The sequence below is a fragment of the Phalacrocorax aristotelis genome, chromosome W, assembly GCF_949628215.1.
Source record: "Phalacrocorax aristotelis chromosome W, bGulAri2.1, whole genome shotgun sequence".
NCBI lineage: Eukaryota > Metazoa > Chordata > Aves > Suliformes > Phalacrocoracidae > Phalacrocorax > Phalacrocorax aristotelis.
Genome location: NC_134310.1, coordinates 4,483,110 through 4,627,288, shown reverse-complemented (window position 1 = coordinate 4,627,288; position 144,179 = coordinate 4,483,110). Strand labels below are relative to the sequence as shown.

Sequence of the window (144,179 nt, the reverse complement as noted above, 5' to 3'; positions counted from 1 at the left end):
AGATGCCCCATCCCTGGAACCATTAAAGGTCAGGTTGGATGGGTCTCTGAGCAACCTGATCCAGTTGAAGATGTCCCTGCTCATTGCAGGGGGGTTGGACTAGATGGCCTTTAAAGGTCCCTTCCAACCCAAACCATTCTGTGATTCTGGGGGACAGAAAAAGTTTGGGAGCTGCTGTGATATTTCCTTCCCATGATGGAACCCTTTGAGGTGCCAAGATGTGGTCTGCAGCCACTTGAGTCAAAAGCAGGACTGTGGTTTAAATAACAGCCCTCGGCACTGTACCACCCATTTTGCATGCAAAGGGACAGCAGGTTGCTCCTCCTTTGCACCATGTGGCTCTCCTTTCAGCTTAGGGGGGACAGGGCATTGTTCTGAGTGGCCCTGAGAGACCTGGTGACAATTCTCAGCCTCTCAGCCTTTTTTATTTTTTTTCCCTTCCCCAGAGTTTGCAGACATTTCTCTGATTTTGCAAGCAGTGCTGATCTCAGCCCAGACAGGAACCAGCTAAGGCGATTGCAGCAGTGACTACTGGTTCACCATACAGGTCACCAGAGCACATATCGCTCTCCGTTGAGGGTGAGCAATTGCATTCCAGCCCAGGGTCACTTTGGAGAGCTGCAGTCAGTGGCCTGAGCCGGATGAGCTGCTTGGACATGGTCCCTCTGTTCCAGGTGGGTGGCTAAGAGCGAAGCACCATTACCAGCGTCCTCTGTGGGGGTGCTGGGGCCAGGCTGGAGCATCACCATCAATACACCATCTGTGGATGTTTGGGGGAAGGTGCTGTGTCAGTGCACCCTGTTATTCCCAATGCATGGGAAATATGGGGGTTGCTCAGAAAATGCAGTCCAGTTGTGCAGGTAAGAAACAGGTCCTCCATTAGGACCCTGAAATGAAGGCTATGCATGTGTATTCTGGGAAATCACAGGGAAAAACCCATATTGTATTTTCTGCAGCCACGCAGCGATTGCTCACATGGAAATACTTAGGTCACTTGGACTGGAGTCTTCAACTCGCGATGACTTTTAACAGGCAACATCTGACAGCACCAAAGCTCTTTGCAGCCCTGGGTGAAATTACAATAACAAGAGAAAAAAGCTATTACTGCCACCATGCTTTCATTATGCAAATGATATTAAGATAGGCTGTGCAGATCACCTGTGGCTATGCTGTAATCTCCATGCAGTGATTATAATGTGTCAAATTTAGTAATTTTGATTATGACATGTTAATTACATGCCATCCTCATGCAGACATGAATATTACTCGCAGTCAAACAAAACACAAATTGGGGGCGTTGTTTTTTGTTGTTGTTGTCTTTTTTTTTGTTTGAAATTTTGTTGATTAAATGGATTAAAAGATAAAGAGATACGTAACATTGTAAACTCATTAAACATTGGCTAAGTCATCCCTGGATGCCCGGGTGGAGAGAGGTTTCTGTTACAAAACCAGTCTGCAGCGTTATTGGTTTGGTTTTTTTGTCCCAGCAGGGGTGGTGTTTTAAACAAAAGATATATTTTATAAACTGGAGAGCTGTGTGGGGTTGAAGAGCATTTGATCTTTTAACTCTTCCTGGTATCTATCAGAAGAGGGTGCAGATGGCTGGGTGTCCCCATCTCCATCATGGTGCGGTGCCCATGGGTCACCCTCCTGTGGATGTTTCCCCTCATCCCCATCCTCGGGTACCTTTATTTCAGAGGCTTTTTTTTTTTTAAAAATAACATTCCAAAGTTTTTCTGGGGACAAGCCCTTTTTCCTGCTGCCCCACCCTCTCCGTATGGCAGATCCTGCTTAATCCTCCTGGAAGAAGAGAAGATTTTTTTTATGTTTTCCAACAAAAACATGTTTTAAAATATTGCTATTTTGAATGTAGCTCACTGTAAAAAAAATACAATTTCAGGGGAGATGCTTCAATAAAATATTCCCCCATGATGAAATATGCCATTAAATATAGAAACAGATCAGATAGCAGATTTTCCACCAAGGTTCCCCTGGATGAAATATCTAGGTAAGAAGCTGAATTACTGAGACACCTCAGTAAGTATGGGAGGGGAGAAAAAAGAAAAGACACCTTGCAAGGGAGCAACACTTAACTAGACTTATAAATAGCTGGGACTGCAACTTGGCTGATTAATTTGGGGAAATAAGCCTCACTGAAAGTGCTCTGCAAATTCATCAGATTTCCTTACTTCTTTAGCCCTCACTAATGTTTAAAAATAAAATATTAGCATCGAAGCTAAAACTTTTAGGTAATTAAATGCTTTGAGTTACTGTTTCATTAACAGGGATCTCTCCTAGCATTGTCTCCTCTGAGTTAAAAAAGAAACAACAACAACAACCAAAACCAAAGAAAAATAAGAGAGAGATGATGGCAATCAAATAAAAATGTGTATGATAGACCATTTGCAGCTAAAATTTGTATGGCACCAGGTGGGACAAGAGTGAGATGAGGGAAGGAGCCAAAGGATATCCAAATATCAAGGGAGAAGCTTAACATTTATAATCGCTCCACCCATAAAGCAAAGTCTGACTGACTTCCTTGGAGAAAAGTCATAGCAAAACTCTTCATCCTGCTTCCACTACACAGGGGGTTCGGAGGCACCAGCATCACTGGAAAGACCTGTCTTGCTGGTGTGATGAGCACAGCAGGGCTGAGCTTGCTTTTGGGTGGAGTTTGGGGCACCTGGGGTGCAGAATGACCTTCCCCACGATCACTGATTTTCAACTTCATACCACAGTCACTGTTTTGGCAGCTCATAGGTGAGTTGGCTGTTTGCTTTTAATGCGCAAAATAAATTTTAAATAAAATAAAAAGCATCCCCCTAAACATTGTTTTTATACAGAAGAACATTTCAAGGCAAGTTTTACACAGGTTCAGCCCAGAGGGAAACTCTACATGTAAATGGAGATTACACACAAAGGAGTCTATTACTTTCAATATTTCTCAGCAAGAGGGTTCAGAGTTATTTAAATAAGTTTAGATATTAAACCTAAAGTAGCCATTAAAGGAATGTGGATTTGTTTGCCTAGTTTTTATAGAAATCTTTTTTTTTTCCAGCTGACTGAAAAATCCATTGCTTGCATGATGGTGAATATTTTAATGCATTAAAAAATCAAAGAACTTTCAATATAATACTTCCTTTGAGTTTTTAAGCACCAAATTACAGAATAATTATTATAGCCAAATGTCTTATTTAGGAGAGATTAAACTGCAAACATTTGCCTTACTTTTTTTTCCCTTTTCCATCTATTCTTTAGAAGAGAGCTAATATAAACACTGACATTAAACCATATTGGCTATGTAAGGCACTTTGATTGTCACTGAGATTATTTTTCAAGTTCTTTAGGTCCCCATGTTACATCTTTGCAACTGCATGGAAAATGTTTCACCATGTTTCTCTTTGCAACATTTCTTTGGGGATTCATAAATATTGATTGTACCATAAAAAATTTGATGGAATCTTGAAACAGACTGCAGTCTTGGCAGCTGGGGAATTTACTCAATTATTCTCAATAGCTTCAGTCTATAAAAACAGATTTTGCAAATTGTTTCTCACCTTGTCTTTTTAGTATTTAATGGCTCTCAATTCTGTAGCCTTCTGAACCATGCACTGGGTGCGTTTTCCATCAAAATTGTATCAGGCCTATTCAAAGGGAATTAAAAGGCAAGGTGTGACCAAGGGTTTAAACTGCCTTCCCGGCTGGCAAGCCTGACTTTCATTACTGATGGCAGTGTGGAGCCATCCTAGTGCTTGTTGTGTTAAAACTTTTCTTTAAAAATTGTCCTTAAATGTTAATGGATGTATGCAGAGACAGGAGAAAAAAAACCCGCTCCTCTGTGTTTCAAGTTTGACAGTTCTCGCTTTCACAAATGTGTGCACAGGAAGGTGCACAGAGAGATATGAATTTATTTTCTGCATTGTTAAAGCTTCAACATTGCCCTCAAATCATCCTGACACAAAAGCAATGCAGCTCGGTTCACCAACCAGCACGTTTTGCCCTGAGCAAAGACACTTTTCCATGCATGGAATGATCTCCCACTGTTTCCCATAAGAGCGCCGGGCTGGCTGGAGAAATCTAATCAAAAGCTTTCCAACACAACAACCTGCCTGAAACAACTTGAAGAAAATGAGGGCTTGGGCTGTGGCTGGACAATGCTGGTTGGAGCCACGTGCTAATTGCTGGATAAGGCAATAATCCCATTCCATTGTTGCTGCCTTGGCTGGAGCATCCTATGCTCCACTGAGCATCCACCTTGTCTTAGCAGCATGCTGTTTGCTATGAGGAGCAGGTCTCTCTGCCAGTGTGTTTGCATACTTGTCTGAGAGTCGTACATCATGGATACTGGCAGGTTTAGGCACAATGGGTACTTTAGCAAGTCAACCACATAGACAATGCTCTCTCCAAATTAAAGTACTAGTCCAAGCGTTAGAGTGGGCGTTTGACCAGAAAAGCACAATTCCTGAATGCTTCTCAACTATCCATCTCTCTGCTTTCTTTCTGCTGCTTTATGTCATTTGCAACATAGCCACAAGTTAAGAAATTACTAAGCAGGGATCCAAAGCAGAAGGGGTTCATTTTCCAGGGTAAGAGATGTCACTCAGCACTTGCTCGGGACCTATCTCATAATTCAGGCTGCTTGGAGACAGCCTACGGGTAATGGAACAAAATAACAGCCTCCCAATTACTGTTTTACTCACTTCTTTTGGCCCATTGGCATCTTTTTACTTACCGACTGTTCTATCAGCTGAAACCTGGAAAAAATAAACATTTGCATAATTGTGCTGGTTTTGGCTGAGAAGGGGTTAATTCTCCTCACTGTGGGGGTCGGCTACCTTTCCAGCTTCCCGCACTTTGCCGCGTGGCGGGGTGGGGCTGGGAGGGGCAGGGCCGTGGTGGGGGCAGCTGACCCCGACTGGCCAATGGCAGGTTCATTCCATACCATGTGACACCATGACCAGTATATTGAGGGGGGCAGTTTGCGGCTCGGGAGCAGCGCGGCGTCAGGTCGGCAGGCGGCTGCAGCGCATGCGGTTTGTTGCGGTGGTTTGTTCCCCCTCTCCCCTCCCTTCCCCCTTCCCCCGGGGCTTTGCGCCTCTCGTTGTTCTCCTTTGCATTGCATTTCTATTGTTGTTTCTTTTAGTTTTAGTTATTAAACTGTTCTTGTCCCAGCCCACGAGTGTTGCCCTTCTGACTCTCTTCCCCATCTGCCGGTGGAGGAGTGAGCGGGTGACTGTGTGGGGCTGAGCTGCCGGCTAAACCACGACAATTATAATGACAAGTTAGGAGGCCATAAGCTGTCCTTAGGTCAGCTCTGGAGCTTGGGGACTTCTTGGCATCCTTTGTATTAAGGTACAGAGAATTGCTGCTTGCCTACTTTGCACATCTCACCACCATGGGATTTATATTCATACCTTGACTTATTGCAGGCCAGCTGGTTACTCTCAGCTTGTATCTACTCCTGGATAACTTTGCTGAAACATCTCCCATTCAGTGTCTTGTCCACACACGTGCTTCCCTCAGGGTCAATGTTTCTGGTTATAGCCCTCAATAATTGCACCTCAGCTGTGAGTGACAGCTGCATTTCAGACTCAAGTCTGAAGAAAACTTGAATCTAGCACCACTGGCTCACTCTTATGCCACTAAAATAAAACAAACAAGCCCAAAAAGGATGGGAAATGGTTTTACTGGAGCAGCATCTCCATTTGTGATTTAGTTTGTTAAGAGAACAAAGCTTCATTTAGCTAAAGGGCAATAGCTAAATTGCATGACTGGCCTTCATGTCTACAGCCCTCTATGTACCAGCTTTGACTCAGCATTCTCCAACAGTAAGTCATTAACGGTCCCATAAGATGGGCAAGCTAGTTCATAACAGGAGTTTGAAATGGGGAAAGGAGATGGGCAGAACAGACTTTCCATTCCCAAAATAAAGCATCTCTGTCATCTTGAATACATGGAAGGATGGAGGCGTTCCCTTTGTTAAATATTTACCATGCAAGTATCATGTCACAGAACATTTCTGGGCCTTTAGCTGAGCAGAATGGAGTAAGTGAAATGTTCGGATGGGTCAATAGGACCATTTGCCAGAGTGGCTTGTTCTTAAATGGGAATCAAAAGCCGACCAGAGAGAGCTCTGTAATGTTTGACTACTAAAAGCATTGCTCACAGAAATGCAGCGCTGCACTGGCTCTAAGAGACCAGCAAACAGCCTGTCTCACTGGCAATGCCAGAGCAGGATTTACTCTTCATTACAGAATATACAAACTCTTGGACGTGAGCACGGCAAGGGGATGAGCTCCTGTTGGCTTGGTAGGAACCTGAGGGATCAATGAGGATGTGCAGTGTTCCCCAGAATCACATTTACTACTCATAGGAACTTCCTGTGTCATCCTCCCTGCAAACACCAGGGCTCAGGTCCAGCATTACCTGGATGACATTTGAACCTTCTCCCCAGCACTCAAGACTTCGCTCATAGATATAATTAAATTACAGAAAACTCAGAGCCATCCAAGTATGCAAAACTAACAGGAACAAATAGAAGATTGTCTCACTAATCCTTGTGAGGACACAGCAGAAAGTGCTACTCTGTAGATGCAAAATCAAAGTAAAGATATTATTTTGTGAAATTAAAATAAAAGGGATAAAATGGTTATTTTAGGCTTCACTTAAAAATGAACGAGGTTTTCTTTTCTCCCCAGATGTTTTTAAGGAAATTTTTACTAGATTAACTGCAAGCTAAATTACTCCCATTATCTACCCAGGAGCAAGCAACTGAATTGCCCATGAAGTCATTCAGGAGCAAGATAACAGTTCTTATGGGCACAGCTTGGCATTGGGCTGCTATCAAAGCTGTTCCTGCATCTCCTTCTGGCTGGAGGCTCTCAGAGAGCTTTCTGGGCATGGGGGAAGGGTGTCTGTGAGGTGATTAGTGTCAATACTTGTTTAGGAGGTGCTGATGATGTAATGCATACTTAGTTTTCTCCTAGGTTATAGGACTTCTGGAAATTTGTCCAAAAAAATTTTTTTTAATGTGACATTACACTGTTACAGAACACTTACTGTTCAAAAGTCTGGTTTTCTCAGCATTTTTGCATTTCAGCTATAATCTTATCACCATATTTGCCCAGCTTCATTTTTTCCCATAATCTTGGAAAAGAAATACATTTTCAAACTTCTAACTGGAAAAGAAATTTTTTTGTTAATCTCATCCTACACACAACTGTAAAGCTTGCAGGGAAATGGGGGAGAAGCTATAAATGGCATGGCTCCAGCAGGCTGTCTGGAGGAAAAGGGGGATGGCAGCTGGTGCTGTCTTGTCTGTCACCAGAGAAGGACTGGAGAGAACCCTAAAGGAAAGGATTTGTCACTTGTGGGTGTCAAGTGAAAGGCTTGTCCTTTGGGAAGGCATGTCTTGATGAGGTGTACAGTGGTAAAAGAGCCTTTGCTTTGGCCCTTCAGGTGTGGGAGGCAATTACTCTGGATTATACAATGAAAACTGTGCTGCAGAACCTTGAAGAAGGAATTTATCCCTGTGCAGCACTGTCATGGTTTAGTGGCAGCTCAGCCCCACACAGTCGCTCGCTCACTCCCCCACCGGTAGATGGGGGAGAGAATCAGAAGGGTAATGCTCGTGGGTTGGGATAAGAACAGTTTAATAATTAAAATTAAAAGAAACAACAACAGAAATGCAATGCAGAGGAGAACAATGAGAGGCGCAAAGCCCCAGGGGAGGGGGGAAGGGAGGGGAGGGGGGAACGAACTGCTGAAACAAACCACACATGACGCAGCCGCTCGCCACCCGCCAACCTGACGCCGCGCTGCTCCCGAGCCGCAAACTGCCCCCCCTCAATATACTGGTCATGGTGTCACACGGTATGGAATGAACATGCCATTGGCCAGTCGGGGTCAGCCACCCCCACCATGGCCCTGCCCCTTCCAGCTCCCCCGCCACGGCAGAGCACTGGAAGCTGGAAAGGTAGCCGACCCCCACAGTGAGGAGAATTAACCCCTTAGCCAAAACCAGCACATTCTCCACCCCTTATTCCATACCATTTTCACCATGCCCAGGTCCCATACCATCCAATACAACCGTACCACCCACCACCCCTCCCCTTCCTACCCTTTAACATAAAACACAGACGAAATTCCCTTAGTTAATGGACCTTCCCCGTAAAATGTCCATTAAAACGTCCATTGAGTTCACCCAGTCCATGACTCTGGGCTCCATCTGCCGTATCAGGCTTTCAGGGTGGGAGAGATGGTGTTTGTGGCATTGGGTTGCTGCATACCGAGTCAGTCATCGTTCCATCACTGCTGCACTTTGCTTGTTTCACAGTCTATCTTCCATGGGTTGGGAGGCTCGTATTCTTGATATCATTGATATAACACAGAGGTGACACACAATATTATATAGCAGTTCGCATTGTGCCATTCAGTTCATTGACTGTTTTCGCCCAAAATCAAATCCCCTTGAGGCACACATCGGATTTCTCCATCCTCCCGCATCACCCACCAAGTGCACCCAGGCCCTTGAGCAAAAGCAATCCCACGAAAGGGTTTGCCTTTGCCGGAGGCAGGAAGAACACAGACTGTTTTGCCCAGCATAGTTTTTGCGTACACTACAGGGACTCTGTCCCCTTCCACAGCATGTAGGATTTCTGACTGGGCAGGGCCAGCTTGATTGGCAGATCCCCTCGTGTTGACTAACCACATGGCTTTTGCTAAATGTGTATCCCAGTACTTGAATGTTCCACCCCCCCATTGCTCTCAGTGTAGTTTTTAACAGTCCACTGTACCGCTGGATTTTCCCAGAGGCTGGTGCATGATAGGGGATGTGATACACCCACTCAATACCGTGCTCTTTGGCCCCGGTGTCTATGAGGTTATTTCAGAAAAGAGTCCCATTGTCTGACTCAATTCTCTCTGGGGTGCCATGTCGCCACAGGACTTGTTTTTCGAGACCCAGGATAGTGTTCCGGGCAGTGGCGTGGGGGACAGGATATGTTTCCAGCCAGCCAGTCATCGTTTCTACCATTGAAAGCACACAGCGCTTGCCTTGATGGGTTTTTGGGAGTGTGATATAGTCAATTTGCCAGGCCTCCCCATATTTATACTTCAGTCATCATCCCCCATACCACAGAGGCTTTACCGCGCTTCGCTTGCTTGATTGCAGCGCACGCTTCACATTCGTGGCTAGCCTGTGCAATAACATCCATGGTCAAGTCCACCCCTCGATCACGAGCCCACCTGTATGTTGCATCTCTCCCTTGATGGCCTGAGGTGTCATGGGCCCATCGAGCTAGAAATAGTTCACCCTTATGCTGCCAGTCCAGATCCACCTCAGCCACTTCAATCTTGGCAGCCTGATCTACCTGCTGGTTGTTTCGATGTTCTTCAGTGGCCCGACTCTTGGGGACGTGAGCATCCACATGACGTACCTTTACAGCCAGGTTCTCTACCCGGGCAGCAATATCTTGCCACAATGTGACAGCCCTGATGGGTTTGCCTCTGCGCTGCCAGTTGCTTTGCTTCCACTGCTGTAACCACGCCCACAGGGCATTTGCCACCATCCAGGAGTCAGAACAGAGATAGAGCGCAGGCCACTTTTCCCATTCGGCAATGTCTAAGGCCAGCTGGATGGCCTTTACCTCTGCAAACTGGCTCGATTCACCTTCTCCTTCAGCAGTTTCTGCTACTTGTCTTGTAAGACTCCATACAGCAGCCTTCCATCTCCGATGCTTTCCCACAAGGCGACAGGACCCATTGGTGAACAGGGCATACTGCTTCTCCTTTTCTGGCAGTGTGTTATACAGTGGGGCTTCTTCAGCACATGTCACCTCCTCCTCTGGTGATAATCCAAAGTCTTTGCCTTCTGGCCAGTCCATAATCACTTCCAAGATTCCTGGGCAAGTGAGGTTTCCTACTTGAGCCCGCTGGGTGATCCGTGCAACCCATTTACTCCATGTAGCATCAGTTGCATGGTATGCAGGTAGAGGGGATGTTTCCTTTGAACATCCAGCCCAGCACTGGCAGTCGGGGTGCCAGGAGCAACTGTGCCTCAGTACCAACCACTTCTGAAGCAGCTCGGACCCCTTCATATGCTGCCAATATCTTTTTCAGTTGGAGTATAGTGGGCTTCGGACCCTCTGTATCCCCGACTCCAGAACCCTAGGGGTCGACCTCGGGTCTCCCCATGTGCTTTCTGCCAGAGGCTCCAGGTAGGGCCATTCTCCCCAGCTGCAGTGTAGAGCACATTTTTTACATCTTGTCCTGCCCGGACTGGCCCAAGAGCTACTGCATGAACTATTTCCTGTTTAATTTGTTCAAAGGCTTGTCGTTGCTCAGGGCCCCATTTGAAATCATTCTTCTTCTGGGTCACTTGATAGAGAGGGCTTACGATCAGACTGTAATTTGGAATATGCATTCTCCAAAAACCCACAATGCCCAAGAAAGCTTGTGTTTCCTTTTTGCTAGTTGGTGGAGACATGGCTGCTATTTTGTTGATCACATCCATTGGGATCTGATGACGACCATCTTGCCATTTGATTCCTAAGAACTGGATTTCTCGTGCGGGTCCCTTCACCTTACTTTATTTTATGGCAAAACCAGCTTTCAGAAGGATTTGGACTATTTTCTCTCCTTTCTGAAAAACTTCTTCCGCTGTGTTGCCCCACACAATGATGTCATCAATGTATTGAAGGTGTTCTGGAGCTTCTCCCTGTTCCAGTACAGGCTGAATCAGTCCATGGCAAATGGTAGGACTGTGTTTCCACCCCTGGGGCAGTCGATTCCAGGTGTACTGGACACCCCTCCAAGTGAAAGCAAACTGTGGCCTGCACTCTGCTGCCAGAGGGATTGAAAAGAATGCATTAGTAATATCAATTGTGGCATACCACTTGGCTGCCTTGGACTCCAGTTCGTATTGAAGTTCTTGCATGTCTGGCACAGCAGCACTCAATGGTGGAGTGTCTTCATTCAGGCCACGATAGTCTACTGTTAGCCTCCACTCTCCATTAGACTTCCGCACTGGCCATATGGGACTGTTAAAGGGGGAGGGGGTCTTACTGATGACTCCTTGGCTCCTCAGTTGGTGAATGAGCTCATGGATGGGGATCAGAGAGTCTCGGTTGGTGCGATATTGCCACCAGTGCACTGTTGTGGTGGCAATTGGCACCTGTTGTTCTTTGACCTTCAGCAACCCCACAACAGAAGAGTCCTTTGAGAGACCGGGCAAGGTAGACAGCTGTTCAGTTTCCTCCATCTCCAAGGCAGCTGCACCAAAATCCCACCTGTACCCTTTTGGGACCTTGAAATACCCTCTCCTGAGGTAGTCTATGCCAAGGATGCACGGAGCCTCTGGGCCAGTCACAATGGGGTGCTTCTGCCACTCATTCCCGGTGAGGCTCACTTCGGCCTCCAATACAGTTAGCTCTTGGAATCCCCCTGTCACTCCAGCAATGCTGATGGGTTCTGCCCCTATATAGTTTGATGGCATTAAGGTGCACTGTGCGCCGGTGTCCACTAAAGCTTTATACTCCTGTGGGTCAGACGTGCCAGGCTGTCGGATCCACACAGTCCAGTAAGCCCAGTTATCCCTCTCCTCCACCTGGCTGGAGGCAGGGCCCCTCTAGTCCTGATCATGGCACTCACAACTCACTTCCTGTAAATGTGACCCAGAAGTCCCTCTATTACACTTAGAAATAAAATCAGCGCTTCTACTCCTCTGTCTGGGGACTTGCTCGCTGGAAACTGGAGCAGCAGCTTTCCTGTAGGAGCCTCCCTGAGTGACTGTTCTTCCTTGCAATTCATGTACTCATGCCTGTAGGGTCGAAGTAGGCTTGCCATCCCACCTCATCATGTCCTCTCTGTGGTCACGCAAGTAGAACCATAGGGTGGCCCGTGGTGTGTATCCCCTCCTTTGAGCCAAAGGACGCTTATTCCTAACAGCTGAGGCACTACTCTGTCGAGGTGGGGAGTAGGACAGATCTTCTTTGAGTTGCTGGACCTCTTGGGATAGTTTCTCCACAGCAGAGACGAGCAAGGAAGAGATATTTGTGTCGTAATCCCGGAGTCTATCAATCGCCTCTGCCACCGTTGGTGCCTTGTCACTTCTCTGGGACATCACTGCCAATGAGTTTGCATGCGAAGATGGTGCGCTCCGTACAAACTTCCGCCACATGGGTCATGTGCACTCGGCTTCATCTGGATCTTTGGATGACCATTGATTGTCCAGGTCACCATAAATCACCTCAAACACAGCTAATTCCCTTAGATACTGGATGCCTTTCTCCATAGTTGTCCATTTTCCTGGGCCATATGTAACATCTTCTTTAAAGGGATACCTTTCCTTCACTCCGGACAGGAGTTGCCTCCAGAGGCTGAGGGCTTGTGGTTTTTTCCCAATTGCTTTGTCAATGCCCCCTTCCCCAGAAAGGGATCCCAATTGTTTGGCTTCTTTTCCCTCTAGTTCCAGGCTACTGGCCCCATTATCCCAGCATCGGAGCAGCCAGGTGGCAACGTGCTCACCTGAAGGACAGCTATAATCTTTTCGCATATCTCGCAACTCGCTTAAGGACAGGGACCTGGTGGTCTCTATTTCATTTATTACTTCTCCGTCCTCTCCCCACGATGGCCCTGGTTCCTCATCATCCCGTTCTCAACGAGTTGATGTCCGCTTTCAATATTTCTTCTTGTGTATTGGGCAACTGATACTGGTACGGGTTTATTTTCTGAGCTAGCTCCGGTACTTGTTGTGGGGGTTTCAGTGGCTGCAGTACCCGTTGTCAGGGCTGGATTGTCTACAGTGCCAGTCACTTTGCATTTCAATCCAGAGACATTATCTTCCCCCTGGGGGCACTGAATACTGTTGAGCAGGGCTCGGTATGCATGGGCCAGACCCCAGCATGTTGCAGTTATCTGTGTCTCTCTGGAGTTCCCAGCATAACAACATACTTTCTCCAAATATTCTACTAGTTTTTTAGGATTCTGCACTTGTTCAGGGGTGAAACTCCAAAACACTGGGGGTGCCCACTGCCCTAGCTATTTGCCCATGCTATCCCACATGCCCTGCCACTCGTAACTATCAAGCCTCGGGGCAGATTTCTGGGTGATATTCTTAAGTTGCTTAGTCAAAACCAAAACAACATGCCCAAAAACTAACAATAAGTGCACCTTAACCACCCAAGGATGTTCAATGTGAGAAACTGAACTAAGGTATTGTTTATTAAGACTTATGTTAAAGCTCAATGTAAAGCATGCGAAGAATACCTCCCAGGCGTGTTTATGCAAGATAACCATCAGATGTCCAAACTTATCGACAGAGATAAGACAAGCAACCCCATATATCACCAGGAAGCAGGAAACGACCCCCTAACAACAACTGAAGCATGCGAAGAATACCTCCCAGGCGTGTTTATGCAAGATAACCATCAGATGTCCAAACTTATCGACAGAGATAAGACAAGCAACCCCATATATCACCAGGAAGCAGGAAACGACCCCCTAACAACAACTGAAGCATGCGAAAAGTACCTCCACTATCTCATTGAACATGGAAGTAAAGATGTATAAAGAGAGACTGTTTGAACTGCTCAGTACGGCAGTTGGCGGAGCGCAGACTCCCCTGCCGTCCAGCGCTGTATTTGCTCATATTCTACTTGCTACAATTAATAAAATTCTAATTGGATTATGATCCATTGTGGTCTCAATTTATGACAATTTGGTGCCGTGACTCGGATAAGGAACGGTGAGCTTCTGTCCTCCGGGGAGGCGCCCCGCGGCAATCCGCGGCCCCGCGACCGACAGCTTACCTCAACCTTACCGACGAACCTAAATTCTAGAATGATGAGCAAAGGAGAAACCGGTAAAATCCCATAAAAATTCTGTGCACGGGAGTCCGGACGAAGACGCAGGGCGCGTAAGTATATGGCGAATTTGTTCGCGGGTTTACCGTTCAGGCGGGATTGGGTTTCCTGGAATATAACGAGTGAGAGGTTCGCTATATTGAACCAGGCGAGTGCGGACCCTTAAGTACTGCGTTTCCCATCTCCCGCGAGGGACTGGGCCAGGAACAAGGGGAACGAGTGAGTGCGCGCTTGTGGATATTCCAGAAGATGGGGGCGAAGGGCAGCAAGCCTTCGACTCCCATGGGAAAGGTACCCACTGTACCTAAGAATACCCCTCTGGCATATATCCTAGACAATTGGAGATATTTCCCTGGAACCCTAGGGAAAGATAAACAAAAAATGATAAAATATTGTACTAGGATATGGGGAGGGAAGAAGATTTCTAAAGATGACGTTTGGCCAGTCTATGGGTCAGAAGAGGATTGGGTCAGACAACAATTAAACCTCTGGGTTAACAATAAAAAACCCCTTAACCCAGAAGAGAGTCAGTATGCGGAAGTGTGGCTAGAAAGACCGAGAGCTAGACTTTATCCACTGAATAAAGTAAAAACTGAACAAAAGAAAAAGAAGGAAGAGTTAGACGAAACCCTTCTAAGCCCCCCTCCCTATATTTCTCCTCCTGCTCCCGCAGCCCCTTCAGAGGTCCCCAGAGCACCCACTCCCCCACCAGAATCGGAACAAGGGTCTCCCCCTCCTCCTAGACGCGTAACTAGGAGTCAAAAAGGGGCAGCTCAGATGTATCCTTTAAGGGAAATGCCCATGGGGGGACCCCAACCTGTGATTGGATATATTTTTGTGCCCCTAAGTTCGGCTGACCTACGAGATTTTAAAAGAACCGAGATGGGAAACCTAATTGAAGACCCACTCGGAGTGGCAGAAAGATTAGATCAATTTTTGGGACCAAATCTTTATACTTGGGATGAGATGCAATCTATCCTTGGTCAATTATTTACTACCGAGGAAAGAGATATGATCAGGCGAGCAGGAATGAGACTGTGGGATGCTCAGCATGCCCAGGGACCCCAAGCAGATATTAAATGGCCACTTCAAAGACCTAATTGGGATAATCAGGATCCGGTGCATAGAACTCATATGCAGGACCTGAGAACTATAGTAATTCAAGGGATTAGAGAAGCAGTACCCCGTGGCCAGAATATCAATAAAGCATTTAATGAAATACAAAAGAAAGATGAGAGCCCTACTGAGTGGCTGGAACGACTGAGGAAAGCCCTTCAGCTGTATTCTGGGGTAAATCCAGACAACCCTTTAGGGCAAGCGCTCCTCAAAACTCAGTTTGTGGCAAAATCATGGGAAGATATCAGAAAGAAGATTGAAAAGTTAGAGGACTGGCAGAATAGAGGGTTGGATGAATTATTGAGGGAAGCTCAGAAAGTCTACGTAAGGCGGGAAGAAGAGAGCAGCAAGCGACAAGTAAAAATGATGGTAGCAGCAGTCAGAGAGGATCGCAAAGGGCGGACTGGTGAACACAGATCTGCTGGAACGAAACAAGGGAACGTGGTAGTAAAGAAGGAACAGAGATGTTGTTTTTACTGTGGAAAGAAGGGACATATAAAGACGAATTGCAGAGAAAGGATCAGGGATGAGGAAATATTAAAAACGGAATAGGAGAGTCAGGGGCTCTATATCTTAGGGGACCGGAGTCATCATGAGCCCTTGATAAAATTAAAAATAGGTCCCCATAAACAAGAGTTCACCTTTTTAGTAGACACTGGGGCTGAGAAATCGACTATTAGGCAAATACCTGAGGGATGTAAAGTTTCCCCTGAAAAGGTACAAGTAATTGGGGCAAAAGGAGAACCCTTTAAAGTAAGCAAAATCAAAAATGTGGTATTCGAAACTGAAAATAAATTTGGAATGGGTGAACTCTTGCTCGTCCCTGAAGCAGAATTTAATCTGTTAGGACGAGATTTAATTGTTGAATTGCAATTAGAAATTAAAGTAAAAAATCAAGAGCTAACGGTGTCTGCTTATCCTTTGACCGTAGATGATCAAAAACAAATTAACCCCGATGTCTGGTACTCTCCGGATACAATAAGTAAACTGGAAATCCCACCGATTAAAATTCAAATTTCCGAACCCCACATACCTGTGAGGATAAGGCAATATCCCATATCCCTAGAAGGACGGAGAGGATTGAAACCAGAAATTGATCGATTATTAGCACAAGGAATCTTAGAGCCTTGTATGTCACCCTTTAACACTCCCATTTTGCCTGTAAGGAAGCCAAATGGGAAATATCGGCTCGTACATGATTTAAGGGAAATAAACAAAAGAACTATCACCCGGTTCCCTGTAGTAGCAAATCCATACACACTGCTAAGCAAGCTAGGACCCCATAACTCCTGGTATAGTGTGGTTGATTTAAAGGATGCCTTTTGGGCCTGTCCACTGGCAGAAGAATGCCGTGATTATTTTGCCTTTGAATGGGAAGACATAGAGACAGGCCGCAGACAGCAATTGAGATGGACCGTGCTCCCCCAAGGGTTCACTGAGTCCCCTAACCTGTTTGGACAGGCCCTGGAAGAGATCTTAAAAGAATACCAGGTACAAACGGGAAATGTGCTGTTACAGTATGTAGATGATCTACTCATAGCAGGGAATAATAAGAAGGATGTAAGAAAAGAAACCATTCGACTTCTAAACTTTCTTGCACAACAGGGACTACGGGTATCACAAGAAAAGTTACAATTTGTGGAGGAAAAAGTGAAATATTTGGGGCATTATTTGTTTAACGGCAAGAAGATATTGGATCCGGAGCGCATTAAGGGAATTCAGGAATTACCTATGCCTGTCACTAAGAGGCAAATTCGACAAGCATTAGGGCTATTTGGGTATTGTAGACAATGGATAGAGAATTACAGCTTTAAAGTTAAATTCTTGTATGAACAACTGTCTAAAGACAAAGTACCCAAGTGGACCCCTCAGGATCAAGATCAGTTTATCAGCCTCAAAAGGGAGTTAAGTCAAGCACCGGTTTTAAGCCTCCCAGATCTAAAGCGGCCATTCCATTTATTCGTTAACATACATGAAGGAACAGCATTCGGAGTATTAACTCAGGAATGGGCGGGACAAAAGAAACCAGTAGCATACTTATCAAAGCTGTTGGATCCTGTGAGCAGGGGTTGGCCAAGTTGTTTACAAATCGTTGTTGCTGCTGCCTTATTACTTGAAGAAACGAATCGTATTACCTTCAATGGGGAAGTTGTCCTATATGCGCCTCATAACATAAGGGGGGTGCTTCAACAAAAAGTAGAAAAATGGCTTACAGATAGCCGACTACTAAAGTATGAGGGAATACTCATAGAATCTCCAAAACTGTCCCTAAGGACTGTCGGAGCGGTTAACCCTGCAGAATTTTTATACCCAGGGTAAAGTACTGAGTTAATACACGATTGTCTTCAAACGATTGAACAACAAACACGAATTCGACCAGATCTAGAAGAAGAGGAATTACAACATGGAGAAATAATTTTTATAGATGGGTCATCTCGAATAGTGGAAGGTAAACGATTGTCAGGGTATGCCATCATTAAGTTGGATAAAGGAGAATTTAGGACAATAGAATCGGGCCCCCTGAGTGCCAGCTGGTCGGCTCAAGCCTGTGAGCTGTACGCATTGTGGAAAGCCTTAGTGTCACTGAAGGGAAAGGATGGAACTATATATACAGACTCACGCTATGCGTTCGGAGTAGTACATACCTTTGGGAAAATATGGGAGGAGAGAGGATTTGTTAACTCACAGGGAAAAGAACTGATACACCCAGAATTAATTCGGCGAGTTCTGGGGGCATTGAAAATACCAAATAAAATAGCAGTTGTACATATAAAGGGACACCAGCGAGGCACGAGTTATCAAGTTAGAGGAAATAATGCAGCTGATACAGAAGCAAAACGAGTAGCAGGCAATTATAGTACGATTTTGACTATGCAGCAAGTACCTGTTAGTAATAATTTGAGTTTTGAGTCTGCAGAAAAGGAAAAACTAGAACAAATGGGAGCTAAGGAACAAGATGGTAAGTACATATTGCCAGATGGGAGAGAAGTCTTGCCGAAGGGCATAGCACTCGAAATCTTTTCAAAAATACACAGTAAAACACACTGGGGAACCCAGGCGTTAGTTGATCATTTCAATCAACAGTTTGCCTGTATAAGCGTATATAACATAGCAAAGGCAGTCACTGCAGCCTGCGAGACCTGTCAAAAGGTTAATCGAAACAACATGAGACGAAAACCTCTTGGAGGACGTTCCCCAGCATACAGACCTTTCTCACACATACAAGTGGATTTTACTGAACTACCCAGGGTAGGGCGTTACAAATATTTATTAGTGATGGTGGATCATTTAACACATTATGTTGAGGCTTTTCCTACCTCTAAAGCAACTGCTAACCAAGTTACTAAGGTATTACTTGAACATATTATATCTCGATATGGAGTACCCGATGTAATCGATTCAGACAGAGGAACACACTTTGTGTCAAAAATTGTTAGAAATCTAACAGGAAGTTTAGGTATTAAGTGGGAATATCATACGCCATGGCATCCACAAAGTTCGGGAAAAGTTGAAAGGATGAACGGAGAAATCAAAACTATTTTGACTAAATTAATGATAGAAACCAAATTATCATGGGTTAAGTGCCTACCCATGGCACTATTAATTCTCAGAACCAGGCCCCGAGCAGATGTAGGGATATCAGCGTTTGAACTGGTGTATGGAATGCCCTATAGAATCGAAAGTCCACAAACAAATGTTTTAATTCGAGATCATGTGATTAATGAATATGTTTCACAATTAGCAGAACATCGTAACAAGCTTTGGGAACATGGACTAATTGTGCAATGACCCCCATTGGACTTAAAAATTCACAATTTTAAACCTGGGGACTGGATATTGGTTAAAACGTGGAAAGAAGAAACCCTAAAACCCAATTGGGAGGGACCTTATCTTGTTTTGCTTACAACAGAAACAGCTGTCCGGACTGCTGAGCGTGGATGGACTCATGCCAGTCGCATTAAAGGCCCAGTGACGAGACCCCACTGGAAAGTAATCAGTACTCCAGGTGACACCAAGATAACTCTGAAAAGATAACGTAATGATAAGAACTTTAGTTGATTATTTTGCCGCATTACCTTTTGGTATAAAGTGTATATTGCTGTTTATATTTGCTATAATTATCTTTTTTAATCTATTATATATGGAAGCGTACGAAGTGTGTTGAAGGAAATTGCTAAACTTATGTAGTAACACAATATTGAATATAGAGGAAAAGCTAATAAGCATTTTAGATACACAAATTAGATGCAATCATTTGAACTGCGATTGTTATCCATTTGCTCGTTGCAAGTGTAAGGTATGCCAGGATAAATGGTGGACACACTGTGAATATGGATACCCTCCGATAGGAGTTTGCACACAGTGTTGGAAAATCCAAAGAACTCTCACTGAGTGGAAATTAAAAAAAAAAAAAAAATTAGAGTCGGAACAAGAAATTATTCGAGGATCCCATGAATGGTGGAAAGTTTTGCCAAAGGAATAAACCCTTAGTATTATTGTTACCATTCCAACGAATCAATCCCCTTTGTGGTTGAAATTTTGGCTACAAAGTGCAGAAGGGAAGTACTAGCTGTGTCTTGCTTAGTCTCATTAGTTAAAGCTGCAAAGTGGGAGGCCTATATAAACAGGCAGAAAGCCTGAAACAGCTGTTCTCCTGAAGATTTCCCTTGCTGCCAAGAAGATGGTACACCCCGTGGCTCGAAGCAACCGAGTCGACGGGCGAGGCAGAGGAGGAACAAACTGTGGAGAAAAGAACCAGAACAATGAGGCGCAAGAGCAGCTATGGTCGAACTTCCCCAAGACTGGTAAAAGTGTACTTAAATTGGAAAAATTGACAGACACCCTTTTTCCTGGTATATCGTTAGTTTTATTATCGATAATAGCCCAAACAAATGGAAAAGGAAACCCTCATGAACCCATGAATTGGACAATAATAAACATACAATATCCAAATAAGCCAATCCAAGCACAAATTATGGAGGGGGGAACAGTTAGTTTCAATATAAGTTTGCGTTACTTAATCGATGGAGAAATGGATAAGAATTGCAAGCCAATTTATATATGCCCGGCATCGAACCCTGGTAAATCATACTGTAATCGTCCAGACCATTATTATTGTGCATACTGGGGATGCGAAACATGGGCCTCTGAATGGTCTGCATCTGGAGATCAAAATCTAGAAATCAAATGGTCACCACAAATATGTCAAAAGAGAAATTGGAGCTACACAGATAGTTACTATAATGGTACATGTAATCATAAAGATATTGGATGTACAGGCATTAATATAACCATAAAAGATCCTAGTCAGGACTTCTGGCTTGTAGGAAAATTTTGGGGAATTAGATATTGCGAACAAGGTGTAGATAGAGGGGGTATTTTTCAAATTATGAAGAAACCGATGCCCCACGATCCTTTGCCAATAGGACCAAATCTGGTCCTGAATCCGCTCACTTCCTCTGAAGAAAAGATGGCCCCCGTAATTGTCATAACCCCTTCCTCAGGCTCTCCTTCGAAAACAACTAATGATGCTGTGACTGAATTCTCTTTATCCAGAGATCTAGAGTTGTCAGAACCCAAGGACCCCTTATGGAATCTAATGCAAGCCTCTTATCGTGCCCTTAATGAAAGCAAACCAAATTTAACTGAAGAATGCTGGTTATGTTATAATATTAGACCACCATATTTTGAGGCAGTTGGAAAACCAGGTATGATTCGATGGTCTAATGGTTTAAACCCACAAGAATGTCAATGGGATGACCAGAAGAATCATACGCAAGGAATTACTATTCAATTAGTAACGGGTCAGGGAAAATGTATAGGCACAGTGCCCGAAAAGTATCAGCCTTTGTGCAGCCGAACAGTCACTAACACCAATATAGAGAAACACAAAAATAAAAAGGACAAATGGGCTATCCCGACACCAGGAGCTAAATGGGTTTGTTCAGACATCGGAATAACGCCTTGCCTATCCTTGAACGTGTTTAATGAATCTCAGTTTTGCATACAGGTGATTATTGTTCCTCACCTAATCTATCACACCTCTGAGGAGGTGCTACGCCACTTTGAAGGAAACCTGAATAGACAAAAACGAGAGCCAATTACGGCAGTAACCCTAGCTACACTGCTGATAGCGGGTGGAGTTGGAGCAAGTACAGGCATAGCCTCCCTGGTAAAAGGTCAGGAGTTGCAAAATTTGCAGATGGCTGTAGATGAGGATTTAGCAAAAATAGAGCAATCTATTCAAAATTTAGCCACTTCAGTAAAATCTTTATCAGAAGTGGTGCTGCAAAATAGGAGAGGATTAGACCTATTGTTCTTAAAGGAAGGAGGGTTATGCGTAGCTCTCAATGAAGAATGTTGTTCGTTTGCTGACCATACGGGAGTAGTCCAAGACACCATGTCTGAACTCCGGAAAAGGTTAGAACAACGTAAAAAAGATCGTGAAGCGGGCAAGTTATGGTATGAAAGCTGGTTTAATGTTTCACCTTGGCTAACCACTTTGGTGTCTGCTTTAGCAGGACCGCTTATTATGTTGATTCTGGGACTTATATTTGGACCTTGTATATTACGCTGTATTTTACATTTTATTAAAGAACGGTTTGACCCAGCTAAATTGCTTATTTTGACTACAAGGTCTGAAGCAAAATATAAGAGTGTATCTATTAATGAAGATGACGATTGTTGTGAATGCATTATGCCACATAAGAACTATGATTGTAATTGTGAGATATTACCTTGTGAGTGTTATGATAAATGTCGGAATTGTGGAAGAAGATTTGCCTGCAGTGCCGAAAATGAAAGTAGTGTCTAATAAACAATAATAGGATAAAAAGAAAAAGGGGGGATTGTGAGAAACTGAACTAAGGTATTGTTTATTAAGACTTATGTTAAAGCTCAATGTAAAGCATGCGAAGAATACCTCCCAGGCGTGTTTATGCAAGATAACCATCAGATGTCCAAACTTATCGACAGAGATAAGACAAGCAACCCCATATATCACCAGGAAGCAGGAAACGACCCCCTAACAACAACTGAAGCATGCGAAAAGTACCTCCACTATCTCATTGAACATGGAAGTAAAGATGTATAAAGAGAGACTGTTTGAACTGCTCAGTACGGCAGTTGGCGGAGCGCAGACTCCCCTGCCGTCCAGCGCTGTATTTGCTCATATTCTACTTGCTACAATTAATAAAATTCTAATTGGATTATGATCCATTGTGGTCTCAATTTATGACATTCAAGATACAAAAAGGTTGTTGTAACAAAGGCACAGACATCATAGAACAAAGTTGCAAAGATACCATTCTGTATTTCCTCCATATAAAATCTCTCAGAGGAGGAGGTATAATTGCTAATTGCCTCAACAAGGTGGTATCCGAAGTACAGTAACGGTTTCAGCAAAAACCCAAATACTAGATAAAGCTGAAAACGAGTGTTTGTGTAACAAATCTCATAGGCAAAACGTTACTAATCACAGCAGACTAAACAAACCAACACCGATTTTTAACACCAACTGCAAAAAGGACAACATGGTGCTGTGACCAGCAGCTGTTGTTATCTCCAAGCCTTGAGCCCCATGTTGGGCGCCAAAAAGACTGTCGTGGTTTAGCCGGCAGCTCAGCCCCACACAGTCGCTCGCTCACTCCCCCACCGGTAGATGGGGGAGAGAATCAGAAGGGTAACGCTTGTGGGTTGGGATAAGAACAGTTTAATAATTAAAATTAAAAGAAACAACAATAGAAATGCAATGTAAAGGAGAACAACGAGAAGCGCAAAGCCCCGGGGGAGGGGGGAAGGGAGGGGAGAGGGGGAACGAACCGCTGAAACAAACTGCACGCGCCGCAGCCGCTCACCGCCCGCCAACCCAGCGCCACGCGACCTCCGTGCTGCAAACTGCCCCCCTCAATATACTGGTCATGGTGTCACATTGGCCAGTCGGGGTCAGCCGCCCCCACCATGGCCCTGCCCCTCCCAGCCCCCCCCCGCCACGCGGCAGAGCGCGGGAAGCTGGAAAGGTAGCCGACCCCCACAGTGAGGAGAATTAACCCCTTCTCAGCCAAAACCAGCACAACCATTCATGTGAATATATTTTGTACAGTCATATCTAAAATTAGGATTATTGAGCTGAATGTGCTAACGATAGAACTCCTTTGGTCTTCTTGGGTTATGGCATGGATGAATTAAAGCTTTTAGTGCAGAATACACAAAAAGCACAGTTACGATTGATTTTTTTGTTTGTGGTTTTTGTTGTTGTGTTATTTTTAACAAGGGTGGGTTTGTTTTGTTTTATATGTACGTGGGATGCTATACTATTGCTTTAACAGAGCTGCCCACACCTAATTTTCTTGCTAACACAGAAGTGCGAAGAGAAAAGCAGAAGCGTTTAATGGATGTTCATGTCTTAATTTTACTTACAGCTTCATAGTTGTATACCTTAGGTATATACAGAGGTGTATATACATTAATTGTGTATATATGTTAAAGGTGTATACACATTAATTGCTTTTTTATTTTACAAACAATATAAATGCACAGAGACAGTTTATTTTGGCTTTTCTCACCACTGAAGTATTATACAACCTAAATTAGTCCTTCCTGAAGACTTGTGCATGATCACGAAGACATCTCTTGTAACAGTGGGTACCAGAGGTAGGTTTTGCCCTACAATGGTTTCTCTCGCCCTCAACTGGAGTGCTTCAAGCTGCGTAACTGGGGAGTCGGATTTTAAAATAAACTGCCTTGGAGTGTTTGATGTGTCAGAGATGTGTGGAATACACAACCTGAAGCTGAGCATGAAATAATTAACCAGATATAACTGTATTTGAAAACTTTCTAGTGCGAACACCCACTGTAACCTGGCTGTTACACAGAAAGGACCTCTGGAAGGCAGTGCTTCGTGCCCTGCCAGTACTGAACAGTGAACGTAATGCTTTTTTTGTCACAGTTCTTGGGTGACATTGTGAAACTGCAACGCAGAAGGCGATGATAAATCTCCACGCGTGGAGAGCAGCCGCGCTGAGTGGGGTGGCAGCTCCGGGGGGCGCTGGCGTGGGCTCCGGCTGCCCTCTGCCGCTCCCCGGCCGTCACTGCACCCGCAGCGCTGGGAGGGACGTGGGTCTCATGTTCTTATTAAAAGCCTCAGTTAAAGCAGTGTTTAATCAATGGGCTTTTATTTTAATGCTCTGTCCGGTCCAGATTTAAAAAAAATATTTATGGCTTCCATAAAGTCAAGAATAAGGCTCAGATCACTGGGAGAACAGAGGGTGGGTCCTTTTCTGTTCCATCCTCTGCGATGGATGTTGGTTTCTTTAGACATAACCCAGCTTGACAGGTGGCTGGAGCAGTGGGACGTTGTGCGACCATCAGTAATTTCTGTTAAGAAAGGAGTTAGTCAGTGTCTGGAGCAGCTACTAGGAAGTATCACAACCTGTTTGTGCCAAGCGCCAGGAAGTAACGAATTGTCGTATTTAAGAAGAAAATCCTGATCTTTAAAGATTCACAAGGAGTGTTTAAAAGAAGAAAAAAATCTACCATGTGGTAATGTTGGTAGATCTTTCAGAGGTATGAGATCATGTTCCTCTGGGTCCTACTGTAATTAAGAAAAGCACCAGTAGGTTTCATTTCTATTTTAGGTTGTATATGGAAAGTAGGTGCTTTGTACAACTACTGTATTCATTATACAAAGAAGGAATATCCACATTTTTGTGTGCAGAGACCTTGGTCACTGCATGCCTGTCACTCCATAGTCAAAAAATGGAAATAGGAAATAGCAGTGCTGCTTTGGGGTTTCTGTTTTGGTCCTCTGCTTAAAGTGGTCCAGCTAGATTGATTGACCTTGACAAGAATGTTAGAGGCAAACATCAGTTCAACAGAATGGCTCTTGGAGTTCTTGAGCTGCATCTTGTGCTAAAGTGCCTGTCCACTGACACCTAGGTAATAACAGGTAAAAGAGCATTTCTGGCACTTTGTGTCTACTGTGTCTTGCAGACTCCAAGGCAAATCTCATTACCTTGCTCCCCCAAAACTAGAGAGCTGTTTATATTTTTTCTCATTAGTTTCTTCTTCTGTGCCTTTGCAGTTGGAATGACACTGCAGGTCTGTTTCTATATGTTCTGTTTTCTTCATTTGATTTTTTGGTGGAGCTCCTCTCCAGGTTTAGCGGTACAAACTGGGAATATGTCCTTTTGATGCCAAAGGTAGCATACACGTCCCTGACTGCGTACAGAAAAGGGAGCTGACAAATACCATTTTCACAAGAATTTTATTTGCCACTGTCTGCTTTTTTAAGGTAGGTGAGCAAAACATTTAACTTGACAATGCATCTGGGTATGCCTTGGGTTAATAGGATGGAGCTGTGCCTCTTTCTTCAGTAAATAGAAATGTTAAAGGAATGCCTTGTAGAATTAATGGTTATTAAAAACAGAAGTAAAAGCTTCCTTTCCTTTAGAATCTGCAGAAATTCTGATCAAAAATGGATGCATATGTACCAGAGAGCCACAAGCCAGCCTCTGCTATTGCCTGTCTGCAAAATCCTTTTTTTCTATTGTAATAGTGTGCTCTAGTACCTAAAAATACATAGGGGAGAGACCGCATACTCCAGCCGTGACTCTCTGTTGCCTTGCATCCTGTGCAGACCAGTGTGCTGCCATCAGCATGTGTCACTACCCACCTGGGAGGGAAGAGACTCTGAACTCAGCCCACACAGCTATAAATACTTGCATAGGGCAATAGCGGAGACTCACCCTCTAGGGCAAGCTGGTGGCACTTCCAGTCCTCCTCCAGCTGTTAAAGGTTTAGCGCATGCTTTTTCTTCTTAATCCCATGCATCGTTCTATCCAGAAGCACCATGTGTGCAGAGACTGTAGTTTTCCAGTGGCAGTTCAGCTGCACGTCTGTCTCCTTTCCTGCATGAATATGCTTTGCATTTGGAAGGGCTGTCTTGGCTGGACAGTGCTCTGACTGAGGTCTCAAGTGCGCTCTCTGGAAATGAGAATTGTTTAAACAAACACCTCTAGATACACATCAGAAAATAGTGCTTTGGGGTACTTCAAGCAAGAGAAGTCAGGGTGATGTATTGTGTACCCCACAGAGAGATGGGATGCAAAGGTGAAGTCTCCAGAAGACGATGGTGCACAGAAGCTTCTTTGATGTCCAAGTGTAGCAAGGATCAGACATGTGCTTTAGAAAGGACTCCCCAATCCTATCTGTTTATCTGTGCTTTGGTTCATGTTGTAGACCCGATTCTGAGCTTGCAAACTGGATTCCTTCTGGATGAAGCAAACAAGGATGTGTTCCAGGAATGCACATAGGAGAGTGCTCTAGCTCCTAACAGGTGATCAGTACCCAGGACCAGACTAGAGCTAGCCTGAAGAAAAAAAAACCAAGAGAAATGCAGTATGGACACTGGCTCTTTCTCCTGCACCCTACAGATCTGTTCCCATTGCGATGTATTTCCTATTCATGTGGACTTAGTCATAAGAAACAGATTACCTGCTACTTAAAACCAAACTCTCTGTGCTTCTGTTATCGCTGGCAGGGCTGAGGGCCACGCATTGGATCTTTGTGTCCATTTGAGGGCCGATCCTACCCTGCATTGCAACAGTCACTGTGGATGTGCAAAAGGGGACTGGATTGTCATGAAGAGTCCTAAAAACTATTCCACTGCAGCACTGGAGTTACCAAATGCTCTTCCAATGACAAAAGTAGATTATGACATTGGAGGTGATTTAACTCATGAAGAAAGTAGTAATTTCCCTGTTGGACACCCACCTCTCCCAGTTTCATTTATTACCAGGAGGATGGATAAAACAACACGCATTGAAAAGACGCTGATGTGTCAAATATAGCAGAGAAGTGGATTAAGAACAGTTAATTTCTGACAGAACATAGCCTGTTGTATTATCTAGGTCAGCATGGCTTGGGATATGTCCTATATAACTGGCAGCCATGCAAACCGATGTTGCCTGTTGGCCATTGTGAGTGGGAGAGAGGAAGAAGGCAGTTGGTGAAGCATCACAGGTCTCAATTGAAATGTGCTTATTCGGGCAGTTTGTTTGTGGCTCCCTTTTGAATCTAAACCACGCAAATGGGTGATCAGGTAAACAGTTTCTCTGCATGCTCCTCTCTGCCGCAGTTAGGTGAGGAGTTCTCCAGCCTTCGTGAACACCATGCCCTGGAAGGCAGCTCTGCTTGAGGACTTGGTTGAGGGGAGAGCTCTGTTTTTTTGGGGGATCTGGCAGCAAGCTTCCTGATAGCTTTCAGCTTCTGTGAAGGGTAGGGTTTATAAGAGTAGTCAGACAAAACACCTGGATCCTGGGTCTTTTCAGGTCATCAATGGTTTGATCCTCTCAGTTCATGCACGCATATTTCCCTTTTCCCAGGGCTGTGCAGTGGGGGTAGTAGCGTGCGCCCATGAAAGGCTTCTGCTGTCATTCAGCCAGATGGCTTGTCTTTGCAGACACTGCTGCTTCCTGGCGCAGCTGCTTTCAATCAGATTGACCTCCTTTCCTGAGAAATGAAAGGGTTAGCTCCTGAGCTGCAGATGCCCCTTTCCTCTCACCCTGAGCCTTCCCTGCTCTTTTCTTTATTAAGGAAGGCAGGGATAGAGCGAGATGACACTGCAGATACTGCACTTTACACCAGCCCAGAGACACACACAACTCACACGAACGTCCTCACATACTGTGGGCGTAATGTAATTGAAACCAAAACAGGGATGCACAAGAACTCACATTAGGTATATAGTCAGTGGATATGAGTGTAAATTCACATGCTTCTAGTACGTTATTAGGTGTGTGGGGTAGGTCACTTAAACTCTGCATTTGCCTGTCTGTTCCTTTTGCTGGTTGGGCAGCTTAAGGCCTTGCCCCTGACTTCAGCCCAGCCTATTTGTCAGCTTGCAATAATGTATTTGACGTTATTTGTGAATATATTCTGGAGTGCCTGACAGCAGAAGCAGGTCACCTCAGTGTGCAGCAGCACCTGGGAGTGTAGGGACACAGATTTCCTGATGCCAACCTGAATTCTTCCAACAGTCCTTCCAAAAGGCAGCATGGAAGAATAGTGAATTTGTAGTCACTTGGATTCCCAGCTATGGAGAAAACTCAGACCAACTTAGTTGCATTCTAAAGGCCCAGAACTGAAAAAGAGCAACCCCGTGCTGTATTCCCAGTATCCAGTGGGCACATCATCCCACTTTGTTTCTAAATATAACTGTGTTCCCTAATATGCCTACGTTCTCTGTTTTTCTTTAATCATTTGTTCTACTTCAGTGGCTTCCCTCAGATTGGTGCAAGTCAGAGATAACTATTATGAACTTTCTAATTATGGTGATACAAATATATGAAGTCTTGTGCTCCTAACCTGCTGTCTTTGGGCTGTGCAGAGATGAGTGTTTGTTGCCTGCTCTGTTACAGACAGCTGATTTTTGTCATCTCACAGGTAGCAGAATGGGTGGTGGCCTTATTTTTGTCAGCAACTGATATAAACAAGATATCAGGAGACATCTTTTACATTGGATTTTAAGATCTATCTGTTGTTGCAATTTGGGCCATTTTATTTCTGCTTCAATGTTCTTGCAGTTTTGTAAAGAGTTCAATCCTTTAATTTAAGGAACTGTTTCCTAAAATTATGTAGGGAGGCAAACAAAACCTTTCATTTGCAGGGATTCCAACTTGGATGTCTCGTTAGCCAAACCTTGGCATAAAGCCGTGGCTTTGTTTCTGTGTTGTTGCAGATTCCCTATGCAGCAAGCTTGATCAGGAAAGAAAAGCTTGGTGCACACCTCAGCAAAAGCTAAAGGTGAGCTTGTGAAAGGAGAAGAGCTCTTATTCTGCCTGGTCCAGCCATCGTGATTTTCTTTGCAGGCACTGCCAGAATTAAGAGAATCATTCTGTTGCATGATGTTACTGATTCTTGTCTAAAAGCTCTGTCTGTGGAGGTGTGGTGCTACAGTCTAAAGTTGATAACTGACACGTCACACAAATTACGAGGCTTCGCCAGGGTGGGACGTACCATTGGGTGAATCTAGGCCCAGTCACCTGAGCTGCGCTTCTACTTGCTGGGACTGGAAAGTGGCATCAATGTCATGTACCTTTGGTGGAAGAAGGGAAATACCTTGGCGTTCATAATGCAGTAAAAGTTCAGACATGGGCAGGTAGGGATGGCTTTTTCTGCCTGTAATGGAGCTTCTTCAGCACCAGGAAAAAGCAGTAAATTTTGGCAGCTTTACAGAACTACACTGATACTGTCTTCTGTAGTTCAGTCTCCTGCAGATGCTGATTACACTGTTGCCCATGTGCAGGATCTTCCTGAACCCAAGACTGCATTTTTCAGGAGTGTTTTTTAGAAGTGTTCAGTTAGAAGAAACAGGGTCTCCATTCATCAGTGGCCTGGGAGATTCGGGTTTCAAGTGCTAAAGCCTTAACATTTAAATTACATTCCCCCCCGGTAAAACAAGAAAATTAGGGCTTAGAGACAGAGAGGCAAAAAGCCAGTAGCCCTGCTACTGTGTTATGCCACAAAATCTGGCTTGTGGATTCACTGAAAAAAATCCCTGAGGCAGAGTAGAAAAACAGAGCTATTCATACGTAGAGACCTCAGTAATGCACAAAGCAGAGGTATTCGAGAGAAAGTCTGGGGCATCTGAGAAGGGTTTGATAGCATAGATGACAGAGGTTTGCCTGAGCTGTGGAAGAAGTAGATACTTCAAAATAAAAACATTAGGAGTGAGCAGGCAGTAACCAGATAACCAGTATCCATGGCCTCGAGCTCTGCCTACTGAGATAAGGAGATTAGTCTAAACGTCAAGTTGGTGTGTTTTGCCCTCTCATGCATACTATTTTACTGACTGCTAGCATTTTCCAGTTGAGTCTACATTAATCTGAGCACTGATTTAAAATAAGTTCAGTGATATTAATATCCTGAATAAAGCAGTATGCCTCCCCAGATGAGAAGCAGTGGGTCCTGCCCTGAGCGCCTCGTCCAAAGCGCTGATCTGCAATAGAAGTCTGCCTGAGGATGGCAGCATCAGATGAACAGCACTGTGCCCAGCATCAGGTTTTCATCGGCTGACAAACCCTGCAAGGAGGGTGCTGGCATCACAGCTACGAGCATTCCCTGCGTATTTGCCGAGAGTGTGAAGGATGGATGCGTTTCTTGTGCTGTTTTTGTTTCCAGTGGCACACCATCCCTGCAGACAACAGGGATTTCTCTAAGTAAGCCCTAGTGCTTTTGAAAGATTAGTTGTTACTTAACTGCTAAGCTAAATCAGTCAGGCAGAGAATCACAACTATATTGTTCAAAAGCAATTTCAGGTCCTCAGTGTGCCAAGCAGAAAAGAGTTGCCTCAAGAAAAAATGCACATGCACATACATATCCACACAATACACCAAGTGGGCGAAGACCCTCTGTGTTGCAGAGCAACCACTCAGTTAATGCTCTGTGTGTCTCGGCTATCCTTTGCTACCCTTGTTGGGCTTTGTGTTCCTTTCCACAGCAGGTCTTGTGTTTAGTCATACTTCAGTCAGTTGCAATTTGTACTTCATCTTTAATGTGAGTATGACTCTACAGGTACTAACTAGCAAAGTCTCAGAGGATGCTTCCGGAGCAGGTGACTTAACGTGTGTCCCGTTCTCAAGGATTGTAAATAAATGTTGTAATTCTGTGAGTAAGGAAATCTCCAATTTGGGCTTGGTGTTGGTAACGTGGTGTTGTGTTGGTTTTTTTGTTTTTTTTTTTTTTTAATTCCCAGAAGCACAGGATCTTTTGCAGCTGTTACCTTGTAAGTTATAACCCACCACTCAGAAACCTGACTTGTATAAAGACTGAGAAAATGGAAGGGCTTGGGAATTTAAAGAACAAACAAATCAGGTTCCTCTGAACCCAAGGACAAGTGACCTCAAAGCATCATGGACAACCATGTAAAATAGAATGTAGCAACTATTTATTAGTAAAAACAAAACAACAACAAAAAATGCCTGTCCTGGATCTTTTTTGGTGGTACCAAAGTTTAAGTCTTTGTGTCTTTAGAAGGAATACTGAGCTTGATAGAGAAAATGCTTTTGATTAATTGTACAGATAAGCTGTGAAAGGAACTGCTGATCCTTTCAATGCCACAAACACTGATAGCATCTGCCAGTTCACCTTTTGCTTTTGAATAATGATTGTTTTATGGAAAGCAATGCGCATCTTACCAGATGGGCCAGAACCATGGATGGATGGATGGAGCAGCATTAGCCATACTCAGCGCTTTTTAAAAGCAGACTAGAAATTCTCACACCCCTCTCCCTCAGCCCCTTCCTCCTTTTTGCCTGCTGTATGAATTAAGATTGTACTCCTCTGGAAATATTTTACAATTTAATATTGAGTGTAATTAAGAATATAATCACTGTTATCAAAAAAGGTATTTAACTCTGTTGTAGTTTCTTTATCATTCATGTGGATAAAAAGTCTATAATTAAAAAAAACCTATGAGGTAATAGTTGAGCTTCCCTGTAATTTAATGCTATGCTTACTCCACTAAAGAAAAGAACCAGGAAATTTATCCCCAAGAATATATTTTTAGAAGTATTTTAATTCACAGACAATGTCTTGGAGTATTTAATGGCAGAAATCCTCTGCCTCTAGTTATTTAGAAAATGTTTGGAAGTAAATGTAGTGGAATTTCAAGAAGTGCCTTGTGGATCCACAGAAATAAAGGGAGACTTATGCCAGTCAGTTGGCTTTTGAAGACTGCAGCTATAGTCTTCCAGGTCTTTTCCTGATGATCTGCACCACCCCGACTGCCAGGGCCTTCCTTAGTGGAGTTTGTCTTCATGCAAAAGGAGCCATCCCTGAGCATGTGACTGTGTAGAAGATCATCCATGCTGATACAGCACCACCAGCATCTGAAAGTCCTTTCAGCCACCCCCGGCAGTTGGATATGTTGCAGAGTTGCTCTCTCAACATTCCCCTCATTCCCAGCAAATCCCTGGGAGGTTAAATCAGCTGGCTTTACAACTCCTTGGTGCAGCCCGACAGATCTGGAAGGCAGGGGAGGAAGGGCACAGCCTGTTTATGTGCTCTTCCCTGTGTAGTTTGCTCCTCTAGTAGGTGACTCAGATTACAAGACTCATTCAACTGGCAGCATTATGGCTTTTGTAGCATGGCAAAAAAGCAATGAAAGTGCCAGAAAAGCTGGAGCAGGTCAGACCAAAAGTTCATCTGTGCCAGTACCCTGTTCTCTACAGTAGATGAAATCAGATACTTTGTAAAAGCATGCAAGCAGTTAGAGATATGTTCCCAGAATATTGTTTTAGCTTCTAATGATTTATGGCTCTTGCGTTAATGGTAGGAGTCTGAGGAGTGGCTAGAGCAAGACCCTACCATTGAGTCACGAGGTTCAGACAGGACCCCCTTGCTTTCTAAACTCCTTCTCCGAGAGGAGTCTAGGTGCGGCTAAGTCCAGTCTTAGTCTCAGACTTGGTCAACAGTTTATTTTCTAAGGGTTGTAGAAGTAACCACCCATCAGAGTATTTGATGTTAGTAACTAATTTGGCAGATGCCCAGGCCGGTCACGTTCAATGAGAACGATCACGGCTAGATTAATGAATAGTGCAATTTATTAAAGCAACAGATACACAGGTTCTTTGGATTACCGGTGATAGAATTGCTGGTTACAAGACACACATAAATGCCAAAGATATGAGTACACTGCTAGGCTACAAGTATGCTAAATGAATATGAGGCGACTCTATGCAATGGAGAGTTACAGGGTGACTCCAATGCCTTAGAAATTTATGCAAAACAAATATGAAGCGACTCTAATATGAAGCAAAGCAACTCTAATACATTGGGGATTTAAAGTGACTCTATAGAGGTTTCCAATCTTACCCAAAGGCATCCCAGTGGGGGGGGAAGAGAGGCTCAGCCTGTCGACTGGTCCCAGAAGTCAGAGCGGTACGCGATGGTATCTTCCCTAACACCGTCTTTCTCGTCACACATTTTATACTATTTTTTATCTTTCAGGTGGAGCTTGAGTGACTCCAGTCATACATACCTTTATTATGATTGGGGTAGAATTTCCTCACTTTCCTTTTAAAAGTATAGACTAGAAAAATTCAAAGCGCATGCCCAGTGAGGGGTGGTCGCACTGTAGAGGTGGGTAACTTTTGGGATGGAGGTGTGTTTTGGTATTATAATGATATTACAATGAGCAAAGTTCACCAAAAGGATGGGATTTTGTCAGAAGTATGAGAGACTGTTGGCCCAGGTAGCAAATATGCAGCGTACCAGCTCCATGGTACCTCGAGCTCCCATTTATCACAGAGCCTGGCCGCAATGCCTCCACACCATTCCACCCTCCGGACAACTCCTCTTAGAGTCAGTACGCCAAGTTTTCCTGGCATTGCCAACATCTATGGTTACTAGGGAACTTCCGTGGAATGGATTCCTCACATGTCAGCTGCACTCCACCCTGACAGCTTCTTCAATGCTGTACCTTTTCTAAAAACATAAGTTTAATTTCTAAGTCACCTCCAGCAATTATTCCTCAATGGCTTATGGGTTTTCTGATCTAGACATGATGTCTTGTTTTTAATAACCCTCTATGGATTTTTTCTTTCATTAACTCGTCCAGTGACCTTTTTAAAGCCTAGGCACACTTTTAGCAGCTTACAGCATCCTATGGGAATAAGCCCCACAGCTTAAATACAGGTTGTGGGGGAAAAAAACCCCACAGCTTTTGATGTTTGGAGCTGCCACCCGTTATCCTCATTTTATGCCCTGGGTTGCTTCTACCAGATGAGTTGGGCTGCCAGTTGGCTACTGGCAATCCTTATCCACCTTCTCCATGCCAGTCATGATTTCATCGGCATCTATCAAGCCTTTTTGGTTGTCTTTTTTCCAGGTTGAAGAGTTGTAGTCATCCCTCCAACAGAAGCCATCCCATAGCTTTGTAGCCTTCACATACCTTTTCCTGATCAGCTAAATCCTTTTTGAGATAGGGAATTAACTGTGTAGAGTGTTCAGGATACAGGATGCTATATAGATTATAGTACAGAGTGACATGATGGTGTTTTCTGTGATGAATGAACTCGACTGTAGTGTTGCGGTAAAATGTCTTCCCATTATAGAACAAAAATTTTGCCCAGGCATAAAGTAATCCTGTTGCTCAATAAGAAATTACTGTTCTAATGGCTTCTGATTGCTAGTGCTCCTGGATGTGGACAGGCGTGCAGAGTAACCTGTTGTCCCTCACCATTTGAGAACCAGCCTGTTCAGGCCCAGGAGCAGACACGAAGGATCTACAGCAGATTGATTTGTTTTCTTCTTTCTGCTCAGTAGTGTTCAGACCATCACGTTCCCCAGTGACTTTCCACAGCAAGTAAGTAGTTCATCCTTATGCTGTTGAAGTTGTGAAACTGATCTTTTAAATACATAGCTCACACCAATGACAGAATGGATATGCGACTCTCATGTTTTGAAATGACCATTCAAACCTGAAATTTCCAATTTGCTCTTGGTTCATTACGCTGAACCCCCCAGTCAGGAAATGGAAACACCGCTTGTCTGCTTTGTAACCGATTGACAGACCACAACTGCAAATGTTAAGATGGAACATACATCTCCGAATTCAGCATGAATGAAGTGTTTTGAATTAAACACTCATCCCTCACGCTGATAAAGCTCAAGAATGTGAGCCTAGAAAACAGAGAGCAACCACCACCTAAACAAATCTACTCGTTAAACATGCAAGGAAGCTTCTTATCACCAGTTGCTTTTTGTTTGCTTTCCTCTTGTGCCAAAGTTTGTACAGGTTAAAGTGATGAGGATCCCATTAAACACTTGAGTTTCACAGACTCAGCCTTCAACATTTCCACTGACTGGTGTCATAAGGAAAAAAAAGGTTGCTGGAAGATTTACCCAGTTCTATATGCAGGATGGTTCTATATGCAGGATACATACCCTAAGGCTGTGTCTATACTCACCTTCCCCTGTACTTGAACTCAGCTATGTAGTTAAATCATTACAGTAGCCCTGGCAGGGTTGTGTTGGAGCCCACCGATGCCCTGGGGAGCAGATCCCAGCACAGATGGTGAGTCAACCCAGACACACAGTCTTTCCCGATGGCAGTTTAGATGTGGCCACCCTGAGATGAAAGATAAGGGTTTCGTGTTGTGGGTACTGATGCCGTGAAAAGCCGAACTCAGGACTCAATAGTCTGAATGACTATTAAGCAGGTATCCTTTATTGCAGTGCTGGACGTGCAAGGGCTCACTCCTCCTAATGTGTGTGCCTGCACAGGGTTAGTTGCACAATCTACACAAGCTCTACATACATATTCATTAGTCCACACCCCCCAAACATATACATATTCATTACTTTTCCAATAACTCATTATCATATGCAAATGTACATTGTGAATGCCTGCTGGTGTCTCTGGGTGGTCGTCAGGGGTCTCTGGATGAAGGACATTCCCTCACTGCACCTGCTAGTTAACTGTTGCTTTTGCGCAAACTCAGTTCTGAGATCACGTATATACTGTCCTTGAGGGATAGCCTGTTCTGGTTTAGTGTTTGCTCTGCAGTTCCTTATCTTTATGGTTCTGTACATCTGCTTTTCTAAGGTCAAATGTTGTCGTAATTTTTTTTTTAGGTGCTTCTTGTCTTGAAGCCTTTCTGACTCCCTCAAAGCAACAAGTTTTAGTCAAAACAGCTCTAACTCTATCAATCCCTCCTTTTCTTTTGAGGACTTGTAGCTTACCTGCTATAGTCCTCAATATAAGAATTTACTAAGTCTCAAACAGAGACTATTATAGAAGTGTTTTATGTTTGCTTGCAAAGTTCATAATAATTTATCCTTTTCAAGGGCCCGAGTAAAATATTTCCCTGTTTCCACTTGGTGTCTAATCCTATTTCTTTTCCAGTTACCGTATGTCTCAGTTGCATTTTGACAACACCAAAGAAAACATCTAAGAGACACACAAACATTCCTAAAACCATTAGAGTAACCAATCCAATGAATAATTGTTTTAACCATCTTAGATGAGGAAGCCAAGAAGTCAATTTATCCCACAAATCTCAAAACCCTAAAGAAGTGTTATCTAGAGATACGTCATGGAATATTTATGTTTTTCCCCAAAGTGCATTCAGATCTGCTTATCTTTATTGCTATATGCACAGCAGCTGGTATTGATGATCATGCATACGCCCCCTTCTTTGGCAGTCAATAAATCTAATGCCATTCAATTTTGCAACACAACCTATAACCTGGCCCAAAGGGACCAGGGGTGGAGATTGTGATGGATATACCTTTAAATTGTTGTAACCTGTGATTTGAGTTGCATGTTATAGGAATTACTACAGCAGGAACCACCCGAACCAATGGAGGACAAGCCTTTCAAGAAGCAGTGCGAGTGCAGCGGTGACCCGACCTGAGCTAGCTTTGGTGCCCAGTGATTCCAAGCAACACACCACTTCTCCTGTCCTGAGTGACCACAAGAACAGATGGAGACCAAAGCCATGGACTAAATTATATCCGTGTATTTTATCAAAGGATAGGAAGGGGGGGTGGAGGTTAATGAGGTTGTATTGGATAATGTGGAACCTGAGCATGATGTAAATGGTATGGAATAAGGGGTGGATAGTGTCCTGGTTTCAGCTGTGATAGAGTTAAATTTCGTCATAGTAGCTAGTATGAGATTATGTATTTAACAATATTGGTGGCAAATATTTGATAAATAGTTTACAGCTGTTAGACTGTCTTTTTGTATGTGAACAGCAATGCATAACTCATCTTCCTAGAACTGCAGAATATTCATTAAATGGAAACATTAAAATTATTTGGGTGCTTAAAGCTACTGGCAGTTCAAATAGGTTAAAATTAGGGCTTTTCCTTAAAGCTGATATTTCTGGCTGTGATCTAATACTAGACCAGAATACTAGAATAACTCTATTTACATGTCTTTGGCAAAACAATAAAACACCCCAAAAGTGAGGCATGCTTTTGTTTTTGATAGAAACTAAATCCCACTTCTTTCTTAATCTTCTGTTGGTGGTGAGTTAGCAGTTTTTTATTCCTAGACTACTCTGAGGTTTTGAGCAGAGAATTACTTTAAATATACACAGCTGACTATGCAGCAAAGGGTAAATCTAAAATACAAAGATAACTGGGTTTTATATTGATACCCTTCTGGAAGGGAGGAGGAGAGGAGATAGAGCTCTTCCACGTAGCACTAGTGATGTCTATATTATGCATGCCATAAGGCAGCTTTTGTTTCAGGGATTGAAATCATGTGAGACCTTGATTTGAAAAAAAAATAATTTAAAAAAAAAATCTTGTCTATATAGATGGTTAAGAACTGCTGATGGAGAGTCAAATTTTATCACTGTGATTTCACACAGAATCACAGGTTGGAAGGGACCTCAGGGATCATCTAGTCCAACCTTTCTGGGAAGAGCACAGTCTAGACAAGATGGCCCAGCACCCTGTCCAGACGACTCTTGAAGGTGTCCAACATGGCCGAGTCAACCACTTCCCTGGGGAGATTATTCCAATGGTTGACTGTCCTCACTGTGAAAAATTTCCCTCTAGTGTCCAATCGGAATCTCCCCAAGAGCAATTGGCATCCATTCCCCCTTGTCCTCTCCATGTGACTCTGTGTAAAAAGGGAGTCTCCATCTTCTTTGTAACTACCCCTTAAGTACTGGTACATGGTGATGAGATCCCCTCTGAGCCTCCTTTTCTCAAGGCTGAACAAACCCAGTTGTCCCAGCCTATCCTCATATGGCAGCCTTCCCAGTCCTTTGATCATCTTGGTGGCCCTTCTCTGGACCCCTTCCAGACTGTCCACATCTTTTTTGTATAGCGGGGACCAGAACTGTACACAGTACTCCAGGTGTGGCCTGAGAAGTGCTGAGTAGAGTGGGATGATGACTTCTTTCTCTCTGCTGGCGATGCCCTTTTTGATGCAACCCAGCATCCTGTTGGCCTTCTTGGCCGCAGCAGCACACTGTTCGCTCATGTTGAGCTTTCTGTCCACCAGGACCCCCAGGTCCCTTTCCACAGAGCTGCTCTACAGCCAGGTGGATCCCAGTCTGTGCTGCACTCCTGGATTATGTTTTCCCAGGTGCATGACCTTACACTTTTCCTTGTTGAACTTCATAAGGTTCTTGCTGGCCCACTCTTCCAGCCTATACAGATCTCCCTGCAGAGCAGCTCTCCCTTCTGGAGTGTCTACTTCCCCACTCAACTTGGTGTCATCAGCAAACTTCATCAGGCTACACTTGATGCTGTTATCCAGATCACTTATGAAGATGTTGAATAACATTGGGCCCAATATCGATCCCTGGGGGACTCCATTAGTGACAGCTTGCCAGTTTGAGAAAGAGCTATTTACCACCACCCTTTGGGTGCGGCCTGTCAGCCAGTTCCCCACCCACTGCACAGACCACTTGTCTAGGCCATAACGCATTAATTTCTCCAGGAGGAGGCTGTGGGGGACCATATCAAAGGCCTTGGAGAAGTCCAGGTAAACAATGTCCACCGCCCGCCCCATGTCAACCAGGCAAGTCATTTTGTCATAGAAGGCCACCAGGTTTGTCAAACACGATCTGCCTTTAGTGAAGCCATGTTGGCTTTTCCCAATCACGTGCTTCATTTGACTTGTGATGGCCCCCAGGGGGATTCATTCCATAACTTTCCCAGGGATTGAAGTAAGGCTGATAGGCCTATAGTTACCCGGATCCTCCCTCGAGCCCTTCTTGTACATAGGGGTAACATTTGCCTTCCTCCAGTCCTCTGGGACATCCCCCGTTCTCCATGACTTCTCAAAGATTATGGAGAGCGGCCTTGCGATGATGTCAGCCAGCTCTCTCAACACCCTTGGGTGGATGGCGTCAGGGCCCATTGATTTGTGGGGGTCAAGCTCCTGTAGTAATTCATATACCTACTCTTCCTTCACCGATGGTGGGTTGGTGTTTAGTTCAATTGGCAATTTTGTTCCCAAAGCCCGGGACCTGACAGTGCTGGTAAAGACAGAGGTGAAGAAGGTGTTGAGGACCTCTGCCTTTTCAGCATCATTGGTGATTGACTGTCCTTTTCTGTTTAACAGTAGGCCTATGTTTTCCTTCTTTTTCTGCTTCTGGTTGACATACCTGAAGAACCCTTTCTTGTTATTTTTGACATCTACAGCCAGTTTTAATTCAAATTGGGGTTTTGCTTTTCTAAGTGCATCTCTGCAAGCTCTGGCTATGCCCTTGTAGTTCTTGACGGATAATCCTCCACTTCTCCATTTCTGGTGTGCTTCCCTTTTGGATGTGAGTAGACCCAGGAGGTCATGGTTGAGCCATGGGGGCCTCTTGCTCCGCTTACTTCCCTTTCCTTTGTAGGGGATAAATTGGCTTTGTGCTTCCAATAGAGAGTTCTTGAAGAATTCCCAGCTCTCACTAGCTCCTTTGTATTCCATGGAAGCTTCCCATTGAATCCCTCCCAACTGAGCCCTGAGTGCACTGAAGTTTGCTCTTCTAAAATCCAGAACCCTTGTCTTAGAGCTGACCTTCAGCATGTTCAGCAGGGTCCCGAACTCCACAATATTGTGGTCACTGCAGCCAAGGCTATCACTAACCAAGATATTACAAAGCAGGCTTTCTTGGTTTGTGAATAGCAAGTCCAGCAGCACCTCCTTCCTGGTTGGCACATCTAACATTTGTATCAGGAAACAGTCACAGTCCTCTATACATTCCAGGAACTTGGTGGATGACATGCAAGCTGCCCTATTGTTCTTCCAGCAGATGTCTGGGTAGTTGAAGTCACCCATCAGGACCAGGTTCTGTTGGCCAGAAGCTTGCTTTAGTGCCCCAAATAGCGCTTCGTCGCCTTCGTCACCATGGTTAGGTCGTCGATAGCAGGTGCCCACTGTGAGGTCCTGCTTGGAGATGAGCCCTTTGACTTTAACCCAGAGGCTTTCGATAGAGCAGTCACAATCACCATAGTTGACTTTGATACATTCAAGGTGTTCCTTGATGTAGAGTGCAACTCCTCCACCTCTTCTACCTTGCCTGTCTTTATGAAAGAGCTTGTAACCGTCCATTGTGATCCCCTAGTCATTTGAGGTGTCCCACCATGTTTCAGTTACTCCTATGATGTCGTACCCTTCTGAGTGGGCACGGAGCTCCAGTTCCTCCTGTTTGTTACCTAGACTGCGTGCACTCACGTACATACACTTGAGGTGTTTACTCTTTTGTTTCACCTCTTGGGAGACAGCTAAGGAACCTTTGTCACCACACTGCTTGGCCTGACTTACTCCCCCGTTGGATGTGCTGGTGTGAGCGTTTTCTCCACGGATCCCGCCCCCCAGGTCCTTTAGTTTAAAGCCCGCCTCACCAAATTAGCCAGCCTACTGCTGAAGATTCCCTTACCCCTTTTAGACAGATGGATTCCATCCCTCCCTAGCATGTTGCCATCATTGAAGAACACCCCATTGTCATAAAAGCCAAACCCCTCACGATGGCACCAACCACGTAGCCAGGAGTTTCATGGTAATATTTCACAAGTTCTAATGAATATCTTGCGTGCCCCTTTGAAGCGCACCTTGAGTTTACTTCTGAAATAGAATTGTTAAAGAATAAACTTCTGAAAAGTCTTCAAAATATTTACGTGGCCATAACTAGTAAGTTTAGGGAAGAATGTGAAGCAGTTTATAAAGCTGCACAAGCTGTTGCAGGAGGATCACTTCAGACTGAAAGAGCATGACTGCTACAGAACTATTCCTTGTTTAGGTATAAATGATGAAGGAAAGCCACAGCCAGGTCAGCTGACCCAAACTGACCAACGGGATATTCCATACCATATGATGTCATGCTCAGTATATAAAGCTGGGGGAAGAAGAAGGAAGGGGAGGACGTTTGGAGTGATGGCGTTTGTCTTCCCAAGTAACCGTTACACGTGATGGAGCCCTGCTTTCCTGGAGATGGCTGAACACCTGCCTGCCAATGGGAAGTAGCGAATGAATTCCTTGTTTTGCTTTTAATTTTGCCATTCTTTTGTCAGTGCTTGCAGCGATTAATAGAGAGAACAGTAAAAAATGTGTGGCTAATACAAAATAAAAACAGGGGAGCTGTGGGGGATGAATTTGCAAGTAACTTAGCACTGTTTGACATGTCCTTGAACTGAAGTAACGTGGCAGTAAAAAACAGAGACAGGAGCGTGGGAATGCCAAGAAGGGTTTAAGTAAGCAAAAACAAATGAGGCAGCGCAAATAGAACAGCTTATTAGAATGTAGCATAAGGTGCATGCTTAGAGCTAGCTGACAAATAACAGAAATTTTTTGTGCGCGTGATCGCATGAGGAATGTGTCGAAAAGATATATATGCAGGAAAAGCTGACAATAAAGGTCTTCTGCAGAACATCTGTCAGGAGTCCATGACATTCATCCTTGCATTTTCCTAAGTTTATAACATAATTTCATAAGTAATGATCTCCCAACTGGTTCATATCCTCCCCTTGGTACTTAGCCTGATATGGTCTTCCATAGAGTATCTCGAAAGGGCTCAAATTTTATTTAGCTCTTGGTTTTATGTGTATTCAGAGGCTTGCTTCCTGCCATATCTTTGCTATTTGTTGTTTTATCATGTGATTCATTTTTTCTACTTGTCCACTGGCTTGTGGTCTGTAAGGTGTATGTAATTGCCAATTGATTCCCAGTAGCTTGCTGACTTGCTGCACTACTTTTGCACAAAAATGTGTGCCCCTGTTTGATGACATTATCGTAGGTACCCCAAATCGGGGTATTAGTTAATGTAATAGTACCTTAGTAACCTCCCTTGCTTTATTTGTTCTACAAGGAGATGCTTCTGGCCATCCAGAAAAGGTGTCTGTGAGTACCAACAGGTATCTATACCTCCTTTTCTTTGAAGTTCCAAGAAATCAATTTGCCCATGGTCCCCCAGTATATTTCCTTTCCCACTATTCCGCAATTTTACCTGGTTACCTGTGTTAGGATTATTTTTCAAATGTATTTCACATTGCTGAGTTACCTGCTGAAGTGTAGTATATAAATTTCTCCCTATTAATTTCCCATTTGAAAAGTTATACAGGGAGTCTGCCCCCCAATGTGTTCTATTTTTATGGTAACAATTCCCCATATCTGTTTAGCAGGAATTCATCCGTCACTCAAATGTGCCCATCCTCTGGAGGGAACCCATCCTCCCATTTCTTCTATTAATTCTTTGTCAGCCTTAGAATATTCAATATTTTCTTGCTCACCTAGGCTCTTACTTTTATTATCTGGAATTAAGGCTAAAATCTCTTGCATTCTCTCCACTGCCTGTTTAGCCTCATAGTCAGCCAATCTATTACCTTTTTCCTGTTCAGTGTTACCCTTTGGGTGTCCTTGACAGTACATGATGGCAACTTCGGTTGGCAATTGGACTGCTTCTAATAAGCACAGAATTTCTTCAGCATGCTTAATCTGCCTTCCTTGTGTAGTTAGTAGCCCTCATTCTTTCCAAATTGCTCCATGAGCATGGACAACTCCAAAGGCGTATTTGGAATCTGTCCATATATTTATCTTTTTCCCTTTTGCCAGCTCCAAGGCAACAATTTCAGCCTTTTGAGCTGATGTTCCAGCAGGTAGTGATTGAGCGTCAATTATTTTGTTTGCTGTTGTCACTGCGTATCTGGCCTTTTGAGTACCTTGTTGGACAAAGCTGCTTCCATCCGTGAACCAGGAATCTTGTGCATCTTCCAGAGGTGGTTCTTTCAAATATGATCTGCTAGAATATACAGCCTCTATGGTCTCTAAGCAATCATGTGTCGATGACTCAGATGTCACCCCACTGAAGAAAGAAGATGCATTTGTAACATTAGTTACTTCAATATTAGTATCGTCTGGTTCAATTGAAATGGCCTGGTACTGTAGAAATTGGGATGGGGAAAGCCAGTGATTCCCTTTCTGTTCCAACACAGCTGATATTGTGTGTGAAACCAGTACTGTGATCTTTTGGCCTAAGGTGAATTTCCGTGCCTCCTGAATATTCAAGACCACAGTTTGCAGGCACCCTGGCCACCCCTTGCTTACTTCGTCAAGCTGTTTAGAAAAACAGGCCACAGCTCTTCTGTAGGGTCCTAGCCGCTGAGCTAGGACTCCCAGAGCTATACCTTGTCTTTCATGGGAAAACAGCCAGAAGGTTTAGTCACATCAGGTAGGCCCAGGACTGGGGCCTTCATTAGTTCCTTTTAAGTGTCTTGAATGCATTTTGAGCTTCTTTGGACCAGACCAATTGAGTGGGGTTGTTTTTTCAAAAGGTCATACAAAGGTTTTACTATTATTCCATAATTATAAATCCATAACTGGCACCAACCTGTCATTCCCAAAAAGGTCCTGAGTTCTTTTACCATCTGAGGGAGGGGGATTCTGCAGATGGCTTCTTTTCCTTCTGTTCCTAATTCCCGTTGTCCTCCAGATAATTCATATCCAAGGTAGGTTACTTGTTGCCGCACCATCTGAGCTTTCTGTTGAGAGACTCGATACCCATTTAGTCCCAAAAAGTTCAACAAGCTGATAGTCCATTGTATACAGTCAGGTTTTGTTTCAGTTGCTATTAATAAAGTTGTCCACATACTGTAAAAGGACTCCCTCCCTGGAGGGAGGATCCCACATTTTAAGTTCTCATCCTAATTGATTTCCAAAGATTGCTGGACTATTTTTAAAACCTTGGGGTAACACTGTCCAGGTAAGCTGGGTTTTCCTACCAGTGGTAGGGCTTTCCCATTCAAATGCAAATAAATTTTGACTTTCTTTGGCTAAAGGCAAACAGAAGAATGTGTCTTTTAAATCTAATACTGTAAACCATACTTGATTATTTTGCAATTTAGTAAGTAAAGTATAAGGATTGGCCACCACAGTGTGTAAATCTTTAACAATCTTATTTATTCCTCTTAAATCTTGTACTACTCAAATTCTACCTTTTTCTCTTGTCTTCCTAGCTTTATTTTAACCAGTGGATCTGCTAGGGTAGATGCCCCAGGTCCCCGTCAGTCGACCTCTGTTTCAGCTATCAAGGTCTGTGGGGTCTCCTTGTGCTTTGGGCATTCATTTTTCCAATGTCCTTCCTCCCAACAATACACACACTGATTCTTTCCCAGTCCCCCTCTATTTCCAAAGGGCCTTCCCCTTCCTCGTCCTCTAAATCCTCTTCTGTTTACCATTCCTCTCTGTTCCAAGGCTGCCACCATAGCTGTCACCATCACTTTTGTCAATTTTCCTCTATCCACATTCTCCTGATTCCTCTAAACTTTCCATGCCTCCTCATGCAATTTCTCTGTTTCTTATTTCCTTTTTTTTAACCTCTGTAGCTTCTTTCTTATATCTGTAGACGATTGCCCCAAAAATAGAGAGACAAGTTGTTCTTATCCCACATCCGAGGAGGGATCTAGGGTAGTGTATTTTCGCATGGCGTGTCTCAATTGATCCAAAAATTCACTAGGGGTCTCTTTCTGCCCCTGTTTGATAGCATATAATGCTGACCAATTTACAGCATTTGGAACTGCATTTTCTAATCCCAATTTTATCCAATCTCTGTATCTTTTTAGTAATCTATAATCACACCCATCATTGGGGTCCCAATGTGGGTCAGTCAGGGGAATATAATCATCCACATTCCCTTGTAAGGTTCCCCCAGTAATTTGGGCCTGCACATGAGTTCATGCAGTTTTTAATACTGATTGTTTTTGTTTCCGTCACTTTCCCCCAAATCAAATCTACATCTGTTCACTCAGGGTCCTGTTTTTTTATTATTAATTCAAATTGTTTTGCTACTCGAGAGAGGTTATCCCGGTATCCCCTAGCTACCTCTTTCCAGGCATCTAAATCAGTAGTGGAGAAGGGTACTTTTACTCTAGCCAGCCCTCCTGGCTGGTTGATAGAGGGTTGATCCTCTATCTCCTCCCTTTTCTTTCTGGGGTTCATTATTTTCAAACATCTCTGCCCAATACTACATGCTGAACAGCACCTCTTGATTTTCTCCTGCTCCTTCCTTTTACGTCTCTTTTCTTTTTCTAAAGATAAACCAGAGGATCTTCTGGTGGAATATCAATACCGCAATCTCTCTGCCACTCTGGATGATTCTGCAGAGTAAAAAAACATATCTGCAGACATAACCTCATCCCACTCTCCTTCTTTCCTTAAAAACAACATCAGCTGCAATACAGTGTTTTCTTATTCACACTCCCACCTAGCATCTTTCCAGTGTGCTAGGATACATCCTAGGGGGCTTTTCTTTGGAATTTTGATGCTCTGATTCCCCCCATTCTGTTTTCTTATCTACGAAGCACACAAGATGTCAATGTGTACATAGATAGCACAATATTGGTCTGTAATAAAGTTAGCAATCACTTCGTTCCGGTAATACCCCTTGTGGGATGGCAGAACCAAGGGTCAGAACTCCACACTTGCTTTGCAGCTACGCCGTGTCTCAGTCACTCATTCATTCACCAGTCACACCAGAGTTAACTTAGCTCATTCATACTTAGTTATCAATTTTACAACGCCTGATGGGTATATCCAAATTCAATGTCAACAATCCAGTAGCCGAGTTCAGTAGCAATAAATTCGTACCACCAGAAGTACAAAACTTATGTGGGTTACATAAATCTACCAATACCAGAAAGCACGTTATTGCAGAAGTACAAGGCTTAACCTGCGCCCATACCCATGTACTAAATACCAGAGTACACCACTCACAATGAGTGTGCACAAAACCAAAAGTACAAATGTTTATAAAAGCTTTGTACCAATACAGAACAACCAAGGTACACTACCCACGATGAGCGTGCTCCACCAGATGTATCCCTCAGGCACTAGTAGCCTGGATATGGCGCTCTGCGTAGGACGTCTCCTACAGCTTACGAGAACCCTCAAAATGACTGGTCTCAAATTCCAAAAGAGAAAACCAAAAAACTTAAAGAATATCTTTATTTCTTTAGATGGTCCTTGTCTGCTCCCGCAGTGATCCAACTGAGGCGAGGAGTCCCTCCGGAAAATCCTGGGGGTACCCTAGGGAGTCCTGTTCTCAGCGGGTCCTGCAGCCGAGCAGAGCGGGTCCCATCTGGGGTGCCGAATTGATGCTGTGAAAAGCCGAACTCAGGACTCAATAGTCTGAACGACTGTTAAGCAGGTACTCTTTATTGCAGTGCTGGACGCGCAGGGGCTCACTCCTCCTAATGTGTGTGCCTGCACAGGGTTAGTTGCACAATCTACACAAGCTCTACATACATATTAATTAGTCCATGCCCCCCAGATATACATATTCATTACTTTTCCAATAACTCATTATCATATGCAAATGTACATTGTGCATGCCTGCTGGTGTCTCTGGGTGGTCGTCAGGGGTCTCTGGATGAAGGACATACTCTTCCTCACTGTGCCCACTAGTTAACTGTCGCTTTTGCGCAAACTCAGTTCTGAGATCACGTATATACTGTCCTTGAGGGATAGCCTGTTCTGGTTTAGTGTTTGCTCTGCAGTTCCTTATCTTTATGGTTCTGTACATCTGCTTTTCTAAGGTCAAATGTTGTCATTATAAATTTTTGTTTAGGAGCTTCTTGTCTTGAAGCCTTTCTGACTCCCTCAAAGCAACAAGTTTTAGTCACAACAGCTCTAACTCTATCAATACAGCTTTTCGGGTGCCACGTGGGAATGGTCCCAGCCACAGTTAATTTACTGGTATAGGATAGCCCGTACTGTTGCTGTCCTTAAGATAAAATTAATGTCGCGTTAGAGTGGAAAATAAACATTCAGCTTGTCTTGTCAACACCTTTAAGAAGCCTGCATGGTTGACCAAATATTACTTCAGCAGGTAATAGCTGTATTACAGATCTTAGTTTTAGCATGGAAACAGGACTTCTCTCAGAATGGTGCCTTTAGGTACCTTCAAACCATCTCCCTCAAAGACCCTTATTTACCTTTTCTTGTCCTTGTTCTGAAATGGCAGGTGAAATCCAATTAATCATTACCAAGTTATTTGAAGCGGACAGCATATCTGAGCATTTACTGCTCTTGAGATCAATCATACTGATTAATAAATAACCTCAATTATTATAAAAAGCTATCTCCACATGAATAGGGGCAATTAACAAAGGTGTTACAGTGAAGATTTGTCTGAACTGGGTGTGGCAAGCAAGATAAGGCCCAGCTAATGAATAGTAAATAAAAGCTCTGCACATTTTTTGTACTACTGATCTGCTGTTGACTGTTCCTTTGAATTTTCTGTTCTGTAGGGTATTAAAGTTCATGTTTCCTCAAAATTTATTCTTCCTTTTTCATAATTTTTGTGTAAAATTTCAAGGCAGTTGTGCCAAAAGTTTTGTATAAATTTTGTAGTGTACAAAAAATAGCATCTTCTCAGCAAAACTGTATTTTTTAGGCTATATCAGCAAGGAATTAACAAAAACAAAGCCTAGCGTTTGCTCTGATCCTCTCGGATATCCACTTTTACCCCACTGGCTTTCAAAGCAGAATCACTCTGCTAAGCAAAACTGTCGGGATGTAACAGGGTGATGGACTTAACCAACCATGGATGTTGCTATACTCCTTGTACAGCCCTATCCAACTGGACATTAAGTCTGGGGATATGGAGTATACAAATCAGTGTATTCGTTGATCTGTATTTTAGTCCCTAGGTAATCATTAATGTGAACGAAATAATAGACAATGTGCTTCTGTCAGAAGAGGATGACAAAATGTGGTTTCGTGTAGCGGACTGAGAAAACTGGCCAGGACTGCCAAGATTAAGAGCCAAGCAGGTAAAAGGTAATTCTGGCATGGGGAGATCGCGACCACCGACTCACCGACCACCAACCCAAGTAATACCACCTACTCAAAAGAGAACAATGGGAAAGGACAACTGAGTCTGCGCAATAATTTACATGTGAAGCGAGCAAGTTTGTACCAATCACCAAAGAGAATACTATTGAATATGTATGGCTAAAATGAATATGTATATTTTTGGTCTACATAAATCATATGGGAAGGGTGTGCAAGGTATGCATGTTGGGTCGAGCAATCCCCATGCATCCGGCGCCGTGATTAAAGAATGCCTGCCTTTTAACACTACATTGTTGTTACAAGGTTTATTCCCAATTTCGGTGACAATGACAGCATGTACCTTGCAAGGAAGTTGTAAAGATAATTCACATTAGAGATGGTGAAATACTCAGACTTCATAAATGGATCTAAAATAAATGTGCTGGTTTTGAACATTAAACTGTGATCTGAATGTCTGTTGGCTTTCTTTTTCAGGATGGTCTGTGCTGGTGAAGAATGTTTCCACAGCACAGTAGTTTCCAAGGCAGAAGGTGCTTTACTTGCCTGATTTTTAGCTTTTTTAATCAGTTTTCCACCCTCAGATCCATAGGGCTGGGTTTCAGCCCTGCAAAGCAGTTTGTATGTAAGTAGATAAAGACCCATGAGTTAACCGAGCTGCGAGGTTTTTAAAGAAAAATTTTTCCAGGAACACCCTCCTAACGTAGAGCTGGTCACCCCCTCCATCCATGGCGGGCAGCAGGACAATCAGTATTTGCAGCCTGTAACAACCTGATGTAATTTCACAAAAGGTTGCATTTCTTAAAGCTATCTGTTGGCAAAACTCACCTGTTTTTCCATGCTTTCTTCAAGGTTCATCACCATCTACTTATGAGATTGTCATGGTGTCTCTCAGTGGAAGCCTCTTACTGTAGGTTGCTGTCAGCGTAGCAGTAACCATTCTCTGGAGGTGAGTGTTAGGGCAGTAGGAGAGGAACCAAGGTTGCCAAGGAAATGCGTGCAGTGATGAATTCCTGCAGGAGGCAACTGTGATCAGGGAGCCCATGGGAAGAGCCTGCCAAGCGCCTGTGCTTCTTAGGGTCCTCCCAGGCTCTTTCTCCATCAGCCTGCAGCAGGGTGCATCAACAGTGGCTGGAGACTTGCTAGGGTGGGTGCTTGGGTAATACCAGTGTAGGGCAGTGAGATCTGGTTTTGTTTTATATCTGGTCCAAATTCTTCTCCCCCTCCCCAGCTTTTATATATATAATGTATTGTAAAATTATTGAGGAAAATTAAGAGACCCAAGCTCCTAATTTCTCACTACTGCCAACATTTTCATTTTTTTCAAGAACAACCTGAAGTCATGAGAAGAGGGACATTCCTTGAGGTGTTTATTTCTATGATGAAAAAGTAAACCATAATGTTTTGAGAAATCTCTTCAAAGAAAAGTTTTGGTCAGCTTTACTTGGAATGCAATTAGCCAAATGGAGGAGGGTGACGGGGTCATAAGATGTGTTTTATGCTAAAGGACAAAAAATTAGGGGGAGTGGAAAAGGTCAGCTCCATAATTAATTAAATCAGCTCTATCCCAGCTATCAGGTCTGTACTGCCATTAGTTATATCCTGTTATTAATTGGATTGGGTTCAAAATACAAACAGCTCTTCATGCTTATCTAACACCTCATGACTGTTTTGCTCCATTTCTGCTGTGCCAGGCGCTGCACATCAAATTATTCCTTCAAAGATCTCAGTACACCTGTGGTGGTGGAAAATATTACAATGACAAACAATATCTCCGATAAGATTTCAACAGTGGATTTGACTGGCCCGGTATGTCTAAGTTATATATCTGACAAGGGAACTGTATCCCTGGAGTTTGCCATCTCTGAAGAGACAATTTCCAGTTCTGAGTTACCGTTCTCCTTTGCTGTCTCGATAACACCCCCCGATTCAGCCCCAGAGCAGTGATGGCCCACAGCTTCTTCCAGCTGCAGCTTTCTTCCAGAGAGAAGAGTGGATGAAGGACTCGGAGGTGTATGCTGGCGAATGACGGACTGACATTCCCCATGTCATTTTCTTTGCCATGGCTTCAGACTGTCAACTTGTACCACAGCAGTATTAGAAAATGCAGGAAAATTGAAATTTTTTATGGAAGTGGAGAAAAAGCATAGATATATGTACCTTATCTCTGTCATGTGTTGTGTTAAAAATTTACTGTAGACACATACATCCTTCCATATTATCTCTTCCTGTGGGATGAGTCATGGGAAAAAATGCGTGGGGGGGATTTCTGGTAATTTTTACAAAGATTTCCCAATCCCTCTGACTCACATGTGAATACCACATGTTATGCCGAGACCTAACCTTTTGCAGATGGTTTCCTACTAGCTGTACATCTCTGTGGCTACGCTAATGTTACTGGATGGTTTGCAGTTTCTTAAGTCACCAGCTTTGTGATTTTTTTTTTTTATCTGCCCACTTTTACAGCCTGAAGGACGATACTGTCTATTAATCTTTAAACCAAGTGCTGCAAATTTCCCAGCACTGACGACCTCTGCCACTGGCGTGACACCAGCTTGCTAAGGAACAAGCCTGGCTGTTCTCCCCATTCAGGTGACAGTTACAGAGGACAGGTTAGTCTGAGATCTGGCATGGAGAGGGATGGGCATGCTCCCTGGGTCTGGCCAGCCTAGTCCAACTTCATGCCCTTTGCTCACTGCTGCTAGGAACCCAGCAAGAGCTGTGGGGTATATAATTTTCCATTTATCTTACCAACTTTCTTGGCCTACCTCTTGCATGTTTCCCATACAAGTAGATGGAAAGCAGGAGAAAAGCCCTTTGACCAATAGGTATTCCTCCAAAAGGGGTCTGGCATGGTCCATTCCTCCTTTGTGCTCACATGTCGCAGAGCACTGAAAGTTATCTGCAGAATCATAGAATCATTAAGGCTGGAAAAGACCCTTAAGATCATTGAGTCCAACCACTAACCTATCACTGCCAAGTCCACCACTAAACCATATCCTCAAGCACCACATCTACCCTTCTTTTGAATACCTCCAGGGATGGAGACTCAACCACCTCCCTGGGCAGCCTGTTCCAATGCCTGACAACCCTTTCGGTGAAGAAGTGTTTCCTAATATCCAACCTAAACTTCCCCTGATGCAGCTTGAGGCTATTTCCTCTCGTCCTATCGCTTGTTACTAGGGAGAAGAGACCAACCCCTGCCTCGCTACAACCTCTTTTCAGGTAGTTGTAGAGAGCGATAAGGTCTCCCCTCAGCCTCCTTTTCTCCAGGCCAGAAAACCAGAAACACAAACGATATAGCCGCTCACCACCCGCTGACCGACACTGCCTGTCCCCGAGCCGTGATTGCTGCCTCCCTCCCCTGGCCAGCTCCTCCCACTTAACATACTGGGCATGACGTTACATGATATGGAATATCCCTTTGGCCAGTTGGAATCCGCTCTCTTAGCTGTGCCCCCTCCCCTCCCAGCTTCTTGTGCACCCGGCAGAGCATGGGAAGCTGGAAAAGTCCTTGACTGGTACAAGCACTACCCAGCAACAACCAAAACATCAGTGTGTTATCAACATTGTATTCATACTAAGTCCAAAGCACAGCACTATGCCAGCTGCAGTGGAGAAAATTAACTCTATCCTAGCTAAAACCATGACAGGGAGGTTTAGATTGGATATTGGGTAAAATGTCTTCACCGAAAGGGTTGTCAAGCATTGGCACAGGCTGCCCAGAGAGGTGGTGGAGTCACCATCCCTGGAGGTGTTCTGAAAACATGTAGACGTGGCACTTCAGGACATGGTTTAGGAGGCATGGGGGTGTTGGGTTGGCAGTTAGACATGATGATCCTAGAGGTCTTTTCCAAGCTTAATGATTCAATGATTCTATGATTCTATAGTGAAAGTAATGCTCTCAGGGCTCATGTTTCCACACAGGAGACCTAAGGTCCACCAAATGTGTGAACGGGAAGGCTACGGCCTATGCATTTCCTCCTCTTCCAGGCTTGGATGAGGCCAGACGTTCACTGTGGAAGCTGTTTATGGAGAGTCTGGCCCCAGCAGGATGTGCTGTGACACCAATATGCTCATGTAAGCCCCCATATGTGACACTTATCAAAACTGACTTAGGACAGGCACAGAAAGATGAGGCTCTCCTGCACAGATCCATGCAGGCGTTAAGCATTTCAGAGACTTGAGTGAAAATCCATGTGCTGTGCTACAAAGGCAGTCAGACTTCAGTTACCATTACAACACCTCTGGATTTGTCCCAAAAGGGGAATTTGAGTAACTTTTCTATTAGCAGAGATGGAAACCAGACCTGATTCTGAAGCTGCGGGGAGACATTGGCCATCCCTGGCAGAGGCTTGTCTGCAGCAGGGTGCTTTCTCCTCTGACATTAGCCATATTCCCATTCAAAACATTGCTACTGATGCCATTTTCCATGGTCCAATGGAAACACATGCTTGTGTGTCCGTGGTGGCAAAGACCAACCCCTTGCCCATAACAGCTTGTGCCATATTGGTCCCCCTCTTTCCGTACCTCTACTCAGTAAGCTGCTCCTGCCTGTCCACAGCCCGTAACACCCGCCTCAGGTTCCCCTTCTCTTTGCTCTCCTTAATACCCCTGCTCTTTCTTCATGCTGCTCACCGCACAGAGACAAAATCCACCACCCCCTTGTCAAAATTCATGGAGCTGTTTCCTCATCCTCCTGTAAATCCCTCCTTAAGACCCGCTGCTGCCTCAACGCCTGCAAATCCTGCCTGCCTGTCAGCGGTAAGGCAGGGCTAAGCACAGACTTCCAGTTCTCCGACAAAGTCTATTTGTTTTCTTGCTGCCCTGTTCCCTGTGTTGGCCTGCTTTTGATATCCGCTATTTTCCAGCTGAGGCATGGACTGGAAAATCCCTCCACCTGTCATCTGTGAAAAATACCGATACGGTACTGAGCGTAACGGGCTTTGGTTCTGGACTGGTGTATTCCAGCACGAACACAATGCAAATGGTGATTGGGGTGAAGATGCCGATAATTGTGGTACAATATAATGTAACATAATACTGTACTATTGATAACAACGAGATGAACAGCAGTGCATGTGTGCATGCACGCACTAAACAAATTATATTTAAAGGCTGTTATGGTTACAGATCCAAGCACGATAAACTTAGGAAACAGCATCAATAAATTTCTGTGTAAATTCGAAATGTTGTACTTGCTTTTCCTTTGTTCTTCAGTCGCCTTTTGTGTATGGAGCCATATTAACGTCCTCTCAAGGTACAATTCTTAGGAAAGCTGGCAGGCAATGTTTTTGAAGGGGATGGCTATGCACTTTCCAAATAAGCAAGGGCAGCAAGGGCAGAGATGATACTGCGCAGCACGTTTGGAGTCACGGATAAGACAAAGATCTTTTCTGTATATAGCTGCTGAAGGGTAAGAACTAGTGTGCTGGTTTTGGCTGAGAAGGGGTTAATTCTCCTCCCTGGCAGGGGGGTCGATTACCTTTCCAGCTTCCAGCAGAGCGCATCGGCGGGGGGCTGGGAGGGGCAGGGCCATGATGGGGGCGGCTGACCCCAACTGGCCAATGGCATGTTCATTCCTGTGCTGGTTTTGGCTGAGAAGGGGTTAATTCTCCTCACTGTGGGGGTCAGCTACCTTTCCAGCTTCCCGCGCTCTGCCGCGTGGCGTGGCAGGGGGGGCTGGGAGGGGCAGGGCCATGGTGGGGGCGGCTGACCCCGACTGGCCAATGGCAGGTTCATTCCATACCATGTGACACCATGACCAGTATATTGAGGGGGGGGCAGTGGCAGCGGCAGCGGGCAGGCGGCGCGGCGTCGGGTCGGCGGGCGGCTGCGGTGCGTGCGGTTTGTTCCGGCGGTTCGTTCCCCCTCTCCCCTCCCTTCCCCCTCCCCCGGGGCTTTGCGCCTCTCGTTGTTCTCCTTTACATTGCATTTCTACTGTTGTTTCTTTTAATTTTCATTATTAAACTGTTCTTATCCCAACCCACGAGCGTTACCCTTCTGATTCTCTCCCCCATCTACCGGTGGGGGAGTGAGCGAGCGACTGTGTGGGGCTGAGCTGCCGCTAAACCACGACAGTCTTTTTGGCGCCCAACGTGGGGCTCAAGGGTTGGAGATAACAACAGCTGCTGGTCCCAGCACCATGTTGTCCTTTTTGCAGTTGGTGTTAAAAATCGGTGTTGGTTGTTTGAGTCTGCTGTGTTCTGCTGTGATTAGTAATGTTTTGCCTACGAGATTTGTTATACAAACACTCGTTTTCAGCTTTATCTGGTATTTGGGGTTTTTGCTGAAACCGTTACTGTACTTCGGATACCACCTTGTTGAGGCAATTAGCAATTATACCTCCTCCTCTGAGAGATTTTATATGGAGGAAATACAGAATAATACCTTTGCAACTTTGTTCTATGATGTCTGTGCCTTTGTTACAACAACGTTTTTGTATCTTGAACATCCTTGGGTGGTTAAGGTGCAGTCATTGTTAGTTTTTGGGCATGTTGTTTTGGTTTTGACTAAGCAACTTAAGAATATCACCCAGAAATCTGCCCCGAGGCTTGATAGTTACGAGTGGCAGGGCATGTGGGATAGCATGGGCAAATACCTAGGGCAGTGGGCACCCCCAGTGTTTTGGAGTTTCACCCCCGAGCAAGTGCAGAATCCTAAAAAACTAGTAGAATATTTGGAGAAAGTATGTTGTTACGCTGGGAACTCCAGAGAGACACAGATAACTGCAACGTGCTGGGGTCTGGCCCATGCATACCGAGCCCTGCTCAACAGTATTCAGTGCCCCCAGGGGGAAGAGAATGTCTCTGGATTGAAATGCAAAGTGACTGGCACTGTAGACAATCCAGCCCTGACAACAGGCACTGCAGCCACTCAAACCCCCACAACAAGTACTGGAGCTAGCTCAGAAAATAAACCCGTACCAGTATCAGTTGCCCCCATACATAAGACGAAATATTGGAAGCGGACATCAACTCGTTTAGAACGGGATGATGAAGAACCAGGGCCATCGCGGGGAGAGGAGGGAGAAGTAATAAATGAAATAGAGACCACCCGATCCCTGTCCTTAAGCGAGTTGCGAGATATGCGAAAAGATTATAGCCGTCGTTCAGGTGAGCACATTGCCACCTGGCTGCTCCGATGCTGGGATAATGGGGCCAGTAGCCTGGAACTAGAGGGAAAAGAAGCCAAACAATTGGGATCCCTTTCTGGGGAAGGGGGCGTTGACAAAGCAATTGGAAAAAAACCACAAGCCCTCAGCCTCTGGAGGCGACTCCTGTCTGGAGTGAAGGAAAGGTATCCCTTTAAAGAAGATGTTACATATCGCCCAGGAAAATGGACAACTATGGAGAAAGGCATCCAGTATCTCAGGGAATTAGCTGTGTTTGAGGTGATTTATGGTGACCTGGATGATCAACGGTCATCCAAAGATCCAGATGAAGCCGAGTGCACACGACCCATGTGGCGGAAGTTTGTACGGAGCGCACCATCTTCGCATGCAAACTCATTGGCAGTGATGTCCTGGAAAGATGACGAGACACCAACGGTGGCAGAGGTGATAGATAGACTCCGGGATTACGACACAAATATCTCTTCCTCGCTTGTCTCTGCTGTGGAGAAACTATCCCAAGAGGTCCAGCAACTCAAAGAAGATCTGTCCTACTCCCCACCTCGACAGAGCAGTGTCTCAGCTGTTAGGAATAAGCGTCCTTTGGCTCAAAGAAGGGGATACACACCACGGGCCACCCTATGGTTCTACCTGCGTGACCACGGAGAGGACATGATGAGGTGGGATGGCAAGCCTACTTCGACCCTACAGGCACGAGTACATGAACTGCAAGGAAGAACAGTCACTCAGGGAGGCTCTTCCAGGAAAGCTGCTGCTCCAGTTTCCAGCGAGCAAGTCCCCAGACAGAGGAGTAGAAGCGCAGATTTTATTTCTAAGTGTAATAGAGGGACTCCTGATTCACATTTACAGGAAGTGAGTTGTGACTGCCATGATCAGGACTAGAGGGGCCCTGCCTCCAGCCGGGTGGAGGAAAGGGATAACCGGGCTTACTGGACTGTGTGGATCCGATGGCCTGGCACGTCCGACCCACAGGAGTATAAAGCTTTAGTGGACACCGGCGCACAGTGCACCTTAATGCCATCAAACTATATAGGGGCAGAACCCATCAGCATTGCTGGAGTGACAGGGGGATCTCAAGAGCTAACTGTATTGGAGGCCGAAGTGAGCCTAACTGGCAATGAGTGGCAGAAGCACCCCATTGTGACTGGCCCAGAGGCTCCGTGCATCCTTGGTATAGACTACCTCAGGAGAGGGTATTTCAAGGACCCAAAAGGTTACAAGTGGGCTTTTGGTGTAGCTGCCTTGGAGACGGAGGAAACTGAACAGCTGTCTACCTTGCCCGGTCTCTCAAAGGACCCTTCTGTGGTGGGGTTGCTGAAGGTCAAAGAACAACAGGTGCCAATCGCCACCACAACAGTGCACCGGCGGCAATATCGCACCAACAGAGACTCTCTGATCCCCATCCATAAACTCATTCACCAACTGAGGAGCCAAGGAGTCATCAGTAAGACCCACTCACCCTTTAACAGTCCCATATGGCCAGTCCGGAAGTCTAATGGAGAGTGGAGACTAACAGTAGACTATCGTGGCCTGAATGAAGTCACTCCACCGTTGAGTGCTGCTGTGCCAGACATGCTAGAACTTCAATACGAACTGGAGTCCAAGGCAGCCAAGTGGTATGCCACAATTGATATTGCTAATGCATTCTTCTCAATCCCTCTGGCAGCAGAGTGCAGGCCACAGTTTGCTTTCACATGGAGGGGCGTCCAGTACACCTGGAATCGACTGCCCCAGGGGTGGAAACACAGTCCTACCATTTGCCATGGACTGATTCAGACTGTACTGGAACAGGGAGAAGCTCCAGAACACCTTCAATACATTGATGACATCATTGTGTGGGGCAGCACAGCAGAAGAAGTTTTTGAGAAAGGTGAGAAAATAGTCCAAATCCTTCTGAAAGCTGGTTTTGCCATAAAACAAAGTAAGGTGAAGGGACCTGCACGAGAAATCCAGTTCTTAGGAATTAAATGGCAAGATGGTCGTCGTCAGATTCCAATGGATGTGATCAACAAAATAGCAGCCATGTCTCCACCAACTAGCAAAAAGGAAACACAAGCTTTCTTGGGCGTTGTGGGTTTTTGGAGAATGCATATTCCAAATTACAGTCTGATCGTGAGCCCTCTCTATCAAGTGACCCGGAAAAAGAATGATTTCAAATGGGGCCCTGAGCAACGACAAGCCTTTGAACAGATTAAACGAGAAATAGTCCATGCAGTAGCTCTTGGGCCAGTCCGGGCAGGACAAGATGTAAAAAATGTGCTCTACACTGCAGCCGGGGAGAATGGCCCTACCTGGAGTCTCTGGCAGAAAGCACCTGGGGAGACCTGGGGTCGACCCCTAGGGTTTTGGAGTCGGGGATACAGAGGGTCTGAAGCCCGCTATACTCCAACTGAAAAAGAGATATTGGCAGCATATGAAGGGGTTCGAGCTGCTTCAGAAGTGGTTGGTACTGAAGCACAGTTGCTCCTGGCACCCCGACTGCCAGTGCTGGGCTGGATGTTCAAAGGAAACATCCCCTCTACACACCATGCAGCTGATGCTACGTGGAGTAAATGGGTTGCACTGATCACCCAGCGGGCTCGAGTAGGAAACCCCAGTCGCCCAGGAATCTTGGAAGTGATTATGGACTGGCCAGAAGGCAAAGATTTTGGATTATCACCAGAGGAGGAGGTGACACGTGCTGAAGAAGCCCCACTGTATAACAAACTGCCAGAAGATGAGAAGCAATATGCCCTGTTCACTGATGGGTCCTGTCGCCTTGTGGGAAAGCACCGGAGATGGAAGGCTGCTGTATGGAGTCCTACACGACAAGTAGCAGAAACTGCTGAAGGAGAAGGTGAATCGAGCCAGTTTGCAGAGGTAAAGGCCATCCAGCTGGCCTTAGACATCGCTGAACGGGAAAAGTGGCCAGTGCTCTATCTCTATACTGACTCCTGGATGGTGGCAAATGCCTTGTGGGGCTGGCTGCAGCAATGGAAGCAAAGCAACTGGCAGCGCAGAGGCAAACCCATCTGGGCTGCCACATTGTGGCAAGATATTGCTGCCCGGGTAGAGAAACTGGTTGTAAAGGTACGGCATGTGGATGCTCACGTCCCCAAGAGTCGGGCCACTGAAGAACATCGAAACAACCAGCAGGTAGATCGGGCTGCCAAGATTGAAGTGGCTGAGGTGGATCTGGACTGGCAGCATAAGGGTGAACTATTTCTAGCTCGGTGGGCCCACGACACCTCAGGCCATCAAGGGAGAGATGCAACATACAGGTGGGCTCGTGATCGAGGGGTGGACTTGACCATGGATATTATTGCACAGGTTATCCACGAATGTGACACATGCGCTGCAATCAAGCAAGCGAAGCGGGTAAAGCCTCTGTGGTATGGGGGACGATGGCTGAAATATAAATATGGGGAGGCCTGGCAAATTGACTATATCACACTCCCACAGACCCGCCAAGGCAAGCGCCATGTGCTTACAATGGTAGAAACAACGACTGGCTGGCTGGAAACATATCCTGTCCCCCACGCCACTGCCCGGAACACTATCCTGGGTCTTGAGAAACAAGTCCTGTGGCGACATGGCACCCCAGAGAGGATTGAGTCAGACAATGGGACTCATTTCCGAAATAGCCTCATAGACACCTGGGCCAAAGAGCACGGCATTGAGTGGGTGTATCACATCCCCTATCACGCACCAGCCTCTGGGAAAATTGAAAGGTACAATGGACTGTTAAAAACCACACTGAGAGCAATGGGGGGTGGGACATTCAAGCACTGGGATACACATTTAGCAAAAGCCACGTGGTTAGTCAACACGAGGGGATCTGCCAACCGAGCTGGCCCTGCCCAGTCAGAAATCCTACATACTGTGGAAGGGGATAGAGTCCCTGTAGTGCACACAAAAAGTATGCTGGGCAAAACAGTCTGGGTTCTTCCTGCCTCTGGCAAAGGCAAACCCATTCGTGGGATTGTTTTTGCTCGAGGACCTGGGTGCACTTGGTGGGTGATGCGGGAGGATGGAGAAATCCGATGTGTGCCTCAAGGGGATTTGATTTTGGGTGAAAACAGTCAATGAACTGAATGGCACAATGTGAACTGCTATATAATATTGTGTGTCACCTCTGTGTTGTATCAATGATATCAGAGTACGAGCCTCCCAACCCATGGAAGATCAACTATGAAACAAGCCGTGCAGCAGTGACAGAACGATGACTGACTCGGTATGCAGCAACCCAACGCCACACACCATCTCTCCCACCCGGAAAGACTGATACAACAGATGGAGCCCAGAGTCATGGACTGCGTGAACTCAATGGACATTTTAATGGACATTTTACAGGGAAGATCCATGAACTAAGGGAATGATGTCTGTGTATTATGTTAAAGGATGGGAAGGGGAGGGGTGGTGGTTGGTACGGTTGTATTGCATCATATGGGACCTGGGCATGGTGTAAGTGGTATGGAATAAGGGGTGGAGAATGTGCTGGTTTTGGCTGAGAAGGGGTTAATTCTCCTCACTGTGGGGGTCAGCTACCTTTCCAGCTTCCCGCGCTCTGCCGCGTGGCGTGGCGGGGGGGCTGGGAGGGGCAGGGCCATGGTGGGGGCGGCTGACCCCGACTGGCCAATGGCAGGTTCATTCCATACCATGTGACACCATGACCAGTATATTGAGGGGGGGGCAGTGGCAGCGGGCAGGCGGCGCGGCGTCGGGTCGGCGGGCGGCGAGCGGCTGCGGTGCGTGCGGTTTGTTCCGGCGGTTCGTTCCCCCTCTCCCCTCCCTTCCCCCTCCCCCGGGGCTTTGCGCCTCTCGTTGTTCTCCTTTACATTGCATTTCTACTGTTGTTTCTTTTAATTTTCATTATTAAACTGTTCTTATCCCAACCCACGAGCGTTACCCTTCTGATTCTCTCCCCCATCTACCGGTGGGGGAGTGAGCGAGCGACTGTGTGGGGCTGAGCTGCCGCTAAACCACGACAATTCCATACCATGTGACACCATGACCAGTATATTAAGGGGGGGCAGTTTACGGCTCGGGAGAGGTACGGCATCGGGTGGTGAGTGGCTGTGTTGTGTGCGGTTTGTTTCGGCGGTTCATTCCCCCCCCGGTTTTGTGCCTCTCGTTGTTCTCCTTTACGTTGCATTTTTGTTGTTTCTTTTAATTTTAATTATTAAACTGTTCTTATCTCAACCCACGAGCGTTACCCTTCTGATTCTCTCCCCCATCTACCGGTGGGGGAGTGAGCGAGCGACTGTGTGGGGCTGAGCTGCCAGCTAAACCACGACAACTAGATACTAATTCTCTCAAATGTACAAAACCTTATTGCGTTCACAGCTTTGGTGTTAAAACAAACTGGCAATTAAATCAGTTAAATATTTGATTTGTGTTTACCAGGGATGTGTTATGCCTGTAGGATGTGTTGTTAACCTTTGCAGCAGTTCAACAGTGCAATAGGTGTGATGGCTAAAGGATGACAAAGGCTTTAGTTTAACTGTGGAATGTAACTATGAGATTTATTTGTAGCACGTAACTGAGCTGCAGAACCTAAATTTTTCACACAGAATTTTCCAGTTACTGGGGTTACTCATGGCAGGTATGTAGTAGGCAGGTGTAAGGACTCAGCTCCTTGATTCAATACCTCGTTCTGCATAGCATCATGGTTTGTGTCCGTTCAGAGCCCCATTAAGGCAAAACCATGATGTAGCAAGCTTCCTTCTGGACTCTGACGGGGTCTAAAGTTTGTTCATCTTCAGCTCACAAGGTATTACCAGGGCCACGGGGAAATATCTAAAGGAGGAAATTGTCAAAGCTATTTCAGGAAATAAACTCAGAGGATGGTGGCAAGTGAGGCAAAGGATGTAGAGACTGAAGTTGTGAGAAGCCTTCCTTTGACCTGGTATTTGCTCACCAGGAATAAACTAATGTAATTCTGCAAACTTGCACACAACAAGCTCGGGTCTTGTTAACCACAGAGGATAGTTAGACCCAAGGAGCAATGCTCTGTCTGACATTGACCAATAAACCAAGAGAATAAAAAAATACCAAGGTCTTCACAATACTTCACCAGCCTGAAGTTTAATCCTTTGACATCTGTAAGGTGGTTTAAAACTCTCCTTTATGGTGATTGACTGTGCTCTGCAGATGACACCACAGGAATTTACTGCACTGAAACATAACACCTTAATGAAGACAAGAAAAAATGCTTTCCTTCTAATGCAAGCAACTTTGTCTGGTTTTCCCTTTAACCATGTAACACAATAATTCAGGGACAGGACTTGTGTGGTTGTTAAGTTGCCATGATGGATTTTACAAAGCAGAAAATAATGTCAAGTTTATGTATGTGTGGTAGAAGCTGCTCTTTGGAAATACATCTTAATTATGGGTAAAAATACTAAGCCATAACTTGTATACTTATTTTAAAAACTTAATTTTTTTTCAGCACCATGATTCTAAACATTAGCACTTCACTGAGGTTAGTATTTATAGGCTGGATACTGTAAGGAGGTAGCCCAGGAAATGTTACTTGATGATGGTGGTTATTAGACATGCCTATTTGTGACCCCTCATATTTATCGCTATTTAATTATAGAATGATGGCCATAATGCCCTAAATTATGTCTGAGAACAAAAGGCAATTCCATTTGTGAGACCATTATATGCCAACACTTGCAACTTCTTAAAAAATAGTAATGACTTCTGGGATGAAATCTTTTCGGCCCCATGTTGACTTTCTCTGTGTGTATGGAGTCTAGTAAAAGTCAAGATCAGCCTTTTTTATTATTTACAGACATGCGGAAAAAGATGGTTTGAATGATTTTTAAAAGCTTTTTGTAAATGTTGGGGGTCCCTGGGTAACTAGAAATGGCTCCATTTTAAAATGTTAAACTGATAGTTTTTAGGAGACTTGTAGTTACACTGAATTTAAAAATCTAGATGAAAAATAAAGAAGTTATGTTGGAATTCCTGAGCTTGCCAGTGTGTGTTGGCATGTGCCAGTACCCTTGAGTACTGCCACTAACTGCTGACATACAGGAAGTTAATCGTACACGTTTGCAGAATCAGAGCTGACATTTGGAAGTACTTTGAGCTTTCAGAAATTATATAAAATTATATTAGAATTAAAAATAATATAAAAAAACACTTCGGCATATGCTTAAATAATAGTGATCTCACTGGAATCCCAATAGAAGATTTACTCACTTCCCTGAATTGAGACTGTATTTCTTTTCAAGACTGAAATGACAAATACTTTTGACCAGATGACAAAACTCTGATAAATATGTTTGATTTTTGTTTCCTGTTCTACCTCCCTTATGTAATATTAGTAATTTTGGGGGTAAGTTAGTAACAAAATATGCTATGGCTCTAATGATGGGGTGCTTTCTCTTGCTTCCAGCTGTTAAAATGTAATGTAAATTTAATAGAAATGGTTATTTAGATGCATATCACATCATCGACTGTACTGAAGCAAGTGTTTCTGAAAGGAAAGTCAAAGATGAGAAGAAGCTGAGGTGTGGGTTTCTTCATGGCTAATTTGCATGGCGCCTGAGCATCTGTCCATCGTCCAGTCCCGATGCTCAATTCACTGCTGAAGTACCAGATCATCTCAGGCTTGCCGGTGAGTGGCTCTTAACCCAGAGCTGAAACGTGGAGATATAATATTGATACACTGTGAATAATTTACCCAAATCGTATCAGAAGTCTGTGACAGGGCAAGGAATCGGGATGGGGTCTTGCCAGCCCAGTGCATTAAGCACAAAGTTATTTCTGTCATGGTGTATGAGTCTAATAACCATCAAAGCGCAATGATTATGCAAATCGTTGCACTCTGATTGAGTAATAAAAGCTATCGACCATCCAGAGTTAAGGGGTTTGTGTATTGTATGATTACTGAGAAATAAAATCAGAGTGATTATGCAAATCACCCCCTTCAGCCAATCGGACTGCAAGGTGCAAAGGAAAAAAAATATTTATGTACCATAACTGTGTAGTGTATCCCTGAGCTCTGGTTATTATTATTTTTGTTATTTGACTGCAGAAGTACCCAGAGGCCCCGATCAATCAGATATAATTGTTTTCTTTTGGATTCTGCTAAGAATCTTGACTTCTGCAGTCATTACATTTTGGATAAACAACAATTGGGCTCTGAGCTGATTTCCTGCTGGAAGAAAAAATGTAAATCAACATGTAGTGAAAAAATACGGGGGGGCAGGGGGGAAAGAACCCATATATTGTCCATAAAATTAAATGCAAAAGAACATATTTTTGTATAGAATAGAATCATTAAGGTTGGAAAAGACCTCTAGGATCATCAAGTCCAACTGCCAACCCAATACCACCAGGCTTCCTAAACTATGTCCCAAAGTGCCATGTCTACATGTTTTTTGAACACCCGCAGGGATGGTGACTCCACCTCTCTGGGCAGCCTGTGCCAATGCCTGACCACTCTTGCAGTAAAGACATTTTTCCTACTATCCAATCTAAACCTCCCCTGATGCAGCTTGAGGCCGTTTCCTCTCGTCCTGTCACTAGTGACTTGGGAGAAGAGACCAACACCCACCTCACTATAACCTCCTTTCAGGTAGTTGTAGAGAGCGATAAGGTCTCCCCTCAGCCTCCTCTTCTCCAGGCTAAACAACCCCAGCTCCCTCAGCCGCTCCTCATAAGACCTGCTCTCCAGACCCTTCACCAGCTTCATTGCCCTTCTCTGGGCACGCTCCAGCACCTCAATGCCCCTCTTGTAGCGAGGGGCCCAAAACTGAAAAGAATATTTGAAGTGTGGCCTCACCAGTGCTGAGTACAGGGGCACCATCACTTCCCTGCTACTGCTGGCCACGCTATTCCTGATACAAGCCAGGATGCTGTTGGCCTCCTTGGCCACCTGGGCACACTGCTGGCTCGTGTTCAGCTGGATGTTGAACAGCACCCCCAGGTCCTTCGCCGCCGGGCAGTTTTCCCAAGGTACTTTCCCCCAAGCCTGTAGTGTTGTATGGGGTTGTTGTGACCCAAGGGCAGGACCTGGCACTTGGCCTTGTTAAACCTCATACAATTGGCCCTGGCCCGTTGATCCAGCCTGTCCAGGTCCCTCTGCAGAGCCTTCCTACCCTCGAGCAGATCGACACTTTTGCCCAGCTTGGTGTCATCTGCAAACTTACTGACGGTGCACTCAATACCCTCATCCAGATCATTGATAAAGATATTAAACAGAACTGGGCCCAAATCTGAGCTCTGGGGAACACCACTTGTGACCGGTCGCCAACTGGATTTGGCTCCATTCACCACAACTCTCTGGGCTCGGCCATCCAGCCAGGTTTTTACCCAGAGAAGAGTACACCTGTCCAAGCTATGAGCCACCAGCTTCTCTAGGATGCTGTGGGTGACAGTGTCAAAGGCTTTACTAAAGCCCAAGTCGATGGGCCGTGAAAAGCGGTGCGCAGGGCTTGCCACAGGCGAGGGCGGGCTCTGCGTGTGCCGTGAGGTACACACCCACACCTCATTCCTGCCCTCAACGGGGACCCGGCGGCCGTGGCGGGAAAACCGGCGGCGGAGGCCTCGCCCCCCGCCCCGTCCCCTCCCTCTGCCCCAGACCACGCCCCCCACCCCCCGCCTCGCCCCGCCCGCTCGGGTGGCGGGTCCCGGCCCGGCGGCGCAGCGCGCCATGGCCTTCACCCTTTACTCGCTGCTGCAGGCTGCTCTCTTCATCGTCAATGCTGTGGTCGTGCTGCATGAGGAGCGCTTCCTCCGTCACGGTGAGCCCACACCGAGGAGGGGGGAGCGGGCCCGCCGTCCCGGCCTGGCCAAGGGGGGGGGGAGGGGGAGGAGAAGAAGAAGAAGGAGGAGGGAGGCCTGGTAGAGGGAGGTGTCTCGTCCCCGTTTGCGCCGCCTGTCAGGATGTGGCGATGGTGTGAGGTGGTGTCTTTCAGTTTGTCGTGCCTTTTTTTTTGACGAGAGAGCGCTTCCTTCCCAGCCTTTGCAGGCTTCGGCGGTGCTGAAGGAAGGTCCCCGAAGTTGGGCGTCCTCCTCCTTTAAAAGAAAACAAAACACAGAAAAGCCACCACAAAACCCAAAAGCCACTGATGCAAAGATCTACAAAGCCCCAGAAAAAATCACCAACGATCCAAGGTTTCCCAATTTCCTGATCCAGAAAGTCCCACCTTCTCCAAGCCAGACTGAGCCTGGATTTTTGGCAGGGGTGTGGATAGTTATCCCTTCCTCCTGGTCTCTGGGAGGATTCACTGCGAGGGACCTGCTCGGTTTGGGTTTGGGGTTTTCTTTTGCTTTCCTGACGAGCAGCAGCTCGAGGAAAAGGGAGGTGTGAGGGCTAACAGGGTGGGTCAAGCCACTTGTTGGCCCCAGGAGGCTTGGGAATAACTCCAGGCTCACCGGAATGGGAGAGGAGTCACCTACCGCCCCCAGCCAGGTGCCAGAAGAGGGAGGGTGACAAAAAAAGGCAAAAAAAAAAATCACTCAGAAGTTGTTTATAGAGAAAAGAAACTTGCAGGTTGCACAGTACAGCTTCACGTACTGCCAGCTGCTCCCTTCTCCACTCTGCTTGTCCCCCAGCAGGTCAGGACTCAAAAATCCCTGCTCCTGTCGCTGGGACCGTGTTCTTTGCCTCCCCACAGTGGGTAGGGAAGGGGTTTTCTCCCTTGAAGGGCTCTGTAAACCCGCAGTACTTCTGTGGCCCTTTGAAAAGTTTCCAAATATTTTTTTTTTAATAGCAGTTACCAAAAAATCATCATCCGGATTTGGAATCTGTGCTGAGCGCTTCCTGTTCTGCAGCTGGTTTCTCAGTGCTGAAGCATCGCTTCATACATGACACTTGCTTTTTTATCTCCTGGTAAAGGACGGCGAACAGATGTAGTTTGTTTGGTTTTACTCCAGTGGGTATTTTTTTTGAAGTCCACATAAACTGATTTGCTCCCCTGGCACGCAGGGGATAGTAGCACGTTATAAAGGTCCAGGTTTCCTTTGCAGAAATGTTGATCTGTCATTACAGATGCATTCATTAAAAGGTTTAACAGTTTTCGGTATCCTGTTTTAAAATCTGATCTTGAAATAACGTGGATTGGTTTGTAGTTTGTTGTTCTAATGTTAATGATGTATGTAATGATATTTGAGACTGGTTGCTCGTTAATATTGCTGATAGCGTTTATTGTGTGGTTGTGGGTTTCTTTCCTAACGTGGCTGGCTGTTTTTATGTGATGCAGTTGGCTGGGGAAGTGATCAAGGGATTGGAGGATTTGGAGAGGAACCAGGAATTAAGGCACAGCTAACGAACCTTATCCGATCTGTACGGACCGTTATGAGAGGTAAGGTGATGATCTTTTGTTTAAACGTTCTTGTCTGTAAAGTTTTGCTTCTCTGCTTTAACGAAATAATCTTGGTGCTTTGACTCTTTTACCAGATAGCTGCTATTTCTGCTCGTCATTTCCAACCTGCCCTTCCTTCGGGGTCATTCCTTCACATGTGGACTCTGCGTAGGAGGGTGCAGGTCCCAGCTAAGGAGCCCCAAGTTTGATAAAGTGTAAAATATTCCCTGACTCTAGCTTGTGGCGCTGCTGCTGCTGCATCTTGTCTTTCCTCGGAATTTGGGAGCTGGGGGGATGCTCGGTGATCAATCAGAGCGTGCAGTTAGCTTCACCTTGGCTAAATTAAATTTTATGTGAAGTACCTGGTGAAGGAAATGTAATTCCTGCAATTCTTAAAGGTAAGCCAGGCTTACGCGCCACAAAGGATGGGAGAAAATAAAAAGACTTTTGTAAGTTACTAGTAATTTTTCACTATAAAGCACACCAAAAATGCCTTGTAGGCGATGATAAAGAGGCAGTAACAAATCTTACCTGTCTTCATAGAATCATAGAATGTCCTGAGTTGGAAGGGACCCACAAGGATCATCAAGTCCAACTCCTGTCCCTGAACAGGACAACTCCAAATTCACACCATATCTCTGAGGGCGTTGTCCAAATGCTTCTTGAATATTGTCAGGCTTGGTGCCGTGACTGCCTCCCTGGGGAGCCTGTTCCAGTGCTCCACCACCCTCTGGGGGAAGGGCCTTTTCCTAATACCCAACCTAAATCTCCCCTGGCACATCTTCCTGCCATTCCCTTGGGTCCTATCATCAGTCACCAGAGAGAAGAGATCAGCGCCTGCCCCTCCTCCTCCCCTTGTGAGGAAGCTGCAGACCGTGATGGGGTCTCCCCTCAGTCTCCTCTTCTCTAGGCTGAACAAACCAAGTGAATTTAGCTGTTCCTCATACGGTTTCCCCTCTAAACCCTTCACCAACTTCATGGCCCTTCTCTGGACACTCTCTAGTAGCTTTATATCCTTAATGTACTGTGGCGGCCAAAACGGCACGCAGCACTCGAGGTGAGGCTGCACCAGCACAGAGCAGAGCGGGACAATCCCCTCCCTCGCCCAGCTGTGATGCAGGGCTTGATGCACCCCAGGACACGGTTGGCCCTTTTGGCTGCCAGGGCACACTGTTGGCTCATGTTCAACTTGCCATCGACCAGAACCCCCAGGTCCCTCTCTGTAGAGCTGCTCTCCAGCCTCTCGGTCCCCAGGCTGTATGTACATCAAGGGTTGCTGTGCCCCAGGTGTAAAATCTGGCACTTGCCCTTGTTAGACTTCATACAGTTGGTGATTGCCCAGCTCTCCAGTCTGTCTAGATCCTTCTGCAGGGCCTCTCTGCCCTTGAGAGTGTCAACAGCACCTCCCAGTTTTGTGTTGTCAGCAAACTTAATTAGTATTCCTTCCAGTCCTGCATCCAAGTCATTTATGAAGAGATTAAAGAGTACTGGCCCCAAGATGGATCCCTGTGGAGCCCCGCTAGTGACTGTCTTGCCCACCCCAGAGTAAAAACTGATACTTTTTTTTTCTAAATTGCAGCAAAGCTGAGGGTAGAAACTGACTTTGAAGTGGTTTTGTTTCACTTGGGGAAAGAGATTGTTTGGATCAAAGTTATAATGGGCCACATAAAAATATTTATGTTGTTGCTTCCTGATTTTTAGTATCCTAAGCTTTGATCCTGTCTCCTTCCACTAATCCTGATTTTTTGCATAAGAAAACTCAGTGTGTTTTTAAGATTTATTTTTATTTTTTAAAAGTTTTTTAAAAATTTTGATATATTTTCCTCCTTAAAAGGTAGTCTCCCAAGATAACAAGAAGTTCTGTCACTCTGTGGCGTGCAGAAGAAAATTTTCACAGTTGCTCTTCTGTTTTTTTTTCTCCTACAGTGCCATTAATAGCAGTGAACTCCGTTACAATCATTCTCCTCCTGTTGTTCGGTTGAAGATACTTTTGGACATCCAAAGAAGAAGGTTGCTAACCACCTCTGCTCTGAGTTTTCTGGGATCCAGCACGGTTTAGCTGTCAATTTGACATTCAACTTAAAATAATAAAGACACTATTTCTATTTATGCTATTTCCTAACGTTCACTTGCAGTTTCATTAAACGAGATAACGGGATCAATGCAACAATGCTGCAAATCTATTGGACTGTGACAAGTTTTGTTGCTGCCTGTTAGTAGCGTTGACTGTTAGAGTACGCGTTGTGATATATTGCAATGATTTGTCGATAGGATGCGGTTTTTAAATGTCTCGTTACTCAGGGATGAATTTCCTCCAGTATGCTTCCCAATTTATTTTTAAGTTAAGAAAGGCAACAGTGCTTTTTGTTGCAGTTGCTACCACAGTCCTGTTGAAGAGAACACGAGTTAGGCTCTACAAACGTGTTACAAATTATTGAAGTACAGTTGTGATATCGAGGGAGACAAAACTAGCTGGGTAAAGCCCTGACCCAGTTCACACTGGAAGTCAAATGTTCCCAGTTTGATTGAGAACAGGATTTTTCTCTTGGTAGTTTTTTAAAATCAATAACATTCCGTGCTGATGGGGGAGTAAGTTGAAAATAGGTGCAATTGCTACGGAAAAATGTAAAAAAGCTGTACCTAAAGCTGGGCAACTCTGTGTTAATTTAGACTAGCGGGTGATGTTAGTGATTAGTATTTGTTACTGTTCTGTTAAGGATTATTATAATTTTTTAAATGTGCGTTAAACTTCTGCATGATGATTGGCATGTTGTAAGCGGGGAACCGCTTGTGCTCCGAGCTTCTTGGGAAACGTGGGAGGGGAATACTGCGCCCTTTTCAAATGCAATTCTTTGTTTAAAAACCGAATTTGCAGCTTCTTCAAATTTGCAGCCTCTTCTATTACCCCTGCTTCTTCCCCCGCCCTCCGTCTTTGTTAATTTAGCAGCTTACTGAGGTTGGAACTATGGGTGTGATCTCGCAGCTCTGTCGCAGAGAATATTGCAAATTGCTCTGGTGTGGATCTTGTCTCAGTTAAGGCTGCTGGGTTGGTCCAGTGTCATACAGCAAGTCTGAATTGCAGAAGGCTGGTTCTCATGTACCTTTTTAGAAAAGTTAGAAGCCTCATGTCTGTTCCCCTGCTAAAGTGTTTTAGCTTTTTTTGTTTTTTTCAAGTGGGGAAGACCAAAGGAAGGCTGGCACTTTCACTGTTTTAAAAAAGCTTAGTTTATCCTCTCTTTGTCTTGATGACTAAAGCATATGCTGTTGTATACAAAGATAAAGCTGTAATATGTGTAAATGAACTTAATGATCTTCAGTTGCAGTGTTTCGCAGAGTAGAGTATATTCAGGAAGAGAGTTTTATGTTGTTTCCTTTTTTTTTTAGAGAAAACTTGTAAATAAATTCCAAATCTCTAAGTTAACCCCTCTCTTTCATAACTTGCTCTATGTCTGCGTACAGTGGGAGTATCTCAAACCTCAGTTTCACCCCGTTCCAGATAAGAGTTACATGAAATACTTTTTTTCTCCTTCCCGTGGCACTTGGGAGTATCATCTCTGTGCTGTGAAGCTGTAGTTTGGTTTAGTAGCAAACCTAATGAGCCGTGGTAATGCTGGCCTGAGGCAGAACAGGGTCGTGCTAGTCCTTAAAGCAGGTAGATTTATTTATAAAGTATTCCTTATGATAATCTTTGTGTAATTCAGAGGTGACGAGGGCATGGTCTGGATCAGTTATTTTCATACCTCTGTTTTTCATGGAAACCGGACAGTATGTACATGGAACGGATGAAACCGGGAAGGTATGCAGGCCTTTCTGTATTTCTGTAAAATTTTTGTAAAAAAGCTGTGGTAGATGTTTCCATTGCTGACACAGTGGATTGCAGTACAGAATGAGCACAGCTTGAGTATAATTTCCTTTTTTGTATTTATTGACTGTTAAAACACTAGTTCTTCCTAAAATAAAAGCCAGGACTAGAGATTACAAGCAGCAGCTTTAAAAATGGGTAAAAAGTGATTTCCCCATCTTCGTGTCCTTTCAGAAAGGCTGAAGTTTCAATGCATGGCTTACAGCACTTGATTTCAAAATTAATTAGGAATATGCAGTAAAAAGGAGCATCAGTTCTGTGCAGCAGGAATCCTGCATTTGAGGCAAAACTGGGACGTGTTTTACCTGGCAAGATGCAAAATAGTGAATCAAAGTGGGGCAGCTGCTGAAGATCAGGTCTCCCAGGTAATGAGCGGGGATGAGGGCAAAAGGGTGGACAGCAAACAGGTGGAGAAAGGAGGAGTGTAGAGAGAAACAGCAAGGGAGGAATTACACTTCTGCCATCTCCTCCTGCAGGTCTGAGCGCTTCTGAAACATGTCTGCTGTGACTAGGTTCACACAAGGCGAAGCACCTTCAGGCTCGGGTTCTTCAGGAATATGGAACAGGCAAAAGAGTTTCCACCTGGCAAAGAGCTTGATGTGCAAAGCAGCCTGTGATCCAGCAGTCACTTCAAACCACAAAGAGCGTTATCATTCCTACCTGGCACAGAAACGACAATAACCAGAACATGTTACAGATCAGGATGATGACTAAGACTTTCTAGTATAGAATAATTGGCTCATTTCTAGTAAGGATTTGCAAATGGAAGGTGCTTTCACAGCAGTAGATTGCGGTGTGGTGGCACCAGTCGGGGCTGGCTCCGTGGTGAAAATGAAGCCTGTGGGTCACTTCACAGAGTCTTTAGTGCAAATACAGACAGGAAGAAGGGATCAGATCTGTATACCTGTACGGTTGGAGGTTTGTTTTGAAGGGTGTTGGGACAGGCAAAGGGAAGAGGAGGAAGGTAAGGGTTTGTACACAAAGGAATCTCAAAGCCACTTCAATTATCCTTGACATCTCACCTTAGGTTGCAAGGTTATGAATTTAGAATTGTACTAACTTATCTACCTTGGACTATTTTAATGTGCCATCACAATACAAAACTGTGAATGTATATCATACTTAATTCATTGATGTGCCCTCGTTTCTTATGAAATCCTAGAATCACAGAATCAGAATCACTGAGGTTGGAAAAGACTTCTAATATCATCAAGTCCAACTGCCAACCCATCACCCCAGGCCTCCTAAACCATGTCCTGAAATGCCACGTCTACATGTTTTCAGAACACCTCCAGGGATGGTGACTCCACCACCTCTCTGGGCAGCCTGTGCCAATGCTTGATAACCCCTTTAGTGAAGAAACTTTCCCTAATATCCAATCTAAATCTCCCCTGACACAACCTGAGGCCATTTCCTCTCGTCCTGTCACTAGTGACTTGGGAGAAGAGACCAACACCCAGCTCACTATAACCTACTTTCAGGTAGTTGTAGAGAGCGACAAGGTCTCCCCTCAGCCTCCTCTTCTCCAGACTAAACACCCTCAGCTCCCTCAGCCGCTCCTCATCAGACTTGTTCTCCAGACCCTTCACCAGCTTTATTGCCCTTCTCTGTACACGCTCCAGCACCTCAATGTGCTTCTTGTCCTGAGGGGCCTAAATCTGAACACAGTATTCAAGGTGTGTCTTCACCAGTGCCAAATACAGGGGCACCATCACTTCCCTACTCCTGCTGACCATACTGATACAAGCCAGGATGCTCTTGGCCACCTGGGCACACTGCTGGCTCACGTTCAGCCGGCTGTCGAACAGCACCCCCAGGTCCTTCTCCGCCGGGCAGCTTTCCCAAGGCACTTTCCCCCAAACCTGTAGCGTTGCATGGGGTTGTTGTGACCTAAGTGCAGGACCCGGCACTTGGCTTTGCTGAACCTCATACAATTAGCCTCAGTCCATCGATCCAGCCTGTCCAGATCCCTCTGCAGAGACTTCCTACCCTCAGCAGATCAACACTCCGGCCCTATGATAATTAATTTAGCCTTAAACGGAATTCCAATTAAAGTTTACAATTTATTGACTAGAGACAAGTAAGCAGCGCTGGATGCACAGGGGATTCTTCCGCCTAACGTGCATCCCGTCATACAAAATTACAGGGTTTATATTCAGTTACTTAATTAATAACAATTAGTAAAAACACGCCTAAGTTTACACTCATTGGTCAGTGATAAGCATCCCACTTGCCGTTGGTCAGCCGTAGTTAAATTAGCCACGCTTGCCATGTAGATTAGCATGCATGCCCTTTACGGGTGTGGGGGGGCAAGTCTTTTTGGTCCTGAATTGGGTCGGTGGTCGCAATCTCCCCCTGCCGGAATTACCTTTCCCCCAGTTTCCATGCTTCAGCGCCTTCTGAGCCAAGAAGTTCCCTGTTATCACTACTGGCTGATTTGTGGCCTTCCCTTATCTTGGCACTCTCCTTTGTAGCAAGATGTTTCCACTGTTAGTCCTTGAAGTTCTACTGAATTGTATCCTTTTAGGAGGCTTCTTGTCAATGAAGCATTCATTGCTAATGCCCTCTTGTCTGGCCTAAGCGTTATTTATTATCTTGTTAAAATTCTCAGGTGTTAGTTTCTACTCCTAACTAAAATTCTTTCTTAACAATTAACTTAACAAATCGCCAATCAACATTCCAACCATTAAGACAGTTAACAAGTCAATTGAACGGCCCTCGGTTACACAAGCACAAACAGAACGGTCAAATGTTAGAGGGTCACACTTCACCGTGTGACTCTAGCATTGTTCCATATTGACACGAATCAGATGAACACATTTTACAGGCCCCATTCGGTGTCAGCTACACCCCCACTGCAATTGATTAGCAGAGCCCCGCAGCCTGGAACTGACGGCCATTCTCGCCTCCCCGCTGAAGCGGCGTCGCGCGCCCTTCGCCCCTCAGGCCCGCCGCGGGCTGCCCCCCGCACTGCCTGCCGCGCTGCCCTCCGGCAGCTGCCGGGAACACCGGCCCTTGCGGGTGCCCTTGAGCGCTGCCACGGTTACGTACCTGGCCGCGGCTGCGGCTGCCGTGCCGGTAGCGGGCGGGCACCGGCGCTGGGGCAGGCAGCCCCAGCTCAGTGACGGCCCCGCCGGGCGGGGCGGGGCGGGGCGGGACGGTGGCGGGCGGCTGGAGCCAGGTTAGTCCCTGGGAGGCAAACTGCCGCTAAACTGCTCTCCCCTCTACTCCGAGTGGTACCGCCCACAGCCTTCGAGCGCGAACGGTCGGGCGGAACCATCCGCGTCACGGGAAAGGGGAGCCCGCCGTGGTCGGAGACTCCCCCCTCCAGCGAATGGACCAGCCCACCTGCCCATTGTAAACCGGCGGAAAGAGGCGGTACCATCTCCTTGACTGGGGGTGGAGGGGCGGTTGTTCCCTCACGCCCTTTGTAGGATGGCAAGGGAAGGGGAGGGCGTCCGCCCTCGGAGGCGGTGTGGGGCGGGGGAGAGGCCCCGAGGTTCCCCAGATAGCGGGAGAGGCCGGCCCTGGGCACCCCTGCCATGGGGAGCAGCCCCTCCGTGGCCCCAACACACCTCTGCCATTACAAGCCCCTTTCATGTGGGTTGCGAGCACCTTGTCGTGTCCCTGTAGGGCAAATGGGCCCCTTGGGCTGCCAAAGACTGGGTGGGAGCTGAACTGGACGGTCCCTCATGTCCTGACCAGCCTGAATTATCGTGTGGCTTCATCCCCTTGCTGAGGCTGTAATGGCAACACGAAGGTGAAGTTCCCCTAATGTGTTGGGCTGCAATTAAGAAAACCGAGGTACTGAAGTTGTTTCAGGACTTTCTTGCTAGGGCGTGAGCTTTATACTTAAAATCAGATATGCTGAAGACTGGCTTTGCAAATAATTTCGATACCACCTTGTGGTTCAGCCCCAGTCGGCAACTAAACACCACGCAGCTGCTCACTCACTCCCCCCACCCCTGTGGGATGGGGGAGAGAATCGGAAGGGCAAAAGCAAGAAAACTCATGGGTTGAGATAAGAACAGTTTAAGAATTAAAATAAAATAGTAATGATAATAATAATGATGATGATGATAATAATAATAATATAAAAAGGAAAAGAGGGAAAGTAAAAAAAAACCAACCACAAACGATACAACCACTCACTACCCACTGACTGACGCTGCCGGTCCCCGAGCTGTGATTGCTTACCTCCTCCCCCAGCCAGCTCCTCCCAGTTAACATACTGGGCATGACGTTACATGATATGGAATATCCCTTTGGTCAGTTTGAATCCACTCTCTTAGCTGTGCCCCCTCCCCTCCCGGCTTCTTGTGCACCTGGCAGAGCATGGGAAGCTGGAAAAGTCCTTGACTAGTACAAGCACTACCCAGCAACAACCAAAACATCAGTGTGTTATCAACATTGTTTTCATACTAAGTCCAAAGCACAGCACTATGCCAGCTGCATTGGAGAAAATTAACTCTATCCCAGCTAAAACCATGACACACCTGAATAAATACACTGTGAATAGGAGAACCAGCGGAGATCTAGGGTAAAAGAGGAATAAAAAAAAAAATAATCCCATTTCTGCTAACGTAGGATATTCTGTCCCCGTTCTTAGCTGTGCTGTCCAAGCAGGCACGGTGCAGTTGTTCTGCAGTCATGCATCTTTGGCTAGAGAATTTTCATAATTGCACCTTCAGTCCTCTTTTTTAATTTCTCAGCACTCAAAATTCCCTGTGCTAGAGTTGAAGTGCCTGAGGGAAGAGAGGTGTATTTTGTTGTTGTTGTTGTTGTGGAGATAATGTGGAGTCACAGAATCACAGAATGGTAGGGGTTGGAAGGGACCTCTCGAGATCATCTCGTCCAACCCCTCTACCTGAGCAGGTACACCCAGAGCAGGGGGCACAGGACTGCGTCCAGGCGGGTTTTGAATGTCTCCAGGGAAGGAGATGCCACAGCCTCTCTGGGCAGCCTGTTCCACTGCTCTTGCACCCACACAGTAAAGAAGTTTTTTTCTCATGTTTAGCTGGAACTTCCTGTGTTCCAACTTGTGCCCATTGCCTCTTGTCCTGTCGTTGGGCACCACTGAAAAGAGTCCAGTCCCGTCCTTTTGACACACACCCTTCAGATATTTAGAAGTACTGATGAGAGCCCCCCTCAGTCTTCTCTTCTCCAGGCTGAACAAACCCAGCTCTCACCTTTCCTGATAAGAGAGATGCTCCAGTCCCCTGATCATCTTCGTAGCTCTCCGCTGGACTCACTCGAGCAGTTCCCTGTCCTTCTTAAACTGGGGGGCCCAAAACTGGACACAGTACTCCAAATGAGGTCTCACTAGGGCAGATGTGCTGGTTTTGGCTGAGAAGGGGTTAATTCTCCTCACTGTGGGGGTCGGCTACCTTTCCAGCTTCCCGCGCTCTGCCGCGTGGCGGGGGGGCTGGGAGGGGCAGGGCCATGGTGGGGGCGGCTGACCCCGACTGGCCAATGGCAGGTTCATTCCATACCATGTGACACCATGACCAGTATTTTGGGGGGGGCAGTGGCAGCACGGAGGCGGCGCGGCGTCGGGTCGGCGGGTGGCTGCGGCGCGTGCGGTTTGTTTCGGCGGTTCGTTCCCCCTCTCCCTTCCCTTCCCCCCTCCCCGGGGCTTTGCGCCTCTCGTTGTTCTCCTTTACATTGCATTTCTGTTGTTGTTTCTTTTAATTTTAATTATTAAACTGTTCTTATCCCAACCCACGAGCGTTACCCTTCTGATTCTCTCCCCCATCTACCGGTGGGGAGTGAGCGAGCGGCTGTGTGGGGCTGAGCTGCCGGCTAAACCACGACAGCAGAGTAGAGGGAGAGGATAACCTCCCTCCACCTGCTGGCCACACTCCTTTTTATGTACCCCAGGATATTGTTGGCCTTGGCCACAAGGGCACATTGCTGGCTCAGGGTCAATTTGCTGTCCAAATTCCATCCTGTTCAGGCACTTTGTCTGCACTGTTTTACTCAGAGAATATGTCTTAGAAACCTGGTGCCCTCTTTTCCCATGCAGTTGATGACGCTCCCTTAGGAGTTCTGTTATCAGCTCTTTATCATAGACTTTTAATCTTGGCCTGTGTAGCAACAGACATACTATAAAATAAGCATTATGCAGTTTTATCTTATTGCAGGGAACCAGCAGGAGTAATGAAAGTGGAATCTCAAAGTTTCCTGCCTGTGTGTCCTGTACCTGAGACATCAAGTTCACATGATCTTGGTCATTGATAAAACTGTCTGCAAAGATAAAACTGTCCTGATAGAAAATTAAATTTATTAAGGCGGGTTCTAATCATGGTGTTGACCACTCTGTGTGTTTTTTCAAACTACTTACATGTTACATGTTCTGTCTGTAACCGGAAGGGCTCAACATAAAACTGCGATGACTTGCTAGTGATGACAGATCAGATAGTTGTTATTATCTAACAAACAGGAGAAAAGCTTCCATATTGGACATTTGTTAAGAAATAGCTCAGCAAACTGGCTTGTGGAGCAAAATATAGCACTTGCAGCACATGTAAGGAGAATTACTAGTTTCTGAAGACAGCTTTTTAGCCAGATGACTTGTACACAACCTCACTGTTTTCTCCCCCAGTGCCTTTACCCTTTGAATGCTGCCTTCTATTTTGGGCAAAGTCTCCTTTTGTGTGACACAGAAGCTTGCTGTAGAAAAACCACTTGACTTTGCAAGAGGAAGGAAGTAACCCTTTGGGCTGCTGAATATCCTTGACCCCTGAGAGCTTCCAGGCTAAATCCACGCTGGCACACAGTCAGTCGACCCCCAAATAACCTAAGAGTTAGGGCACCTAAATTGTGTTGTGGGCTGGATCACCATAGATCTCACTTACAAAAATAAAATTAGCAATATCCACTTTTGCAGAGCTTTTTGAGCTTTATAGTCAGAGCACTCTATCATTGCTTAGTACTATTGTGTTTATTTTAACTGGAACAGGGCCATCAGTATTGGTGGGACTTGCTGAAATGTGCTTGCTGAGGCCTTGAATCAGGAATGATCCTCTTCCCACCAGTCTTAGTTGTTTAGAGAATTTTTTGACACGCACAAATAAAGGCACTTAAAAAACAAATAGCACCTGATTTTCATATACAGAGTCTTTGGGGAAATACCACCCCATCAATTATGTATTTTTTTAAACACTGCCTTTTTTTTCTGTCTAAAGGGGGCCATTTAATACTGCGAGTAATGTTGGGAGTAATACCGGGCTTGCCACAAATGAGGCGCTTAACTGAGTTCCTTATTTTTATTATCCATTGTCTGCTAACCAGTTTTTTGTTGTTTCATTTATTTGCCTTTTCCCTGGGGAAGGAAGGATGGCAGCTCGGCGTGCGCTGAAAGCTGTCTTGGTGGATCTCAGCGGCACACTTCACGTTGAAGACTCAGCTGTGCCCAGCAAGCAGGAAGCTCTTAAAAGGCAAGCTACCTTTTTTGATGTCCTCTGACAGGTTATGTCGGCGCTGTTTGCACAAAGACGCTTCTCTAAGTAAAAGGGCCTGAAGCTTCTGCCTTTTTATGCTGTCCTGGATAAGCAAATACGCGGCCAAATTCTGCTTTTGTTTAAACTTGTATTAATACCAAGAGAAACCAGCAAAGGACCTGGATGTTGAAAAGTTGCCATGTATCACCTGAGCCCCTGCAGCTTTTACTAAGTTGCTCTCCAGGTCTTTTCTAAGTCTTTTCTAGATAGAAAATGACAATATTCAGAGTGTTTCCGCTAATTCATATGGGACTACAGCCTTAGGCAAAGTGCAAAGTAGTTAAGCTAACCCAAATTACCCCATGTACACCAAAGTCACTTCAGCTGAGCTGTTCCTTGGTGCTTTGTTTAACTGCAGGAACCTGATTGTTTGTCTGAGCCCTTAGGTCTGTGGAGAGCTAAAGTGGAATAACAGAGAGAATCACTTGGCCTAGTGTGCAACGCATCATTTGCAGAGTTCTCGTTTCTTTTGGTCTTTCAGCCGAGGCTTTGCTTTATTATTTTTATAGGTGGGGTGGTTTTTTTTTCCTGCTAGGTAAACAACCTCAGCTGTTTTTTAGTTTGAGAAATATTTGAGAATACATCCCATGTTTTGTAGGAATTTCAACACGTTAATAAATGGGACAGTTAAGTACCTCTTTCTCTTATAACGAAAGGGTGCCTAAAGAAACTGAGGCATAGTAAAGTGACTTAATCTGGCTCAGTCAGTAGCAAGACAGCATACGCAACCCCAGGGATTTTTGTACTGTGTTATAAAACTCTTTTCCTGGAGAAGAAACATCTTGAAATGGATGAAGAAAGCCACAAAGTGATGTATCCTATCATGATGAGTGAGGGAGGGCACCTTAAGATGCTGGGGCAGTAAGAATTAATCAGGAGAGAGGAACAGGGTTGAATTAAGGCTGAGAAAGTGTGCTGGTTTTGGCTGAGAAGGGGTTAATTCTCACTGTGGGGGTTGGCTAACTTTCCAGCTTCCTGTACTCTGACGTGTGACGGGGGGGGGGGGGGGCTGGGAGGGGCAGGGCCATGGTGGGGGCAGGGCCATGGTGGGGGCGGCTGACCCCGACTGGCCAATGGCATGTTCATTCCATACCATGTGACACCATGACCAGTATATTAAGGGGGGGCAGTTTGTGGCGGCGGCAGCAGGTCGTTGTCTTGTGTGTGGTTTGTTTCTGTGGTTTGTTCCCCTCCCCTGGGGCTTTGCGCCTCTCGTTGCTCTCCTTTACATTGCATTTCTGTTGTTGTTTCTTTTAATTTTAATTATTAAACTGTTCTTATCCCAACCCACGAGCGTTACCCTTCTGATTCTCTCCCCCATCTACCAGTGGGGGAGTGAGCGAGCGACTGTGTGGGGCTGAGCTGCCGGCTAAACCACGACAGTCTTTTTGGCGCCCAACGTGGGGCTAAAGGGTTGGAGATAATAACAGCTGCTGGTCACAGGACCATGTTCTCATTTTTGCAGTTGGTGTTAAAGATTGGTGTTGGTTTGTTTACTCTGCTGTGTTCTGCTGTGATTAGTAACGTTTTGCCTATGAGATTTGTCATACAAACACTTGTTTTCAGCTTTATCTGGTATTTGGGTTTTTTGCTGAAACCCTTACTGCACTTTTGATACCACCTTGTTGAGGCAATTAGCAATTATACCTCCTCCTCTGAGAGATTTTATATGGAGGGAATACAGAATAGTACCTTTGCAACTTTGTTCTATGATGTCTCTGCCTTTATTACAACCACCTTCTTGTATCTTGAACATCCTTGGGTGGTTAAGGTGCACTTATTGTTAGTTTTTGGGCATGTTGTTTTGGTTTTGACTAAGCAACTTAAGAATATCACCCAGAAATCTTCCCCAAGGCTTGATAGTTACAAGTGGCAGGGCATGTGGGATAGCATGGGCAAATACCTAGGGCAGTGGGCACCCCCAGTGTTTTGGGGTTTCACCCCTGAACAAGTGCAGAATCCTGAAAAACTAGTAGAATATTTGGAGAAAGTATGTTGTTATGCTGGGAACTCCAGAGAGACACAGATAACTGCAACATGCTGGGGTCTGGCCCATGCATACCGAGCCCTGCTCAACAGTATTCAGTGACCCCAAGGGGAATGAAGAGTGACTGGCACTGTAGCCACTCCAGCCCTGACGACAGGCACTGCAGCCACTAAACCCCCCACAACAAGTACTGGAGCTGGCTCAGAAAATAAACCCGTACCAGTATCAGTTGCCCCCATACAGAAGATGAAATATTGGAAGCGGACGTCAACTCGTTTAGAACGGGATGATGAAAAAGCAGGGCCGTCACGGGGAGAGGAGGAAGAAGTCATAAATGAAAGAGACCACCCGATCCCTGTCCTTGATCGAGTTGCAAGATATGTGAAAAGATTTCAGCTGTCGTTCAGGTGAGCACATTGCCACCTGGCTGCTCCGATGCTGGGATTATGGGGCCAGTAGCCTGGAATTAGAGGGAAAAGAAGCCAAACCACTGGGATCCCTTTCTGGGGAAGGGGGCGTTGACAAAGCAATTGGGAAAAAAGCACAAGCCCTCAGCCTCTGGAGGCGACTCCTGTCCAGAGTGAAGGAAAGGTATCCCTTCAAAGAAGATGTTACATATTGCCTTGGAAAATGGACAACTATGGAGAAAGGCATCCGGTATGTAAGGGAAATAGCTGTGCTTGAGGTGATTTATGGTGACCTGGACAATCAACGGTCCTCCAAAGATCCAGATGAAGCCAAGTGCACACGACCCATGTGGCGGAAGTTTGTACGGAGCACACCATCTTCACATGCAAACTCATTGGCAGCAATGTCCTGGAAAGATGACAGGGCACCAACAGTGGCAGAGGTGATTGATAGACTCTGGGATTATGAAACAAATATCTCTTCCTCGCTCGTCTCTGCTGTGGAGAAACTATCCCAAGAGGTCCAGCAACTCAAAGAAGATCTGTCCTACTCCCCACCTCGACAGAGTAGTGCCTCAGCTGTTAGGAATAAGCGTCCTTTGGCTCAAAGGAGGGGATACACACCACGGGCCACCCTATGGTTCTACCTGCGTGACCACGGAGAGGACATGATGAGGTGGGATGGCAAGCCTACCTCGACCCTACAGGCACGAGTGCGTGAACTGCAAGAAAGAACAATCACTCAGGGAGGCTCTTCCAGGAAAGCTGCTGCTCCAATTTCCAGTGAGCAAGTCCCCAGACAGAGGAGTAGAAGCGCTGATTTTATTTCTAAGTGTAATAGAGGGACTCCTGATTCACATTTACAGGAAGTGAGTTGTGAGTGCCATGATCAAGACTAGAGGGGCCCTGCCTCCAGCCAGGTGGAGGAAAGGGATGACCAGGCTTACTGGACTGCGTGGATCCGACAGGCTGGCACGTCCGACCCACAGGAGTATAAAGCTTTAGTGGACACCGGCGCACAGTGCACCTTAATGCCATCAAACTATATAGGGGCAGAACCCATCAGCATTGCTGGAGTGACAGGGGGATCCCAAGAGCTAACTGTATTGGAGGCCGAAGTGAGCCTCACCGGGAATGAGTGGCAAAAGCACCCCATTGTGACTGGCCCAGAGGCTCCGTGCATCCTTGGCATAGACTACCTCAGGAGAGGGTATTTCAAGGACCCAAAAGGGTACAGGTGGGCTTTTGGTGTCGCTGCCTTGGAGACAGAGGAAACTAAACAGCTGTCGACCTCGCCTGGCCTCTCAAAGGACCCTTCTGTTGTGGGGTTGCTGAAGGTCAAAGAACAACAGGTGCCAATCGCCACCACAACAGTGCACCGGTGGCAATATCGCACCAACCGAGACTCCCTGATCCCCATCCATGAGCTCATTCACCAACTGAATGGCCAAGGAATCATCAGTAAGACCCACTCACCCTTTAACAGTCCCATATGGCCAGTGCGGAAGTCTAATGGAGAGTGGAGGCTAACAGTAGACTACCGTGGCCTGAATGAAGTCACTCCACCGTTGAGTGCTGCTGTGCCAGACATGCTAGAACTTCAATACGAAGTGGAGTCAAAGGCAGCCAAGTGGTATGCCACAATGGATATTGCTAATGCATTCTTCTCAATCCCTCTGGCAGCAGAGTGCAGGCCACAGTTTGCTTTCACTTGAAGGGGGGTCCAGTACACCTGGAATCGACTGCCCCAGGGGTGGAAACACAGTCCTACCATTTGCCATGGACTGATTCAGACTGTACTGGAACAGGGAGAAGCTCCCGAACACCTTCAATACATTGATGACATCATTGTGTGGGGCAACACAGCGGAAGAAGTTTTTGAGAAAGGAGAGAAAATAGTCGAAATCCTTCTGAAGGCTGGTTTTGCCATAAAGCAAAGTAAGGTGAAGGGACCCGCAGAAGAGATCCAGTTCTTCGGAATCAAATGGCAAGATGGACGTCGTCAGATTCCTATGGATGTGATCAACAAAATAGCAGCCATGTCTCCACCAACTAGCAAAAAGGAAACACAAGCTTTCTTGGGCGTTGTGGGTTTTTGGAGAATGCATATTCCAAATTACAGTCTGATCGTAAGTCCTCTCTATCAAGTGACCTGGGATAAGAATAATTTCAAATGGGGCTCTGAGCAACGACCAGCTTTTGAACAGATTAAACGAGAAATAGTTCATGCAGTAGCTCTTGGGCCAGTCCGGGCAGGACAAGATGTAAAAAATGTGCTCTACACTGCAGCTGGGGAGAATGGCCCTACCTGGAGCCTCTGGCAGAAAGCATATGGGGAGACCCGAGGTCGACCCCTAGGGTTTTGGAGTCGGGGATACAGAGGGTCCAAAGCCCGCTATACTCCAACTGAAAAAGAGATATTGGCAGCATATGAAGGGGTTTGAGCTGCTTCAGAAGTGGTTGGTACTGAGGCACAGTTGCTCCTGGCACCCCGACTGCCAGTGCTGGGCTGGATTTTCAAAGGAAATGTCCCCTCCACACACCATGCAACTGATGCTACATGGAGTAAATGGGTTGCTCTGATCACCCAGCGGGCTTGAGTAGGAAACCCCAGTCGCCCAGGAATCTTGGAAGTGATCATGGACTGGCCAGAAGGCAAAGATTTTGGATTATCACCAGAGGAGGAGGTGACACGTGCTGAAGAAGCCCCACTGTATAACACACTGCCAGAAAAGGAGAAGCAGTATGCCCTGTTCACCGATGGGTCCTGTCGCCTTGTGGAAAAGCATCCGAGATGGAAGGCTGCAGTAGGGTGTCCTATATGAAAAGTAGCCGAAATGGCTGAAGGAGAAGGTGAATTGAGCCAGGTTGCAGAGGTAATGTCCATCCGGCTGGCCTTAGACATTGCTGAACGGGAAAAGTGGCTAGTGCTCTATCTTTATACTGACTCCTGGATGGTGGCAAATGCCCTGTGGGGCTGGCTGCAGCAGTGGAAGCAAAGCAATTGGCAGCGTAGAGGTAAACCCATCTGGGCCGTCACATTGTGGCAAGATATTGCTGCCCGGGTAGAGAACGTGGTTGTAAAGGTACGTCATGTGGATGCTCACGTCTCCAAAAGTTGGGCCACTGAAGAACACTGAAACAACCAGTAGGTAGATCACGCTGCCAAGACTGAAGTGGCTGAGGTGGATCTGGACTGGCAGCATAAGGGTGAACTATTTCTAGCTCAGTGGGGCCATGACACCTCAGGCCATCAAGGGAGAGATGCAACATACAGGTGGGCTCGTGATCGAGGAGTGGACTTGACCATGGATGCTATTGCACAGGCTATCCACGAATGTGAAGCGTGCGCTGCAATCAAGCAAGCGAAGCGGGGTAAAGCCTCTGTGGTATGGGGGACGATGGCTGAAATATAAATATGGGGAGGCCTGGCAAATCGACTATATCACACTCCCACAAACCCATCAAGGCAAGCGCCATGTGCTTACAATGGTAGAAACAACGACTGACTGGCTGGAAACATATCCTGTCCCCCACGCCACTGCCCAGAACACTGTCCTGGGTCTTGAAAAACAAGTCCTGTGGCGACATGGCACCCCAGAGAGAATTGAGTCAGACAACAGGACTCATTTCCAAAATAACCTCATAGACACCTGGGCCAAAGAGCATGGTATTGAGTGTGTGTATCACATCTATCACGCACCAGCCTCTGGGAAAATTGAACGGTACAATGGACTGTTAAAAACTACACTGAGAGCAATGGGGGGGTGGAACATTCAAGCACTGGGATACACATTTAGCAAAAGCCACGTGGTTAGTCAACACGAGGGGATCTGCCAACCGAGCTGGCCCTGCCCAGTCAGAAATCCTACATACTGTGGAAGGGAATAGAGTCCCTGTAGTGCACACAAAAAGTATGCTGGGCAAAACAGTCTGGGTTCTTCCTGCCTCAGGCAAAGGCAAACCCATTCGTGGGATTGCTTTTGCTCAAGGACTTGGGTGCACTTGGTGGGTGATGCAGGAGGATGGAGAAATCCGATGTGTGCCTCAAGGGGATTTGATTTTGGGTGAAAACAGTCAATGAACTGAATGGCACAATGCAAACTGCTATATAATATTGTGTGTCACCTCTGTGTTGTATCAATGGTATCAGAGTACAAGCCTCCCAATCCATGGAAGATAAACTGTGAAAGCAGCAAAGTGCAGCAGTGATGGAACGATGACTGACTCGGTATGTAGCAACCCAACGCCACACACACCATCTCTCCCACCGTGAAAGACTGATACAGCAGATGGAGCCCAGAGTCATGGACGGGGTGAACTCAATGGACATGTTAATGGACATTTTACAGGGAAGGTCCATAGACTAAGGGAATGCTGTCTGTGTATTATGTTAAAGGATGGGAAGGGGAGGGGTGGTGGTTGGTAAGGTTGTATTGCATCGTATGGGACCTGGGCATGGTGTAAATGGTATGGAATAAGGGGTGGAGAATGTGCTGGTTTTGGCTGAGAAGGGGTTAGTTCTCCTCACTGTGGGGGTCGGCTACCTTTCCAGCTTCCTGAGCTCTGCCTGGTGGCGGTGGGCTGGGAGGGGCAGGGCCATGGTGGGGGTGGCTGACCCCGACTGGCCAATGGCATGTTCATTCCATACCATGTGACACCATGACCAGTATATTAAAGGGGGGCAGGTTGCGGCTCGGGAGCGGTGCGGCGTCGGGTGGTGAGTGGCTGCTTCGCGGGCGGTTTGTTTTGGCGGTTCGTTCCCCTCCCCTCTCCCTTCCCCCCTCCCCCGGGGCTTTGCGCCTCTCGTTGTTCTCCTTTACATTGCATTTCTGTTGTTGTTTCTTTTAATTTTAATTATTAAGCTGTTCTTACCCCAACCAACGAGCGTTACCCTTCTGATTCTCTCCCCCATCTACCGGTGGGGGAGTGAGCGAGCGACTGTGTGGGGCTGAGTTGCCGGCTAAACCACGACCGAAAATTTTACTGGAGTTGTATTAGCTGCTTAGATTTTTGTAAAGCTGGACTGTTGCTCAGTGGAAAAGTTCACAGAGGGATTAGGAAACTGCATTTCTTTTCACAAATAATTCTGTGGAAATAATTATCTCCTAAAGATGTAAAATTGCAAGGACATAAAAACTGCTAAAGCATTGCGTGTTCATTCATTACCCATTCATTCACTGGACTTTGTTTGCCTCGGATTTCATGCTGCAGGGAGAACTTGTGCCAGGTGAGAGCCAGCGTTCTTGAAAATCCATATATAAATATATGTATATAAAAGCAGTGATATTGTCAAGAAGAGCTCAGTACCTGTTCTGTCTGGTGCTTGTCTCCATACCTCCAGGCAGTAGACTGGACAGAAGAAATGGCTTCTGTAGAATCAGAAGACAAACTGTTTTATAAAGCCACTGATTCTTCTTTGACTTCTTGATTCCTGCTGAGCCGTGCTCACGCAGGCCCTGGACTGGCTTTGGCGAGGGAGGGGGTTAGGGAAGGGGTGAGGCGCAGGGGGAGTCTGGTGCTGTTTGTCAGCTTCAGCCTGCTGTCACAGCTATGGAGAGCAGGTGTCATTTCATTGACAAGAACAGACAGGTCTTTTTGCTTAGAGCTTTGAAAAAAATATTTTCTTATGCTCTTTTCTGCTAGTCCTTCCTAAAGAGACACTGAAATGCTTGGTATGCAGCTTGCTTAGGGAACAAATGGATAGATTCCATTTTTACTTCTCAGTATTGAGGTCCATAGGAAAAAAAATACTAATTTTTATTTTATTAGCAACTAGGGGACTTTGTTACCAGTTCATTCTTGTGAAGGGTCAGCATATCTCACAAACAAGAGAAAGAAGCAGCAGCAGGTGCAAGCGAGTCTCCAGCGTTGACCAACTTCACTGTGATGTTCTCCGTGCAGTCGTGATGCCAGTGTTTGTTTCTATAGCAACAAGCAGAGAAAGTGATGGTGGGGGAATAATTAAAGGGAACGCCATTGAAATTGTCACTTAAAATTATTTGATTGTTTGGTAGCATGTACTGTCGGTGTAGGGCAATAGTGTGGTTTTATGTGATATTGTTGTTCCTCAGTAAAGGGAGAAATGGCTGCAAAAGCTGGCGCAAGTTGCCGCGCAGGTAACAGAGTCTCCTAGAGCATTCTGCATTTCTGAATGAGCCACTGCTGCTGTGAAATTCACCCAGCATGTGGAGTTCAGTATATTAATTTATCAACAAGGTTCTTCTGTTTATTTATTTTGGTTCAGGATGCTGTTGATCCAGAATACAGAACTGGTTTATTTATTTAGTTTGAATTAAAAGGCTTTTCAAACTTTTTGTTGATGATAGATGTGTTTGCTATTACTATGAAGATGGAGTTTGGAATCACCATTTTCCTCCAGACTTCTCCTGGTAGAAGCAAAGCAGGGGACACTTGGTCTTGTTCCAGTAGCTGTAATTCTTGCCATCTGTTTCACCTTGCCCTCCAGTCCACAGAAGTTAACAACCTCCTGGTTCTTCCGTGGCACCAGTACAGTACTGGGATGCATGCAGTCTTTTAATCTGCAGCCTTTAGACAAACTGTCCTTTTTCAGCCCCAGAAAGACATAAACAGAAGGATGCTGTGGCCAGTTTGCATTTTCTCTTCATCCATCAGGCTGTGCAGAGCTCCGGTTACCATTCAATTTGTGACAAACACAACGAAGGAGTGCAAGAGAGACTTGCTGGAGAGGCTGACGAAACTGGGATTTGACATTGTGGAAAATGAGATCTTCACGTCTCTGACAGCAGCCGGAAATCTTCTGGAGCAAAAGCAGGTGTGGTCTCTCCTCCTGGTGGACGATAAGGCCCTGCCTGATTTCACAGGTGAGGTGGTCAGAGAACAGCATGGAGGAAGTTACTGAATGGCTAAGGAAACACAGTGTTCTCTGTTTTGTAGAATGAGTCATATTTATACCACTAGCCATGATGAAGCCTGAAATGTGGAACTCTCCAGAGTTATAAAAGTCCTTTCTTCTTTTTAAATTAACATTAAACAGTCTGAAGTCGTAGTTTCTTGAGTAGTGGAAATGGCAGCCAAAGCCTTCAAATAGTCAGGAATTCAGGCAAAACTCGATACTTTTTATTAATTTCCAGTGTTAAGAAAAGTAATACTTATCACTGGAGATTTATTGCACCTACCAGTGTTGATTTGTTTATAGTAAGGATGTGTTGGTTTGTTGGAAATCAGGTTTCCCTCAGCTATTGTACAGTTATTTTCAGCTCTTTATGAGCAAAATCATAAAGAGCTGAAAAGCCAGAGTGTAGGCACACGTGGGAGGTTGTTTCTCTCTTAATACATTATTATTAAATGTAAAATCTCCAGGTAGTTATTGTTACTTACCTTGTATTGAACACTTAGATCTCACTCCATGTACTTTGATACCTTAATTGGTGACAGAAGGTTCATAGCCCTGACTTCTCGAGATTGTAATCTCTAAAGACCTGGTTAAAACTTGTTTTACTTTCAGATGTTCCCATTTCCCTCCCTCATCACTAAGGGGAGTATTCTAACTTGGACATGTCTGGCAGGTGCCTGAAGCTAGGGCAGTTAGTCCTTGACTTAACCACATCGTCGTTTCAAGAGTAGTGAAGATACCCACAGTTTTAATGTACTCAGGGTTGAAAACTGTATATTGTATATTCAACCTTTCATCTAAAGTCAAGGCAGCAAAAACATGGATGGCTTATCACTGCTCCCTGCCCCTTGCCTTATGAACAGAAATTCTTATGGCTGTGTAATTTAAGTAGGTTCTAATATTGCTAGGAGCTAGACTAGATTTCCTGTTCATTTCCTGTTAAATTTTAGTGCCCTAGTCTAGTCAGTAATCTTCAGAAAGATAAGTGTTCAGGAGAAAAGCCTCTTTGGGCTCTGAGAGCAATGAAACCTGATAATCTGTTCCACCTAACATCGTACCCAGAGAAATACGCCCCCAGAAATATTCTGTATTTGCATTCTCAGGAAGGCTTTCTTGGGTCAGAAGCAGCAGAGGCAGCAGCCATTTCATCAAAGGTGGTTAAATCAGTTTAATCTCCATATATTTGGGATCTTTCCATCAGTTTTACAGTAGCTGATGCTAATTTTGTAAAAGATAGCAAAGGTAGAGGTATCAGCAGAGTACCTTGGTGGCATTTTCTGTGTTGCTTGGATCTGGAATGGATTGTTTGTTTCTTTTTGCTACAAGCAGTTTTGCTCATATTCTCTCAGTGCTGCTCTTGAAACATTTAAGTACAATGGAGAATGTTTTAAATTCCTGTTAATGGCTGATATTGAACTATTCTTGGCTAATCTCTCTATAAAGTTTGTCACAGATGGATGAATGTAATCTGTTCCTGGTTAAGGGACCCAGATGCTTTTGGATGGTGCCACAAATCCACGTGGCATCTCCAAGCGTACATTTTGCCATCTGAGCTAACTGAAGGACACTTGGCAGGAGACATCAGCCAGCAAGCTGCAATGACACTCACTGGAGACCCAGGAGCTCTAGTTATCCCAGGAAAGGTGTAGGGAGTATGCTGTGTGCAGGCGGAATAAAACCCCTAGCAAGTGCAGGATGCAGCTGATATTTAACCTGTCCTAAATAAAACTCTCTGGTACTCCTGTTTCTCCTGTAGATGCCACTCTTCAATTGCTGGTTCTGTTCAGAGGTGACACTGCTGTGGAAAAACAGCCGTGCTCCTCCGGAGCAGTGCAGGACAAAGGAGGTACAAGCTGTTCTCGAGGGGACTAATCCACATTAAAAAAAAAAAGACCTTCCAGAAGAGCCAAAACTAATCTAGTGTAACAACTTCTAGGTCATGCTGCAGTACCGTCTTTGCCATCATAACCAGACTGATACGCAGAACAACAGTCAGGCTTTTTCCCCTAAGTGAAGTTTTCTGTGACTAGAGGGAATAGTAAAACTGGATGGAATTCACTAGCCTTCCCGCTTGCCTTACAAAGCAGATGAATATATGTAGCAAGAGATTCTTAGATAACAAGAAGTCATTCAGTTATAAAAGTGATTTGTGCAGTCCGCTGCATTTCAGTGGAGGCAGTGAGAGAATCACTGTTCAACAGTTGCTGTTCAGACTATCCATCTGCAGAGTTGTGTTCATTGTGAAGGATGGCAGTCTGGATAGATCAACACCTTTTCCACAGATGCTTTCCTCATTTCTAAAAGACTTCAAACTAGTCTGTGTGATGTGTCTGTGTCAGAAAATGCTCATTTTTGCTGCAAAAAGTGATTAATTGCACTTGTTGACTGCGTACTGCTAAGTATGAATAATTTTTCCCCTAGTAGCACTTAAAATAGGACAGTTGAACTGTGCCTGAGAAGCGCTTTTTCCTCTCCACCGACTGAAGAGCCCAGGCTGGTAGGCAACTACTTGGTTGATCTCCAACATTATGTTAGGTAAATCTAACCTGATACAAGTCCCAAAACGAGACAGACAGAGTAAGGCCATTCTCTAGGCACCATTTGAAATGACTGAGACTAAATTTCTCTTTTTGTATATGTGAGATTTTGATGCCATATTTAAAAGAATTCTCTCAGGTGAGATCTTTCCTGCAAACTGCTGAATGTAAGTGGTTGTGGTGCTCTGTCAAATTAAATTTTTCTGTATCCTAGAGGCAGCCTCCCATCGTGAACATACCTGGCTGCTCACAGATACACATGCCAGCTCTCTTCCCGTTAAGTTTGCTTTGGAATGCATTGATTCAGTAAAAGTGTTTTGTGATAATTAAGTGAAATGAAATATTGCCATTTGTGTACTGCTCAGAGTACCCAGGCTGCTCTGCAGGTGTGCGGGAAGGAGCAGATGTCCTCCATGGAGCATACAACTTGCCTAAGCCAGCCTCTTTGAGCAGAGCTCCAGAAAGGCAGTGAAGGGGCAAAGCAAAAGGTTGTGTTTTCTTAAAGGCTTTTTTTTTTGTAAATCAGGTGGGGTTAAGGAGAAGATAAATCTTCCTTTCTGCCCTGAAGATAGCGGCCAATGTTCCTCCTCTGTCAACCAGCTTTGCTAGTTCCGTTCCTACCTGTTGTGATAAAGACTGGAGTTGCCTGCAGTACCTGAAGAAGGTGCTATAAAATCAAACGGGAAACATTTAGCAGTCATTACCTCAACTGTTACAGTTACTGTCTGCAGGGCTTTTCTTGCACTGAAGCTGCAGCTGGGGAAGGGGAGGACTGCAATAATGTTGCTGTGCTTGTAGTACCGGGAGGATTCCTCTAGCGCAGCAGCTACGCAGGCTTCCCTTTGCTGCAAGACAGGTAGCTGCTGTGTCTGCTGTAAGGAAAAACTATCAGGCAGGTAACAGAAATCCACGGTGGTGCCTGTGGAGCCCCAAGGAGGGTGCCCGCCGGTGTGTCAGGGCAGGAACGGGCCCGTGGAAGGTGGGAGGATCTCAACTGCTGGGCAGGGAGCAGTTCCCAGTCTCTCAGCCCACTGCTGCACTCTCTTCCTGAGGCTTCCAGGTGCTGCGCCCAGCTACGACCCTCCTGCAGTACCACCATACCCTGCATTATGACCTTTATTCTGTGACCCTTTTATTGCACTCAGAAATGTTAGGAATCTGCTGACTTGTTGCTTTGAACTATCTTCCACTTGGAATTTTTGGTTCCCAATAGCAAGGAGCTCAAATCCAGCTTTGTTTCTAAAAGGCTCAGTAATAGCACTGTTAGCTGGGGAATTCAGTGGGATGTGAACGCACCTGATATCTTTGTACCTTTTCATGTAGCTGTTATTGTAATTCTGCCACCGTTAAAATATAAATTAAGGTAAAATAATCCACCTTCTACCTGGGATTCACCTGAAGACCCATCTCTGCTGGAAACACAGAGCTGTTTGGCTGTTACAGGTGATACCAACAGCCCCAAGAACTGCTGGGCTGCAGGTTTCCTGGCAGCAGCAACCTGAGAGTGCTGCTGCGTTCTCAGTCCAGACAAGGAGATTGAAGCTGTGGCCATCAAACTGCTACCTACAGCCACTCCCTGTGGTTAATGTATTTTAAAATATTTGCATGGGGAAATCAGATGTAATGTTAGGATGTTTGCCTTAGTGAAAAGTGAGGCTGCTTAGAGTAATGGGCCTAATTGCATGAGAAATGTAGACAGGCTTTTAGAAGTTACCTGTTAAAATCCTCAAGATAATAAATTCTTTATTTGGGGGATTTGCTTTTTTATCAATTTCTGGGGAAAAGAAAGGAAAGAACTTTATTTAACTCTCCAAATGAATGCCAGCTTGCATTCTCATTTGGGGCTTTGTGAAAGTCAGCATCATCAACTTAAACGAAAGCCAGTTCAGGCCTTCAGCTGTAAAAATTGTTTGTTGTTTTTTTTAAAAAATATAATTTTCATACTTCCTTCTTCATTCATTCTTTAGGTTGATTTTGGATGGGGCTCCTCTTATAGCTATACATAAAGCCAGATATTCCAAGAAAAAAGATGGCTTGGCTCTGGGACCTGGACCTTTCGTAGCTGAGCTGGAATATGCAACACCACCAAAGCGACCGTGGTGGGGAAGCTGGAGAAAACCTTCTTCCTCGAGGCTTTGCGGGGGACTAGCTGTGCCCCAGAGGAGGCCATCATGATTGGTGATATACGTGGGGACCAAATACCTTCTCACCTGCCCGTTAACCTGGCGTGTCGTGCCTCCCAGTTGCCATGAACTGATCTTTCTAAAAGCACTGGGATTAAACGAGGGGTGAAAATTGAACCATCAAAACTTGCAGGATTTAACATGTAGTCCATGGGGTTAGTTCTCTTACTTCAGTCGCTATTTAATCAGGCAAAAAGCACATAGTAAAGCATTCCTGTGATGGTTTGTCTAATAGATTCTAAATCTAAAATAGAACAGAATCTAAATCTAAAATATTTGACTCTGTGTAGCTTACTAGTGATCTGCAAAGCAGAGAACGTCATGAAAAACTTGTTAATAAATAGTGTCTGTGACCACTAACCAGCTGATCTCCTGTTCTGTCCCAGGACTGCAGGGATGATGGTGGTGGCGCCCAGAACGCGGGCATACATGGGATTTTGGTACAGACAGGTAAGTGCTCGATGGATCGGTCACTTTGGGGTGAATGCAGCAGATGGGTTTCCTCAGCTGCAGCACGGCAGCCTGTCAAGCAGTAAATTGTGATTAAGTCAGGATAGGCCATTATATTTAATGCTTCAACAACAGGGCTAGAGCACAGACTCCAAACCAATCACAGGATGATATGAAGTAATAAATGGGGGTGGCTGATCTCATAGGTGTGAATTTTTTCCTATGACTCTAAAATCCCAAGCACTAGTCAAAAAACAGAACTGTTACTATGACATCTTAGATTTCCAAAATCGGTCAAAGTAATGCAGCCTCTCATCATTCAGGAACTCTGGTGACGTTCCCTAGTAATTACACTGGTAATTATAAAAGTAATTTTGTTCCAGACAGAAGCAGAACCTTAAGGGACTGACAGGTATTACCAGTGTTATTGATGGTACTGTGGACTGGGCAAGGTCTTTCTGAGGCAGCAGCTGATAATGCCACACAGTCCGTTGTGTTGAAAATGAAAGCAAGTAATCCTACTCTTCCTCACAAAACCCAGAAGGGAAGGTGATAACATTATTATTTCAAGAACCCACAACACGAATATCTGAATAGCCAGAGAAAGAACAGCGCCAGTAGAGTGGAGTGAAACCAGTGCATAAGTAATGCTGATTTTTGAGCCAGAGCCGCCCCTGGAGGAATCTTCAGCAAAGCTCAGCATTTGTTTAGGGAAGACTTGTGAGATGTTTGTTGCAGGAGGACCTCAGATGGGCATTCCTCCTACTGTGTCTGGTTGTTACTGATCCAAAGAGGCTGTAATTTTCAGGGGGAAAAAAAGGATACTCAAAGGACCTTGGTAAATGCCTCATTTTGTTAATCTGTTACAGAAATATCAACCAGCAGATGAAGACAAAATTAATCCGGCGCCTTACTTAACCTGTGAGAATTTCACAGAGGCAGTGGAACATATCCTGGAGCGTCTGCTATGAGAAAGGGAATAGTTAGTTTGAAGAGACATCTGTTTCACATCATTTCCTTTACTCTTGCTTCAAAAATTAAGGTCACAGGATCAATGCATGCATTGCATCAGAAATCTGGCTGTATGCTCCTTCCAGTTGAGCTGTGAAAGGGCAGAGGATAGGTGTGGGCCCTGCCCGGGCACAGCAGATCCCCTTTGCTGTAGTAGTTTCACCAGGATGTGATGAGGGACCGTAGATACCCAGCAGGTGAGCAGAAAGGCTACAACCAACACAGCTGCTTTCCCAAATGACATAGGGGGCACAGCAGTGTTCTGTGTATTTTCAGTTTTTGAGCAATAACTGATGAAAAGCCCTTCCTGGAAAAGTGTCATGTTTTTCTGCTGAATAAGCTAAACTGAATAAAACCCCTTAGTCAGCCTGTAGTGATGTCACTGAGTATGCTTCTGCTCTGATTTAAAGGTAGAGATTAGGCACGTTTAGAAGTGACTTCTAAATTAAAATATCACCATTGTTTAATAATAACTACCGTTGATATCTTTCCTCTCATTAGAACAGAGCCTGGGTTTTGTTTTTAAAATTTTCCATAAAATTAAAACTGTCAGCATTTTACAGATGTTTTAATTAGATGCTGTTATGAAAAAGAATGGTACAGAAACAAAAATCTGGTATGAAATGCCTTAGAGACTGTGAATTTTTGAAATTAGACTTCAACAGGGTCCTATTAATGCTACAGTTGCAAAATTTCACTATTGTTGGGGTTTTTTTTTGTTTCTTTTTAATGTTATGGGAAAAATCCTTCAGAAGCCATGGGGACGGATTCCAGTTTTTACACGGTTGTTTAGTAGAGCTGTAGAATGAAATTTAATTCTGTAGCAGGCAGTGCTTTTCCTATGCACTAAATCCACTGATATGAACCAACTTTGTAGTGATGGTAAATAGCTTTTCTGGTCCATTTGTGAACTGTAGTCATCAAAGTCCTTTACAGTTGTTTTACAGTGCTACGGAGTGTTAAATTATTAGATTGTAATTATACATTACTGGAGTATTAACCTTATTGAAAATATAGTTTTGTGTTAATAAGCCATGCTTGTTCTTGTTAAGAAAAAAAATCATCATGATGAATGAATGGGAAGCTCTTCTCACATGAAAGATCTGTCTGTCTGCAGTCTCACTTGGTGGGTGGTTACCTGCGTTCAGATTTCATCTCTGCCTGACACAGAACGTGTGGGTGGAGGAGACTCGGCTGTGGAAATACAAGAAACAATAACACTACCCACACCACCCCCCGGAACAAAGGCCATCTTTAGATACTGTTTGCACGCCCTCAGAAATTGTAACTTACAGTTTTGAATAAATCCACACACCTCATGTTCACGCCAACAATTCTGAATGTGTTGGTTCCTGCTTGGAGTATGTCAGGGAGCTCTTTGGCCCACAGTCAGTCAGGTTCAGGAGGCGAGAGATCTATAAGCAAAAAACCTGTGAAGACATTCCCCATAAAGACTTCTGACAATGTGAGTGATGCTAGAACAAAAAAAGAGACTGTTGATGCTTTAGAGGTCCTGGAGCGTACTGGGAAGCATACAAGCTCGTGGTACTTAGAAAAGCAGCTGCACGTAAGCCAGTGCAAGGAGAACACTGGGAGAACAGCAGAGAGGGTAGCTGTCTTGCCAAGCAAGAGGGAGGGTAAGAGAGGGGCAGCCATGAGACCCGAGAGCCTGAAAACATGACTGATTAGAATTCCTAATGAAAAGGTGAAGGGAGGTGTGGCAGTCCTGACTGGTTACCTGGCTGCATTTATAAGCAGAAAAGCCTCCAACTTGGCTAGTATTTACTGCTGCGCTGCAAAGTCTCACTCTTAGCGTTTTATGGCTGGCTGAGAACCAGTGGGTAACCACCAATCCAGTTTCTAGTTAGATGAGCCTAAATGTGTTGATTTTCTACAATGTCTCCAAGTTCCTCTAATTCCTTGCCTTTTCCACCTTGGAAATATCCCAAACCAACGGGCAAGTAATACATGTGGCAAATCAAGACACTGATCTCAGCCAAAAATGATCTCTAGTTCTACAAAGCACTGCAAAGCTCCTGAATGTCATTAAAAGCAGTCACTTATGTTTCATTAAAAAGGGTGGGGTGCAGGTCTCTGCTGGTAAAGCTATGCTGATTGTGATGCTTTAGTGAGTCTCAGAAAGGGGGAATTACACTAATCATCTAACTGTTCTTAACAAGCTTTCTGCTCCAGTTCTTCTACACCAAACCTGTAAATAATGGTCATGAATAAGGACTGAGAAGCAAAAAATCTTTTAAGTCTCTATACATAAAATTAAGGCTGGAGTCTTCATTACGTAGCAACTGCTATTACATTATTTCCATTAAGTATGGTTTTTCGAATGGTCATTGAAAATGGCTAAAAAAATAACCGAACCACCACCTCCCCCATTACATTTTGAAAGTGAAGATCTCCCCCTGACATTTCTCACTGTATTCTCTCCCCTGGAAACAGCGCTTCCTTCCCCATCATCATTCAATCCTTTGGAAGCAAGGTGATGCCATTTTGGAAAGCAAAAGTCTTGGAAGTTTTCAATCTTTTGGGGTTTTTCTTTTCAAACTGACTCAAATTCTCTCTGCCAAGCTGTGTACTTCTGGCTTAGGTTCTTTGCTGATGGCTTGGTGTGGGCAATAACATCTAGGAAATCTGCCATGGTGATCGTGTCCAAGCAGATCATGGGTAAGTTACTGTTACCTAAAGAGAAGAGAATTGATTAAATACTGTTATTACTAAAAGACATTCTTTTATGCCCCTGCCTAACACAACACTTAATATATGAAAACAACAGAATAAACCTAGTGAGATAAAGAAAAACTTGTATTTGTGCATGGAGCACAGATACCAACAGCTTTAAAAAAAGGTCTGATCTTTGGGAATGTTAGCTTGGGTAGTTGTTTAAGAAATGTACAGTTTAAAACTTTTCTAAGCAGATAACAGAGCTCCACCTGCTGGGGTTGACATTAGAATTTCTGGAGTTACAGCAGTAGATCAGCATTTCCCAGATCAGATTCCCTACTCAGAGCTGTGGTACCTGGCTGATGATTTTCAAGTGTGTCAAAAATTTTCCTCACTGGTCTCATGGCTGCTTCCTTGCACACGAATTTTATGTCTGAGCAGGAGTACCCGTCTGTTTCCTATGATGGGATCAGAATGATAGATCGCAGCTTACAGGCTTACAAAGCGGACAGGAATGGCATTTACAAGCATATAGTTTTTATATCTATATATAAAAAAAAATTTGTAAAGTCTATTCCTGTCTGAAATATATGTGTATATCTACACAAACACATATATATTTCTATGTTTCCCCTCCCCTCAACATTATGCTGTTTGTTCTTGTTTTGAATGTCCAGGGTATCTTGTAGGAGCAAGGAAAATACTGGGCATTTTCTTTCTAAAGGGCAATTTTCTGTAGGTCAAATAAGACTCATCTTTCTGTATCTGTTCCCAGCTTCTCTGTTAATAAAATAACTATATTTCTCCATTAACATTTATGAAACAGAAACTGAACAATATTGCCTCTGTGAATAGATGTAAAAAGGGCCAACTGGGTAAGCTGTAAGATATTTTCAAAGAATTTAGGATGTGACAAAGGGCTAAGTGAAGAAAGCCTGGGTATCTAGTGAATCTCTTCACTGTCAACATGCTCTTTTCTCCTGCAGCAGTGGAGCTGTGACAAACCTTCCCTACACAATTAACTGTTCATTACCCCGATGAATTGCAAGTGCTCCCAGCCTGGTGAGACGAGTGATAAAATATACTGTTGCTGCAAGTCTCCCTGTATTTAAGGCTGAAAAGCTGGCCCAACAGAGAGGATCAGAATATACCCTTTGCAAGCAGAGCAAAGAGTGATTTCCACAGCTGTGCCTGTGAAATGCTCAGCCCCCATGTCTTGCTGGTCTCCCTTTGTCTGGAGCCTCAAACTGAGTTGAGGTCCTTCCCCCAGCTCTGGATGTCGCAGTTGCTGTAGACAGAGGTGCTGTCCCAAGCCCCTGCTGTGGACCTCTTCTGCCACAACATAATGCCACCACTGTGGGTGATGTATGTCACTCATGCTTGCGGTTCCCACCCAGAAAGACCTCAAGCACTGAGCGGGCACTGTCCCTGCTGCAGTGCTGTCTCACCTGGCCCAGTAAGCTGTAGTCCAGATCTGTTCTCAGCTCCACTCCTCTGCTGTTGTTCAGAGAGGGCAGCCAGTGCTGGATCATCACCTGCCATGCCTCTTTACTTGGGAGGTCAACCAAAATCCTCTTCTCCAGCCACCGCAACATGGCAGAATCTAACTCCCCGCAAGGAAAGGAGGAGAGGAATTGTCTCATTGTGGAGACATGGGTTTGACAGCAAGCTGCTCGCTGCAGGGACTGACATTTTTCAACCCCACCTGTAACTATGTCAACCTAATTTTTTTTTTGGGGAAAAAAAAGTATTAATTACCCCATGCAATGCTACAGGCTTGGGGAGGAGTGGCTGGAAAGCTGCCTGGTGGAGGAGGACCTGGGGGTGCTGGTTGACAGCCAGCTGAGCATGAGCCAGCAGTGTGCCCAGGTGGCCAAGAAGGCCAATGGCATCCTGGCTTGTATCAGGAATAGCATGGCCAGCAGGAGCAGGGCAGTGATTGTGCCCCTGTGCTCAGCACTGGTGAGGCCACACCTTGAACGCTGTGTTCAGTTTTGGGCCCCTCAGTACAAGAAGGACATTGAGGTGCAGGAGCGTGTCCAGAGAAGGGCAACGAAGCTGGTGAAGGGTCTGGAGAGCAAGTCCTATGAGGAGCGGCTGAGGGAGCTGGGGGTGTTTAGCCTGGAGAAGAGGAGGCTGAGGGGAGACCTTATAACTCTCTACAACTACCTGAAAGGAGGTTATATTGAGGTGGGTGTTGGTCTCTTCTCCCAAGTCACTAGTGACAGGACGAGAGGAAACGGCCTCAAGCTGTGTCAGGGGAAGTGTAGATTGGATAGTAGGAAAAATGTCTTTACTGCAAGAGTGGTCAGGCATTGGCACAGGCTGCCCAGAGAGGTGGGGGAGTCACCATCCCTGGGGGTGTTCAAAAAATGTGTAGATGTGGCATTTCAGGACATGGTTTAGGAGGCCTGGGGGTGTTGGGTTGGCAGTTGGACTTGATGATCCTAGAGGTCTTTTCCAACCTTAATGATTCTATGATTATCCAGTGTATTCCTGTTCAGTATGTTAGTGATAAGCTGGCTTGTGACAACGAGGCTTAACAATAACAATCAGAAGTTGTAGTTATCTTCCCTGGCTCTGATACTCATCTGCAGCATGTCTCATCAGCAATAACCTCTCCCTTTGCTACTGAGAACACACTACAAATTTTCTAGGGCACTGTCAGGACTAATTAATTGCTACTTTGTAAGGGATGCTTTGTAAGTATAAAATACAACTGAAGGTCTTGGATGTGAGGCCTGTGTTTATGGCAGAACAAGATGTCAATCTGAGACTGCTCGTGCAATACAGATTATAAATAATGCAGCCACAAAGGAAAGGATCCTTACAAAAAGGATCATGTGAAGGATGGAAAGGCTGGATAAATGTGTCAGCCAAAAACCACGATGCTGTTAACATCAACACTGATAAAGCTGTTTTGCCTTAAAAAAAAAAAGGAAAAGGTAAAATACAAAAGACTGGGATGACTATGCATTTTTTACTTGCTTGTGATGCACAAAGGAAGCTTGAAAGAAAAATGAATGTTTCTTTCTGTTCCTTTCTCAATGCATTTCATCACCATCTAGAAATACTCCTTCTTGCCAGCACCACCGATTCTGTCAAGTGCCAGGAGTCCTGCTGCACCCAACATGCCAGCTCCTCTCAGACATGCATCCAAACAGTTCATTTTAATCTCATTTTTATCCAAGTGCTTTTCAGTCTTTTGCATATAACAGTAACACAACCAAACTACTGAATACAAATTCCTACTCCAGTTCATCCCTTGTCACTTGTGTAATGGGAACAGGCCCATTAGGCCGCTGGGATTAGGCCCCTGCTTTGATTTACAGCATCACAGAATGGCTGAGGTTGGAAGCACCTCTTGGAGATCATTTAGTCCAACCCCCTGCTCAAATCAGGGAAAGCCAGAGCAGGTTACTCAGGGCTGCATCTGCATCCAGTTGGGTTCTGAGCACCTGCAAGGATGCTCCACAACCTCCCTGAGCTGGCAGCTCAGCCCCACACAGCCGCTCGCTCACTCCCCCACTGGTAGATGGGGGAGAGAATCAGAAGGGTAACGCTCGTGGGTTGGGATAAGAACAGTTTAATAATTAAAATTAAAAGAAACAACAATAAAAATGCAATGTAAAGGAGAACAACGAGAAGCGCAAAGCCCCGGGGGAGGGGGGAAGGGAGGGGAGAGGGGGAACGAACCAGCAAAACAAACCGTATGCGACGCAGCTGCTCACCGCCCGCGGACCCGACGCTGCGCCACTCCCGAGCCGCAACCTGCCCCCCCTTAATATACTGGTCATGGTGTCACATGGTATGGAATGAACATGCCATTGGCCAGTCGGGGTCAGCCGCCCCCACCACGGCCCTGCCCCTCCCAGCCCACCGCCACCAGGCAGAGAGGGGGAAGCTGGAAAGGTAGCCGACCCCCCGCAGTGAGGAGAACTAACCCCTTCTCAGCCAAAACCAGCACATTCTCCACCCCTTATTCCATACCATTTACACCATGTCCAGGTCCCATACGATGCAATACAAACTTACCAACCACCACCCCTCCCCTTCCCATCCTTTAACATAACACACAGACAGCATTCCCTTAGTCTATGGACCTTCCCTGTAGAATGCCTGTGGAATGTCCATTGAGTTCATTTAGTCCATGACTTTGGATTTCATCTCTTGTAAGGGTCCTTCAGAGAGGCGGTGTGTGTGGGGTCAGATTGTTGCATGTCAGTCCTTGTTCCATCACCGCTGCACTGGTAGTTCTTGTTCTCTCACTGCTGCACTTTGCTCGGTTCCATTGAAAGTTCATTTGCTATTACTATTAGTTGGGAGATTCCCACCATGATAACATGCCATTGATATGGCATATAGCAACCATAGTAGTGATGACATACAACATCATATAGCAATTAACAGCATATTATTCAGTTCATTGGCTGTTTTCACCCAAAATTAAATCCCCCTGAGGTACACACCGGACTCCTCCATCCTCCCGCATCACCCACCAAGTGTACCCAGGTCCTCGAGCAAACGCAATCCCATGAGTGGGTTTGCTTCTGCCTGAAGCAGGAATAACCCAGACTGTCTTGCCCAACATATTTTTTATGTGCACTACAGGGACTCTATCCCCTTCCACAGTACGTAAGGGTTCTGATTGGGCAGGGCCAGCTCGCCTGGCAGAGCCCCTCGTGTTGACTAACCAGGTGGCTTTTGCTAAATGTGTATCCCAGTGTTTAAATGTTCCACCCCCCCCATTGCTCTCAGTGTCATCTTTAATAGTCCATTGTATCTTTCGATTTTCCCAGAGGCTGGTGCGTGATAGGGGATGTGATACACCCACTCAATGCCGTGCTCTTTGGCCCAGGTGTCTATGAGGTTATTTCGGAAATGAGTCCCGTTGTCTGACTCAGTTCTCTCTGGGGTGCCATGTCGCCACAGGACTTGTTTTTCGAGACCCAGGATAGTGTTCCGGGCAGTGGCGTGGGGGACAGGATATGTTTCCACCCGGCCGGTGGTTGCTTCTACCATGGTGAGAACATGGCGCTTGCCTTGGCGGGTCTGTGGGAGTGTGATATAGTCAATTTGCCAGGCCTCCCCATATTTAGATTTCAGCCATCGTCCCCCATACCACAGAGGCTTTACCTGCTTCGCTTGCTTGATTGCAGCGCACGTTTCACATTCGTGGATAGCCTGTGCAATAATATCCATAGTCAAGTCCACCCCTCGATCACGAGCCCACCTGTATGTTGCATCTCTCCCTTGATGGCCTGAGGTGTCATGGGCCCATCGAGCTAGAAATAGTTCACCCTTATGTTGCCAGTCCAGATCCACCTCAGCCACTTCAGTCTTGGCAGCGTGATCCACCTGCTGGTTGTTTCGATGTTCTTCAGTGGCCCGACTCTTGGGGACGTGAGCATCCACATGCTGTACCTTTACAACCAGGTTCTCTACCCAGGCAGCAATATCTTGCCACAATGTGGCAGCTCAGATGGGTTTGCCTCTGCGCTGCCAATTGCTCTGCTTCCACTGCTGCAGCCAGCCCCACAGGGCATTCGCCACCATCCAGGAGTCAGTATAGAGATAGAGCACTGGCCACTTTTCCCGTTCAGCGATGTCTAAGGCCAGCTGGATGGCCTTTACCTCTGCAAACTGGCTCGATTCACCTTCTCCTTCAGCAGTTTCTGCTACTTGTCGTGTAGGACTCCATACAGCAGCCTTCCATCTCCAATGCTTTCCCACAAGGCGACAGGACCCATCAGTGAACAGGGCATACTGCTTCTCCTTTTCTGGCAGTTTGTTATACAGTGGGGCTTCTTCAGCACGTGTCACCTCCTCCTCTGGTGATAATCCAAAATCTTTGCCTTCTGGCCAGTCCATAATCACTTCCAAGATTCCTGGGCGACTGGGGTTTCCTACTCGAGCCCGCTGGGTGATCAGTGCAACCCATTTACTCCACATAGCATCAGTTGCATGGTGTGTGGAGGGGACATTCCCTCTGAACTTCCAGCCCAGCACTGGCAGTTGGGGTGCCAGGAGCAACTGTGCCTCAGTACCAACCACTTCTGAAGCAGCTCGGACCCCTTCATATGCTGCCAATATCTCTTCTTCAGTTGGAGTATAGCGGGCTTTGGACCCTCTGTATCCCCGACTCCAAAACCCTAGGGGTCGACCTCGGGTCTCCCCATGTGCCTTCTGCCAGAGGCTCCAGGTAGGGCCATTCTCCCCGGCTGCAGTGTAGAGCACATTTTTTATATCTTGTCCTGCCCGGACTGGCCCAAGAGCTACTGCATGAACTATTTCTTGTTTAATCTGTTCAAAGGCTTGTTGTTGCTCGGGGCCCCATTTGAAATCATTCTTCTTCCGGGTCACTTGATAGAGAGGACTTACGATCATACTGTAATTTGGAATATGCATCCTCCAAAAACCCACAACACCCAAGAAAGCTTGTGTTTCCTTTTTGCTAGTTGGTGGAGACATGGCTGCTATTTTGTTGATCACATCCATAGGAATCTGACGACGACCATCTTGCCATTTTATTCCCAAGAACTGGATTTCTTGTGCAGGTCCCTTCACTTTACTTTGTTTTATGGTGAAACCAGCTTTCAGGAGGATTTGAACTATTTCCTTTCCTTTCTCAAAAACTTCTTCCGCTGTGTTGCCCCACACAATGATGTCATCAATGTATTGAAGGTGTTCTGGAGCTCCACCTTGTTCCAAAGCATTATGGATCAGTCCATGGCAAATGGTAGGGCTGTGTTTCCACCCCTGGGGCAGTCGATTCCAGGTGTACTGGACTCCCCTCCAAGTGAAAGCAAACTGTGGCCTGCACTCTGCTGCCAGAGGGATTGAGAAGAATGCATTAGCGATATCAATTGTGGCATACCACTTGGCTGCCTTGGACTCCAGTTCGTATTGAAGTTCTAGCATGTCTGGCACAGCAGCACTCAACGGTGGAGTGACTTCATTCAGGCCACGATAGTCTACTGTTAGTCTCCACTCTCCATTAGACTTCCGCACTGGCCATATGGGACTTTTACAGGGTGAGTGGGTTTTACTGATGATTCCTTGGCTCTCCAGTCGACGAATGAGCCCATGGATGGGGATCAGGGAGTCTCGGTTGGTGCAATATTGCCGCCAGTGCACTGTTGTGGTGGCGATTGGCACCTGTTGTTCTCTGACCTTCAGCAACCCCACAACAGAAGGGTCCTTCGAGAGGCCAGGCGAGGTCGACAGCTGTTTAATTTCCGCCGTCTCCAAGGCGGCTACACCAAAAGCCCACTTGTAACCTTTTGGGTCCTTGAAATACCCTCTCCTGAGGCAGTCTATGCCAAGGATGCACGGAGCCTCTGGGCCAGTCACAATGGTGTCCTTTTGCCACTCATTCCCGGTGAGGCTCACTTCGGCCTCCAATACAGTTAGCTCTTGGGATCCCCCTGTCACTCCAGCAATGCTAATGGGTTATGCCCCTATATAGTTTGATGGCATTAAGGTACACTGTGCGCCGGTGTCCACTAAAGCTTTATACTCCTGTGGGTCAGATGTGCCAGGCTATCGGATCCATGCAGTCCAGTAAACCCGGTTATCCCTTTCCTCTGCCTGGCTGGAGGCAGGGCCCCCCTAGTCCTGATCATAGTATTCATCACTCACTTCCGGTAAATATGAATCATGGGTGTCTCTGTTAAGATCAGTCAGGACATCAGCACTTCTGCTCCTCTGTCTGGAGAATTGCTTATGGGAAACTGGAGCAGCAGCTCTCCTGGAGAAACTCCCCTGAGTGCTTGTTCTTCCTTGCAGCTCACGTACCCGTGCCTCTAAGGCTGAGGTAGGTTTTTCCATCCCACTTCTTCATGTCCTCTCCGTGATCACGCAGGTAAAACCATAGGGTGCCCCGTCGTGTGTATCCCTTCTCTTGAGCCAAGGGACGATTACTCCTAATGGCTGAGATACTGGTCCGTACTGGTGGGGAGTAGGACCTATCTTCTTTGAGTTGCTGGACCTCTCGGGACAGTTTCTCAACAGCAGAGACGAGCGAGGAAGAGAGATTCGCTTCATATTCCCGGAGTTTATCAATCAACTCAGCCACCGTTGGTGTCCCGTCATCTTTCCAGGACATCACTGCCAATGAGTTTGCATACGAGGATGGTGCACTCCGTACAAACTTCCGCCACATGGGTCGTGTGCACTCAGCTTCATCTGGATCTTTGGAGGACCGTTGATCGTCCAGGTCACCATAAACCACCTCAAGCACAGCTAATTCCCTTAGATGCTGAATGCCTTTCTCCATGGTCATGCATTTTCCTAGGCGAAATACAATATCTTCTTTGAAGGGATACCTCTCTCTCACCGCGGACAGGAGCCGCCTCCAGAGGCTGAGGGCTTGTGTTCCTTTTCCAATTGCTTTATCAATGCCCCCTTCCCTAGAGAGGGATCCCAGTTGTTTGGCTTCCTTCCCCTCTAATTCCAAACTACTGGCCCCATTATCCCAGCATCGGAGCAGCCAGGTGATAACGTGTTCACCTGAATGACGCCCGAAATCTTTCCGTATATCCCGCAACTCACTCAAGGATAGAGATCGGGTAGTTTCCGTTTCTTGTACACATTCTCCCTCTTCCTCCTCCTCTTCTCGTGATGGCCCTGGTTCCTCGTAATCTCTTTCTAAACGAGCTGACCTTCTCTTCCATGATTTCTTCTTGCGTATAGGGGCGACTGATACTGGCACAGGTTGGTCCTCTGGTTTAGCTGCAATGCTTGGCACTGGGGTTTGAGTAGCTGCAGTGCCTGTCGTGGGGGTTTGAGTGGCTGCAGTGCTCGTCACTGGGGTTGGAGTAGCTGCAGTATCTGTCATGGCAGGTTGGGTGGCCGCAGTGCTTGTCGCTGGGGTTGGAGTAGCTCCCTTCTCTTTCCCTTGGGGGTACTGAATAGTGTTAAATAGGGCTCGATAGGCATAAGCCAGACCCCAGCACATTGCAGTGATTTGTATCTCTCTGGAATTGCCAGGGTGACAACATACTTCCTCCAAATGTTCTACTAATTTTTCAGGATTCTGCACTTGTTCAGGGGTGAAGTCCCAAGACACTGGGGGTGCCCACCGTCTTAGGCATTTGCCCATACTTTCCCACATACCCTGCCACGCATAGCTATCGAGCCTTGGGACAGATCTCTGGATTATATTCTTAACTTGCTTACTAACCTTAGACAGATCTGATACCACCTGCCAAAGCAATATCAACAGATGTATCTTGACTACCCAAGGATGTTCAAGATACTGAAAAGTTGTTGTAATGAAGAAGGAGACATTACATAAGATGGCAGCTACGGTGCCATTCTGTATTTCCTCCATAAAAAACTTCTCAGAGGAGGAGGTATAATTGCTAATTGCCTCCATGAGGTGGTAGCTGTAGTACAGTAACGGCTTCCATGCAAGACCTAAATAACTGATAACAGTCAAGGCCAGTGTTTTAATAACAAGTCTCATAGGCAAAATATCTCTAATCACTGCAGAGCACAGCAAACTGACAAAACCAACAGCAAGTTTTAACATGTACTTTACAATCAGCATGGTAAGGACTGGACAAACTAATACTGCGAGCAGATGAATCAATGCTGTGACCAGCAACTGTTATTATCTCAAACCCTTCGTGCCCCACGTTGGGCACCAAAAATAGACTGTCGTGGTTCAGCCTCACCTGGCAACTGAACACCACGCAGCCGCTCGCTCACCCCCCACCCCTGTGGGATGGGGAAGAGAATCAGACGAGCAAAGGAACTTGTGGGTTGAGATAAGCACAGTTTAATGATTACAATAAAATGATAATGATAAATGATTATGATAATAATGACAATAATGTTAATATAATAAAAGGGAAAAGGAAGGGAAAGGGAAAACAGGAAAAAAAAACACGGAAACACAAACGATACAACTGCTCACCACCCGCTGACCGACGCTGCCCGTCCCCGAGCCGTGATTGCTCCCCCCTCCCCCGGCCAGCCCCTCCCAGGTAACATACTAGGCATTACGTTACATGATATGGAATATCCCTTTGGTCAGTTTGAATCCGCTCTCTTAGCTGTGCCCCCTCCCCTCCGGGCTTCTTGTGCACCTGGCAGAGCATGGGAGGCTAGACATGTCCTTGACTAGTATAAGCGCTACCCAGCAACAGCCTAAACATCTGCGTGTTATCTCAACAGGTTTTTTTTCCCATGCTAATTTCAAAGCACAGCACTATACCAGCTAGAGTGAAGAAAATTAACTCTATCCCAGCTAAAACCATGACATAGGGGATGTGATACACACACTCAATACCATGCTCTTTGGCCCAGGTGTCTATGAGGTTATTTCGGAAATGAGTCCCGTTGTCTGACTCAATTCTCTCTGGGGTGCCATGTCACCACAGGACTTGTTTTTCGAAACCCAGGATAGTGTTCCGGGCAGTGGCGTGGGGGACAGGATATGTTTCCACCCGGCCGGTGGTTGCTTCTACCATGGTGAGAACATGGCGCTTGCCTTGGCGGGTCTGTGGGAGTGTGATATAGTCAATTTGCCAGGCCTCCCCTTATTTATATTTCAGCCATCGTCCCCCATACCACAGAGGCTTTACCCGCTTCGCTTGCTTGATTGCAGCGCATGTTTCACATTCGTGGATAGCCTGTGCAATAGCATCCATGGTCAAGTCCACCCCTCGATCACGAGCCCACCTGTATGTTGCATCTCTCCCTTGATGGCCTGAGGTGTCATGGGCCCACCGAGCTAGAAATAGTTCACCCTTATGCTGCCAGTCCAGATCCACCTCAGCCACTTCAATCTTGGAAGCGTGATCTACCTACTGGTTGTTTCAATGTTCTTCAGTGGCCCGACTCTTGGGGATGTGAGCATCCACATGCCGTACCTTTACAACCAGGTTCTCTACCCGGGCAGCAATATCTTGCCACCATGCGGAAGCCCAGATGGGTTTGCCTCTGCGCTGCCAGTTGTTTTGCTTCCACTGCTGCAGCCAGCCCCACAGGGCATTCGCCACCATCCAGGAGTCAGTATAAAGATAGAGCACTGGCTACTTTTCCCATTCAGCAATGTCTAAGGCCAGCTGGATGGCCTTTACCTCTGCAAACTGGCTCAATTCATCTTCTCCTTCAGCCGTTTCGGCTACTTTTCATATAGGACTCCCTACTGCAGCCTTCCATCTCCGATGCTTTTCCACAAGGAGATAGAGAGGGCTTACGATCAGACTGTAATTTGGAATATGCATTCTCCAAAAACCCACAACGCCCAAGAAAGCTTGTGTTTCCTTTTTGCTAGTTGGTGGAGACATGGCTGCTATTTTGTTGATCACATCCATAGGAATCTGACGACGTCCATCTTGCCATTTGATTCCGAAGAACTGGATCTCTTCTGCGGGTCCCTTCACCTTACTTTGCTTTATGGCAAAACCAGCTTTCAGAAGGATTTCGACTATTTTCTCTCCTTTCTCAAAAACTTCTTCCGCTGTGTTGCCCCACACAATGATGTCATCAATGTATTGAAGGTGTTCTGGAGCTTCTCCCCATTCCAGTACATTCTCAATCAGTACATGGCAAATGGTAGGACTGTGTTTCCACCCCTGGGGCAGTCGATTCCAGGTGTACTGGACACCCCTCCATGTGAAAGCAAACTGTGGCCTGCACTCTGCTGCCAGAGGGATTGAGAAGAATGCATTAGCAATATCCATTGTGGCATACCACTTGGCTGCCTTGGACTCCAGTTCGTATTGAAGTTCTAGCATGTCTGGCACAGCAGCACTCAATGGTGGAGTGACTTCATTCAGGCCACGATAGTCTACTGTTAGTCTCCACTCTCCATTAGACTTCCGCACTGGCCATATGGGACTTTTACAGGGTGAGTGGGTCTTACTGATGACTCCTTGGCCCTTCAGTTGGTGAATGAGCTCATGGATGGGGATCAGGACATCTCGGTTGGTGCGATATTGCCACCTGTTGTTCTCTGACCTTCAGCAACCCCACAACAGAAGGGTCCTTCGAGAGGCCAGGCGAGGTCGACAGCTGTTTAGTTTCCTCCGTCTCCAAGGCGGCTACACCAAAAGCCCTTTTGGGTCCTTGAAATACCCTCTCCTGAGGTAGTCTATGCCAAGGATGCACGAAGCCTCTGGGCCAGTCACAATGGGGTGCTTTTGCCACTCATTCCCAGTGAGGCTCACTTCGGCCTCCAATACAGTTAGCTCTTGGGATGCCCCTGTCACTCCAGCAATGCTAATGGGTTCTTTCCCTTTGTAGTTTGATGGCATTAAGGTGCACTGTGCACCGGTGTTCACTAAAGCTTTATACTCCTGTGGGTCGGACGTGCCAGCCTGTTGGATCCACGCAGTTCAGTAAGCCTGGTCATCCCTTTCCTCCACCTGGCTGGAGGCAGGGCCCCTCTAGTCTTGATCATGGCACTCACAACTCACTTCCTGTAAATGTGAATCAGGAGTCCCTCTATTACACTTAGAAATAAAATCAGCGCTTCTACTCCTCTGTCTGGGGACTTGCTCACTGAAAATTGGAGCAGCAGCTTTCCTGGAGGAGCCTCCCTGAGTGATTGTTCTTCCTTGCAGTTCACGCACTTGTGCCTCTAGGGTCGAGGTAGGCTTGCCATCCCACCTCACCATGTCCTCTCCGTGGTCACGCAGGTAGATCCATAGGGTGGCCCGTGGTGTGTATCCTCTCCTTTGAGCCAAAGGACGCTTATTCCTAACAGCTGAGGCACTACTCTGTCGAGGTGGGGAGTAGGACAGATCTTCTTTGAGTTGCTGGACCTCTTGGGATAGTTTCTCCACAGCAGAGACGAGCGAGGAAGAGATATTTGTTTCATAATCCCAGATTCTATCAATCACCTCCGCCACCATTGGTGTCTCGTCATCTTTCCAGGACATTGCTGCCAATGAGCTTGCATAGGAGGATGGTGCACGCCGTACAAACTTCTGCCACATGGGTCGTGTGCACTCGGCTTCATCTGGATCTTTGGAGGACCGTTGATTGTCCAGATCACCATAAATCACCTCAAGCACAGCTAATTCCCTTAGATACTGGATGCCTTTCTCCATAGTTGTCCATTTTCCTGGGCGATATGTAACATCTTCTTTAAAGGGATACCTTTCCTTCACTCCAGACAGGAGTTGCCTCCAGAGGCTGAGGGCTTGTGTTCCTTTTCCAATTGCTTTGTCAACGCTCCTTTCCCCAGAAAGGGATCCCAGTGGTTTGGCCTCTTTTCCCTCTAGTTCCAGGCTACTGGCCCCATAATCCCAGCATTGGAGCAGCCAGATGACAATGTGCTCACCTGAACGACAGCTGAAATCTGTTCGCATATCTCGCAACTCGCTTAAGGACAGGGATCGGGTGGTCTCTATTTCATTTATGACTTCTTCCTCCTTGTCTCCTTGTGATGGCCCTGCTTCTTCATCATCCATTTCGAAACGAGTTGACATCCGTTTCCAATATTTCGTCTTGTGTATGGGGGCGACTGATACTGGCACGGGTTGATTCTAGTTGTCAGCTCCAGTACTTGTCATCAGGGCTGGAGTGACTACAGTGCCAGTCACTTTGCCTTTCAATCCAGAGACATTCTCTTCCCCTTGGGAGCACTGAATACTGTTGAACAGGGCTCAGTAGGCATGGGCCAGGCCCCAGCATGATGCAGTTATCTGTGTCTCTCTGGAGTTCCCAGCATAACAACATACTTTCTCCAAATATTCTACTAGTTTTTCAGGATTCTGCACTTGTTCGGGGGTGAAACCCCAAAACACTGGGGGTGCCCACTGCCCTAGCTATTTGCCCATGCTATCCCACATGCCCTGCCACTCGTAACTATCAAGCCTTGGGGCAGATTTCTGGGTGATATTCTTAAGTTGCTTAGTCAAAACCAAAACAACATGCCCAAAAACTAACAATAAGTGCCCCTTAACCACCCAAGGATGTTCAAGATACAAAAAGGTTGTTGTAATAAAGGCGGAGACATCATAGAACAAAGTTGCTAAGATACCATTCTGTATTTCCTCCATATAAAGTCTCTCAGAGGAGGAGGTATAATTGCTAATTGCCTCAACAAGGTGGTATCCAAAGTACAGGAATGGTTTCAGCAAAAACCCCAAATACCAGATAAAGCTGAAAACAAATGTTTGTATGACAAATCTCATAGGCAAAACGTTACTAATCACAGCAGAACACAGCAGAGTAAACAAACCAACACCAATCTTTAACTGCAAAATGACAACATGGTTGTCGTGGTTTAGCCGGCAGCTCAACCCCACACAGTCGCTCGCTCAACTCCCCCACTGGTAGATGGGGAAGAGAATCAGAAGGGTAACGCTCGTGGGTTGAGATAAGAACAGTTTAATAATTAAAATTAAAAGAAACAACAACAGAAATGCAATGTAAAGGAGAGCAAGGAGAGGCGCAAAGCCCCAGGGGAGGGGGGAAGGGAGGGGACGGGGGAAGGGGGAAGGAACCACAAACCGCACTCGACACAGGCCCTCACCGCCCACCGACCTGATACTGCACTGCCCCGCAGCCGCAAACTGCCCCCCCTTAATATACTGGTCATGATGTCACATGGTATGGAATGAACATGCCATTGGCCAGTCAGGGTCAGCCGCCCCCACCATGGCCCTGCCCCTCCCAGCCCCCCCGCCACGCGGCAGAGCGCGGGAAGTGCTCATACTAAGTCCAAAGCACAGCACTATGCCAGCTGCGGTGAAGAAAATTAACTCTGTCCCAGTGTCATGGTTTTAGCTGGGATAGAGTTAATTTTCTTCACTCTAGCTGGTATAGTGCTGTGCTTTGAACTTAGCATGGAAAAAAATGTTGAGATAACACACAGATGTTTTGGGCTGTTGCTGGGTAGCGCTTATACTAGTCAAGGACATTTCTAGCTTCCCATGCTCTGCCAGGTGCACAAGAAGCCGGGAGGGGGCACAGCTAAGAGAGCGGATTCAAACTGACCAAAGGGATATTCCATATCATGTAACGTCATGCCCAGTATGTTAAGTGGGAGGAGCTGGCCGGGGGAGGGAGGAAGCAATCGCGGCTCGGGAACGGGCAGCGTCGGTCAGTGGGTGGTAAGCGGTTTTATCGTTCGTGTTTCTGTGGTTTTTTCCCTTTTTTCCCTTTCCCTTCCTTTTCCATTTTATTATATTAACATTATTGTCATTATTATCATAATCATTATTATTATTATTTTATTGTAATCATTAAACTGTGCTTATCTCAACCCACAAGTTCTTTTGCTTGTCTGATTCTCTTCCCCATCCCACAGGGGTGGGGGGGGGGGAGTGAGCGAGCGGCTGTATGGTGTTCAGTTGCCGGCTGAGGCTGAACAATGACACCCAGCCAAAACCATGACACAGGGGAACCTTGCCTTCTACCTTAGGTGCCAAAATTAGGTGAACACTGCCCACAAAGTTCATGAAAGTTGATGGTCTGTGGTACAATACACCTTTGTTCATCATGCAGGAAATACTGTATGGCAGAGTCATCCACAGAGCTGGGGAGACTTGGGGAACCACATTCTTCTGTGCCTCTGAAGGACTCAGGCTTAATAGCACTAACATGTTTTGAAATGGGCCAGGCATACACGGGACTGACTGAAAGTATTACCTTTGAGCCTCAATTCTGGAGCACCAACATCACCTCTGTTGTTCAATTTTCTTTGCTTGTTCCCTTGGCTTTTCAGCCAGGCCTGCCAAAAAGGGGATCAGCTGAGGAAAGGAATAAAGCATTACCACAAACTTTATGAGAGAACATGAGGTGGTGTGTCATAACCGAGAAGTGCATTCGTACGTTATACAAAATAAAATATGCACTGGGAGTTGATGCTTTTTTCCTAAGTACTCAAAAGCAAGCAGCTGTGGATACACACACAGTGTCGCTCAGACTTGGACACTCCCAACGGCCAGCAACAGCCTGCTGATCACAGCCCAGAGCCCTCCATCACACAGAGAGGCTTTTCCAACACATCTCCCTATGGCAAACTCATGAGAATCAACCAAAAACCACTAACCATGAAAAACAATCCAGGAATGAAGCCTGTGGTTTTGTGGGTGCAGAGCCCTCACTTGTTCCCAGCCGGTTTTGGATACCTTGCTCTGCAGCTGTCACTGCAGAGCTGGGTGAGCGTCACGTCAACAAACACCGTGCCTTTCAGTCAAATTTCAAGTATTTCCACTTGAAATGCTGCTGAGCCACTGCTCACACAAGGTCATTCCTGGGAACACCTGCCATTGGGCTCCACCAAACGTTTCCCAAACCATGGTTTGAAGTTCCCTGGAAACAGGACTGCCGTCTTCTTCTTTTCAGACTCCTAGCTTGACCACCTCTACGTGTGAGAGGTGAAGAGGCCCACTTAGGTCTGCACACCTTTAGGGACACAGATATCAAGAAAGACCTCAGTGCTAGCATGATTGGCAAACTGCAAAACATTAGTCATTCAGGCTGCCCCCAGCAGACACCTTGTATTTCTCTGCTTCAGGCACACTTCAGGGAGAGAAGGAAGCATGGAAAAAAACCCTTCTTATGCCTAACTCATCGTTTTTGCAGACATCTGCCTCCAAGACCGTCCCTCACCAAACAGATAATTTCCACAGTTTAACGTTGCTGAGGTTCCCCTCTCTGCTTCCAATGCCCAGATTTCTCTGCTGGAAAAGATGTTCTTCCACTGGAAATTTCATGGATTGGTAGCCCAGGGGCAGGCAGAAATCCACAGACTAGTTCCAGATCTACAAAAATTAACTGCAATAACAAGCCCATCATCAGTGTGCTTCAATTCTCTGTACCAGTGTTGGCTCCTACTCTGGGAAATGATTAGCGAGCTACAAATCAGACTGTTAAAAATATCCGTGCTCAACCAACAGCTGTTGTTTTCCCCATGTACCATTTGCAACCATTTGATAATGTGTTGTATGAAGAAAAATATATACTACACTAGTTCAGATGAATGATCAAAGCCAGATCAACATGCTGGCTCTGACAGTGACCATGGGAGACTATTCACAGAATCCCAGAATGGTGGGGGTTGGAGGGGACCTCTGGAGATCATCCCGTCCCACCCCCTGCTTGAGCAGGCACACCCAGAGCAGGGGGCACAGGACCACGTCCAGGAGGGGTTTGAATGTCTCCAGGGAAGGGACCCCACAGCCTCTCTGGGCAGCCTGTGCCACTGCTCTGGCACCCTCACAAGAAAGAAGTTTTTTCTCATGCTTAGCTGAAACTTCCTGTGTTCCAACTTGTGCCCATTGCCCCTTGTCCTGTCATTGGGCGCCACTGAAAAGGGTCCCATCGTCCTGACACCCACCCTTTAGATATTTATAGGTATTGATGAAATCCCCCCTCAGTCTTTTCTTGTCCAGGCTGAACAAACCCAAGGGAGCACATGAGCTGGCCATTTTCTGCTGTCTGTTGGACTCCCCTGAGCATCCACAGTTGTTATACTACGAACGTTACCTCCCTACCTCATCCTCTCCTGTCTGTCGTCTTCTCAATACACATCCTGCCCATTTTGGGAACCAACATGATGAAGTGCCCTAGTTCCAGTCTTAAAACGTTTATTTGTCTATTCTGAATTATGTTAAAGGTACTGGAGAATCTTGTCCCTCAACTTTTAAAAGTCACATTTGTTACCAATAAAATCCAACATTCCTATTTATGGAGTATCCTTCTAAGCACTAGATGTTTTAAGCACCTTACAGTTCCAGGCTGAAACCCTTCTTAGCTTAAACATAGTAAATAACTTTCCTATAAAGTCAAATACTCCATTTTAAATATCAGCAGTTGGTGGCACCAGCATATGTTGACTTTATTATGGATTATTGTCATGTGGCACAAATAGCAAGAATTGTAGAGTTTAAAAGTAAAAGCTTCAAATTAATCTTTAAATGCTTTATCCAAATATCCAGGCTTTTTCTGCAAAAGTCTAAATAAAATCTTTATCTGTGCTTAGAAGCTCATGCAAATGTATTCAAACTGTACTCTCTGGATCTCTTACCATGGCAGTTTGGAAGCTGCTAAAAAAAATACAAGATCATCAGATCGGGCCAAGCCATCCATCTGCACCAGTAATTCTGTTTTCATCCACCAACTTCCTTCATGTTCACCACTACCAAGATTCAGAGAAATATTATTTGCTCAGTGCATTAAAGTAATCATCTTTATTTATAGTGTCATTCACAGCAACTGAGCCCTTGTCAGTTTTGCCCCAGTTCAAAGCATGATTAAGCTCCATTAGCTAACATCTAAGCATTAAAATCAAGCTTTCTAATGATTACTTAAATGGACTCTTTTCAGTGCATTAAAGTGAGGAGAATTCGCTATTACTGAATCCAAAGAAAATATTTTTTTTTTTCTTCATATTAATCTCCACGCAATGCTGACGTTTACTGGAAAACAGCTAAGGCTTTGATTGATTGATCTATACAAGAGAATATTTATAATGTGATAGTTGCCAACAAATAACTAACACACCTACCTATTCAGGGCAACGACTGGCGTTTTTCTGTGAGTGAACGTTAAGTGGCCACAAGAAGATACACCTACTACTGGATTCAATATTTTGCAAAATGTTCTATCATCACAAGCAAAAAGAAAAAAATGCTGTATTAAAATGAATTTAAAAATGAGGCAGAGACCACACAGAAAGGATCCTTCCTCAAAAAGAGAAGGGGAGCTTAAGCAGTGTTAAGAATTCTGGCCCTGATCCAGGTGGCCAATTTTGCAGGAAACCAATCTGAATTCTTGGTCCCAAATGTGGAGTTCTTGGAAACTCCTGGATCAAACCCAGAGAAAATATCAGGGCCTTAGAGCTACAATTCAGGTTTAATGGCTTATTTCTGCAAAGGCATCCACACATCAGTGCAAGGTCAATATATAATAAGGATATGTAAAAATAACTATATAATCTTAGATAAAAATCTTTATTAAAATATATAATCCAGTGATGTTAATGAGAGCTTTTAAAAGTATATATGAAGGCAAAATCTGGCCCATAATTTATAGCTACTAACTGACAATTATTACAAGTTGTAGTTTTATGATATGGCATATTCTATTTATAAATCTTTGTGAGCATGTAATTTACAGTACATAAAATCCACTGTAATGGGCTCCTAATGGTTCTAACAATATTTTATATTTCTCCTGCTTCTTCCCCATCCCTAACCTTTTCAATTTGTTTTTAACTATAAGCTGTCTACACCATGGATGACAATAGTAACAACCCCCATTCCTGCATCTGGAAGTCCTGACAATGCCACCAAAATTTGTCCCATTAATGAAAACACCATTCCATGGTGTACATTCCATCTTACCCTGATATGCCTAAACCTGTCCAAAGCATCACAAAATCAGCTGCTTCTTCCTCACCTCTAACAAGTCATCTGTTGTTTCCCTCCCACTACCTTTATTTCCTCTTCAAATCCATTATTTTAGAGTACAGCACTACTAGTTATACACTCGTGCACCTCCCTCCTCCTCACAGTCTTGCTGGACCCATAGTCCCTTGCTAATCTTCACACAACCTGTCTTTCACACTTGCTTCTCTACTGATCTCATCTACTGTGAATGAAACAACCACTACATCTCGCTCTTCAAATCCCCACAGCGTATGCAATGCTTCCATGAAGCGGTGCTTTTGGAGCCGGCAGGCATTCTGACAATAACACACTGCGAGGCTCCTGAAGTTGATAACAGAACAAAAGAAAAATTGCTTAATAAAAAGTCAAGAAAATTACCATTATCACTCAAAGTAACTATAATGTCCATAAAATCTAAAAGACAAGTCTTTCAGGGGCCCAACCATGCTCCTGTTTATAGAGTAGCCTCAGGCTTTAATTTAGCAAAGATTTGTTTCTCACAGGTATGCTCTATGATTAAACATTGGTCAGCAGCTGGACACACACACAATTGAAAAGATGCAGTAAAAGGGGGACAAATGTCCTAAAGCCATAGGAAGTGCTCTCATCAGTTACCCAGAAGCGGTGCCTCTTTGACTCATAACTGACTCCAGCTCATCCAAGAAAATTGTGGAAGGAGCATGGTACCAGGCAAGCTCAAACAACACCTGTTTAGAGAGAAGAGTAAATGTGAAAGAAAAGATAAACTAACACAAAAAGGCACTAAGGGCTGCTGGCACAGAAGATAAATAACAGTAGCCACATTCCAAACTTCTAGGACAAAAAGGGATATCTGCTGGGAAAAAGCTCTGGGTAGTCTGAGGGTCCCTGAATTCTCTCAAATTCTGAAAGGTTTGTAAAGGCGATATAAAGAACACAGGCTTGTAATCCTGTCTTTATATGTAAATCTTTCTGGCTAAATCCTATCAGAGTACCCTGCGAATAATGGGATAGAAGAAAACGATCCATCAGAGGATTCTGGGAACTCCTAAATTGTTATCAGAGATTAAATGTCCGTCTTTCATTGTTGCTCCATTTGTAGTTGTTTTAAATAAGGATTTGAGAGAAAAAAATTAAAAATCAGCTGAACCATAATGAAAGAAAATGGACTGATTCTCTTGAGAAGAATCAAGCAGTTCTTTTGGTTTTCCTGGTGAAAACAAACACAAACTGCTTGAACAATCAATATTTAGAAATGGAATATTAAGCTGACTCACAAAATCTGGCTCTACCCTTTTGAGAAAGAAGTTTCATCTATTTTTCTGTAAACATGAAGAGGCTTACATTAGCAGTGAAAACATACTGTCAGTTCTTCTTCAGTGAAGTGTTCTTTGAGTTTTTAAATAAATACCACTAACAATATATATTAATCCAGCACTTTGTAATTGGAACACTTAAAAAAAAAATTCAAAAAGATACATATTATTTTCTTTGGATATGAAGCACAGGGTTTAAATTACTTACCCAGAGTCACAAGGAGTCCATGACCAGTATTGTAATTAGTACTGCTTAAGGAAGCAAAAGTTTGCAATTAAGTAGAATATTGGATTATACAATACTCTTGCCATATAAGTGGCTCCTCCAAGATGGTTGAAACAAAAACTAGACGCTAGGATATCAGTTCTGTTTATACACCCGCTATCACTGTTTTCATACAAAACAAGCTGACAGTTTGCAGTCTACAATTTTACTACAAATCTAAAATATAAAATCACACCAACACAGCTGAGAACTGGATGAGCAGACATCCCTCCAAATGAGCACAAAACCAACATATACTCCACACAACTTCAGAAAACTCCTGCACCAGCCTCACGTGATTTTATGATATAAATGCACAAAATACTTTTTTTTAGATCTGTCCCAATCCACAATCTTATTTCATTTCTGGATTCTGCCAAAAACTCAACTAAGGGTGAAATGCCATGAATTCAATATCATTGTGAATGCTGCAGCATGTTCACAAAAACCCTTCTGGACAGTGGTGTCAAAAAACAGACTGTCCCATCCGTACTCCTGCCAGAAGGGAAACTTCTAGGAAGCTACTAAGACAGATGTCAAGAGAATCAAAAACATAGGAGGTATCAGAAGAAAAATGTGCCATTTTAAAGGACAAAGGAGACATGAAAAATAATTATGTTGCAGACATTGCCTAAGTTTCAAGAGAGATTAACAACACTTGCAATGCCATTTGCTGAGTGCAGTCTGACAGAATTCTTCATTTTCAAGAGCTCTCTATCTATCTGAAGTGTAGCCTAAGAGATGAGCATAAAGGAAGGCTAAGAGCTTGTGGATTTCTTACACTGAAATGGTGGACATTGTGGAGAGATTAGGATGGGCATCTTAGGGCAAGGATGCTACACCTGAACCCCTGAAGTTTTTTGTACCACAGTTGAGCCATGCATGCTACTTCCTAGTCTATAGGCAAAAATACATTTACCTATTTACCATCGAAGTACCTTCCTTAAAACAACATTACATCTGTGTTTGACTGCAACATCTTTGTGACAAAGGAATTCTTTGCCAATTCTGTGCCCTGAAGACTAAGAATAGTAGCAAATTTGGGAATCTAAATAACATTTTGTAGGGAGCCTAGGAGCCAACCCTTGCAGAAAGGATGTAAAGCACTTTGAAGAGGTGTCGTGGTTTAGCCCCAATCAGCAATCAAGCACCACACAGCCACTCGCTCACTCCCCCTTGGTGGGACGGGGGAGAGAACTGGAAGAGTAAAAGTGAGGCAACAGTTTAACAGGGAAAGAAAAAGCTGCGCACGGAAGCAAAGAAAAACAAGGAATTCATTCACTCCTTCCCATCAGCGGGCAGGTGTTCAGCCATCTCCAGGAAAGCAGGGCTCCATCATGTGTAACGGTTACTTGGGAAGATAAATGCCATTACTCCAAACATCCCCCCCCTTCCTTCTTCTTCCCCAGCTTTATATACTGAGCATGACGTCATATGGTATGGAATATCCCTTTGGTCAGTTTGGGTCAGCTGTCCCGGCTGTGTCCCCTCCCAGCTTCCTGTGCACCCGGCAGAGCACGGGGAGCTGAAAAAGTCCTTGACCAGTGTAACTGCTACTTAGCAACAACTAAAACATCTCCACATTATCACCACTGTTTCCAGAAAAAATCCAAAACATAGTCCCATACTAGCTACTATGAAGAAATTTAACTCTATCCCAGCTGAAACCAGGACAAGAGGTCACCAAGCAAACACAATTTTAGTTAGGAACTCTGCTTGCCTGTCTCTTAGTCAGTGAGTCAAAGATCTTTGCTGCCTTCAGGACATCTGCTTCATCTTGCATTACAGAACTAAAACTCCACAGCAACAATCCATTGTGAAGCTTCTGCAGAGGTGATGTTATTCCCATTTTAAGAACTAGATATGAACAGAGTCATGTTTTGTCCAAGACAGGAAAGATTATGAGCATCAGAGGAATACTCAGTTTCCAGTTCTGTGTTAAACTCCAGTTCTTTAAGTGGGCACCTGATGTTTGTTAAATTATAATGAATAAGATAATAATTCTTACCCGGACAAGTTTTTCTGAATCACTCCTCCATTTACTGACAATGGTGGATGCTGATTTGTTGAAAAAGGTTGTATTGTATTCTGTGGCAACAGCCTTAGCAAGCAATGTTTTTCCAGTACCGACAAACAACAGTGTTTGTTGCTGTACGCTTCTATGGGAGAACTTATCTTAGGCCACATATCTCCGGGACACAGGGCTCTACCCACCCTGGGGACAGTGATGCACAGACATCAATATGATGGATACAAAATGTCCGTTTATTTAACTGCGTCACACGCTTATATAGCTCTTGCGCTTCCTGTTCCTGCCACTCCTATGGGGAGGAGTCTATCTTTCCGTCACATCCCGTGATCTTCCGGTCGCCGATCCCTGTCTATTCCCCTACATCTCCCCCTCCCCATGCTGCTAAAAGTTCTACAAAGCTACTTGCGTAAGCGGATACATATTGCGGTCAGGTCTATATTCATGTAACTCTTGCAGGCGCTCTCTGATTTGTCTTATAACACAGCATAACAATGGCAGCCCACAAGTAACCATGGTTACTACACACAACAAGATCCCCCCAATTATTTCTATCCAGTCCCAGTTCATATCTCTCTTTTGCCGCCCTTTCCCAGTGTCGCTCTCGCTGCAATATTGCTTGCGATCTTGTCAAGGAGCTCATTTCTTTTCCCAATGGTACGGCTAGCATGAGGATCCATGTCAGTAGACCCTGCAAAGAGACAACTCAGAAAGGGATTATTCATTGTACATCCTTGCACAGTTCTGCTTTCACACACTTTGCAGGCACCCATTCTATGCGCCCTTCATTCTCAACCACAGCGTAGCCCCTCCCCAGGCATCTCAGTTTCCATCCTCTCTCCCATTGCTCACTGCCTGGGAACCTTACTCGTACCTGCGGATAGCGCTCGCCTGCTTGAGCTTCGCCAAAGTGCTTCTCCGCTGCTGTAACTTGCTCCTGCCCGCATATAAAATGATTAAGCGAATATAGTGCACACATTAAAATAGTTTGCTGAGCTGCTACGGGTATAGCTCCCTTATACCCCTCCCCCTCCCCAAGCTGCATTATCTTTGCTTTCAAGGTGCGATGAGCGCGTTCAACTATTGCCTGCCCCGTGCTATTGTAAGCAATGCCGTGTTTTAATACAATATACCAAGCTTTACACCATTCTTTGGTACTTCGAGCCCGAAAGCATGGTCCATTGTCTGTTTTTATCTCGGTGGGCTTTCCAAGCCATGCCATCACCGTGGTCCAATGCGCAGCCAACTGCGTTGTGGTCTGCTTCTGATGTTGAGTAGCCATGATGACTCCACTATATGTATCAATTGTAATTGCGAGGTGCCGTCCGGGGGCCAACTGTGGACATTCAGTAAAGTCAGTCTGCCAGATAGCATTTGCTTCCAGTCCTCGAGGGTTGACTCCTGCCTCCCACAATGGCGAGTGCTGACAGTAAGGACAGGTGGCTACTACTTCTCTTGCTGCTCTTATTGAGATGCCACACTCCTTTGCCAAGGCTTTAGCACCCAGGTGCAGTTGTTCATGCAGTTTCTTCACCTCCATCAATGTCCAGACTCCCACGGCTGCCTCATCAGCCATGCGATTCCCCTCAATCAGTGGTCCAGGCCCCGTCTGATGACTGCGAATGTGAATTACTGTCACAGTCGCTCCTCGCTGCGGTAAAGCAACCTCTAGCATCAAGGCAATTTCCGTGTGTGGTACACCCTCTCGTTTCATGGACGTGACTAATTTATACACGTATAAGGAGTCTGTGCACACATTTATATGCCGATCTATATCCTTTCGCAGGGCCATCTCTAGCGCTTTCGCTTCTAGCCACTGCACACTTTTACCCTGCTCCTCATACGTCTGGCGCATCCAACTATTCTCTTCTTTCCACACTACTGCCGCTCTGTTCGTCTTCGAGGAAGCGTCTGTGAAATATGTCGGTCCTGGGTGAGGGGTATCCAAAACTCTACTATCCACACTTAAATCCACCACTTTGGCTGTCTCGACCCACCTCTGTACCGTGCCTGTGACGATTTTCCCTGGGTACGAGTATACCGCCAATTGTATATCCTCTTCACTCTCTACCACCTTCCGCCATTTCTCCCCATTCCACGGCACTGTGAGCTTATATGGCTCCTTCCCAAAGATTCCCTTGCTTTCCCGTCGCAGACGCCAAATCATTCCCCCGGCTACCTTGACTTTTGTGGAGAATGCATCCTTGGGAACCTTCTGATATACCCATCGCAGTGGTTTTTCTTCCCCCGCCCGTATTTGATATAGCAATCCTAATCCTCCACCAGCGGTCAGAATCCAACCTGCGATTAATTCCTCCTGAGGGTCCCACCGCCATACTCCTTCCTTTTGCATTCGACGGTCTATCATCTGCAACTGCTGGACTGCCTCAGGGTCTAAACTCCTGGGCTCCCATGGGTCGGTCCCTTTCAGCAACGCATAGAAAGGTTGCATCTCCTCACCGGTGATGCGCACAAACGTCCGCAACCACTGCAGTGCTCCTACCAGCTTCTGTACATCGTGTAAATTTTTAACCCAAGGTGTAAGTTTAATAGGCTGAGCTTGTATGGAATCCCCTTGTATTCTAGCACCCAGAAATCCACACACTGGTCCTCACTGTACCTTTGCCTCAGCTACCTTGAGGCCCTGTCCCGCAAGGCCCCTTTGGGTGTCTGAAAAGACTTGTTCACACAACGCCTCGGTGGGCGCAGCTATGAGGACGTCATCCATGTAGTGGATCATGTAGATTCTCTCCTGATACTGTTGCCTTACTTGCTGCAATGCAGAAGCCACATACCTCTGGCAGATCTCTGGAGAGTTTTTCATCCCCTGCGGAAGTACTGTCCACTGCCATCTACTACCTGGTTCTGCGCGGTTCACCGCAGGCAGAGTAAAGGCAAATCTCTTTCTATCATCTGGATGTAGCGGAATACTGAAGAAGCAGTCTTTGATATCTAAAACAATGACTCGTCATCCTTTCGGGACAGCACTCAGATCTGGTAGGCCAGGTTGGAGAGGCCCCATGTCCTCCATTTGCTGATTTACTGCTCTAAGGTCATGCAGCATCCTCCATTGGTTTTTATCTTTCTTTTTTATAGCAAATATAGGGGTGTTCCACGGGCTCATCGAGGGCTCTAGGTGCCCTGCTTCGTGCTCTCGTTTTACTATAGCTCTTACAGCCTCTGCTTTCTCTGTTGTCAGGGGCCACTGCTCCACCCAGATGGGCTGTTCGGTTTTCCACACTAACTTGTGGTGACGAAGCCCCTCTGAGGCAGTGGCCCCTATGCTAAAGTTTTCAACCCGATCCCCATCTGGGCAAGGGCGTCCCGCCCCAACAAGGGGCTTGCTACCCCATCTGCTACTAGTATGGTCACTACGGCCGTGAGGAGCTTCCCTGTCTCCTGGTCCATGACTTCGAGTTTCACAGGGCAAGTACTAGTCCTCGTTTGTTGTTCTCCTCCCACCCCTATTATACCTTTTCCAATGGCGAGGGGCCAAGTTGGTGGCCACCGTTCGAGTGGCATCACTGTGACATCTGCCCCGGTATCCACTAACATTCCCAGGCATATCCGTGCCAGGCAACTCGGCTCTTGTGGGGTAATCATCACCGCTGCCATGGGTCTTTTGTCACAGCCTATGACCAAGGCCACGCGGGGGCCATAACCTGCAAATCTTGCTGGTTCTGCTCCCCTGCCTGAAGGTTCACTCCCCCTTGGCCCGCTACGGTGGGCCAAGCTCCTGGCACTGGCACCATGATGGGGGCCATTTGACTCACAGGAGGTGCGCATCCCCCTCGCTTCGCCCTCCTTTGGCCGTTTCCCGGCTTTGTGGTTGGACAATCTCTTGCCAGGTGTCCTGGCTTCCCACACACCCAGCACCTCCCTACTGGGCATGCTCCTCCTCCATTACGTCCTCCCCTTTCCCCTAGCGGGCACCCGGCTTTAAAGTGCCCTAGCCGTCCACACAAATGACATCTCGGCCCCGCCCCGGCCGCTTGCACCATCACCCTTTCTTCGCTTCCACAGTCAGGGTTCTGGCAGATGTCCGCTCCCACACCGCCATGCTGATTCAATGCCTCCTGGCACAAGACATGCCTGATAGTTTGACCCAATGATGCCCCTGCCGCCAGGGTGCGGAGGACATCATCTTGTGTCTGCGGATTTGCTTGACTTCGGAGGCAATCCATAAGGACTGCCTCCTTGGCTGCTGGTGGCAATTCTGATTCTATAATAACCTTCTGCAACCTGTCACAAAACTTTGTAAATGGCTCTGCTAGTCCTTGCTCTATCTTTTGCCAAGGTTCCGCTTTTTTTTTCTTTTTTTCTTTTTTTTTTTTTTAATACCTGCCCACTTCGCTATACGCTCTACGGGAACTCTCCAGCACCACTTGCAGCTCCCTGCCCCTCCTCCAGGAGCTATCCGGACAGGGAATATCCCGGGCATCTCTATCCTTACTCCATCGAGGTTACAATCTCTGGCTATCAGCCGCCAGTTAGGTAACTCGACTGACTGTCGCTGGGGCGCACCCTTCGTTAAGAGTCCTGTCTGCCCCCGAGTTACTTCCCCTAGCGTGTGCATAGCCTGCTGCAGCTGCCGCAGCACGTCCTCCACGGACCCCTCCGGAGCTGCAGCGCTCCGGACCTCCCCTTTTGGCAGTCCCTCTCCTCCCTCCTTCTGACTGGTCCTCCGAGTCCCTGCTGCCTTATGCCTCTTTTTTGAGTGCTGCAGGCAATCTGCCCCGTCTTCCCACATGTGGACATCGGTTTCTTCCCCAACTTCTGATTCGCTGCTACTCGAGGTTGATCTATGCCCATCCTGTCCTCCCCTCCAGGCACCCCAATCCTCCTCCTTGTCCGACTCCCATCTCAAGGGTTGCCCCGGGAGCCAGTCTCGAGGGTCGGGCAGAGGGCGGTGCTGCTGCCGGCGCTGATCATCTTTCTCCTTCCGCTCCGTCGCTCCCGCTGCGTCCGCCGCCACGTCCCCCTCCCCACACGCAGGTACCCGCGCCTGTGCCAAATCGTCCCAGGGGTATGCAGGGGGGCATTCCAAAGATCCTGTTGGCTCAACAGGGAACACCGCTGCTTTGGGAGCCTCAGACTGAGTAGTTGGCCAGGCTACTCCGTCCAAACTCCCCGCTTCTTCCCCATCCCCCGTGATGCTTGCCCCTGTCTGCATCCCCACTGCCCATCCTGGGTCTATTTCCGGACTACTGTCGCCTGTAGCACCGTGCAGGCACAGCCCCGCCTGCCGCCACGTCTCCTGATCATCCCGAGCTTTCAATAGTAACCGGTGTATCTTTCCCCAGAGCTGTATGTACTGGGGTTTTCCCATCATAGCCCTTTCGGCTAACTCCTCTTTAATTCTCACCCAATTATCTTTATTAAATATGTCTGCAGGACTTCGTATGAGCCCCTGCGTAATCATCCATTGGATGGCCTTTGAGGTAGGCACCTTCGAAATCGAAGTTCCATATTCCTTCCCCAATCCCTTCAGTACCTTTACGACTGATTCCATGGCGCGCCCACCGTCCTGCGGCTCCCCGTCCCACCCCTGCGTGCCTCAAGCTATCTTTTCCCCCGGCGAACTTGCCATGCCGCCCTGCCGATCATGTCAGGGTCACCACTTGTTGCTGTACGCTTCTATGGGAGAACTTATCTCGGGCCACATATCTCCGGGACACAGGGCTCTACCCACCCTGGGGACAGTGATGCACAGACATCAATATGATGGATACAAAATGTCCATTTATTTAACTGCGTCACACGCTTATATAGCTCTTGCGCTTCCTGTTCCTGCCACTCCTATGGGGAGGAGTCTATCTTTCCGTTACATCCCGTGATCTTCCGGTCGCCGATCCCTGTCTATTCCCCTACAAGTGTTGAAGAAATTAACTCTCTAATGAAATACAATGGAAATGTTTGAATAATTCCCCTCATCCTACTATCACTCAGATAAAAACAGTAAAACAGAAAGTCATAGAATCACATAGAATGGTTTGGGTTGAAAGAGACCTTGAAATGTCATCTTGTCCAACCCACCTGCCATGAGCAGGGACTTCAACTCAGTCAGGTTGCTCAGAGCCCCGTCCAACCTGACCTTGAATGTTTCCAGGGATGGGGTGTTGACCACCTTGCCGAGCAACCTGTGCCAGTGTTTCACCACCCTAATCATAAACAATTTCTTCCTTCTATCTAGTCTCAATCTACCCTCTATTAGTTTAAAACCATTACCCCTTGTCCTATTGAACAGGCCCTGATAAAAAGTCTGTCCCCATCTTCTAAGCCTCCTTTCTATATTGAAAGGCCACAATAAGGTCTCCTCAGAGCTTTCTCTGAAAATTTCTCCTGACCATCTAAACTAGGTTCTTGTCTCAGCTGAGGCGAACACTAAATAACATACTGAATACAAAGGAATGAGAATTTCACCCTCAGAAGTTCTGTGGGTTTCTGCAATTATTTTTTTTTTTGTGAATCATAAGGTATCATTTGTATTTGTTGCCTACTTTCATGTTCAAAGAGTAAATAACTGTCAACAAATTAGACCAGGATCAAGTATAACTGTCCATTCAAGAAGGAAATACACCACTCAAATCTAAATATGTTTTTAGCACTTTGGAACAAAGACAACGTCACTGCGGTATTTCATTTTGTTCCTGGTTATGTAAAACTGATATTCATTGGATGGAAAAATGAACAAACACTTACTGATGGATCTGGATAACAATTAAGGCTGTTCAAGGCTATTCCATTTGATGATACTTTGATGGCATCCTGAAATGTCCCATGGAAGTCAATTACTTGGCCTTAAAGAACAAAATTATGTTGTGATAGGCTTTAGCATGATGGTAGCTCCACTGTTAAAACTGCACTGGGCCAAATTTTGATTCCCATTACAGGAATGAGTATCCTTACTGCACATACAATCCTAAATATGACAAAACCTGATCATTGAATCTGCGCTAGCAATGGGAGAAGAACACACATCTCCTCAGTCAGTGCAACAATTTAACTGCAGAGCCTCTGTGCTGGTTTTGGCTGAGAAAGGGTTAATTCTCCTCCCTGTGGGGAGGGGTCAGCTACCTTTCCAGCTTCCTGCGCTCCACCTCGTTGTGGGAGGCTGGGAGGGGCAGGGACACGGCGGAGGCAGCTGACCCCAACTGGCCAATGGCATGTTCATTACATATCATGTGACACCATGAGCAGTATTTTAAGGGGGGGCAGTTTGCAGCTCGGGAGAGGCGCAGCATTGGGTGGTGACTGTCTGTGTCACATGTGGTTTGTTTCAGCGGTTCATTCCCCTTGCCCAGCACCCCTGGGTTTCGAGCCTCTCATTGTTCTCCTTCACATTGCATTTTTGTTGTGGTTTCTTTTAATTTTAATTATTAAACAGTTCTTATCCCAACCCACGAGTGTTACCCTTCTGATTCTCTCCCCCATCTACCAGCGGGGGAGTGAGCAAGCAGCTGTGTGGGGCTGAGTTGCCGGCTTAACCACAACAGTCTTTTTTGGTGCCCAATGTGGGGCTCAAGGGTTGGAGATAATAACAGCTGCTGGTCACAGCACCATGTTGTCCTTTTTGCAGTTGGTGTTAAAGATTGGTGTTGGTTTGTTTACTCTGCTGTGATTAGTAACATTTTGCCTATGAGATTTGTCATACAAATGTGGGAAACTATAGGCTTGAGTCCACATGTGGGTCCCCTGATAAGTTGTTTGAGATAGAAAGCGGGCTGGAGGATTATAGGTACGCGATGGAATTAGCTTGACTACAGACCCGGCGTCAGACCCGCTGATGGAAAATTACAGAGATCAGACCCGATGATGGGAAATTACAGAGAATCTGCAAGTCACCAGGAGGAGGAAGAAAGGCGAGAGATATCTCGGCCTTGAGAGCAAAGAAGAAAGGCAGGGATATCTCTCGGACTTGAGAGCAACCGACAAACAAGAACAAGGAGTTTAGGCACGAAGTACAGAAATAGACTGTTCGTTAAGGAGGTGTCGCAATCCGTATGAAGTAATTGTTGAAGCTTGTTTACAAGAGCATATAAAAGCGCTGTGACTTAAAACTAAAACTGAAGCTTGCTCTATCACTCACGTTGAGTTGGCTGCTTGCTTTCCTCGCTCGCCGCAACTGGCGCACGAACAGGGACCTGAAAAGGACTATTTCTGATATGGCAGCGAGAGACGGAGACGCACTGGCAGACGGCGGCCAGGGGGCAAAAGAGGAGTCGATTTATGCATCATTTCTGATACGTTCCGACCCTCCGGCCTGGATCCAACCTCGGAATTCAAGAGGGGATCCGCTTTCCGCAGTTGAAGCTAACCCGGGAGCGAGAGCCGTACAAACGACGCTGATTTATCCTCACATCGGGCGATGGAGGTCGAGGTAGCTTTTGAATTATTAAAGCGCTTTTTAGAAAAGCGGGGAGTAAGTCAGTTAAAAGACTTGTCAGGGCTAGTTGCAGTGGGCAAAGCGAAAGGGTTCTTTAAAGAACCGGAGTCGATTTTTGAAGTAGAGGAGTGGAGAGCTTATGGTGATTGTTTGTGGGACTTGGTGATAGATGACGATAAGACAGCGAAAAAGCTAATGAAACCTTGGCGGGAAGTTATTAACTGTATGAAAAAATATAAAACTGAAAAAAGATTAGCAACAGCCGCCTCTGATCAGCTAGACAATTGTGACCCCAATGCTGGAAAGATTGGAATTGGCTTAGGCAATCCTTCGCCTCCCTTCTCGGGGATCCCAGTTATCGTACCTCGAAGGCCCCTTATTCCTCCTCCTCCCCCTCCTCCTCCTCCTGGTGGATCTGTAGAAACTAGCGGAGAAGGAATAAGCTTGGGAAAGGGAGGTGAAGATATTGAAAATTTATGTGATGTAGTTTCTCCGGTGGAGGAAAATAAGCCGAGCACCCCGTCTAGTCACCGTTCTGTGCCTAGTGTGCGCAGCCGAGTTGACTGGCGGAAAATCGGGTTTGAGGCATTACAAAATGGGGACCTAGAGACCGCCGACTTGTTGGCTCAGGCTTTCCCTGTCATCTATCAACCGGACCCTGCTAACAATCAAAATTTATTCGCACACCATACTCCTCTTGATTGGAAAATCTTGAACCAGCTGAGAAGTACGGTCAGCGAATCGGGTGTACACAGTGAGCCGACCAGACAGATGCTAAATTACATTTGGGGAAGCGGGCTGCTTTGTCCCGAGGATATTAAAAACATTATGAAGTTCATACTGACACAGTCGCAGCAGCTTTTATGGCAGGCTCACTGGCACGCCCTATGCGATAGATCGGCAAACACCCAGCGCCAGCAAAACGATCCGCTAGCAGGAGTAATAGTAGAACAACTTATGGGAATAGGACCCTTCTCGTCTCTAGACATGCAAATGCAGACAGGCCCTGATGTATTAAGAGAATCAATGAGGCTAGCAAGGGACGCCTTACAGCGCGTCAAAACAGCACCAATCACCCCTTCTTACATGTCGATTAAGCAAGGGAGGGAAGAGCTTTTTGCCACATTTGTAGATCGAGTTACAGAAGCGTTAGATCGTACCGACTTACCTGAGTTTATGAAGGGCCCATTGCTGAGTCAATGTGTTATGGAAAACTCCAACCAAGCTACTAAAAGTATTTTAATTACACTTCCCCTAGACGCAGGCATTGAGGTGATGCTTGAACGCATGAGTCGAGTACCTACCGGTCCTCAAGCTATGTTAGTTGAGGCACTGAGGGAAGTTGGGCAGGGAATGGTACAGGTTCAACAACAGGTTTGTGCCGCTCTCGCCCCATTGGGTCCAGCTAAAAACCCTAACAGAGGGCCAGCTACTTTTAGATGCTTCCGCTGCGGAAAAGCAGAACACATGAAGAGACAGTGCAGCGAAGCTAACTTATGGTGCAAACACTGCCAGGCTCAAGGCCACAATACAACTGCCTGCCAGCGTTCGGGAAACGGGAAGCTGAGCGCCCAGAGTCGCAGCGCGCAGGCACCAATTGCGGCTCCAGTGACTTCTCAGCACTCCGTCACCACGCCACCAGTCGTGCCGAGCAGCTCCGGCCAGCTTCCAATTTGCAACCCGCCACCAGAGGAAGCCTCGGCTTGGACTTGGCAACAGCAGTAGATGTCACTTTGATGGACACTCGTCCACAGAAGATCAGCATGGCTCACAGAAGAGCCAGTATGGGTCGGGCAGTGGCCGCTCAAACGGGAAAGTCTACAGCAAGCCCACATATTAATAAAATAACAATTAGATCAAGGACATCTCCGACCGTCGACAAGCCCCTGGAACACCTCTATTTTTGTTATCAAGAAAAAGTCAGGGAAATACAGGCTGTTACATGATTTACGGGCAGTAAATCAGCAAATGCAAGCGATGGGGGCTTTACAGCCTGGCCTTCCAAATCCAGCCATGTTACCAACTGGTTGGCATTTGCTAATTATTGATTTAAAGGACTGCTTCTTTACTATAAAGCTGCATCCTCAGGTTACCCAGCGATTTGCATTTACGTTACCAGCAATCAACAGAGAGGGTCCTGACTTACGTTTCGAATGGACAGTATTGCCACAAGGCATGAAGAATAGCCCTACTCTGTGTCAACTTTTCGTAGATGCTGCATTAAAAAATGTGCGGCAGCAATGGCCGGACACTATAATTTACCATTACATGGATGACATCTTGTTTGCGCAACAACAACCCTTCTCGGCACAGCAAGAATTATATTTACAGCAACAGCTCCAGCTACACGACCTAGTAATCTCAGCAGAGAAGGTTCAACGTTCGCCAGTATGGAAATACCTCGGATGGCGCATCAGTGACTCTCAGGTAAGTCCACAGAAACTTACGTTACACACAGCAATTAAAACCCTCAATGATGCTCAACGGCTGTTAGGCGACCTACAATGGCTACGGCCAGTAGCCGGAATCATTAATGATGACTTGGAGGTTCTTCGCCCTATGTTAAAGGGCACTGACCCTGCCGCGCCGGTCCGACCGACTGCCGAACAAACCTCGATGATACAACGCCTCAGCTCTGAGATCGTTCAGAGAGCAGTAGACCGGCTGGACCCCGATCTCCCCATCGATCTCACCATACTCCATGGTTCTACTCACATTTTGGGTGCACTTACTCAGCGCAAAAAGAAAAAGGGGGAGAAGATAAGGGTGTTGGAATGGATATTTACAAGCCTACAGCCGAAGACAAGCCTGCCCTACCTGCAGCCATCACGGACCAGGCATAGGGCTAGGAGTTAATCCCAGAGGCCTTCAGGCCAGGGAAATATGGCAAATGGACGTTACGCATGTGTCAGAATTTGGGAAACTAAAATATGTTCACGTTACTATCGATACTTATAGCAAGTTTTTATGACCAACAGCACAGTCAGGGGAAAAGGCCGTCCATGTTATACGTCATTTAACAGTCTGTTTTGCTGTAATGGGAACTCCAACACAGATTAAGACAGACAATGGGTCAGCATACTGTAGTCAGAAGGTTGGGAAATTTTTACAGGCATGGGGGGTACGCCATCTCACGGGCATTCCACATTCACCCACAGGGCAAGCAATAATTGAGAGGGCGCACCAGACTCTAAAACAATATCTAAACAAATTTCGAGACGTAAAAGATGTACAAGAACGGCTTGCAAAAGTTTTGTTTGTATTAAATCACTTGTGCATATTTGCAGAACACGATAACCCTCCTGCGTGGGTGCATGGAAATGATGATAGGAAAGAGTCAAGACAGGCAGTAATGGTCCAAGGTGGATACCCAGTAGATGGGTAAAGGCTATGCCTAATGAACAGAAGAACGAAATCTGCGAAGTGACAGGAGACAGTGAAGACGTATGACTGCACCGGTAGAGGTAGCCAGGATACGGATAGAATGTCCCCAATGTAATAAGTGCCAACCCTGGGTACTAAGAGAGTGTCATAGCTGTCAACAGCGCGGGTGGGTAAGAACCCATCGAGCTAGGGGGTGGTGTGACAGTTGCTACTATCACCCATTACAGACACATAAGGTTTTAATTATCGCAGGCCACGAAATAGAGGGTTCTAGACGATATGAATTGCACACCCTTGACTGGATTAGACAAATCAATAGTACTCCCGTTAGTCATCGTAAGTATCGTGATAAGAATCACCGAGGGCATGTACATACCGCCCCAGCCAAAACAGAATGTATGGGTTACCCTGGCAAATCTAACAGGCCAAGATTCCATCTGCCTATCATTGTCATCGCCAGGAAATCCCCTCTCCACCTGTTTGGTTGGAGTGCCGGTTGATAATTGGACGCTAGTGATACCACAAAATACACCACACTTAGGGAGCCTTTGTGATACTCCCCAGAATTGTGTGAATAATTGGGATGGTTGGGCAGTCCATCGCCCTCAAACTAATCTCGAGCCACAAGAGCTTGAGCTATTGGGTTCTTTGTCAATGGATGCTTGCTTATACTTTAATTATACGGAACGAAACCAGTCTCTTTCTTGGCCTGTGAATGCCACCCTAAGTGTATATAAAAATGCCACTGCTTGGTGTAACTACACCTCTGCAAATATCTCACGCTCTAGCAATATGCCTATTGCGCTACCTGCAGGTTTGTTTTCAATTTGTGGAGACTGGGCTTGGCCTGGCATCCCGTCACATATAGAGGGAGGGCCTTGCTCTATAGGTCGCCTAACACTTCTTACTCCTAACACTTCAATGATTTATCAACATTATAGAAAGATGAGAAGCAAAAGGAGCACTCATAAGTTTGAGAACAGCTGTGACTCTACAGCTGAGTTTTGGAATCCGGCAAAGATCATAGCTGCTTCCTTCTTGGCTCCTGGAGTTGGTGTTGCTCAAAGCCTCACGACATTAAACAAGCTAGGGTGTTGGCTAGCTAAGCAAACAAATGCCACATCAAAGGCATTATCCGACTTATTACTAGATGTAGGCTCTGTAAGACACGCTACGCTGCAAAACCGCGCAGCCATAGATTTTTTGCTTTTAGCCCAAGGACATGGGTGTGCTGAGTTTGAAGGGATGTGTTGCATGAATCTATCAGATCATTCGGAATCAATACATGCAAGTATTGAGAGCTTAAGAAGGAGGGTCTCAGAACTTAGGGAGGATGATCCATGGCATTGGTTTAACGGCTTGTTTAATGGATGGGGCATTGGCAATTGGATTAAGAGTATTTTGCAGATGGGACTAATGATATTTATACTGTTTATCATTGTATTAATGTGTGTTCCTTGTATATCGCAATGTATGCGACGAATGATGGAAAGAAGTATGAGTGCCATGTTCCTTTCTCAAGGAACAAAAGAAAAAGGGGGAAATGTGGGAAACTATAGGCTTGAGTCCACATGTGGGTCCCCTGATAAGTTGTTTGAGATAGAAAGCGGGCTGGAGGATTATAGGTACGCGATGTAATTAGCTTGACTACAGACCCGGCGTCAGATCCGCTGATGGAAAATTACAGAGATCAGACCCGATGATGGGAAATTACAGAGAATCTGCAAGTCACCAGGAGGAGGAAGAAAGGCGAGAGATATCTCGGCCTTGAGAGCAAAGAAGAAAGGCAGGGATATCTCTCGGACTTGAGAGCAACTGACAAACAAGAACAAGGAGTTTAGGCACGAAGTACAGAAATAGACTGTTCGTTAAGGAGGTGTCGCAATCCGTATGAAGTAATTGTTGAAGCTTGTTTACAAGAGCATATAAAAGCGCTGTGACTTAAAACTAAAACTGAAGCTTGCTCTATCACTCACGTTGAGTTGGCTGCTTGCTTTCCTCGCTCGCCGCATACAAACACTCGTTTTCAGCTTTATCTGGTATTTGGGGTTTTTGCTGAAACCATTACTGTACTTTTGATACCACCTTGTTGAGGCAATTAGCAATTATACCTCCTCCTCTGAGAGATTTTATATGGAGGAAATACAGAATAGTACCTTTGCAACTTTGTTCTATGATGTCTGTGCCTTTGTTACAACAACCTTTTTGTATCTTGAACATCCTTGGGTGGTTAAGGTGCACTTATTGTTAGTTTTTGGGCATGTTGTTTTGGTTTTGACTAAGCAACTTAAGAATATCACCCAGAAATCTGCCCCAAGGCTTGATAGTTATGAGTGGCAGGGCATGTGGGATAGCATGGGCAAATACCTAGGGCAGTGGGCACCCCCAGTGTTTTGGGGTTTCACCCCTGAACAAGTGCAGAATCCTAAAAAACTAGTAGAATATTTGGAGAAAGTATGTTGTTATGCTGGGAACTCCAGAGAGACACAGATAACTGCATCATGCTGGGGCCTGGCCCATGCATACCAAGCCCTGTTCAACAGTATTCAGTGCTCCCAAGGGGAAGAGAAGGTCTCTGGATTGAAAGGCAACATGACAGGCACTGCGGCCACTCAAACCCCCACGACAAGCACTGGAGCTGACTCAGAGAATCAACCTATGCCAGTATCAGTTGCCCCCATACACAAGAAGAAATATTGGAAGTGGATGCCAACTCGTTTTGAAATGGATTGTGGGAAACTATAGGCTTGAATCCACATGCGGGTCCCCTGATAAGTTGTTTGAGATAGAAAGCGGGCTGGAGGATTATAGGTCGCGATGGAATTAGCTTGACTACAGACCCAGTGTCAGACCCGCTGATGGAAAATTACAGAGATCAGACCCGATGATGGGAAATTACAGAGAATCTGCAAGTCACCAGGAGGAGGAAGAAAGGCGAGAGATATCTCGGCCTTGAGAGCAAAGAAGAAAGGCAGGGATGTCTCTCGGCCTTGAGAGCATCCGACAAACAACAAGGAGTTTAGGCACGAAGTACAGAAATAGACTGTTCGTTAAGGAGGTGTCACAATCCGTATGAAGTAATTGTTGAAGCTTGTTTACAAGAGCATATAAAAGCGCTGTGACTTAAAACTAAAACTGAAGCTTGCTCTATCACTCACGTTGAGTTGGCTGCTTGCTTTCCTCGCTCGCCGCAACTGGCGCACGAACAGGGACCTGAAAAGGACTATTTCTGATATGGCAGCGAGAGACGGAGACGCACTGGCAGACGGCGGCCAGGGGGCAAAAGAGGAGTCGATTTATGCATCATTTCTGATACGTTCCGACCCTCCGGCCTGGATCCAACCTCGGAATTCAAGAGGGGATCCGCTTTCCGCAGTTGAAGCTAACCCGGGAGCGAGAGCCGTACAAACGACGCTGATTTATCCTCACATCGGGCGATGGAGGTCGAGGTAGCTTTTGAATTATTAAAGTGCTTTTTAGAAAAGCGGGGAGTAAGTCAGTTAAAAGACTTGTCAAGGCTAGTTACAGTGGGCAAAGTGAAAGAGTTCTTTAAAGAACCGGAGTCGATTTTTGAAGTAGAGGAGTGGAGAGCTTATGGTGATTGTTTGTGGGACTTGGTGATAGATGACGATAAGACAGCGAAAAAGCTAATGAAACCTTGGCGGGAAGTTATTAACTGTATGAAAAAATATAAAACTGAAAAAAGATTAGCAACAGCCGCCTCTGATCGGCTAGACAATTGTGACCCCAATGCTGGAAAGATTGGAATTGGCTTAGGCAATCCTTCGCCTCCCTTCTCGGGGATCCCAGTTACCGTACCTCGAAAGCCCCTTATTCCTCCTCCTCCCCCTCCTCCTCCTCCTGGTGGATCTGTAGAAACTAGCGGAGAAGGAATAAGCTTGGGAAAGGGAGGTGAAGATATTGAAAATTCATGTGATGTAGTCTCTCCGGTGGAGGAAAATAAGCCGAGCACCCCGTCTAGTCACCGTTCTGTGCCTAGTGTGCGCAGCCGAGTTGACTGGCGGAAAATCGGGTTTGAGGCATTACAAAATGGGGACCTAGAGACCGCCGACTTGTTGGCTCAGGCTTTCCCTGTCATCTATCAACCGGACCCTGCTAACAATCAAAATTTATTCGCACACCATACTCCTCTTGATTGGAAAATCTTGAACCAGCTGAGAAGTACGGTCAGCGAATCGGGTGTACACAGTGAGCCGACCAGACAGATGCTAAATTACATTTGGGGAAGCGGGCTGCTTTGTCCCGAGGATATTAAAAACATTATGAAGTTCATACTGACACAGTCGCAGCAGCTTTTATGGCAGGCTCACTGGCACGCCCTATGCGATAGATCGGCAAACACCCAACGCCAGCAAAACGATCCGCTAGCAGGAGTAATAGTAGAACAACTTATGGGAATAGGACCCTTCTCGTCCCTAGACATGCAAATGCAGACAGGCCCTGATGTATTAAGAGACTCAATGAGGCTAGCAAGGGACGCCTTACAGCGCGTCAAAACAGCACCAATCACCCCTTCTTACATGTCGATTAAGCAAGGGAGGGAAGAGCTTTTTGCCACGTTTGTGGATCGAGTTACAGAAGCGTTAGATCGTACCGACTTACCTGAGTTTATGAAGGGCCCATTGCTGAGTCAATGTGTTATGGAAAACTCCAACCAAGCTACTAAAAGTATTTTAATTACACTTCCCCTAGACGCAGGCATTGAGGTGATGCTTGAACGCATGAGTCGAGAACCTACCGGTCCTCAAGCTATGTTAGTTGAGGCACTGAGGGAAGTTGGGCAGGGAATGGTACAGGTTCAACAACAAGTTTGTGCCGCTCTCGCCCCATTGGGTCCAGCTAAAAACCCTAACAGAGGGCCAGCTACTTTTAGATGCTTCCGCTGCGGAAAAGCAGAACACATGAAGAGACAGTGCAGCGAAGCTAACTTATGGTGCAAACACTGCCAGGCTCAAGGCCACAATACAGCTGCCTGCCAGCGTTCGGGAAACGGGAAGCTGAGCGCCCAGAGTCGCAGCGCGCAGGCACCAATTGCGGCTCCAGTGACTTCTCAGCACTCCGTCACCACGCCACCAGTCGTGCCGAGCAGCTCCGGCCAGCTTCCAATTTGCAACCCGCCACCAGAGGAAGCCTCGGCTTGGACTTGGCAACAGCAGTAGATGTCACTTTGATGGACACTCGTCCACAGAAGATCAGCATGGCTCACAGAAGAGCCAGTATGGGTCGGGCAGTGGCCGCTCAAACGGGAAAGTCTACAGCAAGCCCACATATTAATAAAAGAACAATTAGATCAAGGACATCTCCGACCGTCGACAAGCCCCTGGAACACCCCTATTTTTGTTATCAAGAAAAAGTCAGGGAAATACAGGCTGTTACATGATTTACGGGCAGTAAATCAGCAAATGCAAGCGATGGGGGCTTTACAGCCTGGCCTTCCAAATCCAGCCATGTTACCAGCTGGTTGGCATTTGCTAATTATTGATTTAAAGGACTGCTTCTTTACTATAAAGCTGCATCCTCAGGTTACCCAGCGATTTGCATTTACGTTACCAGCAATCAACAGAGAGGGTCCTGACTTACGTTTCGAATGGACAGTATTGCCACAAGGCATGAAGAATAGCCCTACTCTGTGTCAACTTTTCGTAGATGCTGCATTAAAAAATGTGCGGCAGCAATGGCCGGACACTATAATTTACCATTACATGGATGACATCTTGTTCGCGCAACAACAACCCTTCTCGGCACAGCAAGAATTATATTTACAGCAACAGCTCCAGCTACACGACCTAGTAATAGCAGCAGAGAAAGCTCAACGTTCGCCAGTATGGAAATGCCTCGGATGGCGCATCAGTGACTCTCAAGTCAGTCCACAGAAACTTACGTTACACACAGCAATCAAAACCCTTAATGATGCTCGACGGCTGTTAGGAGACCTACAATGGCTACGGCCAGTAGCCGGAATCACTAATGATGACTTGGAGGTTCTTCGCCCTATGTTAAAGGGCACTGACCCTGCCACGCCGGTCCGACCGACTGCCGAACAAACCTCGATGATACAACGCCTCAGCTCCGAGATCGTTCAGAGAGCAGTAGACCGGCTGGACCCCGATCTCCCCATCGATCTCACCATACTCCATGGTTCTACTCACATTTTGGGTGCACTTACTCAGCGCAAAAAGAAAAAGGGGGAGAAGATAAGGGTGTTGGAATGGATATTTACAAGCCTACAGCCGAAGACAAGCCTGCCCTACCTGCAGCCATCACGGACCAGGCATAGGGCTAGGAGTTAATCCCAGAGGCCTTCAGGCCAGGGAAATATGGCAAATGGACGTTACGCATGTGTCAGAATTTGGGAAACTAAAATATGTTCACGTTACTATCGATACTTATAGCAAGTTTTTATGGGCAACAGCACAGTCAGGGGAAAAGGCTGTCCATGTTATACGTCATTTAACAGTCTGTTTTGCTGTAATGGGAACTCCAACACAGATTAAGACAGACAATGGGTCAGCATACTGTAGTCAGAAGGTTAGGAAATTTTTACAGGCATGGGGGGTACGCCATCTCACGGGCATTCCACATTCACCCACAGGGCAAGCAATAATTGAGAGGGCGCACCAGACTCTAAAACAATATCTAAACAAATTTCGAGACGTAAAAGATGTACAAGAACGGCTCGCAAAAGTTTTGTTTGTATTAAATCACTTGTGCATATTTGCAGAACACGATAACCCTCCTGCGTGGGTGCATGGGAATGACGGTAGGAAGGAGTCAAGACAGGCAGTAATGGTAAAGTATCGAGACCCTTCCACTGGTCTATGGCAAGGGCCCGTAGAAGTCAAATACTTTGGTCGAGGTTACATGTGTGTGCTTACCCCCACAGGTCCAAGGTGGATACCCAGTAGATGGGTAAAGGCTATGCCTAACGAACAGAAGAACGAAATCTGCGAAGTGACAGGAGACAGTGAAGACGTATGACTGCACCGGTAGAGGTAGCCAGGATACGGATAGAATGTCCCCAATGTAATAAGTGCCAACCCTGGGTACTAAGAGAGTGTCATAGCTGTCAACAGCGCGGGTGGGTAAGAACCCATCGAGCTAGGGGGTGGTGTGACAGTTGCTACTATCACCCATTACAGACACATAAGGTTTTAATTATCGCAGGCCACGAAATAGAGGGTTCTAGACGATATGAATTGCACACCCTTGACTGGATTAGACAAATCAATAGTACTCCCGTTAGTCATCGTAAGTATCGTGATAAGAATCACCGAGGGCATGTACATACCGCCCCAGCCAAAACAGAATGTAGGGTTACCCTGGCAAATCTAACAGGCCAAGATTCCATCTGCCTATCATTGTCATCGCCAGGAAATCCCCTCTCCACCTGTTTGGTTGGAGTGCCAGTTGATAATTGGACGCTAGTGATACCACAAAATACACCACACTTAGGGAGCCTTTGTGATACTCCCCAGAATTGTGTGAATAATTGGGACGGTTGGGCAGTCCATCGCCCTCAAACTAATCTCGAGCCACAAGAGCTTGAGCTATTGGGTTCTTTGTCAATGGATGCTTGTTTATACTTTAATTATACGGAACGAAACCAGTCTCTTTCTTGGCCTGTGAATGCCACCCTAAGTGTATATAAAAATGCCACTGCTTGGTGTAACTACACCTCTGCAAATATCTCACGCTCTAGCAATATGCCTATTGCGCTACCTGCAGGTTTGTTTTTAATTTGTGGAGACCGGGCTTGGCCTGGCATCCCGTCACATATAAAGGGAGGGCCTTGCTCTATAGGTCGCCTAACACTTCTTACTCCTAACACTTCAATGATTTATCAACATTATAGAAAGATGAGAAGCAAAAGGAGCACTCATAAGTTTGAGAACAGCTGTGACTCTACAGCTGAGTTTTGGAATCCGGCAAAGATCATAGCTGCTTCCTTCTTGGCTCCTGGAGTTGGTGTTGCTCAAAGCCTCACGACATTAAACAAGCTAGGGTGTTGGCTAGCTAAGCAAACAAATGCCACATCAAAGGCATTATCCGACTTATTACTAGATGTAGGCTCTGTAAGACACGCTACGCTGCAAAACCGCGCAGCCATAGATTTTTTGCTTTTAGCCCAAGGACATGGGTGTGCTGAGTTTGAAGGGATGTGTTGCATGAATCTATCAGATCATTCGGAATCAATACATGCAAGTATTGAGAGCTTAAGAAGGAGGGTCTCAGAACTTAGGGAGGATGATCCATGGCATTGGTTTAACGGCTTGTTTAATGGATGGGGCATTGGCAATTGGATTAAGAGTATTTTGCAGATGGGACTAATGATATTTATACTGTTTATCATTGTATTAATGTGTGTTCCTTGTATATCGCAATGTATGCGACGAATGATGGAAAGAAGTATGAGTGCCATGTTCCTTTCTCAAGGAACAAAAGAAAAAGGGGGAAATGTGGGAAACTATAGGCTTGAGTCCACATGTGGGTCCCCTGATAAGTTGTTTGAGATAGAAAGCGGGCTGGAGGATTATAGGTACGCGATGTAATTAGCTTGACTACAGACCCGGCGTCAGATCCGCTGATGGAAAATTACAGAGATCAGACCCGATGATGGGAAATTACAGAGAATCTGCAAGTCACCAGGAGGAGGAAGAAAGGCGAGAGATATCTCGGCCTTGAGAGCAAAGAAGAAAGGCAGGGATATCTCTCGGACTTGAGAGCAACTGACAAACAAGAACAAGGAGTTTAGGCACGAAGTACAGAAATAGACTGTTCGTTAAGGAGGTGTCGCAATCCGTATGAAGTAATTGTTGAAGCTTGTTTACAAGAGCATATAAAAGCGCTGTGACTTAAAACTAAAACTGAAGCTTGCTCTATCACTCACGTTGAGTTGGCTGCTTGCTTTCCTCGCTCGCCGCAATGGATGATGAAGAAGAAGGGCCATCACGAGGAGAAGAGGAAGAAGTCATAAATGAAATAGAGACCACCCGATCCCTGTCCTTGAGTGAGTTGCAAGATACGTGAAAAGATTTCGGCCGTCATTCAGGTGAGCACATTGTCACCTGGCTGCTCTGATGCTGGGATAATGGGGCCGTTGACTGGAATTAGAGGGAAAAGAAGCCAAACCACTGGAATCCCTTTCTGGGGAAGGAGGCGTTGACAAAGCAATTGGAAAAAGAACACAAGCCCTCAGCCTCTGGAGGCGACTCCTGTATGGAGTGAAGGAAAGGTATCCCTTTTAAAGAAGATGTTACACATCGCCTACGAAAATGGACAACTATGGAGAAAGGCATCCAGTATCTAAGGGAATTACCCATGCTTGAGGTGACCTGGATGATCAACGGTCATCCAAACATCCAGATGAAGCCGAGTGCACACGACCCATGTGGCGGAAGTTTGTATGGAGCACACCATCTTCGCATGCAAACTCATTGGCAGCAACGTCCTGGAAAGATGACGAGACACCAACGGTGGCAGAGGTGATTACGAAACAAATACCTCTTCTTCGCTAGTCTCTGCTGTGGAGAAACTATCCCAAGAGGTCCAGCAACTCAAAGAAGATCTGTCCTACTCCCCACCTCGACAGAGTAGTGCCTCAGCTGTTAGGAATAAGCGTCCTTTGGCTCAAAGGAGGGGATACACACCACGGGCCACCCTATGGTTCTACCTGCGTGACCACGGAGAGGACATGATGAGGTGGAATGGCAAGCCTACCTTGACCCTACAGGTACGAGTACGTGAACTGCAAGGAAGAACAATCACTCAGGGAGGCTCTTCCAGGAAAGCTGCTGCTCCAATTTCCAGTGAGCAAGTCCCCAGACAGAGGAGTAGAAGCACTGATTTTATTTCTAAGTGTAATAGAGGGACTCCTGATTCACATTTACAGGAAGTGAGTTGTGAGTGCCATGATCAAGACTAGAGGGGCCCTGCCTCCAGCCAGGTGGAGGAAAGGGATAACCGGGCTTACTGGACTGCATGGATCCGATGGGCTGGCATGTCCAACCCACAGGAGTATAAAGCTTTAGTGGACACCGGCGCACAGTGCACCTTAATGCCATCAAACTATAAAGGGAAAGAACCCATTAGCGTTGCTGGAATGACAGGGGATCCCAAGAGCTAACTGTATTGGAGGCCGAAGTGAGCCTAACTGGCAATGAGTGGCAAAAGCACCCCATTGTGACTGGCCCAGAGGCTCCATGCATCCTTGGCATAGACTACCTCAGGAGAGGGTATTTCAAGGACCCAAAAGGGTACAGGTGGGCTTTTGGTGTCGCTGCCTTGGAGACGGAGGAAACTAAACAGCTGTCGACTTTGCCTGGCCTCTCGAAGGACCCTTCTGTTGTGGGGTTGCTGAAGGTCGAAGAACAACAGGTGCCAATTGCCACCACAACAGTGCACCAGCGGCAATATCGCACCAACAGAGACTCTGATCCCCATCCATAAGCTCATTCACCAGCTGAGGAGCCAAGGAGTCATCAGTAAGACCCACTCACCCTTTAACAGTCCCATATGGCCAGTGCGGAAGTCTAATGGAGAGTGGAGGCTAACAGTAGACTACCGTGGCCTGAATGAAGTCACTCCACCGTTGAGTGCTGCTGTGCCAGACATGCTAGAACTTCAATACGAACTGGAGTCCAAGGCAGCCAAGTGGTATGCCACAACTGACATCGCTAATGCATTCTTCTCAATCCCTCTGGCAGCAGAGTGCAGGCCACGGTTTGCTTTCACATGGAGGGGTGTCCAGTACACCTGGAATCGACTGCCCCAGGGGTGGAAACACAGTCCTACCATTTGCCATGGACTGATTCAGACTGTACTGGAACATCATACTTCCTACATACTGTGGAAGGGGATAGAGTCCCTGTAGTGCACACAAAAAGTATGCTGGGCAAAACAGTCTGGGTTATTCCTACCTCAGGCAAAGGCAAACCCATTCGTGGGATTGCTTTTGCTCGAGGACCTGGGTGCACTTGGTGGGTGATGCGGGAGGATGGAGAAATCCGATGTGTGCCTCAAGGGGATTTGATTTTGGGAGAAAACAGTCAATGAACTGAATGGCACAATGCAAACTGCTATATAATATTGTGTGTCACCTCTGTGTTGTATCAATGATATCAGAGTATCGTATGGTACCTGGGCATGGTGTAAATGGTATGGAATAAGGGGTGGAGAATGTGCTGGTTGTGACTGAGGAGGGGTTAATTCTCCACCGTGTGAGGGCGGGGTCGGCTACCTTTCCATTTTCCTGCCAATTCCACCACTAAACCATATCCTCAAGCAGCACGTCTACCCTTCTTTTAAATACCTCCAGGGATGGAGACTCAACCACCTCCCTGGGCAGCCTGTTCCAGTGCCTGATAACCCTTTCGGTGAAGAAGTGTTTCATAATATCCAACCTAAACTTCCCCTGGTGCAGCTTGAGGCCATTTCCTCTCATCCTGTCACTAGTGACTTGGGAGAAGAGACCAACCCCCGCCTCGCTACAACCTCCTTTCAGGTAGTTGCAGAGAGCGATAAGGTCTCCCCTCAGCCTCCTCTTCTCCAGACTAAACAACCCCAGCTCCCTCAGCCGCTCCTCATAAGACTTGTTCTCTAGACCCTTCACCAACTTTTTTGCCCTTCCCTGGACATGCTCCAGCACCTCGATGTCCTTCTTGTACTGAGGGGCCCAAAACTGCACACAGTACTCGAGGTGCGGCCTCACCAGTGCCGAGCACAGGGGCACTATCACCTCCCTGCTCCTGCTGGCCACACTATTCCTGATACAAGCCAGGAGGCCATTGGCCTTCTTGACCGCCTGAGCACACTGCTGACTCATGTTCAGCCGGCTGTGAACCAATACCCCCAGGTCCTTTTCCTCCAGGCAGCTCTCCAGCCACTCCTCCCCAAGCCTGTAGCATTGCATGGGGTTGTTGTGACCAAAGTGCAGGACCCAGCACTTAGCCTTGTTGAATCTCATACCATTGGTTCCGGCCCAACGATCCAGCCTGTCCAGGTCCCTCTGTAGGGCCTTCCTGCCCTCCAGCAGATCGACACTTCCACCCAGCTTGGTGTCATCTGCAAACTTACTCAGGGTGCACTCAATCCCCTCATCCAGATCATCAATGAAGATATTGAACAGGACCGGCCCCAACACTGAGCCCTGGGGAACACCACTCGTGACTGGCCGCCAACTGGATTTGACTCCATTTACCACCACTCTCTGGGCTCGGCCGTCCAGCCAGTTTTTAACCCAGCGCAGAATGCACTTGTCCAAGCCATGAGCAGCCAGTTTCTCCAGGAGAATGCTGTGGGAGACAGTGTCAAAGGCCTTACTAAAGTCCAAGTAGACAACGTCCACAGCCTTCCCCTCATCCACTAAGCGGGTCACCGCTTAGTGGCTGTGAAAGAGAAGTTCCTGTAATTGAAGTTAGGATTCAAGCCATCCCAATTTGGTTTTGGGGATCATATAATTGCTGGTGAGAGAATAGCCTGGCTTCTTCGCTTTGCTTGGCCCAAGAGAGTTTTCTACCATGTTTCTTAAAGGGGTAGTATTATCTTCATACATGGTTTGCTACTGTTTTGATGGATAGTGTCTTCAATCCTTAGAACACAAACTTCAGGGTAATTTTCACCATATGTTTGTCAATGAATCTTTAAAACTGCCCTTGGAAACAAAGGCACACTCACAGTCATGGAGGCTGTGTTCAGAACTGGGAAATCCCCACGAAAGCTCAGTTTTACAGAAAATTCAGTAAACAAATGCGGTTAAATCTGCAAGGGATGGTGCTGGCTGGCAGGATCAAGGTGTCCCCAAGCAATTCAAGAACCTGCAAAGAAACCTTGCTGGGGCACTCATTACCTAGGCCTTATTACTATTAATAAAAATAGTAATGGTCAGGTAAACAACTGTATAGCAAACTTTCAAATACTTCCCTGCTGTGCTTATAACCAAAATATTGGTGTATCACCCTGCTATGTTAGGATAGGCAAGCAAAACTAATTAACATGTGTTTCATCATCAAAACTGATTGGAATATAAAAATGAAGAACAAATCAGATTTCTAATTTACATTTTGTCTATATATAATATATATCTCTACTGAGTCTGACATCACTTTAGTTAATTTAACTTCACTGTATGCCTTGACATAACAGAAGATTATTTCCCATCTAAGCTCTGGCTTGTCAATTAGCTGCACAAAAAGTGCAGATACAAAGCACCTACAAGTATGATTTCTTTCCAATAAATAGAGTAAGCATCCAACTTGGAACATCTTGTCTTGTAAGCAAAGCAATTAAGGGCACCTGTGAGCCTCTGTGCTCTGGCAGCTCCAGACCTAACCCAAGAGGGGTGCGGGCATTGAGCACCACCCCATTACATTTTTGCCATCTGCTTTCTCTAGTGTTACATTTAAAAATAAATGGCTTTGGGATAGGAAAGATGATGGAGAAGCCTCAGGACAGCCTCATAATGTTCTTTCCTTTAAACACAGTGCATAAAAACAGCTACCTTTGACCCAGTCATCTATTGCTGCTTGCAGTTCATATTCAGTTGTCTATTAGCAACTGGTCAAGCAGTACAGGGGGAGTTTGTTGAGGTATAATGCTGATGAGTGTAAATGCTGCAATGCTGGGAGCAGCTGTAGGGCAGAGGGTTTTTTTTCTGTTGTTTTGCCTTTAACTGTCAGCAGCATTTGTGGGATGCAGGGAGAGTTTATTTAGATGAACAGATGTCCTGATTTCAG

At 45.9% G+C, this 144,179-nt stretch overlaps 3 protein-coding genes and 1 long non-coding RNA gene across 4 annotated transcripts; 3 read left to right on the top strand and 1 right to left on the bottom strand.

Annotated features, from left to right (window-relative positions):
- Positions 1–13,196: 13,196 nt before the first annotated feature.
- Positions 13,197–19,084, top strand: LOC142049478 (uncharacterized). Its single transcript, XR_012657734.1, has 2 exons — positions 13,197–13,915; positions 18,889–19,084. It is a non-coding gene; the product is annotated as an uncharacterized LOC142049478 (long non-coding RNA).
- Positions 19,085–64,525: 45,441 nt separating this feature from the next.
- On the top strand, positions 64,526–68,325 carry LOC142049486 (immediate early response 3-interacting protein 1-like). The gene is made up of 3 exons (XM_075077247.1): positions 64,526–64,653; positions 66,115–66,216; positions 68,143–68,325. The coding sequence occupies exons 1-3, from the start codon at positions 64,563–64,565 to the stop codon at positions 68,196–68,198; spliced, it is 249 nt and encodes an 82-aa protein (XP_074933348.1). The 5' UTR covers positions 64,526–64,562; the 3' UTR covers positions 68,199–68,325.
- Positions 68,326–73,238: 4,913 nt separating this feature from the next.
- On the top strand, positions 73,239–94,361 carry LOC142049485 (haloacid dehalogenase-like hydrolase domain-containing protein 2). The gene is made up of 5 exons (XM_075077246.1): positions 73,239–73,259; positions 77,412–77,517; positions 86,611–86,819; positions 91,958–92,021; positions 92,891–94,361. Exons 2-4 carry the CDS (start codon positions 77,417–77,419, stop codon positions 91,969–91,971), a joined length of 324 nt encoding a protein of 107 aa, XP_074933347.1. The 5' UTR covers positions 73,239–73,259; positions 77,412–77,416; the 3' UTR covers positions 91,972–92,021; positions 92,891–94,361.
- Positions 94,362–95,506: 1,145 nt separating this feature from the next.
- On the bottom strand, positions 95,507–129,747 carry LOC142049683 (katanin p60 ATPase-containing subunit A-like 2). Its single transcript, XM_075077612.1, has 8 exons — positions 129,641–129,747; positions 118,638–118,788; positions 115,685–115,776; positions 113,707–113,817; positions 113,166–113,169; positions 97,157–97,315; positions 96,064–96,166; positions 95,507–95,726 (listed from the first exon to the last, which is right to left on the bottom strand). The coding sequence occupies exons 1-8, from the start codon at positions 129,745–129,747 to the stop codon at positions 95,587–95,589; spliced, it is 867 nt and encodes a 288-aa protein (XP_074933713.1). The 3' UTR covers positions 95,507–95,586.
- Between the last annotated feature and the right edge of the window lie 14,432 nt (positions 129,748–144,179).

Bases quoted from the DNA above. Each gene is read 5' to 3' on its own strand.
- LOC142049486 (XM_075077247.1), top strand. From the start codon at position 64,563: ATGGCCTTCACCCTTTACTCGCTGCTGCAGGCTGCTCTCTTCATCGTC. The intron at 64,654-66,114 runs GTGAGCCCACAC...TATGTGATGCAG, and splicing joins GGAGCGCTTCCTCCGTCACG to TTGGCTGGGGAAGTGATCAA. The intron at 66,217-68,142 runs GTAAGGTGATGA...TTTCTCCTACAG, and splicing joins TGTACGGACCGTTATGAGAG to TGCCATTAATAGCAGTGAAC.
- LOC142049485 (XM_075077246.1), top strand. From the start codon at position 77,417: ATGGCAGCTCGGCGTGCGCTGAAAGCTGTCTTGGTGGATCTCAGCGGC. The intron at 77,518-86,610 runs GCAAGCTACCTT...TTCATCCATCAG, and splicing joins AAGCAGGAAGCTCTTAAAAG to GCTGTGCAGAGCTCCGGTTA.
- LOC142049683 (XM_075077612.1), bottom strand. From the start codon at position 129,747: ATGGAGTATGGTGAGATCGATGGGGAGATCGGGGTCCAGCCGGTCTAC. The intron at 96,167-97,156 runs GTGAGACAGCAC...ATCCCATCATAG, and splicing joins ACTACAGCTTACTGGGCCAG to GAAACAGACGGGTACTCCTG. The intron at 95,727-96,063 runs GTACCACAGCTC...TCTTCTCTTTAG, and splicing joins ACTTGAAAATCATCAGCCAG to GTAACAGTAACTTACCCATG.